Source organism: Malania oleifera, chromosome 1 (assembly GCF_029873635.1).
Source record: "Malania oleifera isolate guangnan ecotype guangnan chromosome 1, ASM2987363v1, whole genome shotgun sequence".
NCBI classification, from domain to species: Eukaryota; Viridiplantae; Streptophyta; class Magnoliopsida; order Santalales; family Ximeniaceae; genus Malania; species Malania oleifera.
This window is the reverse complement of record NC_080417.1, coordinates 15,345,913-15,490,091: the sequence shown is the minus strand read 5'-3', so window position 1 is coordinate 15,490,091 and position 144,179 is coordinate 15,345,913. Positions and strand designations below refer to the sequence as shown.

Genomic DNA, 144,179 nt, shown 5'->3' with positions numbered 1-144,179 from the left:
CTCTGAAAGATGCTACCTTGCTTCTTACTTTGCTTGGCTGAATCCATGAATCACCATTGATTATAGAGGTTGTCCTTGCATTGATTGAAAATCTTTGTTTCACTGGGAAATGGAATTGTAATGTTCAATCAAAGGACTATTTTGATGTCAACTATCATAGAAGATATGAGAAGATTTTCCATTGCCAATAATGCATTTTTTGTTAGGATAAGCAAAGGTATTGGCCTTAAGTATTATTTTCTATGTCCATAAGCATTGTAAAGTTGCTTTATAGCCCATACACTTCACCTTTAAGTCTATAAATGTGAACCCAAAACAACCAAAAAAATATTCTTGGTTGAGTAGATATGCCAAAAGAAGCATAATTACTAAACTTTACCCACTTAACAAGCAACTAACACCACATTTAATTTGAAAAATGGAATGAAGTAGGAATGAAATGGCTGAAATTTTGAATGGAGAGAATGAAGAAATCAAGCAAAAATTGGGTTGAGTTGAACTTACATGAAAAATTATTCACAGTTTTACATGATACACATTGTTAGGGGGAGTCTTCTAAGGCTATACCCATTTTTTGCATGATATATTTGTCATCATCAAAAAGGGGGGAAATGTTGACCTTATAGGTCACACCCGGTTTTGATAATGATAAATACTTAGGTATTTGATGGTTATCAAGTGTTTGTGCAGGTTTAAATGAGCATCTCAAGAAATGACACTTGAAGTAACATGAAGACCCTAAAGACTTTAAATTGTATTAGCAATCCAATTAATGTAATATGGGTCTGTAATAGTAACTTAGGAATATGGTATGTATTTCTTACCTGCATATCATGCATATAAGATATGGTAAGCTCAGTAAGATCATAGTATGACTTTAGGTCCCAACACTCTCACACATATCATACAAAATTGAGGAGTATTAGAAATACACTTAATTGAATATTACTAATGAATTTGAGAGAGCTCGGGCGAAAGAACCCAGGATTTTAAAACTCCTCAGGCACTCGAACTATTGAGAAGTCAATAGTTGACTTAGGCTCTCGGGCGACCAAACTATTTTGTGCATACTGTCCACAGGTGCTCGAACCCCTTGAAAAGGACATTCCACCAACTCAGGCTACCGAGCTACTTAGTTTAAATTGAGCCCCGAACAACCGAACACATGAGTTCGGGCTACCGAACCTATGACCGGGCACCCGAATTTATGCACAAAGGCTACCGACTTTCATTCGGGTTTCCGAAGCATGACATAGGTGACTGCACTTATTTAAATAACTTTTAAAACTGTGTCTGTTTGGGCGACCGAACCACGGATCAGCCACCCGAACCTTGGTGGGTTAAAATTATTTTAACTACGGTAAATTGGGTTAAGTTGGGTTAAGTGTGTTTAAATATTTTGAATCTTTTCTAATAATTCCCAACAAGTCCCAAACGGTTATATTTTTTACCTTGCCTATAAATATAGGCTCATTTGCAAAGATTAGCAACAATTAGCAATTTGATTAGCCAAAAAATCCTCTCTTTTCAAAATACACTCTTTGTCCAAATACTCTTAAATCTTCACTTCCTTGATACATTCTGAGATTGTGAAAGCATATTTAGAGTGCTTGTGATTGTTAGATTTGCTAGAAACTCCCATTTGTATGATTGATTGTGATATTATTTTTGGGGAGTTTAGCTTAGGTTTATCCCTCAGATTTTCATATTATAAATCTTGTGTGGGGATAAATTAGTAAGCTTAAGATATTTGCATTGTTATTGCAAGTGTCCAATAACTTTGATTTTTGTAGTGCAAAGATATTTTCAACAAGTAAAATATTTTCAAACTAGTATTGTGCTTATTTTATTGAAGAAAATCTTCTTGAACTAGTTTGTTAACCCCATGGGTCATACCCTGTTTTGATTATAACAAATACTCAGGTATTTAATGGTTGCCAAGTTTGTGTGCAGGTTCTTATTGGCAAATACTCATATAATGGCATGCACCAACCTGAAGTGAACCCTGAAGATCCTGAAGATTCTATTTCATATTGTAAAGTTAATTAATGTAATATGGGTCTGTAATAGTAACTAGGGATATGGCATGTAATAATCTCTGCACGTCATGCATGTAGGTTTGTAAGCTCAAAAATGTCATAGACTGACCATAGGGACCAAACCGCTGAGAAGTCAGCGGGTTGATCAGGTTTCGGGCAAACGCATCGTCCTCGGGCGATCGAACCCATGTCAGAGTGATTTTCACCAACCCGGGCACCTGACCCTTCACGTTCAAAAAGGCCTCAGGCGACAGAACTTGCTGGTTCGGTTAACTGAACTTAGCTTCGGGCACCCAAACTATGAACAAGTTTTTGTCTTTGGTTCAACCAACCGACCCTAACTTCGGGCACCTGAACCTTTAAAAATTGAATTTCTAACTAAGTCTATTCGGGCACTTAAACCTCAGACTGGGCACCCGAATCTCACGGGTTAAATTATTTTTTACCGGGGTTAAATTTAATTAAACAGGGTTAATTTTCCTAAACCGTTTTAAAACAATTTTAAGAATACCCTTGGTGTCCCCAACGGTCATAATTTTTCCTATGCCTATATATATATATATATATATATATATATATATATATATATATATATATATATATATATCTTCATTTGCAAAATTAAGGTCAGATTAACAAATAAGGATTAGCCAAAAATTCTCTCAAATTTCTTAGACTCTATTTGTTCATTCCAACCCCATTCACTCATAATGCTTCCATTCCTTTGAGAAATATTGCTTTGTGAGTGTTTATTGATGATTCCATTTTGCTAAAAACCCTCACTTGCTCTTGTGCTTGTGATTTTCATATTGAGGGTTTAACTTGATTTTCCCCCGATTTTATTTGATAAATCTTTGTGTAGGAAAAATCTTATAGTTAAGTGGGTCTTTGCATTGTCATTGCAAGACTCATTAGAGCTTATATTTTGTGTGCAAAATGATTTTTACAAAGCTATAATATTTTCAAACTACTCTTCTGCCTATTTCATTGAAGGAAAATATTTTGAGTTAGTTTGAATATTTATGTAGCATCTTTGAAACCCTGGTTTATTATTAAGATTTGATATTTACTGTTTCAAAGAAATAGCTTGATTAGAACACTCTTAAGCATATTAGTGATAATACCTTGTTGAGTGTTGCTTGCACAAAATCACATCACTGAGCTTACATTTCCTATATTGTTGATATGTGATTGATTGAGTATACTGTGCGTATTGGGGTACATTTTTGCTTTACTTAAGAAGCATAATCACTGCGCTAGTTATTTTGTGAAAAATACTATTGTATTTCTAGGCGTGGCCTGAGGGGACGGTAATCCAGCCTGTAAGGATTGTTAGGGCTTTCTCCGCCCCGCAAGAAGAATTTGTAAAGGTTGATGTCAGCTCTGTGCTAATTGACCTGGTTGTATTAGGTTCCACTCCACCCGTTAAGTGAGCATTAGTGGAATTCTCGGTCTTCCAAGCTAGAGGCGGGGACGTAGGCATAGTTGCCCAAACCCTGATAACATATTGTGCGTGTTCTTTATATTTTCGCAATTTATTTACTGCACGTGTATGTTTTATTATGAATGATTGGGTTTATTTTTGTATAGACAGACCCTAAGTTGAGTAATACTGTTGATCTGGTTTAACCTAAGTGATAATTTTTTAAATACCCAATTCACCCCCCTCTTGGGAATACACCAATGCTAACATAGTTTGATTATCTGATTGATATCTTTGGAATATTGATTTGCTACTAAACTATGCTTTGCTTAGATTTCAAGATACTGTTTGTATTGAACACTCTTGAGCATTTCACTAATTATACCATATTGAGTGTTGATAGCAAAACTATTTGCATCACTCAGCTTACATTATATCCATATCATTGATGTGTATGTGACAGCACGTATTGGGTACATATTTACTTTACATGAAAGCATAATCACTGTACCATTTGATTAAGAAAATACTGTTGTATTTCCAGGCGTGACCTGAGGGGGCGGTAATCTAGTCCAGTAAGGATTGTGTGTAAAGGTTAAGGTTAGCCTTATGCTAATTGACCTGGTTGTTTAGGTGCCGCTCCACCCATTTAAGTGAGCATTATAGTGGTAATCCTTGTGCTTGTTTGCCAAGGCAGGGACGTAGGCAATTTGCCAAACCTCGATAACACTTCTGCGTGTCACTTCTCTTTACCACTTTCTGGTGCATGCTAGGTTGATTAAATTGCGTTAGTTAAATTCTGCTACATATTACAATTGACTTATTTTACTTGCACTAGATTGACTTTAGGGTTGTGAATACTGCTGTTAGGATACTGACCTAGGGGATTAATTTTTAAAATACCAATTCACCCCCCCTCTTGGGATCATGGTAAAGCTAATGGTAAAGGATCAAACATACAATGCATCAATCTAAATGGTGAATATAGAACAATTCCACAACCGTAGCAATATAAAAAAAGTAATAACAAGAACAATGACACAAAGAATTACGTGGTTCGATAATGCCTACATCTGCAGAAGTAAACGACAAGAATTCACTATCTCCTTGTCCAAATTACATGAACAATGCATGAATCCTCTCAATAATACTCTCAACCACACTTTGGCACCCTTGACACCCAAAAGGAACAAAAGCACACCCTATACAACGTATTCTATGTATATATAAGCCTCTTCGGAAGTTCTCCCCAAGACCCAATCAAAATAACGTCCATATATTAAAAATTTAAAAATTTGCGCAGGCTATTTCAAGTGAAACTATCAGCGGTTTTAGGCAAACTATCGATTGTTTCAGATAGAATAGAAATACTTCCCCTTGTTGCACTGTCGCACTCTAATTTCCTTCATGCTTTCCCTTATAATATAAGACACAATTCACAATAAACTCCACCTTGGTGAATATATGCCCCTTAGGAGAAACCGAAATCATGAACCCGCTGCTCCACCTTAAACTTAGGAAGTTAGGTTGGGACTGTCTCCCTTCTAGCACTTGGAGACAAACACTAAGTCCAAGCAACGCCACTTGAACTTGCCGATGGCACCTTCAACATCTACCATCAATTCTGATTCAGTTGTAGATGCAACACCTGAAAACTTCACCCTAGGCTTCCAACAAGACCTTCCAACAACAGTAAACACAAAAGCTGCAAGCCTTATATCATGAAAGCCCTCTACATTGTCTTCAACGAAACTAACAACTGAAAGTCCACTCTGTTGCCTGTTGAAACACCCCATCATCATGGGGGATGTTCGACATATGTCGAACATCATAGCCTGTCCTTGGGTACCGAGTGGTAAACGTTCCATGTCGATTCTCCAAAAAACCCCCTTGAGACAGCAAATGAAGTCTCCCTGTGGTTCTATCCACAAAGCCACCCTGAGATAACACCAATCTCCCTACAGTTCTATCAATGCGAATCAACAAATCAAGACCCATCTTGGTCATACCCAACACATTCATGTCAAAACCTTTTAACAAAGTTCTCAACTAATCAACCTCATTCAAAACTTTTACAGCCAATAACATGTCATTCACACACAATAGATACATCACCCCATTGCATCCTATCACCCTCTTCCACACTGGAAGCCTCACCAACTCACACACCTGGTCCATATGCAATACCTCCAGTTCCTCCACCATAACACTCATCCACCTATTTTTCCCTTTGCCATGCATTGCTACTTGAAAAATAGTATAAACCTTGATGCTGGTAGTAATGAATACATGAAACACCAAAATACCAAATTTATACTTGAGTGGTGGTTTGATAGTGCACATGGGCCCACCGTGATTCTTCTAGTCTCCCAAACTAAAACTCCCTGTAATTTGAACAATGTTATTTCTACCTTAAGTTTGTTGCTCCACCTATATCACATACCCAATTAAACTGTGATACTGTTGACCCGAGATAGAACTCCCCGCATTTCTACCCTGAGTATCTAACTCCACCTAAATTACATGATTGTTGTTGCTATAGTTTTCTAGCATTTGTTTCTCTTCCTTTACTTGAGTACACTGTCCTATCACTCTATCACCAAAATTCATGTCCTCGATCGCCCTTTTGCTTGCCACAAGATCACCCATCTTGCACCCACCTTTCTTATACCCTAGAAAGATGTACTGTCTGGACATAACCTCAATCCTAGCTCGTCCATCACTAGAATAGTGTACCAGTGGACATCCACTCATAACCGAGTAGCCTACCACAAAACCTGCCCATAATTCACTTGCAACTCTCCTATCTAACAATACTTTTGGCGATCGATCATACGAGAAACGTGTCATACTCACTGACTTCACCAAGAAGTACCTTGCAAGCCCTACATATAACCTACGCTGCTCACAAAACTCCTTGAACAAAACTAGCGTACTTAGCCCCAATGTCTGACCTGAAGATCTCTCTCCTGGTCTAGTTCTCCACCTTAACTACAAGTTAAAGCTGAGAAACACATCAGGCTTGTGCCACATGAGATAAAACAATACCTTTCGTGATACACCCACGAAAAACATATGTCTGCCCCGTGATGCTATCCTCACAGATCCCCAAATATCTGAATACATGTAGTCACCCATATGCCTTGAACGCATATGCAACAAAATATCTGACTCAGATTCTATAACTATAGCTCCACCTTCAACCATAACACCCTGCAGTGCATAGATATTTCCCGCTACCTTTTCTCCTTTCATCATCATCGAGTCACCTTCACGCACTTTTATTTCCCCACCTCCAGATTTGTAACTATACCCATTACAGTATAAAGTACCTAATGATATAACATTCTTCCTTAGACCCGGTACATGCCTTACATCACCTATGGTTCTTACAACATCATTATACATTTTGATTTTGATATTTCCAATACCAACTATTTTGCATGAAATATCATTTCCCATCAAAATAAAACCAGTATAAACTGACATGTAGGTGTCGAAACATTTTCTATTTGTTGTCATGTGATAAGAGCATATGATATCTATGATCCAAGAATTATCCATGAGGCATTCTGAACCCTATGAAACATATAGCATATCCCCATCACTGCATTCTGAATCTTCCTCCACTACATTTTCATATTTTGATGGACTATTAGACATATATCAGCTTTCCAGTTTTTGCCAAAGTGATGCCAGATAATCCTCATCCATGATGTGATACAACACATCATTAGCCAATAATAGAAGGATGGTTGATACTGTCGTTGCCCCTAATTCATTCCAAGTCGCTTCATCCATGCCATCTGGTTGAATTATGTACAAAACCTTCACTAAGCCTTGATGCACCAAAAGATCCTTCACCCTTCTCTGCTACAAACTGAAATTCTCGGTTTCATCAAACTTAACAACATCAAATTTCACAAACGAAGATGTAGATGTCATTGTAACAATGCTCTGATACCAATTGTTGTGTAAAAAAACCCCAAAATATGCACAAAAGAATGTATATTTATATGTAAAGCATCAAACATACAATGCAGCAATCTAAATGGTAAATACAGTGCAATTCCACAACCATAGCAATATATAAAAAAAATAACAAGAACAATGACACCAAGAATTACGTGGTTCGGCAATGCCTACATCCACGGGAGAAAATGGCAAGAATTCACTATCTCCTTGTCCAAATTAGATGAACAATACATGAATCCTCTCAAGAATACTCTCAACCACACTTTGGCACCTTTGGCACACAAAAGGCACAAAAACACACCATATACAACATATTATATGTATATACAAGCCTCCTCGGAAGTTCCCCCTAAGACCAAACCAAAATAACTTCCAAATATTCAAAATTCAAAAATCTACGCAAGTTGTTCCGAGCCAAACCATCAATGGTTTGTGACAGAATAGAAATATTGCTCCCTATTGCACTGTTGCACTATGATTTCCTTCATGTTTTCCTTTAGAATATGAGACACAATTCACAACACATCTTGAACAAGAAGGATCTCTGAGTAGTTTTGAAGGGTATCACCCCCCCCCCCCCCCCCCAATAACACACATAATGGGGCAACTTGAGGTCATTAGTATAAAGTGGAAAAAAGAAAATAAAATAAAATAGATCCCAAATAGAAAAAAAATCAAGAAAATGGAAAGGAAAAAGAAAAAAGAATGGAAAGAAAGTTTCCAAAAGAAATCAAAATCAAAGAAAATAAGGAAGGGAAAAAAAAAGCATGGGGATGAATGACGAAAGGAAAAATAAAGGGGAATAAGAGGTGGATTAAGGTTATACCTCATGAAGGTGATTCTCGAAAAATTGTGAACCTAAAGATTGTTAATTTTGAGTCCTTTCAAATCATTTCTTTCTTTAACTTGAATCTTCATCCTTAAAAGGCCAAATGAAAGTCCTATCAAACTGACTTATTCATCTTTACCTCAAGTAAGTTGTGATAAGAAAACAAAGACTAAAATTATGCAAAAACTTAATCCTAAATAGGTATGTAGGTAACTTGTTAGAGTAAAAATAAGTTTAGTAAGATGTAACCCTAGCTAAGTGCAAGCATAGGTAGTTTTGTTGGGATTTTGAGCCAAGTTTCCGTTATTTCCTCAACCTTAATTCTAAGTCTACAATTCCTCCCATGCCTTAAAGCCACCTTGAGGTCTTGACCTAGTCATGGTATTTAATAGTGTCTAGTTACTCTATTGGTACAAAAGAGTGCGTCATCCACAAATTTTTGAACCTAACTACTCATTTGCATTCTGAGGCATAAAGATGGAAGAGATGTCTACTTATATGCAAAAATGCAAAAAAGGTAATGTGCATATAGAGGCAACCTTGGTGAAAATCATAAACGGCATCATAAGAGTATATTGGCCAAAGGAGAAAAATAAAAGATAGGTTGAAAACCGGAAAGGGCACAACAACAACAACACCAACTGATATACCCCAAATGTATCACTTACCATAAGTCCAAAGAAGACTAGAGCCCAACATTGATGACGGCAATTACCACCTAAGTCAACTATTCATCCAAAGCAATTGACGCCAGCTCCATGATGACCAGAGCAATCTACACCAACGCTATAACAATCAGAGCGATTTGCACTTGCACTATAATTCGCCAATAAATGGCACATCACCTTTGGGTCAAACTCCATCACTATAAATGGGGATTCAGAGAAAAGGTTAAGGTATCTCATTCTAAACTCTACTTTACTGTTGCATAAAAAACCTCTCAAGCCAATCCCTGACTTAGGCATCGGAGAGATCCCCCGGAGTATACCCCAGGTCCTCCAAGTCTTGCTTATTTATCTCTTTTCAAGTGATCGTGATCAGGGATCGTTAAGGTCGTTCAATTTCTGGCTGCAATAGTTGGCGCCGTCTATGGGAACTTCTTAAGAGGTTTTCTCTTTCAATCCTTGATTATGAATACATCAAATAATTGAAGTTCGATGCATTGGCTCGATTGAGATCGTCCGAAATGTCATCATCCGACACCTAGACGTACTCGATGCCGTTCGATCCATCGTCAATCGGGACCCTACCTAGTGCAAACTCTTCATTCGCTGCCTTAGATGGGATACTACCATCAAGAACCTCCGAAATCTCTTCTTTACCTACGGTGACCTCGAAGAAGTCATCACAATCCTTGGAAAGGTCACTCTGAAAAGTAAAGGGTACGGGTTTATTACGTTCAAGCACGTCAATGGCGCTTTGTTCACATTGAAGAAGCCAAGTAAGAAATTGATGGATGAATAACCAGGACCTAACTTGCGATATTGAGAAATTCTGGATCTAAAGTGAATCTGACTACAATTGATGTTTATATGCGCAAGATTTATGTAGCCAACATGCCTATTCTCAAGGTATGATTTTTTCTCCATCATACAATAATAATTCTAAAAAAAAAAAACAAATAGATGCCACAGTTTCAATGCTTGAAGAGCTCCGCCTTAATGGCTAATAATAATTAATAGGAAGTTCGAGTTATTTAATTGATTGAATAATGACCTATGCACCAAATGCATAGTGGGGTCATGACAGCTACACTGCCAGTAAAATAAACATAGCCAAGCTTTAAAATTCTAATGGGTTGACCAAATGCACCATAGGGTCGGCAATAATGACTCTTGTACATTCATATGCACTGAACAGTGCTCTGAATAGTGAATTTGAAATTGTAATTGGAAATTTGAGTTGAAATTGCAACTCACACTGAAATTGTTAGCAATTGCAATCGGCAAAACTCCAAATAGAAAAACCAAGCTCCTTGGTGACATTCTGTCGAGCACCTAGAGCCCAATCAGCTGAACAATCCACACCATAATCAAAACAAACAATAACAAAATCACCGTCGTCAAAGTTAGATATCTCGTAGATCTCAATCTCAATCTTTAATCTGCCACTACACTCACAACCCCATCCAACATGGGAATCACTGATCAATTGGGATACAATCGAATAATCTGAGTTTATAAACCCCACGGATAACACAGACGACATGAAAATAGTCTGTGAAATCTATAACACTGCACGCTCACCTACAGTTCCCTTTGCCGCAAATGATCGAACACTTGGTGCATACACATCCAAACCCTTTGAAACAAATCCATCTCGAATCGATTTCGAATCCTAACTAATATTGAAAATACCAGAACTCACATCTTTAACCCCAATGAAATCAAAACTGTAAGAACCTGTCGAATTGAACAACCATCTCGGCATCATAAATTACCAAAATGTTACTGAAGATATAGCCCAAAAAATGAGCACAACTCATTAGGCAAGGAAGAATCAGCCCAACTGACGAGCAACGCTCGTGAGGCCAAAAGATTGCCCAAAAAATGAGCATAGCTCATTAGGCAAAGAAGAATCGGTCCAAGTGATGAGCAACGCTTGTAAGGCCAGAAGACTACCCAAAAAATGAGCATGACTTATTAGGCAAGGAAGAATCGGCTCAACTAACGAGCAACGCTCGTTAGGCTAGAAGACTACCCAAAAAATGAGCACAGCTCATTAGGCAAAGAAGAATCGGCCCACTGATGAGTAACGCTCGTGAGGCCAGAAGACTACCCAAAAAATGAGTACGACTCATTAGTCAAGGAAGAATCGGTCCAACTAACGAGCAACGCTCGTGAGACCAAAATACTGCCCGAAAAATGAGCACAACTCATTAGGAAAAAAAGAATTGGCCCAACTGACGAGCAACGCTCGTGAGGCCAGAAGACTGCCCAAAAAATGAGCACAACTCATTAGATAAGGAAGAATCAGCCCAACTGACGAACAATGCTCGTGAGGCCAGAAGACTACCCAAAAAATGAGCAGAGCTCATTAGGTAAGGAAGAATCAGCCCAACTAACGGGCAACGCTCGTGAGGCCAGAAGACTGCCCAAAAAATGAGCACAGCTCATTAGGCAAAGAAGAATTGGCCCAACTGATGAGTAATGCTTGTGAGGCCAAAAGACTACCCAAAAATGAGCACGACTCATTAGTCAAGGAAAAATTGGCCCAACTGACGAGCAACGCTCGTGAGACCAAAAGACTACCCGAAAAATGAGCACAACTCATTAGGCAAAAAAGAATCGGCCCAACTAACGAGCAACGCTCGTGAGGCCAGAAGACTGCCCAAAAAATGAGCACAACTCATTAGGCAAAGAAGAATCGGCCCAACTGATGAGCAACGCTAGTGAGGCCCAGAAACGGCCCAAAATATGGGCACTACTCATTAGGCCAGAAACGGAAAAAAAAAAAAAAAAAAAAAAAGAAAAAAAAGAACATGACTTATGAAGCCATAAGTAGCCCAAAATGCCTCAAGAAGAGTTGCTCGACAAAAAAAAAAAAAAAAACAACAACAACTTTCGAACTTTGGAAGCCAACTGAAGAAAATTCGAAACTGAAGGGGGGGGGGGGGCAATTGATATACCCCAAATATATCACTTACCATAAGTCCAAAGGAAACTAAAACCTAGCATTGATGAGGGCAGTTACCACCAAAGTCAACTGCTCAGCCAGAGCAATTGACACCAGCTCTATAATGACCAGAGCAATCTACGTTAACGCTATAAACACCAGAGCGATTCACGCTTGCGCCAAATTCGCCAATAAATGGCACATCACCCTTGCGTCAAACTCCATCACTATAAAATGGGGATTCAGAGAAGAGGTTAAGGTATCTCATTCTAAACTATACTTTACTGTTGCATAAAAAACCTCTCAAACCAATCTCTGACTTAGGCATCGGAGAGATCCCTCGAAGTACACCTCGGGTCCTCCAAGTCTTGCTATTTATCTCTTTTCAGGTGGTCGTGATCAAGGATCGTGAAGATCGTTCAATTTTTGACTGCAACACCAACAACAACCCTTAACTCCCACTATAGGTGTGGTTGATTATATGAATTTTTTTCTTCCAATTCACATGATCAAGATAATTTTCCTCGACTAGTTTAAGAGCTAAGAAATCTATTCTCACTTTTTTCATTCCAAGTTATTTTAGTTGTACCTCTACCCATTCTACTACTAGTAATAATAAATAATTCACTCCTCTCTACTAGTGCACTACTTGACCATGAATAATCACTTTTCTCATTCTTCTCTCTAAAATTTGATTTTCTAGGTTTAACTTTGAAATTTCTTCACAAATAGATTTAAATTTTGTGAAATATTGACTTACCTTCATGTTCTGCCCCGAGACTAACAGGAACTCATTTTCTAACTGTTGGAGCTTTGCATAATTTTTTTTGGCAAATAGAGTTGTTAGGGTGTCCCACGTGTCCTCGGGCATTTTTGCATCCTTAATGTGTTAGAATAGCTCATCTTCTACGATTATTGCCAGCACACAAAATGCTATGGCGGCTCTCACTTTCCACTTCTCCAATTCTCTAAATCAATTGGTGATATATATGATCTGACTACCACCAACGATCTCATATAAGTCTTGTGCAAGTAGGAAAAACTGCATGTGAATACTCCAGTTTTCATAATTGTTGGGTTAAGCTTGTCTATGTTTATGACCGAGGCTGCAGTACCCACTATCGTTACTTGGCGATGCCCCCTGCACTTGACTAGGTTATAATGGTCCTAGACCAACTGACCTCACGGTACCAAACTGAGTACTAGCGGAATCTCCTCATGCCACAATCTTTGCAACAGCTTGGACCCCCATCTCTTATATGTACCAGTTGACGGGAATTGGAGGAGATGGATGGCAACAAGAGACTAACTCTTATTAATTGTGGAAACAAAATAGGTGCCCATCTCCTTACACTTAGAAAACCAAAACAATGAAATAATCCCACCTAAACTACAAACACCCTTACGTATTCTAATATGACACTCTTAGCACTCTTCACTCACAGAGCAATTGCTACCTGCACATTGCCCACACTCACAATTCTTTCCCACAACACATAATTTTTGTTGCTTACAGTGCTCTTGCTCTTCTTGTTCATAGCAGACTCGATTTCCTTATGCTTGCGCACAGACACATGGAGGGGTAAGCCCTATGTATAATTTCTCGCTCCCCTAATTATGTCTTTTTTCTTTGAAAAAGAATTATTAGCAATGAAATTTTTTTAATAGAACGTCAATTTTTAGAGACCAACCATATATTTGATTTTGAGTGATTTTAGAATTAATCATCAATTGTTTAAGTCAATTTTTTTTTTTAAAAAAAAAAACATAGAAAATATAAATATATGATTGGTTGTATAAAATATGACGCAATTAGATAGTTTAGCCTAATAATTTATCTTGTTTAGATGCACTAGAGTGATGTGAGACCGTATATTGGTCTAAGTACTAATCTGATATCTTTCAACTCTTTCTCAATGACAAGGTAACAAAGTCCACACATGCAAAAGAAATAAAATTTACCTTTTCCCATCAAATATCCATAGTCACCTTCTATTCATACCACTCAATAATTACAATTGCATTGAATAAATAGTTAAAAACATGTGAAAGAGAATGAAAAAGTTGATCTCAATTTTTTGGGACTTTTTCAAAGCTAACTGAAAAATAATAATAAGAATATAATTTGCACATATGGGTGCTATTGTAAATTTAGACAAAAATGAAATGAGGTTGAGTCAGGACTACAAAAGACCTACTTTAAATAATTTACAAATCACTCTCAACAAAATTTTGCTTGCGACTTTAAAATTTAATAGCGATTATTTTCAAAAAAAAATTGAAAAAAAAAAAAAAGAAACTTACCCGTGCCTCTCTCTCTCTCTCTCTCTCTCTCTCTCTCTCTCTCTCTCTCTCTCTCTGAAATGCCACAAGTCATTTCGATTAACAATAACCTAACTCAGTACATAGAAATGAAAGGAATGGGTAATGGAACGGAAATAAAACTATATGACAAACATATAAGATTATAAAGATAATTTATATCCCCATTTTGCTCCATTCTTATACACAAAATAAATCATAACTCTCCTTAGTCAAAGACGCATTATTTTTCTTTTTCACTTTTTCAAATCTATTCTTTTTAAGAATAGATTCTTTGCTTTCTTATAAAGTAGGATATTTTGTCTCTCAATTTTTCTCATTTCGTACAAGACTATAAATTCTTTTTTCTCTCTATGGAGGAGCTTTATTGTTTTGGATGAACCTAATTTCACATATGAGACAAACATCATGATCAAAGCATTGAACTTATGGAGAAAATTTTGTGGCTTATATCACCAAACATCATCAATGACAAGGACAATTAAATCCATAATTTGAAATTCTACTATATATAGAATTATTTGGTTGCATATGTATGTGTGTGTATATAAATATAAATCACATTTTGTGTTTAGATTATCGTGAAGAAAAATGAAGAAACAAATTAATAAAATATACACAATAAACAATGAACACCAAATTAATTTTACACAACGTTAAGTTTTGATTTTACTTTATTTTCAATGATCATCTATTAATTCATATCATAAAGAATATGTGTATGTACATATATGTGTATTATTTTTTCTCTCATTTTTGTTTGAACAAAACATTTGATCCGATCAAACAAACTATGAAGCCTTAAAAACCAGAACAAAGAACTTAATCAAGATTTATCAATTAAGTACATATAAAAACACTAATTAATTAAGGTAATTTTCAGGCCCTCCAGAAGAGGCAGCAGCTTGGTGATGACGTGGCAACAATTAGCATCTATGCATGCATGCAAATTACATGCAATATTATGGGGATGTTTGGAAATGCATATACCTTGATGATGACCTGAGCCTAGGGGAGCCGAACCCAGACGCTGCCCGTGAGAGCTGGGGGAGACGTTCGTACCAATACTCTGATCATTTGACTTTCATGAATATATATTATCTATTAATTAATTTAATTAAATGTTTATATAAACCTAGCTGTCCCTCCCAGGCCAAACGGCCCAAGTCAAAATTACCAATGAATTTAATAATCACACCGATTATATATATACATGTGGGAGTAGTGATAGATGTATTGATTAGGGCACATGGGCAATTTGTGGGGTAGTGGGGGAGAAAATTAAGGGGACCCCCCCATGATGGATGGGGTGGCTGTCCCATGCACTTAGACTGGGTAGGTCTTGCCGTCCTGTCACCGGAGAAGGCAGCAACTCCCGGATATACTCATATACATTTGCGTTGAAATGTCACCTTCTATGCCCATGCTTCTCTTTTCTTTTCTCTCAAAATTCCAACTCGAGACATGTAAAATATAAAAACTATAATATATTATATATATTTTATCAAAATATATTTATTTCGGTAGTTTAATAAAATTACATTGAATTGATCATTGTAGTTAATATAAGTGTGGGATAGACTAAGAGGAGGGCGGAGGTCCTTAACCAATTTGTTGAAATTAGGAGAATCGTTAGTCTTTCTTGATGGTTAGGATAATCTTTCTTTGTTATTTTTTAGGTTCTATTTTTCTTTCTATTACGAGCGTTTTAATGTTTTAAATTAATGTTTTAGATTATTAACTTTTTTTTTTAATAGATGACAATCCAAATACGGAATGTATAATTGTAGTATGAACAATTTATTGCAATAATGTTCAATCTAGTATAGTTACGAAAATATTAGCTATCAAAATAAACATACGTTAATAAGGGATTACACATAGGATTATACGGTCTTATAGAGTGAAGAATGGAAGAAGGGATAAGAGTTGAAATAGTTACTATTTGTCTTTTTTGATTTTTCCCTATGAAAAGAAATGAGTGAGAAATGTATTTCTACTAGTGTTACAATTAATGCATAAGGTAGTAAGTGTTATAATTAATTAACCTTTAGAGTCAAAATTAGGTGGGAAAATTTGGCCCATGCATGTTCATAAGACATGGACTTTAGCATGCTTAACTTTCTTATTTATGGATAAAGTCATTAATGGCGACAGCTATCAAAGATTGTCTAGAAATCATTTAATTAATAAAACAATCATGACTACATGTAGACTGTAGATACCCCATTTTTGTCTGACCATTATATAACAAAACTTTTTATTTATTTGAGTCCTAAAAAATCTTGATTTTTCAAAATTGTTTTCTTTCCAAAATAAATTATTTTAGTTATTTTTTAATTTTTAATTGTGTTATTTTCTATGTCTTCTAAGGTCATTGCCTAAACAAGAGCTCTCATTATATGTTTAACTCTTTCATTCTCACCATCTTAATTAAGCATCCATCCATTAAAGTTTAAATGACAAAATATTAGTCTCATTCATCCTTTTTTGCATTACAAGTACAACATATAAAACAAAAAAGTAACGGTTCAAAAAGAAAAGCTTTCAATTTCCTTTTTGGGTTGCTTGCATTGAACCTCCTCCGCCTGCATTCACCTACATATGTAACATGTTTCAAAATCAATTTCATAGGTCAAGGCATTTTAATTTAAAAATTGCAGCCTAACTTGGGCTAAGTTGTAATTTGGACCCATTTCTTTTATTGCAATCCAACATGGGCCAATTTGTTGATTTAAGGCCCACTATGGGCTTTATTTTGAAGTGGAAGTCTAGCATGGGCTAACCTTTGTTTAAGGCTCATTGTGGGCCTTTCCTTGTTGATTGCAGTCCAATATGGGCTAATTTTTGTTTAAGCCCACTATGGGCCTTTCCTTTTTGTTTGAAGCCCAATTTGGGCTAAGGGTAGTCAAAGGCTCATTGTGGACCTTTAACTAAAGAAGTTGGCTCCTCATGTTTTTGTTCCCCATGTCTAGCCCTAGACCATATTCCCTATACGACTGGTTCCTATGGCCAGCCATATTTTGCAACTCTTAGAAAGCTAGTCCCCATGCCTAGCTTGCCTATCAATAAAGGCTGGAAAAGAAATTGAGGAGGCTTTTTTTAGGGAGAGAGCCTTCAATATTTAGAAGGGTACAGTGAAGAGAGGCAACCAGTAAGGCTCATGCAATTGGTTGCCAGAGGCAGTGAAGAAGAAGGAAAAGAAGGAGGATTAAAGAGGTAAGTACCCTCATCCTCCCTCATTTTGATGAATACATACATAAGTTTGTTTTGGTTATGTGATTGGGTGAATGCTATAGAATGAATGAAGATTAGGGTTGTTGCATGAGTGGTAAGAAATCAAATTGCAATATTTCGGATGAAGAGTACTCATTGATTGCAAAATTCCAATTGATTTTAACAGAAGAATGATTTTGCAACTGCCCATTCAATGGCATTTTTGGACATTGCCCTAGCATGTATTGGATTGAATCTTGGGTAATTATATTTGTTTAAACCTAAAAGCCCCACAACCAGATCAAACAACACAATTAACTCAATCACTCAAATCCCAATATTCGACCCAAAATACCCCATCTAGAATAGAAAATCAAGCCAAATTCTCCATACCCAAATACCCGGTGTCAAAGTGACTTGAAGACCCAGCCAAACCTACCTAAAAACCTAGTCAAAACAACCTTACCTAAGTCAAATGACCTAAAAACTCAACTTCAAAGTGACCCGAGGACCTAGTCAACCCTACGTAAGAACTGTCAATTTGACCCTTTGATTCGTCAACCCTATCCACCTACCCAACCTAATCCCATTTACTCAACCTAATCCCATTTACGCAACCTAAATATATAGACCTAGGCCCAACTTACCTAACCTAACTTTAGCCCAAGTTTCCAAAGCCTAATTTAGACCTAGGCCTAACCTAAGCCCAATTTAAGCCCCAACCCAGAATATAAACGTAAAACATAACCCATGGCCAACCTTAAACCGAGCCAAAGGCCCTACTACCAAATCTAACATACCCCCAACGTACCCAAAACTAACATGGTCTTGAATTAAGCCCAAAACAACTTAAACTTAACCAGCCCAGCCCAAATCTAGCCTGAACTTAGCCCAGCTTAGAGCCAACTAAACTCCAGCCTAAAACTAGACTCAGCTAAACCCAACATAAACCTAGGCCTAATCTAAAACTAACCCCAAACCCAAGCCTAACCTAATTCGAGCCTAGCCCTAACCTATGCCAAACCCAAACTCTAGTTCTCGCAGTTTGACTCGCAAGATAATGAAAGAAAATGAAATAAATAAAAGGAAAATAAAGAAGAAATAGTTGAAAATGAAAGAGATAAGAGAGAAAAGAAGCAGAGAGTGAGGAGAAGAGAAGAGGGTAAATATCAGGGGGGAACCTATGTGGAAGTCTAATCCAAGCTTTGATCTAATGATGAGAGTGAAAAGGTAGAGAGCTTGAAACTCTCTAATCTAATGCCTTAGATTGAAACCTAAAAAAAAAAAATCAGAGCAAGGGGTTTGAGAACCAAAGAGAGAGAAAGATTAGAACGAGCAAATGAGCGATTGAGAGAGGGAGAGAGAAGGGACCCTTTACGAGAACTAGAGGTAGTGGCGGTCATGGCTATTGTAATGACCCGAATAATAATGGTATTTAAATAATAAAGAGTGAGAGAAATGAAAATAGTAACAGAAGGAGGCAGCTGAAGCATTCATCGATGACGTTGCACTTTGGGATGCAATGACCTAAGAAAATTTATCAGGTCTTCGTCGACGAACACGGGGGATTCGTCGATGAGGGTACAAGAGGCCCTCGTCGACAAAGACAAGTTTCGTCGACAAGAAGATACCGAGAGACTGTGTTCAAGTTCTGAATTTCGTCGATGAGATGATGGTGTTCATTGATGAACCTTCTTCTTGGCCTCATCGACGAGGTGACGTGGCTCGTTGATAAAGCTCGCAGTATAAATAGTGTTAAACGAAGGTTTTTACACAAAAAATTCACCGACGCTCTCGCTCTCTCTCTCTTCTCTCTTCTCTCCTACGATTCCTCCTCTTTATTACCAGATTATTATTCACAGCAAAAATTTATATAGTTTATCAAGTATGTTTAATATGTTTTAAATTACTGTGTGGCTTAGGAATATAGATATAGTACAGAAACATGTTTTACAGTATTTTTTAGAGTTATGTTATAAAGAATATACTGACAGTGAATATGTTTTACAACATTTTCAGAATACCATGATTATACAGTTTTAATACCATGACATATAGATTTACAGTTAATCTCAGAAACACAATTGATATAGATACAGTTTACTACAACGTCATGGTTAATACAGTTATTACGAAAATCATGGTAAAACAGATAGTTGTATATAGAGAGATATTATATAGTATCAGACCCTGATGGACCATTACAGATACAGTTTACAGAGCACGGTACCGTTGCTATATACAGAATAGAGTGCAACCACCTATTCAGATAATACGTGGTAAATAAGTCGATCATGCCCACATGTGGACAGGCTCCCCATTAGATATAGGTTGAGGAGGGCCGATCGAACTAATGGAGTATAGTAGTTTATCTTGGTAGGCCAACCAGTGATAAATCCCGCCTACGGGCCGCACAACCCTATCATGAGGGGTTAAATCATGACATACAGTTATCCATCCAGGGAAGTTTTTAGTTATTATTATGTATGTACAGTTTAACAGAAACAGGGAATATATGTGTATATATATTAAAAGTATTATATATAAAAACCTAAAATACAGATATGTTAAGTAACATGGAAAAGGTGGTGGTTTATATTACTTGTACTGTGTTTACAAATTCAGTTATACATGATTATATAGAAACAGATTTTCATAGTATTGTAACTTATTTGCCACACACTAGTAATAGCATATTTTGTCTTACTAAGCACGTCTCATCCCATTACTTTAACATTTTTCAGGTGATCCAATTAGGCGAGCAGAACAGGTTCCCATGTAGAGGGGCTTCAATCCAGCCCTGTCAGTAGAATGAGTATTTTGGGGAGATTGATTTTTGTATAGCTCTAGTACATATGAGGGTGTTTATGAGGAACAGTTGTATATGTATATTTTTGGGAACATCTTAGCACTCTGGTATTGTGTATTGACGTGCTTATGGTTATATGGATACAGCTTCCTGCTGCATAAGTTGATAATTATACATATATATCAGAAGGTATCAAAGATATGGAATTTCATAGTATTTATTATTGTAAAGTCATAAAATATTCATTAAATAAAGCAGGTTGTTATAATTTGGTATCAGAGCCTATATTACTAGGTTCTGTAGACTTTAGAGTGCAGCGGAAGCAATACCAGAGATTAGGAAAGGATTTGAGGTTTGTTCTATGGTCTGGATACAGGATTACCGTGGTGGTTTCTGTGTTTTTCCGAGGGTGACGATTTCAAGAAAACCATAATAAACTATTGTCGGGTCGTGTGTCTAGGTTACAAAACTGGATATTGAGTTAAGGTCAGGGAAGGTAGTTAATTTTGAATTGGTATAGGATAGGTATGTGTAGGAGATAAGGTGCTAAAGTGTGTTTCTTATTTTCAGGATGGACCTGGGAAGTAGTGGTACGAATGCTGGGGGAGATAGGTCAGGACCTTCCAGCATGGGTGGTGATACCGACGCAGTGATGTGCAACGTCACTCAGCAGGTGATGGCTGAGATGGCCAGAAGCTTTGGGGAGTGTGGCCATTCGATTAAGTAGTTTACCCAGATGAAGCCCCCATCCTTTGTTGGAGGAGATGACCTGATTGTAGCTGAGAATCGGGTCCATGACATTGAAGAGACGTTGGCTGTGCTCCCTTGTACGGATGAGCAGAAGGTAGTATTTGCAGCATTTAAGCTGACAGGGGAGGTGAAGCGTTGGTGGAGATCAGCGCGATTGATAAAGGAGTAGAGACCAGTTTCAGTACCAGTGATGTGGGACTGATTCAAGAAACTGTTCTTCAAGAGGTATTTCCCTGCTATCGTTCAGAGCATGAAGGCAGCAGAATTTATGCACCTGGTATAGGGGCAGATGATCGTATCTCAGTACGCGGCTTGATTTATCGATTTTTCGCATTTTGCTCCACATCTAGCACTTGTTGAAGAGAAAAAGGTAAGGAAGTTTGAAGAGGGACTAAGGTAGAACTTATTTGAGCAGGTGATTGGTTTAAGGTCTCAGATATTTATGGAGGTTGTAGATAGAGCTGCAGTCATTCAGAATGGTATATAGAGGGGTATAGCAGGCCAAAGTCAGAGGAAGAGGCCTGCACCTCAGGGTTTCCAAGATGGCTCTAGTAGGGGTCCATGGAGAGGAGGTTGTGATAGGGGAAATCAGAGGTAGATAACAGGACCTCGGGAGAATCAGGGTACGCCGACTTTCCTAGTATTTCAGACAAGTGGGAGACGGCATTTGGGGGAGTGTCAAGTTGGGAGAGATGTTATCGGTCATTGTAGGAGACCCAGCCACATGGCACGTGCATGCCCAGGACCGCCAGATCAGGTTCCAGCTCCTAGGCCTTATCAGGGAGGATATCAAGCGCCTCGTGGAGGTCAGCAGAGGAATATAGCCCTAGCGAGGGTTTATGCATTAACGCCGGGTGATGCTGAGGCTGCTATAGATGTGGTGACAGGTACATTTACTATTTTATCACATCCCGTTATTATTTTATTTGATTCGGGTGCTACTCATTCCTTTGTCTCTATATCCTATGTTATATTATCTAGAAATGAGACTCAATTATTAGATAGAGAACTGTTAGTAGCTACACTATCTGGATCAGTGATGAAGTGTAAAAGGGTACTTAGAGGCTGTCCTTTAGAAATTCAAGGGAGAGTGCTACCAGCTGACCTGATTATGTTAAAGATGTGCGGGTTTGATGTAATACTGGGTATGAATTGGCTGGTAGTTAATTATGCCAGTATTGATTGCCATCAAAAAGAAGTAGTTTTCAGACCCTCCCCTAGTGAGAAAGAATTTAGGTTTATTAGTTCACGTGTACGTGTGCCGTCGCAGTTGGTATCCGCTGTGCAGGCAAGCAGATTACTCCTGGATGGAAGTCAAGGGTTTGTAGCTTTTGTAAAAGAAGTGACAGAAAATGAATCAAAGTTTGGTAATACACCAATCGTGCGAGAATTTCCCGATGTATTTCCAGAGGAGCTACCAGGGTTGCCTCCCAAGCACGAAGTGGATTTTTCTAGATTTTCTTCCAGGGACAGAGCTGATCTCTAAGGTTCCCTACCTTATGGCTCGAACTAAATTGGGAGAATTAAAGGATCAGTTGCAAGATTTGCTAGATAAGGGATTTATACGACCCAGTGTATCATCACGGGGAGCTCTAGTGTTGTTCGTAAAGAAGAAAGACAGGTCTTAAAGGATATGTATTAATAACAAATAAATTAACAAGGTTACTATTAAAAATAAATATCCTCTACCCCGTATAGATGATTTGTTTTTTCAACTCTAGGGTACGTGGGTGTATTCCAAGATCAACCTCAGATCAGGTTACCATCAGGTTCGAGTAAAAGCAGAAGATGTTACGAAGACAGCTTTTAGGACCAAGTATGGACACTATGAATTCCTCGTTATGTCGTTTGGTATAGCGAATGCCCCAGCTGTGTTCATGGACTTGATGAATAGATTTTTTCACCAATATTTAGATTAGTTCGTAGTAGTTTTCATTGACGATATACTAGTGTACTCGAGGAGTTTTGAGGATCATGAGGTGCATTTGAGACAAGTTCTGCAGACACTCAAGGAAGAGAAACTCTATGCCAAGTTTAGCAAGTGTGAGTTTTGGCTTGAGAAAGTTGCATTTTTTAGGCCACGTGATCTTAGGAGACAGTATATCAGTGGATCCCGGCAAGATTGATGTGGTAGTGAATTGGGCCAGGCTGAAGAACATGCAAGAAATCAGAAGTTTCTTGGAACTAGCAGGTTATTACCGTCGGTTTGTTGATGGATTTTTAGCCTTATCAAGGCCTCTCACGCGTTTGACTAGAAAAAATGCCAGATTTGTGTGGGATGAAGAATGTGAGCAGAGTTTCTAAGAATTAAAGCAACGGCTCGTCACTGCACCATTTCTGACAATTCCATCAGGAGGTGATGGGTATGTGATTTATAGTGACACGTCCTTGAAAAGACTTGGTTGTGTGCTGATGCAGCATGGTAGGGTGGTGGCGTACGCTTCCAAGTAGTTAAAAGAATATGAAAAGAACTACCCTACTCACGATTTGGAATTAGCTGCAGTGGTACACGTGCAAAGATCTGGATACATTACTTATATGGTGAGAGATGTGAAATATTTTTCGATCACAAAAGCGTAAAGTACTTCTTTACACAGAAAGAGTTGAATATGCACCAGAGGAGATGGTTAGAACTCATCAAGGATTACGACTGCACCATCAGTTACTAACTAGGTAAAGCTAATGCGGTGGCTGATGCACTAAATCATAAATCGAAAGATATAGCACAACTAGCAGCAATAATTTAGCACCCAATTCACATGGACTTGGGAAAGCTCGGCGTGGAATTGGTAGCAGATGATCCTTAGGCTCTTATTGCCAGTTTGGTTGTACAACCTACACTATATGGAAGGATTAAAGCTACCCAGGGGAATGATCCAAAATTAGTAAAGGTAATAGCCAGAATAAGGGATGGTCAGGGAGAGGAATTCAGCATTTCTGATGATGGGGCTTTGAGATTTCACACCAAATTGTGTGTGCCTGCAGATGACAACATCAGAAGGACGATTCTAGAAGAGACACACAGATCTCTATATATTGTTCATCCTGGAAATACGAAAATGTATAGGGATCTACGAGAGTATTTCTGGTGGAGTGGCATGAAGAGGGAAATAGCAGAATTTGTATAGCAATGCTTGACGTCCCAGCAGGTTAAGAATGAGCACCAGAGGCTGGCAAGTCAGTTGCAACCACTTTTCATTCCTGAATGGAAGTGGGACCACGTATCCATGGATTTTGTTACTGGGCTACCATCGGCACCGCATGGTCAAAATGCCATTTGGGTGGTGGTTGATAAGCCGACGAAGACAGCTCACTTTCTGCCCATTAAGGTTAGCTACCCTATGAACAGGTTAGCAAAGATTTACATACAAGAGATTGTTCCACCCCATGGCGTGCTGGTATCCATAGTTTCAGACCGTGACCCAAGTATTACATTGCGGTTCTGGAGGAGTTTGTAGGAGGCACTGGGGACTCAGTTAGCATTCCGCACCGCTTTCCATCCTCAGACAGACGGTCAGACAGAGAGAAAGATTCAAGTACTTGAAGATATGTTGCGAGCCTGTGTATTGGATTTTTGGGGTAACTGGACTCAGCGTATGTCATTGGTGAAATTTTCCTACAACAATAGCTACTAGGCTAGCATTGGCATGACTCCTTATGAAGAACTCTATGGTAGGAGGTGTCGTTCCCCTTCATACTAGAGTGAGTTGGGTAAGAGATGAGTTTTGGGGCCAGAGAAAATCCAGCAAGCGTACGATAAAGTTTGACTCATTCGAGATAAGATCAATGCAGCACAGAGTTGGCAAAAAAGTTACACGAATACTCACCACTGGGAACTGGAATTTGAAGTGCGTGATCATGTATTTCTGAAAATCGCACCATTAAATGGAATCATAAGGTTTGGGAAGAAGGGTAAGTTGAGCCTTAGGTTCATTGGCCCATTTGAGATAGTCGAGAAGATTGGGTCAGTTGCCTATCGGCTGACTTTACTGCCATCTCTATTCAGGATTCACGACGTGTTCCATGTTTCTATGTTAAGGAAATACGTCCCAGATCCTTCCTATATCATAAGCTATGCATAATTGGAACTCAATGGTAATTTAGCATACGAAGAAGCTCCAGTGCGGATTCTAGATAGAAAAGAACAGATATCGTGCAGCAAAAAGATACCATTAGTGAAAGTCTTGTGGATGAATCACGCGATAAAAGAAGTCTCATGGGAGCTTGAAGATGAGATCAGGCGAAAATATCCCCACTTGTTTAGTGAATACAGCAGTGATGTATATAATAAAGGTAATAGTAATTTTATTTCATTTAACACAATGGAATTGTAATGTAGTGTATAGGATAGGTAGTATTTTGGTTTTGGGGGAATTTTCTTTTATACTTGCAATCTCCCAAAACTACCCCTGTAACCATAGTATTCCTCCGCCATAAGTGAGGGCAGGTAATAAAATAAGTAGACAATTTTGCCTTTAAGGGATGATGAGTTATATGAATAGTAAATTTCTAGGACGAAATTTTATAAGGAGGGGAAAATGTAATGACCCGATAATAATGGTATTTAAATAATAAAAAGGGAGGGAAATGAAAACAGTAACAGAAGGAGGCAGCTAAAGCGTTCGTCGATGACGTTGCATTTTAGGATGCAATGACCCAAGAAAATTTATCAGGTCCTTGTCAATGAACACAGGGGATTCTTTGATGAAGGTACAAGAGAGCCTCATCGACGAGAAGATACCGAGAGACCGTGTCCAAGTTCTGAATTTCATCGATGAGATGATGGTGTTCGTCGACAAACCTTCTTCTTGGCCTCGTCAGTAGTGAGCTAAATAATAATAGTATTTAAATAATAAAGAGGAAGAGAAACCCAACTTGTTCACGATCACCCAGATAGCATTTTGCCCGTGAAGTGTTGGTGGCAATACGGTCACAAAATCCATGGAAATATGCTCCCATTTCCACTCTAGAATAGCTAAGGGTTGTAACGGCCCTGCCGGTCTCTGATGTTTAGCTTTCACCTGCTGATACATCAGACACTGCTCCACGAACTAAGCAATCTGCCTTTTCATACCACTCCACCAGAAGGTCTCGCACAAATCTCAATACATCTTCATACTACCCGGATGTACCGTATACAAAGAATGATGCGCTTCCTTCAGTATCGTCCTTCTGATCTCGTCGTTGTTCGAAACACATAACCTGGTCCCAAACCTCAACACACCTCCCTCAGAGATGTTAAATTCCGCAGCCAACCCCTACCTCCACTTTCTCCACAATATTAGTCAACTTCGCATCACTAATCTACGCAACTTTAATATGTTCAAACAAAGTCGGCTGGATCACCAAACTAGCAATGAAAGTCTGATGATCACCAAACACCAACTCTATACCCAGGCTCTCCAGATCTTATCTAATGTGACGCTAAGCTACAACTGCAGATACTATCGCATGATCCAACTTCCGACTCAACGCACCGGCACATTAGCTTTTCCTGGGTGATAAATGATGGTGCAATCGTAGTCCTTAATTAGCTCAAGCCACCATCTCTGCCTCATGTTCAAATCCTTCTGCATGAAAAAGTACCTGAGGCTCTTGTGATTGATGAAAATCTTGCATTGCACACCATAAAAATAGTGTCGCCAAATCTTCAGTGCATGAACAACAGCAGCTAACTCTAGATCATGCGTAGGGTAATTCTTCTCATATTCTTTTAGTTTCCGAGAAGCATACACTATTATCTTACCCTGTTGCATAAGCACAAACCCCAAACCCTTCAGAGACGTGTCGCTATAAATCAAAAAATTGCCATCCCCCAAAGGAATGGTCAAAATCGGAGCAGTAACCAGCTGGTGCTTCAACTCCTAAAAATACTACTCGCAATCACTGGTCCATTCAAACTTCACCCCTTTCCTGGTCAATCGAGACAGAGGCCTAGACAACTTAGAAAACCCTTCCACGAACCAATGATAATAACCCGCCAATCCTAAAAAACTTCGAACCTCCTACACATTCTTCGGCTCACCCAGTCAACCATAGCTTCAATCTTGCTAGAATCAACTGAGATATCGTTCTTAGACATCACATGGCCTAATAATGCAACCTGATTCAACCAGAGCTCACACTTCTTCAACTTAGCGTACAGCTTCTTTTCCCGCAGAATTTGTAATACTAACCTTATATGGTTTTCATGCTCTTCCGAACTCCTCAAGTATATCAGAATGTCATCAATGAACACCACTACAAACTAGTCCAGGTATTCATGAATAACCCTGTTCATCATATCCATAAACACTGTCGGAGCATTCGTCAACCCAAAAGGCATGACTAAGAACTCATAGTGGTCGTATCTAGTTCGTAAAGCAGTTTTCACCACATCATCTGATCGAACCCTCACCTGATGATACCCTGACCATAAGTCGATCTTTGAAAAGACATGTGTCCCTTGCAGCTAGTCAAAGAGATCATCGATACAAGGCAAAGGGTAGCGATTCTTCACAATCACCTTGTTAATCTCACGGTAATCAATGCACATACGCATCGACCCGTCCTTCTTCACAAACAAAACTGGAGCTCCTCAGGGTGAAACACTAGGTCGAATGAAACCCCTGTCCCATAATTCCTGTAACTGTTGCTTCAACTCCTGAAGTTCTGTTGGAGCTATCTGGTATAGAGCTTTAGAGATCGATGCCTTGCAAGGCAGAAACTCTATTGCGAACTCCACCTCATGATCCAAAGGTAAACCAGGTAAATCTTCTGGAAACACATTCGATAATTTTCTGACTACCTGAATATCCTCGAGCCTTAACTCATCCCACGGCGGTTCCCTCACGCAAGCTAGGTAGCCTTGACATCCGTCCAAGAGTAACCTCCTCGTCTGTAGTGCCGATAGAACCTATGGCGTCGAACACACTCGCGATCCTATAAACTCATATTCCTACTCCCCAAGAGGTCTAAACACTACCATTTTTCTACGATAGTCGATCACAGCATAACTGGAGATTAACCAATCCATCCCCAGTATGACGTCGAACCCTAACATATCTTATACCATAAGATTTGCCGGTAGAAACCTCCCCTGAATTACCACTGGGCAGTCTCATAACATCCTCCTACAGAATGATACACTCCTAGATGGTGTAGCTACAGACATTACTTCATCCATGACTTGGGTCTCCACCCCACACAGTTTCACAAAATTAACAAATATAAAGGAATGGGTCGCACCCGAATCAAATAAAACCACAACTCTTTTTAAAAGCAACATCATAGTACCTATCACCACATTCCCGCATGCTCAGCATCTACTGGAGTAAGCAAGTACACCCTTGCCGGAGCTATGTTTGCTTGATAAGTTCTATGGGATACTTGATTACTCCCCCGATTCTGACTCGAAGAAGGCATACCCCTCTTTGGTGCATGAAAATCTCGTGCCATGTGACCTGACTGGCCACAGTTAAAGCGGTTACCCTTAAACGGCTGGCACTCACCACTATGCCATCTGCAGCACTTGATACAACGATCACCCGACTGGCTCATCTAAGAACCTTGATGCTCGATATTCTGATAGTACCCCGAGCCCATGTTCCTCTTCTTCCATGATCCCTAACGAGATCCAGACTAAGAACCAAAAGGTGCTAACCTCTTCTTCAGCTCCTAATCCACCTCATCCTCTCGGATGTCGGTGTCGATCATAGTGGCCTTATCCACCAAGACTGAAAACTCACGGATCTGAAGCATCCCCACTAATCTGTAGATGTCCTTTCTCAGGCCCTTCTCGAACCTCCGAGTCTTCTCGTACTCATTCGAGATCAAGCACGGCGCAAACTGGGATAGCTCTATATACCAAGCAGCATACCCCTACACTGTCATATTCCCTTGAGTTAGAGTAGAAAACTCATCCGCCTTAGCATCGCGTGTGGAAGCCGAGAAGTATCTTTCAAAGAACACCTCCTTGAAATGACTCCACGTCATCTTCATAGGACCAGCTCTCTGCTTCTCCAGCAGACTCACCACAATCCACCATCGCCCTGCCTCCCCAGATAGCTGGAAGGTAGCATAGAGGACTCTCTGCTTTTTTGTGCAATGTAAAACCTCCAGAATCCTCTCGGTCTTCTCAACCCAGTCCTCATCTATCATTGGGTCATGTTCTCCTGAGAATGTCAGAGGATGCATGCGTGTGAACCTCTCAATGGTGCACCCCGAAACAGTAGGAGAACGTTTGTATCTCTTAACACTCCACCCGATCTCCCGCAGGACCTGCCTCATCAAACCTCAAGGCACGGAAGGAGACTCATAGCTTGCAATCTCCTCAGAGCCACTTCCCAAGTTGTTATCCTTAGGCTCCATTTTGAAAACACAATAGGAATCTATCAATACTCCTACAATACGTACAGTTAACACAATTATATAAAACTAATCATGTTAACAACCACCTCACGGATCTAGTTCTGTCCTATCACTCCAACACGAATATCATCAATGGTTTGCCATGATTTTACTGAAATCGTCATTCCAAGAAAAACACGGAACACCGCCAATGAGTCCCTGTCTAGCGACAAAACAACCCTCGACCTACTCTACCCATTTCCAAACTCCTATACTTTGGTATGTACACATATCTATGCCCAACCAAGTCTACAAGACCTAACAACCTAGTTAGCTCTTATACCAAGTTGTCACGCCCCGAACTCGGTAATGGGACCCAGAGGTGAATTAGTAACCTAACCTATCCATGTATTATACAAAACAACCATGATAGACCACAATGAATGAGGGTCTGACCCCGTGGGGTTCCCAAGCACCCTATACACATCCATATACAAACCATATACACAGGGGGGAAAAGGTCCTTCTATACATAATTTGTACCATACCAGAGTCTATACAAAAGAAAACCAGGTCCAACAATACAAAATATAAACCCGGGTGTCAGCCAAAACCACAAAAGACAACCAGATACAATCCTAGTACTTACCCAAGTACTCCCCACAGTACACCGAACACTACGCTCCCAACTCAAGGACGCTAGTTTCGGTTACTCGAAGGACCTGTAAAATATGTACGTACAGCAAGGGTGGGACACCTCTCAGTAAGGCAAATCCAGGTTATATTGGTGTGTGGCATTTGAGTGTTATCATGACATAAAACATACACAGTTAAATGCAATGCCAGGTTATCATAGCATTTGTACAGTGCATTCACACACACACACACACAATCAAGTAACCTGGTGTCGTCACATCCTTTGCCCCGAAGCCAGCCTGCATTACACGGCGTCCCCGACACATGGCGTAGCCCCGGGCTCCCATGGCATTGTACCGGTACAACTGGTGGATCCACATCCTTCCATGATCAACCAGCAAGACTCACGCCCTCGAATATAGAATCGGACACTCTTTCAGTACCTAGAACAATTCAAAACCCAGTTCCTATTGCATTTCAACAAAACACAACTATGCATGCTCATAAAACCAATCAAACCACACCCATTTGGTAATATAAAATCATGATTTTCCAAACATATACAGTTTAAACAAGTCAAGGCACGGTCATCCCGATAACACAATATATATCACAATATATTTATGGTTTTCAAACAAAACCAAAGATGCAGCCCATTGCCCCCTTTCTCCCAAAACTGTAACATGAAAAACCCATAATTTTACCCGTCAAATTCCTCCAAATGAGTAACCAAAATGCACACGGGACTGTGAACCACAGTTCTACCGAGTCCAATTTCAAAAATAACCGACATAAACTGAATCCCCTTACCTCTCCCTAAATGACAAATCTTGAACTCTACGGTCCCTAAATAGCAAACCGAGCTCCCAAAACCTATAAAGCACAGTACAAAAGATACTCATAATCCTATTCCCTACATAATTATCGGATTAGAATTAAAAATTGAGTCTTACCTCGATTTCAAGCCAAAGCCCAAAATGCACGGAACGAAGATCCGATCCGTAGATCTTGTAGAGAATTCTTCCCTGATCCTCGTGGTAACATCGAATCAACGATTCCCGCAACGTACGGTGAAGAAATCTATAGAGAGAGAGAGTATTTTGAGTTCCTAGAGAGATAGATAGAGATTTTGAGATTTCTTAGCTGAGAAGTAATGAAAATGGATATTTATAACCCTTTTGACTCGACCGCCTTCATCGACGAGATGGCGTCTTCGTCAACGAGGCATTGAAGACAGTTCGTCAATGAGACGATGGCCTCGTTGACGAACCTGAGATTCCCGGTTTCCTAAAACCTCTCGGCTTCTCCTCGTCGACGAGCCTCTAAAATTCGTCACTGAGCAACATAAGGCCTTCGTCAACGAAGCCTGCTCAATTACCATTTTACCCTTCTCTTAATTAATTAAATCCATATATCACGGTTCAGGTTCTTACAGTCGGCCTGTTCAAAGTGTAATTTTATAAGATAAACAAAGTAGACACAATTGGTACGCATATATATAAATACATATAAATAAAATATTTTGATCGACATGCATTGCATAAATAAATGATAATATATATATATATAGGAAAGCACCGATAACTTTCAAGGAAAAAAATTAATTAATTAATTAATTAAAAATAATTAATAAATAAAAAGGGTGGAGTGTTGGTAACCCAATTGCAATAATGTCTTCCCACGTCTCATTTCCCCACTTACCCCATCAATTATTTTTTTTAAAATTAAATTTTAAGTTTCACCCCTCTTCCTACACTCTAGAAAATTTAATTTTCCTCCCCAAAATTTTCCTATAAATAGGAAATTCTCAACCTTCATTTTTCAAAAAAAAAATTCAAAGGAAGAGAAGGATTAATGAGTGAAAGAATTAGTGAAGGGAGAATTTTTATTATACTTAAAATTCTCACTCACCCACTCCTTCTAATCTTATTTTCAGATATATTCGTTGTGACCGTTTCACAAGGTTAATTAAGGGTAAGTAAAATTGATTATGTTAGACTTTTATTAAATTTTACCCGAGTCTATTTTTACGTATATTTAATTATATCGGTTTTAATTTTTTTATCATATTTGTGTTTATTTTTAGGTTAAGAAATGTTCTTAATTCCTCGGGTAATTTATAGCATTGTTATTTCTATTCAATAAAAATATATTTTTAGCACGAAAAGCATGTGACATAAGCTTGTTAAATTACGTTGCGTATTTTACAAAACAACTAAGATATGGTAAACTTTTTATGATGTTATTCATTTTATTACATAAATTATATATACAAATTTTGTGCTGTTGTTTTAATTGCAAATATATATATATATATATATATATATATATATATATATATATATATATAAGGATATTTGTTTTAGTAAATTTATTGGTATCAAAGCAAAGGGGCAAATGAGTCGTGGACGGCCCCAATCCTCGGGACTTTAGTCCGGGGGCTTACTAGTTTGGCAAATGAGTTTAGGACAGCCACTTCAGTGAGTGCTTTGAGATGGACAAATTATATAATAGTATGTTTTAAAAACCCTTATGATGAAGAAAGTTCAAAGTTACAAATGTTTGGTACATTAACCTAAAGTTTGAAGGGATTAGAATGCACCTACACTGTTTATAGAGTAGTTTACAAAATAGTGGATTTCTCCTAAGTGCACACATAGTCCAGTCTAGAACTTAATATGGAAAATCTCACTTAAAGATTATAGTTTGATTTAGTTTGGTAGGCTAGCCAGTTAAGTCCAGTTTTCGGACCTCACAACCTTATCATGGGAGTAAATATAGCTTACAGTTAACAGGTCTAAAGGAGATTTTTACAGTATATGTAAATACCTATATATATATATATATATATATATATATATATATATATATATGTTTATGTGAACAAAACCATTTTTAGCAGGCTTAAATGATGATTTGAAGGAAAAGCATAAAGGAAAGTGTGTATTTATATAATTAAGTTTTATAGTTACAGTTTTAAAGTTCACAAGTTCAATTTAACAGTTATAATGTATGGTTATAAAATTTAGTGCTATAGTTTATGGTAAAAGTTTTATGCAGTAATTTTTAAATTTACTTAAATGTAATTTTGAAGTTATAGTATTAAATGTTATTTTACGAAATTATAATACTGTGAAAGCTCATCTTGGCCACAAACTAATAATAATCTCTTTTATTTACTGAGTGTCGTCTCACTCCCAAATATTACTTTACATTACAGATGATTTTGGAGAACGTACCAGAAATCAGGAGTAGCAAGTGCACAAGCGGGGATTAGAAAGAGTTGTTTAGAATAAATATTAATGTAATATTAAATGGCTATGTTTTAATGTTTTTTTTTTTTTTTTTGAATTTTTAAAAATGATAGTTTTGATATTGAAGATATTGTTGTAATATAATCAATGAGTACTCTCGTAATAAAAATAATATTGAGGTTTATTTACTTCTGTTGTTAAATATCTATAGAAAGTAACACCCTAGACCCTATCGGGTTTGGGGCACGACACTTAGGATGGAAATATAAAGAGACAAAAAATAACGAAAGCTTTAGATCTCTCAAAAGACTCACATATAGAAGGTGTTAGAAAGGCTGGCATAAATTATATCATACAAATGTCTATTCTATTGGCAAATCATTTTATACTATCTTTAGCAAAATGTCCACTATTAGAGGATGATAATGTGGAAGAGATATGAAGTGAGTCTTTAGATACCTGAAGGGTACTAGATTGATCATTAGTCGAGGGGTTCATAGAGACTATGTGGGAGATTCAGACAACAGGAGGTCCACCACAATTTATGTCTATATTATGGCATGTGGGTCTATTTGTTGAAAATTAATCCATATTACAATCATACAGTGACAAAGAAAGAAAAGGAAGTTATGTGACTAAAGGGATTAGTAATTGAACAAAACATGGGGCAACAAGTTATATATATGCGTTATGACAGCCAGAATACCATATACTTAGCAACAAATTTAGTCTATCTTGTCAAGATAAAGTACATTGTGATCAAATATCACAAGATACGAGAATTAATTGCAAGTAGTTAGTGAAATTTAGTTAGTTAATTAATTAGGCAACTACAAATAGAATGAAGCAAACATGATGAATGTTGTTACCAAAGTGAAGTTCTTGAATTATTGAAGCTTACTCCATGTTATTAGTTGCTAAATTAGTGACCTACAACTTCATGTCAAGGTTAAAAGCTCTATGGAATGAATATTTGCCAAGGCTCAGATTGTTGAGTTTTGGGTCATTATCCATTGAAACCTATTTAGTATACGTGGAAGGTTTTGCATGGAGTATAATTATCAACGTACAAAATAATTAATTTGGAGGTTTTTACATACGTGTGTGTGTGTCTATATATATATGCGCTTTTTAGCCTATGGTTAAAATCCTAAATCAATTGACAATATAGTATAAATTTCTCATATGCTCCATGGATGCCACATTATACTAAACCACATAAATTGATATGTTCTTTTTATTTTCCTTGATTTTTTTTTCAATTTAATTCATATCTGTGTACAATCTTAATTAGACATAATGACGATTGATATTGGATTTAACAGGCTTGACCTCAAGTGGTTAAGCATCACAGTTTCACGTCATATGTGCATTAGAGAAATCTTGAACTTATAAAGATGGTTTTGATTCCAAATATGTGAGGCACCTTTTATGGACTAAACTCATGAGGCCAATGACAATACAGTATAAATTTCACATATGCTCCATGGACGCCACATTATGCCAAACCACATAAATAGATATGTTAATTTTATTTTCTCTTATTTTTTTCAATCTAATTCATATTTTTGCACAATCTTAATTAGACGTAATGGCAATTGATATGGGACTTAATAAGTTTAACCTCGAGTGATTAAGTTTTACAGTCCCATATATACTAGATGTGTATTAGGAAAATTTTTGACTTGTAAGAATGGTTTGGACTTCAACTATGTGAGACACCTTTTATAGGATAAATTCATGAGACTAGTGGGTCAAAGTGAACGATACCTCATCCAAGTTGTATCCGAAATCATTACATTTTGTATCAAAACTACTTAGAAGTATTACAAGTTGAACGCTAGAGGATGTCAGAACCTTACATCAAATGTGTATTATAAAAATCATTGAACAATGGCTTGGGCTCTTAACTATTGGAAACACCTTTTATTAGAAAGAATCTTGAAGTCAATGAACCGAAAACAAACAATAGCTCATCAAAGTTGAACTTGAAACCATAACATTAAGTCAATATCAAAGTGCAAATACGAGTACATATGATAAAACTGATCCGAACCAAAGGTGGGTAGAGTTTACTTAACCTTAGTTTTATAATAAGTATTAACATTAAACATATAAATATGTTAATTAATTTATCAAAGAAAGAAGCACGTGAGTGTGAGTCACCATGGAGTAGACAGCACGCATGGGCAACATGAACGAGGCTATATGCATTGGTCGATGCCAGTAGGAAGATTACGTAGAGGATAATATAGCATAAGATTTTCCTAAATAAAAAAATCAAACATTGAAATTTAGGTTTTACCGCAATTCATGGCGAGAAGATATCACAGATGAAGTCTATAAAATTAAATTTGAGGGCCAAAGGATTGAACGTGCATGCATTGACAAGATTGAGGTGCCATGCACCAGATTATCTTAATTAATTAATTAATGGAAATTAAATCAGGTTGATTAATTAACTAATTGTGGATATCTAATGCATGTCTTATAATTAATTAATTAATTAATGGGACAAAGTAAAAGGGGCCGACCATTAATGAGCCATGCATGCTCCTATTAATTAATTAATTAATCCAGCTAATATAATTATTAACTAATGCAAAATCCATCCACCTTTAACTACAGTTATATTAATTCAAAAAAGTTTTAGATTTTTCGCAGCCCTATCTGTCTGCCCCCAAGATTAATTAATACCTCAATTCCAAGAAACCCTTTTTAGACGTCACATTAAAAATTAATTTTTCTGTCAAACATAAAGTTTTAATAACTAATTATTAAATAATTAGTTCTCACCTAAAAGCAATCAAACAAAATTTAAAATTAATTTTCGACTTAAAAAAATATAACTAATCTATGAATAATTTTACACTAGGAGGTCACTTTCAATTCAAAGTTAATTCTTGTATTAACAAAAGATATAAAATACATTAATTATATTTTTAACAGCTTAAAATGAGTGAATACAACAAAACTCCAAACCCAACTATTAATCATAACACACTCTATAGCATAAATATCTTGTATGTGAAGTTGGATTTGTAGTGTATGGAGTATTACATGAGCAGTGTTCCGGTGCAACTTTTATCGGTCACTTCACGAGGGGGAAGTCGGGAGTGATACTTAAAAAAAATTATGTTTTATTAAGGTTACCTTACATCTTCGTATAAAATGTATTATTTTCGATTTTAATAAAAATAAGAACTTTTGAACACCAAGAGTGAAGGAGGGAAAAGGATTAGGGCATTCTACTTGTGTTTATTGTTGAATTGCGAGGGTTATGTGTATAGATAACAAATAAAAGTGTGAATGGTTAGGATCTTGTTATTCTTTTTTATTTCCATTTTTTTTCACAAAAAAAAAAAAAAAATTACTAAGCATCAAGTAGGTATCATTTTCTTTCTTTTTCTTTTTTTTTTTTTATTACATAGGAACTCCAACCACCAACAAGTCCTTCAACCCTCTGGTGCGGCACCAAACCCATGGATCAACGTCCTCCTCCTAGGTTTCGTTGATCAGGTAAATTCTGAAATGCGGACACGACTTCTGTGCACAGTTGGATGTTGAGCCAACCCAACTTCCGGGACACATCTCCATTACCATCCACGGTGCCCACTAGCTCACAGAGAACTCTCACCATCCACGGTCTCCGCTGGCTCACAGAATGAACTCTCACCATCCATGGTCCCCCTGACTCACAGAGTAAATTCTCACCATCCACAGGTACCGCTAACTCCGTGAGTGTATTTACCTGATATTGAACTTCCTACGTGCTGATGCCTTTCCACCACGCCATACCAGCGGGGACGGGCAGGTATCATTTTCTTATCCCGACTAATGCCATCTACCTTATAGCCATAGTAAAATTACACTAACATTTTTTCAAATTGAAGAGGATAGCTAGCTACCCTTGTTGGCCGATTAGACACGTGATTGGTAGGTATTGAAATGAACTGTACCAATGAGGATGACAACGTAATATCTTACTCCCGTTTTCACCCAATACTTTACCTGCTTTCGCAACTATAAACTTGGGTATATTAGAGGCTTACAGGTCACCATTTTCTTGAAAGCTATGGAGGCGCGTACCTATGATCATATCCAGTTGTCGGCTTTTAAGCTTTGTTACAAGCAGTTTGGTCTCTTGTTTTCTCACCACATTGGATAATTTGTGTTGTAGCTCTCCTTCTTTTAACAAAATGTGGCGTCATCTGCTTCCAATTCTCACTGCAACACGCGTTCCAATTTTCAACATGAGAACAGTGAGTTTTGATACCCAATATGGAAACATGTTTCCATTTTTTATTTTTTGAAAGCAGAAACAAACTGGGTCTGTCATAAAGCACAGCACCCTATCAAGAGCAAGGTTGGACCAAAACATTCCTTGTTCCTGTACGAGGCTTGGGGTACCGTTTTCTTGAAGCCTATGGACGCACCTAAGGTTGCAGAGGCCAACTTTCCTTGGAAACGGTCTGCTTTGTTTCATTTTTTCACCTTCTTTTTTGAAGGACTTGTGTTATTTTTGCTTCAGGAAATGAGAAAAAATTTATGTGCTTTGAAAGGTATCGTGTGTTTCGTGCCTGTAAGTCACATTACTTAGACGATTTCATTTTATAAGTCTCGGAAATGAAATTCATAGACATTTGATTAGTATATATGTAGGGGTTCACAATGCTGTGCTCTATGTTTTCGATTCTCAATCATGTGGCCTCAATTTTCAATGTGAAAACTCGTGTTTTGGTACCCTTCATAAAAACATGTTTCGGTTTTTGAAAACAATAAAAAAAAAAATGTAAAACAGATGACATGTAAAAATAAAAGACATGAAAATTAAAACATTCTCAACTGTTACAAAGACGACTTTAAAAAAGAAGAAAGAATGGGTTTAAGCCGTTGGCGCCAGTATTAGAAGTAACAAACAAGTCACACTTGCATGTTAAAAGCAACATTCACTTGTTGTTTTGTCGGTTGCAGGAAGAGGCCGCAGTTTCTTCTTTTAAGGTGTGAACGAGAAAGAAGTCTACACGCAATATATAGCTCTCCCCGCTTGCATTCTATTCATTTTATTAATAGAGTAAATTTAGGACCACCAAAGGGGAATACCATTCATTCTTTTTATACCAACGACAAATGAGGTCTATTTCCGCACAAACAAATATAACAAAAATACTCCTTTCACACTATGGGACAAACTCTCGGTGAGGATAAGGAGTTGCCTTGTGCCCCCTGCATGTCTGAAATTGAGACTTATTAAGGAGGTCTGGGATTATCTTAGAGGCGGGCTTGGATGGCATAGCAGAATGACAACTTTAAATGCTGCCTTGAAATGGATGAAAAAAAGAAGCTAAGGCCTGAGGGGACTGGAATAACATCAGTAGCTAGGCGTGCCTGTGTAACTACAACAGTATATTGAATCTGGCATTTCAGAAACAAAAGGAAGCATGTGAAAATATAGACTCCGGTTGATGTCATCATCAAATGCATCCAGGGCACGTATACAGAGCTATGTATGAGAAATTTCCATTTCTTCCTTAGACTGGGGTCGGGAATCCAGGTGAACTTATGATACTTATTTTTTTTGATGTCCTAGTAGTTGGATAGAATGAGTCTTATCTGTTAGAGGGGTTTTTTAACTTATATGTTGATTGTATTGCAATGTAATATGATGAGAGCGTATTGTAATGCAATGTGATGAGGGCTTGTTTGTCCTTTGAGCCCAGGGATGCCCAAAGTATGTTGTATATACACACTTGATTAATATATTTACCTTTACTGATTCAAAAAAAAAAAAATAATAACAATTTCACAGGCATTCTCTTGTTTTTACTTTTTTTTTGCTTTGAAATAAAGCTGAAACAGACAGCTCATTAGGTTTTTTTTTTATTTGCTCATTTGGTTTTTTTTTTCTATTTTTTTTTTTAGTAATCATCTTATTTGTTAATTTTTCAACACTTATATAGATTAAAACAAATTCTAAAAAAAAAAATTTATGATCATTTGAAACTAAAAATAAAATCATCTCACAAAATTAAATAGCATTTGCACAGAGAATTATCACTGGTATTTTCTAATTTTTCAATGCTAATATAGAAACTTCAATAAATTTATTATTTCAAATTTGTTCATCGAATAAAGAAAATGCAATATACAGCAAATTAATTATCAAAACTTTCATTTTGCCCATTAGCATTTGATTTCTTTTTTTTTTTTTTTTTCAACTCTATCAAATCCATCTTTGTTTTTAACAGTATTTGATGGAAAAGAAAATTCATGAAAATATAAATTTTCTTGACTTCCTTTTCTCAACCAAAATTCTTAATCAAAAAGAACTTGTATAAAAAATACTAAAAATAATTTCTTATTCTCATGATCCAAAGATAAATGTTGAAAAATTAAAAATACAAACATAATTTTTTTTAAATAAAAAACAATATACATTCTACCAGACAACATATATATTCTACTAGACTACAATTAACACGCCCCTAATGTTGCCAATTGATTAGCAGAGGTTAGATGAAGGGGGTTTCAAAAGGGCAATTTCACAAGTCCTAACACAAGGCAAACCTCCAGGATTAAGGAATTGCAATCTGTCATAGCCAAACACTTCACACCCACGCAAAGCTTCAAAACCAGAACAAGAACAAGAGCCTGCCTGGCTGTCAGTTTAAAAGTCGAGAAGCTTTATGAAACCACCTTGATTCCCCCTCCTACAAATGACAAATTTGACATATACATTTTGCCCCTTAAAAAGTTGGGTTAGTATTGTAACTGCCAAAAAAGAGCATTGGGGAATTCCCATTAGTCTTCATTTCTTTGATTGGAAGAAAAGGGTCCACACAGATAAGTTTGAATTAATAAAGCAAGAGGGTAATGGGGGCAGGGATCAGACAACCAGCATCAAGGTGGGAACCTGATTCTGTATCCCATCTCCCTGGCTCATATGCTTGCTTTTGTTCTTCTATTGTTCCAATCCCAAACAAGTGAATTAATCCCAAGACTAATACTATAGCACAAGGTATAATAATATGTTTTGCTGGATTTTATTCTCTTGCTGACCAGCATCTCTAGCCACACCTGGCTCCTGAAAGACAACATAAAATCAAGAACCTAGGACCATTGGGGAGAGATGAAAGGAGCCACTAAACTCGAGTTTTCAAAGCAATGGCAAGCCAATTATAGCTACTGTTGACATTCCAGTTGTGTCCTTTGGTGCAGAACCGCATATGATCATTTCATTTCTCCTTCCCTTGCTTACTCTGCTGCATTTATCTGGCCTTCCTTCGCATTCCCATGCGTGATTTTGCATACCTGGAATTCTCGTTAAGAAAAAATCTGCATTGTTTTTACTTTGATATTATAAATGGGGGAAAATGATCTAAACATTTTTTTTAAAGCATTAAATAATCTGAATAAGATTCTGAAGGATACTCCAACCGCATGCCTTCCCCAGCAGGAGATGAGTAAAGAATTGTGCCTTGCAAATTGTTTAGCGCTTCAGTTGAAGAGGCGGTATCCTGCATATACAATGGTAGCATAATTCAATTTCAATTTCAAGTTGCATTTGGTGCGCATAATGGAATAGGTTAGGCACGTAGGGGTCGTGGTACAGGAATACAACAGCTTACAAAAGAAAATGTGCTGTCACCATAAATCTATGATCATGCACCAATTTTATTTATTCATAACCCAGAACAACAGAGGAATGACTACTCAGTGAACCAAACCTAACCTCACATATGGACTGGACAATACTTAATGGATGCACTTATCAATAATATCTTTTGCTTTTTGTATTGAAACAATTGTCAGTTTTTAATAAAAAGGTGGAAATATTATTTTATAACTAACAAACAAAGAAATTCCCTCTTTAAACCCATGTCACTGTTATTCACCTAACACTTCAATTTTGCTGGTTCTCTATGGCTCTTCTTCACCTTAGCTTCATCATCATCTAGCTGAATAGTGTGTTTCCCCCAGAATTAGACATCCTTGAACCCAATTTATCCATCAAATGTCGAGCCTTTATATCCTTCCCAAAAATCTCCTCCACAGGGGTGGGCAAAATCCCATCCTCACACATTTGCTTTTTCTCCAAACCTATCATTTCAATATATATATATATAGTCCCCTTAAATCCTTCCATTAGAGGTGGTGGCACAGATGGTAAATCCCCAAGCAAATCAGAAGAATCAGAAACATCACTGCACTGTTTCCCGGATCTCATCCAAAAGCAAATCGCCATCCAATCAAAATCTCTAAAGCCTCCACTGTCAATACCCCAAGCATCCCCCAGATTCTTCTTTTCCTTACATAATCTAACCCTCTCGCTAGTAATCCTCACTACACATAAACCTTCTCCTTTCTCTCTTCTTAGAAATTTTTTTGTTTCTTCACCAGACATAACTCGCTCTTCTTCAGAAATTTTCTTCATTTCAACACCCATTTGCTTTGCCATCCGATAAGCATAGACATGTTGGCCCCTAAACTTATCAAAGATAACTTCCTTATCACATTTCCCCTGAATCCCATCCACACCAGAGTATTGGTTCTAAAAGAAACTCCCCTTTTTCATCCATTTAGATAGCCCACTGGAAGTTTTATCCTCTACATGAATTTTCTCTTCCACAAAAAGGATAGAGTCATCAACCAAACCCCTAGAGTTGCTTAAAACAGACCTGTCTCTTGTCGCCTCCTTCCCTTTAAGCCTTCCGAGATTGTTAATTCTTTTTTGTGAAGTCCTACATCCTCTTGGGTTTTCTATTCTGCTTTGCAGAATTGAAGTAGAGAATGCTTCAAAGAGTCCCTGGGCTGCATATAACATTTATCTGATGAACCCTGGGCCTGATTATTTAGTGGCATTTCTTGGGAAATCCAGGACAGGCCTCGGGCTGGGTTGAACTCATCTTGGAGTTTTAACTCTATCAAAGGGGCTTTGGGCCTGAATTTTTAAGTGGCCCAAACTTGAAACAACTTCAAGCAGGCTTTGAGATTGTTCAATAGGCTGGCCCAACAGATAGTTAAGAAAACCTTCCTTCCCCTTTTTGATTGTAGGAACCCTATCTCCAGAAGATCCTTACTTTTTCCCTGTTGCGACAATCTCCATTTGCAGTATCCCACAACATTGAACACAATACTGTTTATTCACCAAGTCACTATTCCATGCTCTGCTTTGGCAAAAGCCTCCTTCACCTGTAATTTCCTTCTCTGTGACCTCCTCTGCCAGATTACTTGTCTCCATCATAATCTCCTGACTGCTTCTTGTACTTGCGCAGCTGGTTCTTTTGATTTCATTAATTATTATCCTAGACTACAGAACCTGAATCAGCACAGGGCCACGGCTGGAGAACAGTGCTAACCATTCACTAGAGACTTACTCAGGGCTCAGTAGAAGAAGAATTTTCCAAAACCACACCACCAGTTCTAAGAAAAAGAAACCAAAGCAATGCACAAAATTCATTCCCCAAATCGCCCTTCACCTTTAGACCCAGCAGGAACAAATAATGAAAACCTCTTTCCTTTCCACCCATGCCCCATGTCCAAAAACATTCCCACCTTCATTGTATGAATCACCAATTAAGACTTCACACTTCCAAAACAAAAGCTTCTAAATCCCTTACCCAAACTTCCAAAAATACAACAAAAAACATCAAATAACCAATTTGCAGCAGCCAAAGACAATCTCACCCACCTATTACGAACCTGGTTGTGTTCAAGAACAACAAGAGAGAAAATCCCACCCATTTTATCCAAATCTCAGATCGAAGGTCTTCCCTGCGATCTGGATCGAACATTTGAGATGTCCTAGATTCTATCTCCTGTGACAGCCATGGCAGTCATCGAGGGAAACATAAAAGATAGGGTACATTTCGCAAGCGAGGGAGAGAAAGTTCATAGTGAGAGGTTTTTCAAGCCTTCCCAATAATGATAAAATTATTAAGATCAATTAGATTCCCTTCAAATAAATACCCCATAGGCTGGCTGCTTTATGGTTGGAACTAATGTTAGAAACAGCAGCAAAGAAATCACGACACTATGTTTTTGCATCAGAACTGGTAGACTAGGAATTTTGTAGTTTTTCAGTTTCAAGATACTTGACTGGGTGCAAATACTTCTATTAAACAGCCTTGGCAGTGAAGGTAGTGGATTTCATAAGCATGGTGTAGGACAAGAAGCAAGACCATGGGAAGATCAGAAGAATTGGGTCAAGAGATTGTTGGGTTTAGTTATGGTTAATTGTGTGTTTAATTTAATTAGCATACGATTATGTGTATTTGGGGGTTTGTTGGTAATAATTGTGTTCTTTTTTTTTGGGGTAGGGGGAGGGGTATGTAATCTCATGTAGTTCTAGGGTATGTTTTAATTTCATGTGTTAGGAGGCATTCTTATAAATAGTGCATGAAAGCCATATAGAAGGTTATTGTTTATGAATTTGGATTGAAAGTGATGGTGTGATTTTCCCTTTGTATCTCCTCTCTTCTGTGTCCCTACTTCCTTCTTCTCCCCTTCTCCTCTACATTCTCTGCAGATCCATGATGCTGACCATTTTGGTATCAGAGCCCAATCACAATCTCCACTCTTCCATTTTCACTTCCCATTATCCTTCCAATCATTCTTCTTTCTTCATCCTCCCTTTCCTCTCCTTCTCTTCTTCCCTGTTCAGTCTCTCTCTCTCTCTGTGTTCGGTCACTGCCTTTGTCTACAACATCTTACTTCCCTCTCCTTTCATGTTTCTCCTCCTCTGTTCTCCTTCTCCTCATCTTCTTCTCTTCTTCTTTCCTCGTCCATTCTTTATATTCTCCTCCTATCTTTTTTCTCTGTTCTTTTTTCTTTATCTAATTCTGTTCTGTTCTCTAATCATGTTCTTTTATCTAATTCTTTCTCTATGGCATCAGCAATTCCTCCCCTATCTTATCCTTCTTTCCTCCTCTTCATTCTTTATCTCTTCCATAATTCTCCCCCTCTCTTTCTCTCTCTCCATCATCACCAATCCTAGATCTCGGGGAAAAAAAACCCTTAAATTTCCAGCCAAATTACAGTCACACCCCTCAAATTCAAACCCTAACTTCCAGCCAGTAAATAACAACACCACCTATACCATCAAAAACAGAACCTTCAAGAAGGCCCATTCCCAAAAATTCATCTCCATCAAATGAGCAGGGTGTAAATCCCTAATTTCCTGTATATTTCTGCATATAACCACCATCATTGCAATCCCCACCCCCTGATATACCTTCATCTGAAATCTCATCAACAGAGGACCATCACTGGAGGTTCACATGCCCCATGCGCTGATGAAACACATGAGAAAACTTCCAATCTCTGTATTTTCCAGTTTTGTGAGAAATTGCTCCAGCCACAAGATTTTGAATTTTCTCCATAACATTTTGATCTGTGGCATGATATTTTGCAAGCAAGCGCTAGAAATTATCCCACTAGCATAAAAAATGAGGTTTTATTGCTGCATTTTGTGAATTTTATAAGTGAATTGTTTCATTTATGTACGACACTCAAGATCGAAGATGAATTGAAGATAGTTCTTGAAAATTAAGATTCAAATTTGTGCCTTTGCATGATTAGATCGTGAATCGAGGGCAAATTTCATTAAGGGCTTTTGGTGATATATAGTTGCAGAATATATATTTATAAATCCAAAAATACGATGACAATTTTTTTATAACAATATGATGACAAATTATGGGAAAAATGAGTGCCATTTGTCAAATTTTAGGCACAATTCCAAGCTTTTTCACACATTTCTCAAGTGTGGAGAAAATATTGACAGGATCATCATTGATGGAAGATGCCCTATGAATGTGGTTTCCAAAAATGGGGTCAATGTATGCAATTTTATCCAAAAACTCATCCAAAGCCTTACATAAGATATCTTGGCTTGATAACCCTACATATTTGTGAAAGATGCGTGGCTCCTATCCACACGGGTGATTATTTTGATAATGTTTGGTGTGATGTCATACCCATGAATATTGGCCATGTACTCCTTGGTTCTCCTTGGTGGATGATTTGGGTAAGGATGTGAAGACACATGTCTTCCACTAATGATGAAAAGATTATTTTCAAGTTTGCTCTACCAACCTACCAAGATAAAGAATCCGCCAAATTTACTCAACTAGAAGACACTACAAGCAAGGAAATGCACATGTTTGAAGACATCCAAAATCTTTCAAACATTCGTGTTGTTGAGTTTGTCATTCCTGGTGTGTTCATTGATGCCTATTCTCATCAAGTCTATGGTGTTGTCAATGGAACATAGTTTCTTGTATCTCTCAAGCGCCGGCCTTCCAAAAGTCCAAGTTTACCTTAACTTCTAATGAAATTTGAGGCCGAATTTTTCTAACAAGGGAAAATTTGATGTAGGACAATAGTCAAGACCATGGGAAGATCCTTGTTGGAGAATGATTCATAAGAATTGGGTCAAGGATTATTAGATTTAGTTAATAGTTAACTGTGTTTAGTTTAACTAGTACAAGATAATGTATTTGGCGGCTTGCTTGTAATGTTTGTGTATTTTAGGGGTGGGTGTGTAATTTCATTTAGTTATAGGGGTATATGTGTAATTCCATGTGTTAAGAGGCTTTCTTATGAGTAGTTTGTGAAAGCCATGTAGAAGGTTATGTTGATGAATTCGAATTGAGAAGTGAAAGTGTGATTTCCCCTAGTATCTCATCTCTTCCTTCTTCCTTCTTCCTTCTTCCTTCTTCCTTCTTCCTTCTTCCTTCTTCCTTCTTCCTTCTTCCTTCTCTCCTACATTCTCTCATGGCTATCCTTGATGCCATCCCACGTCACATGTTTTATGGCAGGGGCCAAAGGCAGAGGACAAGGTCATGAAGCAATAAATCGTGTTGCAGCTCTCCAGCAAAAGCATAAAAGTTGCACACAGACAACAGTAAAAAAATGCCAGCTAAAAAAACCAAAAACAGTCTGGCAAGGCAAAAAATAAAATATAAGAAACTACCAAGTTTCCATCCATCAGGGGGAAACAGAATTCACTTTTAATTTTAAAAATATGTTCATTCAGTAGCAATAGACAGACAGGGAGTACCTGGAAGTCAACAAATGCCACTGGAGATCCATAAGTGCTCTGCATCTTCAATTTCAAAAAACCCAAACATCTGATGGAAGTAAAGAACAGATTCAAAATTAAACAAAAGTTCCACAAATTTCCACAGTAAGAAACACAAGATTATCATAATTGCAGCAAACCTTGAAAAGACTTGAGTCAGCTCTTGCTCTGTACAAGTAGGCCCTAGATTAGCCACAAAAAGTGTTGGACACGGGGTAACACTTTGTGGAACATGAGAAGTGGAAAAAGTATTCTGCAGATGCAACAAACATGCTTAAAATTATGATCATTAGAAGAAACAAGGGCATGTGAGTAAGCAGCGCACAGAAGATAAAAACAATGATCCATAAGCAAATGATGGCCCAAATATCCCTCATGAGTACATCTCAAAATGACAACAAAAAATATCAAGAGGTATATGTTTTATTTATTATTTAATTTTAATAACAAAGCTCCTATGGAAGCTCCACATCCAATGTCCAGAAAAGTGATAGTGGAACAACATTTTTAATGTTAGGAATCAGATGATTAATCACCTTCAAAAAAAAAAAAACCTCCTCCTTCAAGCACCAACTACCCATTTTTAGATATCTTCCTCATTCACATCATATAATAGTTAAATCTACAACAACAACAAAAAGCCTCAAGTCCAACTAGGTGGGGTCAGCTGCATGAATCCTTTTCCCCAAATTCACCCAATCAAGAGCATTTTCCTCTACTAGATTAAGAGCTATTAAATCCTTCCTTGCTACCTCATTCCAAGTTATTTTAGGCCTACTCCTACCCCTTTCAATCAAATCTACAATATATATAAAGATATGAATGCAGTAAATCATTTTGTGGACAAAAGTATCAGTAATGTTTAAAAATAAGAGAAAGCTCTTAAAAGTTCACATATAAAAAGATAAAATTACATCTAGAGCATTTATTCTAGATAAATATATATCTCAAGTTGGACTAAGCCTAAGATTTTCAAGAAAAAGAAAATCAGAATCCATAAGAATCATAAAGTTTCAAGAATCTCATAAGAATTTGGAAAACTCCAAATTTTCTATAAAAAATCATAAAATGGAATAAAATCATAAAACTTCAAAAATTATAAAAGAACTCATAAAAATTCAAAAAAAAAAACACAAAAAATCATAAAATTTCAAAAAATCACTAGTTATATAACATAGTATGGAGATAGAGAATAAGCATATTGCATTCTTAATATATTAATAAGAATCTGTAGAAAACAACAGTGTAAAATAGAAAGAAAATAATTTCAATCAAGATGCGTGCACCCACAATTTTAGAAACAGAAGATATATGCAAACATACTCTTTGACTAAATATTCAAATAGAATTTTATCAAACAAATCTACCCCAATTTAAGTATCAAAACAAGGTAATGACGATGTGATATTTGGCATGACTATTTTAAAATGCAAGAATCAATTAAATTCAAAATTGTTCCACAAATATCTCAAATCAATTTTTTAAAGATTTTTCTTCTTATCTAAATAAAAAGTCCATCTCTAATTGGGATCATGATTAGTTTAAGAGAAAATAAAGAGAGAATATCCATGCACATTTGCAAGCAAAAAAGAAAATAATCTAATTTCAAAATTTTCATAAATACTCAAGAAATTATCAAGTTAATGGAAACTATTTTATCTTAGAAAAAACAGGGATAATCATTTTAAAAATCTCATTATATATTCATGTACATAAATAATTTTAGGGGAAAAGAACTGAGCCTAGCATGCATGTATGATGGATGAATAAAGCTCTGTACACTATGCAAGAAGTAATTTCTTTGGCTCAATTATAAATTAAAAAACTAGCTTAAATGATGGAATTGTTAGATTTAAAAGAAGACATATAATTTCACATGAGGGGGATTATTTCTCAGGTTCATCCTGTCATTAATAGATTGATTACTTTTAGTTGATTCCTTTTCAATAGAGATGAATATCATGTGCAAATTTATGTATCTATGTAATGAAACTCAATATCATACAAATATATTTTATTCATATAAAATATGATCTTACAATGATTTACATTTTAAATCAAGATGGGTACATGCAGAGCACATGCTCCACAGCTAGTAAAAGTAAAATAAGTAAATCATTTAGTGGGCAAATATATTTTGTAGGCAAATATCTTTATGTTTTTTAAAAAGAATTAAGCTCAACCACAGCTATATATAATTAAATTCAGTAATTATCTTAGACATATTAAGACTTCACATGACTAAAATTTGGTTCCAACACAAATTGTCGTCATTCTTAATCACTATCAACCAAAAGGTCAAACACATTAATAAAATATGTAAAAGGAAAGAAACAATTGGTGAATGCTCAAGTAGGCACATCCTTTCAAAAAGAATGTAAAATATGTACACCCTCTTACATCTTCTACAACTCCAAGAAACCGCCTAACATCATTCCAATGCGCAATAAACAAGACTCATAAAAAGACAAAAATATTGAAATAAATTGACCAAAAGCACCCTTTAGAAAAAAAGGGTGAAATAACTCACTTGCAACCACTCAAATGCAATGCACACATGAAAAATTATAGAAGTACAAATAGTAGAAGCATTTTGCGGAAAGAAGCATCCTTATCTTTTAAAATTTAAAAACATTTACTAACGTATAGGATCTTTCAATCATGATTAAGACATTCATGGACTGAAAATGTTCCATTTTATAAGTCATAGATAGAATAATAAAAAAGAAAAAACACCTCAATAGAATAGTATAAATATTTAGAAACATCAATATCTAATTATTTATTCATATACAAGTTACTTATACACAAGTATGAATGCATTGCAGATGCAAAATATTATGTTTGATAAAAATATACTTTTTTTAAAAATACACCCATGTGAACCAACTATAAGTACAAATTTGATATATGACCAAAAAAAATGTATTCTTACTTTTTTCTGTTTATATAAAAATAAACTTGTATGGACCTATTTTGATAGAGGTATTCTTACTTTTCAAATACATTTTAAGTAGAAATACCCTTATAGAATCCTGCCCAAGGCAATTATGTTATTCTAATTATATTCCTATTCATATACTAAAATAGCCTCATATCTACATAAAAAGACATCTCCATAGCTCAAAAGCCATCAAACATAAAAGCTCAAGTTCATTCATGAAGATGTTGAACGTTAAAACATATTAAAATCATCTTCAAATTTTCCCATCCAAGTGATTACCTACCTACGACTAACTTAAAACTCCTAAAAAAAAAAATCACCTTCATTGCCCGTGCATCGTATTTAAAAAAACAAAAATTCCCCGAGCCTTAAGGCCCCCCACTTTGAGCAGCTAGGGGGAGGGTCGCCGCAGTATGCGCAGCCTTACCCCTGGTTTTATGCAAAGAGGTTGTTTCCTAACTCGAACCCATAACCAACCAATCACAAAGGAGCAACCTGACCATTGATCCAAGGCACGCTCTCAGCACATGCATCTTATAAAAAATAAAATTAAATAGTTTTTGGAAAGAATGCGTGAAGTGGTTCATCTGTTTAAAATATTATTTAAAAAAAAAAAAAAGACAACCCGGTGCACAAAGCTCCCGCATATGCAGGGTCCGGGAAAGGAGCAGACCACAATGGGTCTATAGTCGTATTGAATATGTCATGTTATCATTACCTTGTTTCGAGATTTTCAAATTGAGATAGATTTATCTAATAAAATCCTATTATAATATTTAATGAGAAAGAATATTTGCATAAATCTCTTATTCCTAAAATTGGGAGCACAAAAATCTCGATTGAAATTAATTAATTTTTTTCTATTCTACAACAAAAACAAGCCGCTTAAGTCCCACAAAGCAGGGTCAGCTATATGAATCCTTTTCTACAATTCACGCAATCAAGGGCATTATCCTAAACTAGGTTAAGGGGTGTTATCCCTCCTCACAACCTAATTCCAAGTTATTTTAGGTCTACCCCGACCTCTTATAGTACCATTAACTATTACTAGCTTGCCCCTCATTGGTGCACTACTTGACCTATGTTCAAATTCCCAAACCATCAAAGCTGCCCTCCCTTATCTTATCTTCTATAGGTGCAATACCTAGCTTGTCACAAATTTGTTCATTCCTTAATTTATCAATTAATGTTTTACCATACCTCCATCTTAGCATTCGCATGTTAGTGACTTTCACTATTTAAATATATTGTTTCTTGGTTGCCCAGCACTCTAATCCATAGACTATGGCTGGTCTAACAGTCATCCTATTGAACTTCCCCTTTAATTTTAACAATGTCCTATGATCACACAACACTCCCGAAGCATTTCTCCATTCTACCCAACATGCTTTAACTCTATGTACTATATCCTCTTCAATTTCTCCTTCCACTTACATAATAGATCCTAGATATCGAAAACGACTAGTGTTGTTGTTTCTTGATTATCAAGGTTAATCAATATTCCTCTCGCTGAATTTCTTTCTATTCTACGGAATATTCTCTGAATCTTGTTGAAAAAATTTAGGCATAATTTTTAATTTTCTAAGGTTTTGTGCAATTTATGAAGCTTTTAGAATGTTTACAAAATCTTTATGATTTTCTAAAATTTGATGATACTTTTAAATGATCTTTTTGAACTTTGATGAATTTTATGATTTTTACAGAAAATTTTAGGGCCTGTTAAATTGTGGAAAACATTTTCCATTTCCCAATTTTTAGTTTTCCAAAGAATTATAAAAATTTTAGTTTTTTTTTTAATTTTAAGATTTGCATTAAAATGGTAGAAAAAGAGTTTGTTTAAATGTGCAAAATGATTTTTCATTTTTTAAATTTTTAGTTTTCAAAATAATCACAAAAACAAAGCCAAATTATTTTCCAATTTTTCAAAATTTATATAACGCAATAATCATTTATTTTTTGGCTTGAATTTGGATTTTGGATTTTGAAGGAACTCTATGCATAATCCACATGAATTAAAATCCAAGATCCGATTTCCATGCTCCCATACATAAGAGTTAGAAATCTAGAAAAATAATGAAGAGATGTCTTCCAACTTCTCTATATAAATTTGAAAATTTGAAACAAGGTGGCATTTTTGTAATTATTAAAAAATTACAAATGAAAAATAGAACTATTTCCACAACAAATAGGGTCAAAACTGTTTGTCACTATTCATTTATTTTACACAAATGTTGTAAAATGAAAAATTAGCTAACTTTTTTGTAATTTTGTAGAAACTAAAATGGAAAATAAAAATCAGTTTCCATAACTAAATAGGCCTTTAAATTTTCAGTTATATGAGATCTTCAAAATTTTATGATTTTCACAGAATTTCATGAATCTTTAAGAATATTATGGAATTAAAATTTTATTTTCTAAGTTTTCATGGAATTTTATAAGTTAAATTTTTTGAATTTTCAAAATGTTATGATATTCCTCAATTTTTAAGAAACTTTGTTAAATTCTTATAATTTTCTTAGTTCTGATAATATTTTATAAATTTTATAATTTTTGGGATATTTTTAAAAGTTTTCGGTTTTTGTATAATTTTTTAACTAATTCTAAGGCGGTATGGAATAAGGGCCAAATCTTAGTTAAGGCAGATGTAAAAAGCCCAAATCCAGATATGCAGCAACAAAGGCCTGCGGTGGAGTAGGAGGAGGGCAGTCGAGGACAACTCGGACCTTCTGGCCAGGCAGATTTCAGAGGACAGCATGGATTCAAAAGAATTACTGGCAGAGGCTCTGTTAAAGAGGCTTCTTACTGCTCCTCCTAAGAGCAGCAAGAAGCAAGGTGATTTTTGCAATCAAACTGTGTCTTTAACCGCAGCTCCATTAGAAAGAATGAACACAATATCAGAAGGGAAAAGCAAAAATGATCTGATGTACGATTCGAAAGAAGATATGGGCAGCATATGCGTATCAGAAAAGAAGACTCTGGTGGATCAGGTGAGAGCTGATTTTGAAAAGGAAGGTCTACTTCAGATGTTTGAGGGTTTTAGTGGGGATCTGGAAGAGGATGGGTCAAATAAAGTGGTCAAGTGGATATTCCAGAAACAAGCGCAAAGTGCTTGGAGAGACATAGCCTTCTTTCGAGTTCTGATTATGCACAGGCAGGTGTAAATTCTTTTAACCACAACTGTGACCAGGTTAAAGCTTTAACTGTTGATGGGTCATTGTCTTCCGACCCTGGCCATAAGCTCAGATCTTACCTCGCAGTTATCTCAGATGTTCCTTTTGGTGCTGTCCAGGGGGGGGGGAATGGGGAGGAACTTACTGGGAGAGTTGATTCTCTTATGGTCATGGAGGATCCTCGTTCATCTTTAAAAAAAAAATGTATTCTTACCCTTCCAACCCAACCTATCCTTTCTCCAGTAACTCTATTATGGCCATAGGGAGGTTTTTTCTAGGAGAGACGGGTGTGAGTTTAGCTAAAAGTGGGGTGAGAGAGACTGCCTAGACCTGCAAAAACTCCTTGAAGACCTGGAACTGGAGTAAGTACACCCTGCTAGAATTGTGCGGACAAAGGGGTTGAGTCCTAAGACGTACGAGAGACGGAATAAGAAGTCCAGAAAGAGATTTAGAATCTGGTTTCAACAATCAACTATGGGAGTGGAAGAGGTTTCAGGAAGGTGGTAAGCGCAAAAAACCATGAAGGTATTCAGTTGGAATGTTAAGAGGATTTGGGGGATGAGAAAGAGGAGTTTGATTAAGAAGGTCTTGGGCAAGAATTCCCTTGATATAGTCCTTATTCAGGAAACTGAGCTGGAATCAATAGATGAGTAGTCTGGAGTATTTGGGATGGTCATTGTAAAGATTGAGAGTTTAGGGGTGCTTCAAAGGGTATCCTTGTCTAATGGGATTCTCGGTATATTTCTAGGGTTGATATCCTGACAGATTTTTTCTCTTTCTGTTTTATTTGAACTGAGAGAGGGGACAGTGGTGGGTTTCTTCAGTCTACGCACCTTCTACACCTACTTTGAGAAGCTCTTTGTGGGAAGAGCTTGTTTCTATTTTTAGCTTTGCTCCCTTAGGTGGATTGTGGGTGGTGACTCCAACACGGTTAGGTTTCCCAAAGAAAAGAAAGAGGCAGAAATACCGCAAGTATGCTCAATTTTGATTCGTTAATTAGGGATTGTGGTTTGAGAGACCTTCTGTTGGGGAATGCTTCTTTTACTCGGTTGGGAGGGACTAGTGCGGTGGCTAGTAGACCAGACAGATTTTTGTTTAGTAGTGAGTAAGAGGATGAATTTCCCAAACTTTCCCAAATTGTCCTTTCTAGAACTACTTCTGATTACTTCCCTATCTTGTTGGAATCTAGAAAGGTCAAAGGTCGTGGGTCCCTACACCTTTCAGGTTTGAGAACATGTGGTTGAGCCACACGACATTAAGCCTTTGCTTAGGGACCCTTGAGCACAGAATGTGGAAATAGGTTGGAAAGGTTTTAGATTCATGAGGAAATTGAATTTGAAGGATATACTGAAAATTTGGAATGAGGAGGTATTTGGTGACATTAGAATTAGAAAACCTAAGCTTTTGGATGAGTTGGCTTTCTTAGATAGGAAGGAGGAGGAGACTATTTTCTCAAATAGAGAGGAAGCAAGAAGAGTTTCAATAAAAAATGAGCTCGAAGAGGTGCTTTTCGAAAATTGAGGAGCTGGAGACAAAAGATCAAATTCAAACGAGTTAAAGATGATGACTGCAACTCCTACTCCTTTAACACGCTAGCTAATGTGAATAAGATTAAAAACTTAATTAGGGAGTTGGATATGGCCATATGGGAAGTGAATGAGTCACTAATGACCATAGTCAAATAGCATCCATTATTAATGATTTCTTTCATAATTTTTATTCAGAGGACCATAGTAGACAGATGACAGGGGTTAGATTGGAATCCTATTTTTGATTATCAAATGCATTGGTTAGAGAGACCATTTGATGAGGAGGAAGTTAGGGCGTGGTATTTGGGATGGATAGGTATAAGGCACCGGGACCTAATGGTTTTAATATGACTTTCTTTCAAGATTGTGGGAGATTACTAAGTGACATTTGCTGAAAGAGTACTAATTCCTCTTTCATAGCTTTGGTGTCTAAAAAAGCTAGATCTTCCAAGGTTGAGGATTTTAGACCTATTAGTCTTGTCTCTAGTGTGTATGAGATTATCACCAAAGTGTTTGATAATAATCTGAGCAAGGTACTCAATAATACTGTTCTGAGTGCTCATTGTGTGTTTGTTTGGAGGAGACAAATAGTGGATGCTATCCTAGTGGCCAATGAGGTGGTGGAGGATATTCATAGGAATAAGAAGAGAGGGTCACTTTTCAAAGTAAATTTTGAGAAGGCTTATGATATAGTGAGTTGGAGCGACCTCTAGATAAGGTTTTTTTGTGAAAGGGCTTTGGTAAGCATTGGCATAAGTAGACTGGGGGTAGTTTGTCTAATGTTTATTTTTCGGTGATTATGAATGGTGAACCCCCAAATTTTGGTTTACTGCTTCAAGGGGCATTTGACAAGGTGACCCCTCATCTCCCTTTCTGTTTGTCCTCGTAGATGATGTTTTGAATAGGATGATGGATAGGAGAGTACAGAGGGGTATGGTCAAAGGGTTAGGAGTTGGGAGAGAGTGAATGGTGGCCTCACACCTTTAGTTTGCAGACAATACCATTGTCTTTCTAGTTGATCGTTGCCTTCCAATTAGAAGATTTTTGGGTACTCTTCAAGTTTTTGAGAGGGTATCTAGGCTCAAATTAATATGGGGAAAAGTCGTTTTGCAGCCTTAACTGTTCCTATTGAGTGTAATAGAGATGGGGCTACAAATGTGGGTGTGGTTTATTGGATTGGCCCTTGACTTACTTAGGGCTTCCTTTGAGAGGGAATCATCAAGCTACCAATTTTGGGAATCCGGCACTCTAAAGGATGACAAAGAGATTTGATGGTTGAAAGGAGGACCTTGTTTTCCCTTGGGGACAAAATAACACTTATTCAAACCTATCTTTCTGCAATCCGATGTATTTTCCTGTCTTTTTTTAACATTCCGATGGGGATTGCAAGTAAGCTTGAGGGAATCTTAAGAGATTTCTTATGGTCTGGTGTCAGGAGTCAAGGGATCCTTCAGTGAGTTGGACTGAGGTTTGTAGGTCTAAAAAGGAGGAGGAGGAGGAGGAGGAGGAAGAGGGGGCAAGGGGGGCTGGGTCTTGGTAATTTGGTGTCTAAAAACACTACTCTTTTAGTTAAATGGTTATGACATTTTCCTTTTCTTCTTACTTCCCCATGGCATTGAGTTATACAAAGTAAGTTTGGGTTGGATGAGAATGGGTGCGATACCAATACTAGTTTGAGATGTTCTTTCGAGAATCCATAAAGGTCTATTTTTCAGTTTTAATCTATATTCACTCCACAAAATTTGAGGCGGGGAGTGAATCCCGGATTCATTTTTGGAAATACCTATGGCTTGGGAATGATTCTTTCTCCATTTCTTCTCTCGTCTTTTTAGATTGTGCTCTAAGCCGAATAGAGCTATTTTTTTTCTGTTGACAATTTGAGTAGCTCTATTGTTTCCTCCATTTCCGAAGACCTTTTATTGATAAGGAGATGGTGGAGTGTCATCCTTGCTGTCCTTACTGAATAACTGCAACCTGTCTTTGGGTAGGGATGTTTGTTCTTTGTCTTTGGATCAGTTGGGGGTGTTTACCTGCAAGACTTTCTACAAATTCCTGAACTACACTAATCTTTTACTCTCTATCCTTCTATTTGGAAGGTCAAAATTCCCCCCCAAAAATCAAAATTTTTACCTGGTTGATTGCGCTTCACAAAATTTAAACTAATAACTTGCAGCAGATTCAAAGACCTATGAAGGCTCTCTCTCTTGATGCATGTGTGCTCTGTTATAGGAATTCCAAGATAGCATACCATGTTCTTTTGCATTGCAATTTTTCTTGGAGGATTAGGAATTAACTGTTCAGTGTAAGGGAAGGGGAGCTGGGTTTGTCCTTTTTCAGTAGAAGATTTGTTAGCCATCTCCTTTGCAGGTTTTTTGGAAGAAAGAAGGATAGGGCAGCATTGTGGATATGTGGCATCTTTGCAGTCTTATGGGGTCTATAGATGGAGCACAATGCACAGATATTTTCTGGGAAGAATCTAAATTGGACAATGGTATGGGATAAGATTATTTATATTGCTTCTTTATGGTGTGTCAGGTTTAGAATTTTTCGGGAAGCTAGTTTTTTGGATTTACAATGGGATTGGAGGAACTTGATGGTTTGATGTTTCTTTATTTTTGTTGTCCTTAATTATTAGGAGATATCTTATTCTCCTTTCTTGTAAATTCTTTACCATCAATCAATGAAATTTCTTTTTCTATCAAAATATATATATGACTCCCTCATTTGCAAGCATTGTCTAAATATGACAATAATTCTACTACTTGATAAATGTTTATATTTATAAAACTTAATAATCTAAAACTTATTACATTATTTTATATACTAGTGATCCCTTCTAAGCACAAGCAATGCACAATTACACATAACTAATTTATTAGGCAATTAATGAACAAAGCACCATGAACAGTCTACTCTTAAGGGATTTCAAAATTGCAATTTGCTTGGTCCTAAGCAAACTATACACCAAACAACAACATTGTTAATACTCGGACCTATTTTTAGAAAATTAAATATGTTTGTAACATGCATCAATCAATCTATACTGAGGAATATCCGAGTATGTCTTCAGAAACCCACAGATGTTCTCATAGACAAACTTTGTTCCAATTTTTCCCCAAGTTACATCTTAAAGAGTCATTATTTTAAAATCTAGTAACATTATTACTCACTTGGAAAACGGAAAAAAAAAAACTAGTAAACTTCAAAACTAATTGTCATGCTAAAGCTGGTTCAATGACAAAATAAATAAATATATAAATAAAATTTTGATTCTGAAATAATCAAATACCACGTAAAAGATTGTTTTTCCCTAAAAAGGATAAAAAGATTCGCATTAAAATGAAGAACTGAATAACGGCAAACAATATAGGCAATTATATTGAAACATTAACTCGAACAATTGGCCATTGAGTGAATATAAGGCGGCAAAAAATTAGAAGCAAAACATAAACTTGCATAGAACTCAATACATATTGAAATGTGAACCTCACCGATTTCATTGTGTTAGTTTCACTACCAGCAAGACCTTCAAAACTCCCATGACTGAATCATGAAAAAAGAATAAATATAATGAAAATTAGATAAGCAATGAAATAAGTAATTCATCACAAGGCTAATAGTACAACTTCAGGAAATAGGGCATGTAGTAAATGCTTTTACTAGGCCCTTGACCTTTGGCAATAAGTAAATATTTCAAGTAAAAGAATGTGCTTATTCAGCTAGAAGTAATCACTTCCGAGTAACAAAAGTGTGCTTAAGTTGTGCAGATGACCTTTGTGTAGATGGATAACCAATCGTGTTGTAAGCAGAATTAACCATTCCAGGCAAGTGAACGCTGCCAACACCTGCTAGTGTCCAAGCGTGCAAACATGTGCAATGTGAGCTTTTAGAAAAATGTGTACTCCAAGTGACCAAGAAAATAACTTGTACTCCGAGTACAGATCAGACAACACCATGTTAGCCAAATTAACAAACTTTTTTTGAGAGGGAGATATAGAGATAAAGATACACAGAATTTGCATAAGATAAGCCATAAATTAAACAGAACATAATACTGCATAAAAACAGAGCATCAATGAAGATTAATCCAAACAATGAGGATTTTGAGCTACAGCCTCACCAGAATCAGGAGTGCCTCTTGAATAGGCCGCAGATGCTTTAATTTTCTTATCGAAGCCAGATCTTTCATCATCTGATAGTCATCATCAAGAATTCCAGAAAATGAATATTAAAATATAGAACAGAGGCAGCAAGAAGAAGAAAGGAAAACTCAAAGTTGCAAATTACCTGTTGTCCTGGAGCGCTTGGACCTCGAATTAGATTTTGCAAGATCAATGTATAAGGTTGACCCCTTCTCAAGGTCAAATACCATCCCCTACAGAAAGGATGACAATCAATAGCTTTTCAGAAAAATGATTAGATTTAAAAAGTTTTTTTTACACCCCAGTGATCCTTTCTATCATGCCACTTTTTATGTTTGATCATACAAACACATACAGCACCGACAAGAATTCAAATCACAAAAAATTAAACAATGAATGTACTGTGTTTGCAATTATTACTAAGGGTCACCCACAGCTTGGGATTGGGATAGTGAACTTTACAGGCAAAACAAAATCAAAAAACAAAAAAACAAAAACAAAAAACAAAAAACAAACAAGAAATATGTTTTCTAAAACTATTCACGAAAACAATTAAATCTTAAAGCCTGTTTAATTAGCAACCTATTTCTATTTCCAAAAATTCTGCAACAGAATGCCAATGGTTTGGAATTAAGATAAAGAGTCGGTCACTTGCTTTGGAAACAAATGAAAACATAGAACGTGGTGATTGTCCATCTTCACAGAAGTTGTGGACCCAACTGCCTCTCTTCATTTGAGATATTTTCTATCCCCAAAATAGCTAAACATCTTTTGTCCAACCAAAACCACAGCTTTCATCAGTTCCTAACATTGGAGATTCTTCCTATCCCCAAAACAGCCAACCTCTTAAACCTTACAGAAGAACTGTGTACTTTGCATTTGTAATACTACAGGCCAGTTTTTTTATCAGCAAATAAAAAAAATCATTAAAGCCCTCCTACAAACAAACAAGGGAAACCATCCACAGTTCCTCACTGCAAGTCTTAAAAAAAAAACTAATAATCACAGGATTCAAAAAATAATAATCCACCATGCCATCTGGTGACAGTAGCAATCTCTTGATCCTTACTAATATGTACGAGCGTGACTAATCCTTTAAAAGCTCCCTTAGTTCTTTCTCTCCACAACAAACCAAAAACATGTTAACAATAGGCAGTGGGTAAGAATTTTCCTAGGAGTTGGCTCCCACACAAAGATAGTGTTAAGAGGTTATATATGTCTTTTAGTATTATTATTATTGAGTGTGTTAATATGTTAATTAGTGAGAGTTAGTAAGGGTATCATTGTTATTCGAATATATTTAAATTTGTATTATAAATAGAGGGAGAGACCTATCTTCAAGTTAGGTCATTCATTTTTAATCAAACCTTAACATGGTGTCAAAGCATGATCCTATCTAAACTCTATTTGTAGAAACACGAACCCGGGAAAATAAAGAAAATAAATAAGAAGAGAAGTAAGGAAATTTTTAAAGGGCAAACAGCAGGATTCGTCGACGAAGCTCAGGCATCATAACAAGGAAATGCCGAAAGAAATTTCAGGCTTAGGGTTCATCAACGAACCCCTTCTTTCGTCGACGAACATCCTTCTGCAGTTCGTCAACGAGGGCACCAATTCGTCGACGAAGTTGGCCGAGTCAACGGCCTATAAATAGATTTTTAAGTTACTTCTTCATTAAGAAATCATATTTCTCTCTCTCTCTCTCTCTCTCTCTCTCTCTCTCTCTCTCTCAACCAGCACCCCTCACTCTCTCTCTACGATTCTTCGCTGTTTGTCGCCAGATTCGACAATTGGAAGTTACCACAAGGATCTAGGAAAAATTCTCTACAAGTCTAGTGGAGCAGATTTTTAAATGGGGTCTTTCCAGGCATCACCCCAAAGTTGAGGTAAGGGTAGAAATGGGCTGTTTATCTAACATATAACTGTTTAAATGGGGTGTATAGGCCTAGGGATGTTTAATGGTTGTTAATTTGGGGCTTGACTTGATTATTCTAGGAAACGTGTTTTCGGGATTTTGGAGCCCGTGTTGCCGTGGGTGGGCTATAGGAGCATTGTAGGAATTCTCTCTCAATAAGCAGGTAAGGAGATTAAATTAAGTCAGGAGTTTTATTAAAGTTGAACCGATTAAAATGCTATATATGTATATTTATGTTTTCAGTTGTTATTTCAAAAACCAACCGTTCAAAATAGATTTTTCAAACCTAGGATATATGTTATGTATTTTGAGTAAAAATGAACAATGGAAAGTTTGGTTTGACGTTATAAATGGGATATATTGTATATTGAAATTGTGTGGCAGATGAACGATATTTTGAGGTTATGGTATAACCGAGTTTGTGAATGTTTGCGAAATACTAGAACTGTTTGTAAAAAATGCAGGGATTTGATATAGCAGCTGTGAGCCGAGTTTTATATAACAGTCGCAAGAGCCGGGATTATGTTTAGCGGCTGTGAGCCAAGATGTATTATGATGGCCAGGGGCCAAGTTTTATAATATGATAGATTTTATACAAAATGAGTTTGAAATATAGTTTTTATTACTTAAATTGCATGATATGTTTTAGGAACCCTGAGGACCAGTTATGTTATGAGTACGGTACCGTTGCTAAAGATTCAGTAGTTGGCCATGTGCGCCCTGGATAGAAGTGTAGGGTGGTCTCAACCGATTAGCCTCAGTAGAGGGTGTACCTTCCCTGGAAGTCTGGACCAGGAAGTGGTAAGGTAATTGGACCCACAAGCAAGTTGCGGATGCCTACGTAGTCGGAGTTAGATGCAGAAATATGATTTGACTTTATCTGGGTTGATCACCTCACGCTTAGTCCAACCTTCAGGCCGCACAATCCGTACCATGGGGGAAGTAAATGGTGTTTAGTCTCAGGAAATGCCTTTTATGCATAATGGTAGATTTATGTAAATGGTGTTACTTATTTACTGAACTGTTTATACTATGGAAACGAGATGGGTATTTTCAACTGTATAAAGAGAGTACGATGTAAAATAGCTATTTTCGATTAAATGAAGGATGGATGTTTTCTTTAAACACTAAATGCATGTTGACCACACACTGATATTAACTTAATCTTCCCTACTGAGAAGTGTCTCACCCCAATATACAAATCATCTTTTTAGGATACACCCAGGATCGTGCGTAGCAAACTAGAGGGGTTGAGTTAGAAGTATAGTATACTTACGTGGAATGTATGGATTGAGTAATTTTTGTTTATGTAGTTTTAATGGGTTGTAATAAGGAAAATTGGAGACTATCGTGTAAAATGGTAGTTTAGAACTCCAGTAATGGATTATGAAGAATGTTTTATTTACTTCCGCTGCATTTATATAATAAATATGGTATCAAGTACACAGACGTCACTAAAGTAGCACCCCGGGCCCACGTGACAGGTTGGGGCATTACACTATTTCCCTCAACCGTCACCAGAAAACACCATTCCCGCAGTTGTTCTTCCCTAATCCACGTCCATCCCATACTAAATCACAAAACCAACCATATAACCATATTCAAACCCTCCTGACGACCCACCCCACAAAACCCCATCGTAGGAGCCCCCCCCCCCCCACGTGTCCCCACACACCGGCCAAATGCTAGCAAGGCCGACCCCACACGCTGGCACATGAGAGCAATTCTGGCCACATTTTCCCTTTTTTTTCTTCTGCCATGCTCCGATTCCTTCTTTAGATTATATTATCAAGCTGTTAGGCCAGTTTTTTGCTCAAAAATTCAACCTTTTTTTACCATGCACTCGCAGTATTCTGTTAATTTCTGTTCAAGGTTTGTGAAGGCTTCCTTGTGAGTTTTTTTGGAGTTGTTGCAGCGTTCGTGTGAGTTGTGAGGCTGCAGCAGTTCTATATCCGTAGGTGAGTTGTTCACCTTGTCAGTGGTTGTGTCAATGCTTCACATGGCTTGTGATTGTTCTAATATTAATTGCTCTTCTTGTTTTTGGTGTGGTTGCTGTTTGTGAGTGTTGTGGCACCGCTATATCCATCGGTGAGTTATTCACCTCGTCCGTCATTGTGTCGGTGCTTCACATAGTTTGTGACTGTCCCGATTAGTTCTGAATGTTCTTGTTTTTGGTGTGATTTCTAATTTGTGAGTGTTGGGATGGAATCTATGAATCCCAAAAAAAATATTTCCTAAATCGCTGCCGCAAATAATGACTCAAAAGTTGGATGGAAGAACTATGTTCAATTGTCTAAAGTTGTTCGAATTTATTTAGCAGGGGATTAGAGAAATCTAACCACTTGCTCCAATCTGAGTCTTCTGATGAGAAGAGCAAAGACGTGTGGGTTCAGGAAGATGCCCTGGTTGTTTCCCTTTTATTGAATTCAATGGAGCCACAGGTTGCACAAATGTGTATGCATCTAGATACTTGCAAGGAGATTTGGGATTATGTCAAACTTCTTTACTCCAATAACATTACACATATGTATGATTTATCCCAGGAGTAATTTCAATTACAACAAGGAGTAGGATCATTGCAGATTATTTTGGAGAGATGAAACGTTCATGAGGAGCTTAACGTCATGCAACCTATAACTGCCGACTTTCATGAGATGCAAAAGCAGAGGGAGCAGATGACAGCTCTTTGTGTTCTAGCAAGCTTGAGACTTGAGTTTGAGGTAGTTCGGTCCCAGGTACTTAGTAGTGTTGAGCTGCCATCAATTGCTAATGTTCATTCTAGTGTCCTTCGTGCTTCCTTTAGCACACATTCTCCTGTTCTTGCGTCTAGCATTGAGAGAGGACCCCAGCCTTCTACACAAAGTGATTCTAGTTCTCTACCAAACAACCACAAAAATAATCGCGGTGTTTTAAGTAGTCGTAGTGATAGAGACAAACAAGGCAAAGGTACTCCACGCAAACGCACTCCTTGTGGATAGCATAATCATAGTATTGAGCAATGTTGGGATCTTCATGGAAAACCTTCACGCGTTGCCAATGCAGCCACCACCAACCCCTCACCTTTAGGTCAAGTGGGGGGCAACGTGCTGTCTCTATGTCAGAGGAAGAGTATTCCAAGTTCCAACTGTATCAAGCATCACAACAAGCTTCCCTTCCCATTGCATCTCTTGCCCAATCCGGTAAGCACACAATATTTCTGTCATCCAATACTTCTCGTCCTAGTCCTTGCGTCATAGACTCCACTGCCACTAATCATATCACAGGTATACCTAGCTTATTCTCCACTCTTCAATATTCTGCAAATTTACCTTGTGTTATTACTCTTGCCGATAGATCCACTATTGCAGTCAAAGGAAACAGGGCTGTAAATCCCACTTCTTTTATTTGTATTCCTTCGTTTTCATATATTTCCAAATCCTATGTCCATTATAAAAATTACTAAATCCATGAATTGTTCAATGATATTATTACCTAATTCCGTGGTTATTCAAGATTTGAAGACGAGGACAACTATTGGCAGAGGGTGTGAAGTTGGTGAACTCTACTGCATGCACTACTGCTCCCACACCTTTCCAAATTCATTGTCGCTTGGGTCATCCTTCATTGGAAAAGTTAGAATGTCTTGTGCCTAGTTTGAGTTCTGTGTCTAGTCTCGATTGTGAGTCTTGTCAGTTGGGAAAGCATCATCGTGATTCTTTTGTTTCACGGGTCAATAAATGGGCTGCAAGCCCTTTTATGTTAGTTCATTCAAATGTATGGGTTCCTAGTAGGGTCGTGTCCAAGTTGGGTTTCCGGTACTTTGTAACCTTTGCGCATGATTATTCAAGAATGACTTGGTTATATTTAATAAAAGATTGTTCCAAGTTATTTCAGGTATTTTGTGCCTTTTGTTATGAAATAAAGACTCAATTTGGTTTGCCTATTTGAATACTTCGAAGTGATAATGTTAAAGAGTTTTTCAATGCACAATTCACTACTAACATGACTCACTTTGGTATTGTTCATCAATCATCTTATGCCCACACTCCTTAACAAAATGGGGTTGCAGAGCAGCAAAATAGACATCTTGAAATCGCTCACCCTTTAGTTTATCAAATGCATGTACCTAAAGTGTTTTGGAGTGATGCTGTACTTATTGCTTGTTATCTGATCAATAGAATGTCATCCTCTGTTCTTAGTGGTAAAATTCCCTACTCCAATCTCTTTCCTAATTCACTTTTATTTTCTCTTCCTTCTCATTTATTTGGGTGTGTATCCTTTGTTCATCAACTCCTGGGATGGATAAGTTGGATCCTCATTCTATAAAATGTGTCTTCCTGAGCTACTCGTATACTCAAAAGGGATATCGTTGTTATAGTCCTATGCTGCATCGCTTCTTTGTTTCTATCGATGTCACCTTCTTTGAGTCTACACCTTACTACACCCAGTCACTAAATGCTTCTCAGCTCAATGAGTCTCTTCCTTCGCCTAATCTTCCAAATTCTACGTTGTTCATGCCCAACCAACCATTTGAGTCTCCATATAGTTTGAGTCCTTCTCATCGACTTGATCATCCTAATTTGCAAGTGTATGCACGACGGCAACTCCAAGAAAGAGAGTCCCCTCTAGCTTCTACTACCACGCCTTTGATTTCCTCATCTGATGATCATACTTCTCATCACGTTGATCCTCCTATTGCTGTTCGAAAGGTAAATGCACATGTACTCAACACACCATTTCCAACTATGTTTCTTATGACTCCTTATCACCCTCCTACTACTATTTTGTCATTGCTCTATCATCTACTACCCTTCCTAAATCTATTTTGGAAGCCTTAGCCCATTCAGGATGGAGGAATGCTATGGTTGACGAGATGAACGCCTTACATGACAATGGTACTTAGGACTTGGTACCTCTTCCTCCTGACAAGTATGTGGTTGGTTGTTGCTAGATTTACACTATGAAAGTCAACATTGATGGTTATGTGGCTCGTCTAAAGGCTCGTCTTGTTGTTAAGGGATACACTCAAGTTTATGGTTTGGATTATTATAATATTTTTTCTCCCATTGCCAAACTTATATCAGTACGTCTGTTCATCTCCTTGGCTACTATTTGTCACTGGCCTTTGCATCAATTAGAGATGTGGAAAAAAAAAATGCCTTCTTGCATGGTGACCTTGAGGAGGAGGTTTATATGGAGCAGCCACTTGGGTTTTTCGCTTAGGGGCAGCCAAGCTTAGTGTGTCGGCACAAAAAGGGTCTATATGGTCTAAAATAGTCTCCCAAAGCATGATTGGGTCATTTCAGTGTTGTAGTACTTGAGTTTGGTCTTTGACGGTGTGTTGTGAATCATTCCGTGTTTTATTGCCATTCTTCATTGAATAGGATCCTTCATGTTGTTTATGTGGATGATATTGTTATTACAAGTGATGATGATCAAGGTATTTAGAGTCTCAAACTTTTTATATAGACTAATTTTCAGACCAAAGATTTGGGATCGTTGAAATACTTCTTGGGTATATGAGTATTGAGATCTCATATCGAAATTGTTGTGCCGCAAAGGAAGTATGTTTTTTATTTATTAGATGAAACTAGCTTGTTGGGATCTAAACCGGTTGATTCATAGATCTTAACAAGAAGTTAATGCTGGATACGGGTGATTTGCTACCTAATCCTGGACAATACCGGAGACTTGTTGAAAAGTTGAATTGTCTCACAATTACTCGGTCAAATATATCTTTTGCAACAAGTGTTGTGAGTCAATTTCTAAATTCTCCGACGACAAGTACTTGGGACGCAATAGTTCGCATCTTGAGATATCTCAAAGGTGCACCTAGGAGAGGTCTTTTATATCGTGATCAAGGTCACACTTATATCCATGAATATATAGATGCAAAGTGGGCTGGATCGCTTTTCGATCGGAGATCCACCACCAGGTACTGTATCTTGGTTGGTGGTAATTTGGTTTCTTGGAAAAGTAAGAAACAAACTATGGTGACAAGGTCAAGTGCTGAATCAAAATATAAAGTTGTGGCTCACACTACCTGTGAGCTTGTCTGGTTGAATAACATGTTGGAAGAATTGGGTTTTCCGCATTCTCAGCCTATGAAGTTGACGTGTGATAATCAAGCTGCTCTTCATATTGCCTCCAACCCAGTCCTTCATGAGCAGACAAAGCACATTGAAGTTGATTGCCACTTTGTTCGTGAGAAACTTGTGCAGAAGCTCATTATAACCGCTTATGTGAAGTTGGACATGCAGCTTGCTGATTTGTTTACCAAAGTGTTGGGGGATGCTTGCGTTAGATTCATTTGTGACAAGCTACGAGCTAATGGCATTTATGTTCCAGCTTGAGGGGGAATGTTAGAAGTTATACATGTCTTTTAGTATTATTATGTAGTGTGTTAGTGTGTTAGTTAATGAAAGCTAGCAAGGGTGCTATTGTCAATAGAATGTATTTTAATTTGTAGTATAAATAGCGGGAGAGACCTATCTTCAAGTTAGGTCTTTCATTTTTAATCAAGTCTTAACAAGAAGCAACTTTTGTGTGGGTTGCAATTCTCCAAATGGGTTTTCAGGGTAAATTACAACAAGTATCCATCTGAGAAGTGAGCTTCCTACAATATGATCAGAGCATAAATCTGCCATTCTTATTCAGAATCTATTTGGGATCATTAATAGTGTTCCGCACTTGGTTTTTGTACAAGCTACTGTAAAACCCTAAGTTGGTTAACTTCCCAATCATGAGCATTTCTAATCAGGGGAATGTTCAAGAAAATTCCTAGGTCAAAAATTTGAAAATGATCACTAATAAGGGCATCCTTGTTACTAGCCAAACTGATACAGGGAGAATGACAGCACCAAATATCATGCCAAAAGAAAATATTATCCCCATTTTGCACTTGGAAGCTTATAAGAGAACAAAAAAACATCCCAACCTTTCTAATGGATTTCCAGACTCCAACACCATGCGCTCCTCTCCCAGCTTTAGTAGTCCAACCATTACACTGAAGACCATATTTTGAAGCAATGATTTCACTCCAAAGCTGATCCTTCTCCTTCATGAATCTCCAAAGCCTTTTTCCAAGGAGGACACTGTTGAAAGTAGATAGAGTTTTGATTCCTAAGCCTCCATAACTGATAGGTTTTACAGCCCCCATTGGACAAGATGATACTATAATTCCTCCCTAGAATTCCGCCAAAGGAATCCTTTTTTGAATTCCCTCAAATCTTATAGCAACTTACCAAACAATAGGGAAATGAAACACATAAAAATCAGGGAATCTGTCAAGGTGCTCATAATGAGGATAAGTCTCCTGCCTTCAAACAAGTAATTCCTCTTCCAGCTGGCCACCTTCCTCTCAAATCTTTCGATATGGGGTCCCAAACCCCTTCGTTTTTTAATTTCTCTGAAAGGGAAGCCAAGGTAGTTGGAAAGCCCCCAGCTTGCAGCCCAAAAGGCCTGCACAAAGAAATGTCCCACAGCGCTGTCTCCTCCTCCTAGATGTGCAATTTGTTTCTAATTTTTTTACTGTAACATCCCTAAAAGCCCAACAGGTACATTGCTTGTTTTTGCTTGTTTTGTAATTGCTTGGGCTTACTAGTTTTGTTCAGTAATTAAATAAGGGCTCATTCAGTTGTGGAAACAATTTTCATTTCCATTTTAGTTTTCCAATAAATAACAAAATAGGAAGGAGAGCTTGGTAAGGTTGTCGTCGTGTGACCTGGAGGTCACGGGTTCGAGGCATGGAAACAGCCTCTTGCAAAAATGCAAGGTAAGGCTGCATACTATATAGCCATTGTGGTCCACCTCTTCCCCGGACCCTGCATATGCGGGAGCTTTGTGCACCGGGCTGCCTCTTTTTTTTTAATAAATAACAAAATAGCTATCTAATTTTTCATTTTTACAATGTTTGTATGAAATGAATAACAAATAGTTTTGGCACTATTTCCATCTGCAAATAGTTTTATTTACCTATGATCATTTTTATATAATTACAAAAATGCCACTTTGTTTTCCAATTTACCAAATTTAAATAGAAAAGTTGGAAAACAACTTTTTCATTATTTTTCTAGATCTCGAACTCTTACTTTACGTATGGGAACATGGAATTCAAATCCTTTTTTTTCTTTATAACAAAATAATTTCATTGATAGAATAGGAATGCACCATAAGGAGAGAGTAAGGCATCTCCTTTCAAAATTCTGGGTAACCCCAGGAAAATAAAGAAGGACAAAACAAAAGGAACATTAGAAACCACCCAAAATATCAGCAGGCCCTATCATTTCAACAAGGAAAGTCAATCACGCTGAACATCCGAAAAACGCATCCCCTGAAGTTCCCATTACCCACACACCAAAGAGAAGCCAAATGTTGAATCTTCTCCCAAACCAATAAAAGAGACAAGCTTCTTTCCAGCAAAAATGTGCATGTTTCATTCCATACACAAACCCAAACGAACAGCAAATAAGGCACAAACACATAACTACTTACCCTCCTTTTTCTGTCAAAACCAACAAACTGAATTGCAAAAAACTCCTCCACTGTCTTTGGGCAAACACGGCATTCCCCAAAATTATTAAATAACTTGTTCCAAATCCTCAAGAGAAATAACAATGTAAGAAAAGATACGAAGCAGTTTCAAAGCAATTAAACAAAGCACGCATACATCCGGAGATAAAGCCTTTAAAGATTTTCTAATCTGTAGCAAGTTATTGGTTTTGATCCTATTAAGCACAACCAGCCAGATAAAAGCTTGATTTTAGAAGGAAATTTGACCTTCGAGATAGTTTTATATAGAGGAAAAGGAAAACCAGAGCCAGTCAAAAATTCACAAAAACAATAGCAGGAATAAAACCCAAGGGATCCAAGGATCAAGAATCAGCTTCCAAAGAGACTCGACAATTATTCAGCAAGACCAACAAGGAGGATAACTCCTCCATCTCCCTATCATTCAATGGTCTCCTGAAGTGAAAATCCCAATAAGGTAAAGGACCACCCAGTTCCACAATGAAAGAAGAAATAGATCCATCCTGTTCTAAGCTTAATCAAAATAAGCGAAGAAAAGAGGAAGGCACAACAACATTCCCCAACCATAGGTCTTTCTAAAAGTGAATATTATAGCCCTTATCCAATATAATTTAGTGTGGGGAGTAAAGAGGGAATAAATCTGAGATATGGCTTTCCACAGGCACTCCAAAAAAACATCTAAGACCTGAGTTGGTATCCCACCTGTTCCCATCAAGTTCAAATTTACTTTTTATAACATTATGCCACAAGGAAGAGACCTCTAAAGGAAACCGCCAGAGCCACTTGGCCAAGACAGTCGTGTTTTTAGACACCAAATTACCAAGACCGAACCTGCCCTCCTGTTTAGGCCTACAGACAACCCCACAACTCACTAAATGATACCTAACATCCCCCACCCTGACCAAAGGAAATCTCTCATGATTCTCTCAATCCTACTAGCCACACCCATAGGTAACTTGAAAATAGACAAAAAAAATAAATATAGTGGGATACTAGAAAGACAAGTTTGAATGAGAGTAATCCTACCTCCTAAAGAAAAAGGAACGCCTAATTTGAAAATAGACAAAAAAATATATAGTGGGATACTAGAAAGACAAGTTTGAATGAGAGTAATCCTACCTCCTAAAGAAAAAGGCATGCCCTTCCAACCATTTAATCACTTAGCCACTCTCTCGATAACAGGGTCCCAAAAACTAGAGGTTTTTGTGTAAAGTTTCTTATGAATCCACGCAAATCCAAATTCAAGCTCCAAAATCTATGATTCCAAATATTACCATATATAATTTTTGAAAAATTGGAAAATGAGTTGATTGTTGAATTATTTTAAAATCTCGAAACAAAAAATGAAAATTTGTTTTGTACATTTAAACAAACTCTTTATTTTCTACCTTTTTAATACAGACCTTGAAAAACTTTAAAAAAAAAAAAAAAGCTAAAGTTTTTATAATTTTTTGGAAAACTAAAAAATGGAAAAGGGAAATTTTTTCCCACAACTAAACGAGAATGTAACACAATTTAAACTTATTCTCCTGCAGTTTTCAGTAAATATATTTAATACAATTACCTGCTAGAGAATGTAATGTGGCCTGCAATTGCTTATAATTCTCTGCTGTCGCATATTCTCTAATGCAGATTTTTCTTTTTCTTTAGACTTGTTCTAACCTTGTTTTAGTACATGTCATTAAAGTTGGGTCTTGAAGTCGAGTCTTTGAATCCATTTATGTATCATTGATCTGCCTTAAACCAAATTGAGATTTTTTACATAATAAAGAAAATGTACTAAGAAAGAATATAAAGAGATTAAAACCTGGAAGAGGATAAGAAATACTCAAAAACAAAAAACACACAAACAAAGGAAGATAAAATGGGAAAATCAAACAAAAATGAAGAAAAAGAAACCCTCTTCAAACCCTTTCCATTATAATTAAAAGAGCACTGCAAATTTTGCAGTTCTCACTGGCCCTTCTTCACCTTTCTCTTTCCACCATCCAAAGTATAATCTTTTCCTTGAGGATCAGACATCCACAGGCCCATCTTGTCCAGCAAATGTTGAGCATCTACACCCTTTCCATTGGTTTCTCTGTATCCACAGACAAAATCTCATACATACATTGTTTCAAAGAACACAAACAAAAATAAAAATAAAACAAAATGAAGAAAAAGAAACCCTCTTCAAACCCTTTCCATCATAGTTAAAAGAGCACTGCAAATTTTGAAGTTCTCGCTGGCCCTTCTTCACCTTTCCCTTTCCACCATCCAATGCATAATCTTTTCCTTGAGGATAAGACATCCACAGGCCCATCTTATCCAGCAACTGTTGAGCATCTACATCCTTTCTGTTGGTATTTCCGTGTCCACAGGCAAAATCCCATACATACATTGTTTAATATCCTTCTGCTTTTTTACCCAATCCCTCATCCTCAATAATAGGGCCAAACTCCAAACCCTCGAGCAAGAAGGTGACAGACAAGGGATATCACTAAGAAAATCAAATGAATTAGAAACATACCCAAAAAGTTCCCAAAACTCATCTAATAATAACCAACCATCACAGGAAAAATCAATTTGACACTCATTTTCTTTCTCCTTAAGCCAAGGATCTAATTTAACCTTCACGCCAGATCCCATCTTAGAATCTTTCAGAACTTCCTCGTATAAAAGCTGCCATCAGAATTTTTTTCTAAAATCTTATTAACCTGCACATCAAGATTTATTTGATTATCAATAAGAGCAATCCTCCTAACCAATCATTAGTTCTTGAACTAAGTTCATGTTCAAGGCTTTTTTCCCTTGCTTTTTTAATCAGTCACCAATTCCCCTTCAAAGTGCACATTAAGGTTGGCAGTTCATTAGGTTCAAGGTGTATTTTGGCTGATGAGGCTAGTGGCCTTTTTAAGTGTGTTAATGGTTTCAGGAGATGCATTACATTATTTCCACCCATAGTTACCACTACCAGAAAGCCATAACACCTTAGCGAACCACATAATGATACGCATGTTCCAAAATGTGGTACATTTTCATATTGGAACGCAAAATCTAATGATCCTAAGTTTTCATTCAATATTTTTGGTATAAAATATCTAGCTAAAGTGAAGAATTATCACATTATAATTCCATCCTAAGTCATTACTAATCTATTTCTCTTTTAGATTTTGAAACACTTCAACACCCTCCTCAAAATATTCAAGTGCCATTACATATATTTCACCAATATATCTATATATGTTCCACATTTTAGAGCACGTGCCATACCACAATCCTGTTCCATGAATCAAAACAGTCCACATTCTAGGTAACATTGTTCCCACCACACATGCTAGAAGTACATATCAACTTATGATGTGCACCTGTGGTTGTGGCCTTAAGCGCCTTTTTTTCTTATTTTAATTATTAGTAATTAAGTAGTAGCAGAAACCTTTTTCGGGCCAGCGCTATGAATTGTGCACTATGATGTATTGTGAAGTTCATAATTAACGTGCAATACATGAAAGAGGAACATTGGCTTCTCCTATAGTTTTCTGGTTAAATTTTGACAATATTTTTCTAGAATCACCGAACATGTTTTTTGTTTCTGTTTGCAGATTATTTTGCATACAATATGAATTACCTAACATATTTCCTACTTCCAGAAATTTGGGAACACAAACAAACTGGAAACAGAAACATTTGGAAATGAAAATAAAAAATCAAAAAAGAAATTGCCAACATTACTAAACGGGCCTATAAATAAACAATTGATCAACACTCTGCCCACAACCGCAAAATGAGTGGAAAGAAAAAAAAATAGAAGTGGAAATCAAAGAAATTAGAAGTGCAAAACAAAAGAAAACATTGAATGAAAAGGCAAAATCTCAGTTAGGATTCTCAATTCTCAATTATGCACGCCATCTGAAAAGTACAGGAGGAAGCCTTTATATAGGCTCCCCCCCCACCCCCCGGCGAAAGACTAAGGGAAAAAATCAAATCAAATCAAATACCAACATAACTGAAATTTTCAAAATAAAGTCCAAAAAATAAGTTCTTAAATTATAGTTCACCTACAATAAATGCAAAACTCTCATCAGTAATGATCATGATCCCGTGACACTCTATTTGGTGGAACCAGCTTAACGCTATTCATAGTTAATATGAACAAGCCAAAACAATCTATGCCTTAAACTGGACATCGTCAAAAACAGCAACTGCAAGTGCATGCCATCAGCGAACCCCCCTTCTCTCCCCCAACGAAAAAATCCACTTGAATAGTTGATCCATTGGACCCTTCTACAACAAAATGTATACTAGAATTATTTTTTTCCCAATGCAAGCTTTTCTAGTCCACACATATCGTCTTTATCAAAAATTATTCCTTGATTAACAATAGAATTTTTTTTAAGATAACTATAGAATTATATTGAGAGAGAAAAAGAATTATTAAATGGCAGGGAACCAGGAATCATCACAAGAAGAGAACATTTGAAAAAAAGGGGTGGGGGGGGGGAAGAATATCAAACAAACTCAATCCCTATCAACATCACTTGCACTCTCACTCTCACTCTCAGACTCATTGCCCCATTTCTTCTTTTCTTTAGAGAAAACTCTCTGTCACTACCACCTGATTCAATCTGGTTTCCACAATATGCAGACACCTCTTATACGTCTTCTCAAATACTTGGACATCATCATACCAGAGCAGACTAGGTGTCAGCCCCTTGATCACTTGGCATTGCCAAATCATGTGATTCCATTAAGCACTATGCCAAGGCAGCATCAAGGGATGGCCTGTCATGGGCAATCTCAAGGGATTAAGATGGTCTACATACACTATGTTGCTAAGGAGGGAGCACATAGTAGTTCAGATGCTTGATACATGCTCAACATTGTCAAAGATGGACATGGTCAGGGCCAATGTCTTTGACAGTATTGCTAGATGTATTATGTTGCTCGATGGTTAACTCCGTTGTATGCCAAATGCTCTAATGTCATGTGGTACATGCTCATGCATGGAAAGTGTCATGATTGAATAGTGCACAACACGAAAGTTTGACCCACAGGCAAGGGACAGTGGCAGATTGGTCAACATATTGACCAAGACAGTTTCTTGAAGTTGCTGACTTGCATGCCTTTGTCCGAAGGCAATTTCGTGGGTTTTTAACATACGGAGGAGACATTCTAGTCATGCACATGCAGACAGAGTTGGTTAGCGCTTTGTTGGCACTTGGTTGCATGGAGCATAGCCTCTTCAGTTGGGGTTGTCAACAATTAACAATTGATGGGGGTGTCAACCAGTTTAAGCTGACATGTGCATGCCACAAAACACCAGTGAATTCATGTGTGCGTGTGTTCCTGAATGTTGTTGAATGTATTTCCTCGTCTCTAATAAACAAGTAAGGTTGGGAGGTGTTGCTACTCCAAATTGTTTGGCTTCTGTCCATGTTACACTGCTCTTACATTTGCAGGATAAAATACCAAACAACTTGATTTCAGGACATTGGCTTAACCAAGTGAAACTTAGTGCCATCACTGTGGGTAAAAATTTGTTGTAAATTTAGATCCTGTGAAATTAGGGCTTAAGTTCTTTCTCTCACACTTTAGAAATCAAATCAAGGATATTTTGATCAGCAAAGAGAAATTTATATTAGCAGGGCATCAAGGGGATCCATCCCAAGGTACAAAACATCAAGCATTCTGTAGAGTGTCGCAAACATCAAGGATTACATTAAGATCATTAACAATTTGCCCACTAAGCCAGCTGGAAACAACAGCAATCTGTTGCTCTTTTCAAATCTGAAGCAGAGTAGTTGTATCTTTGAAAGCTCTCTTATTTATTTCTTTCCAAGCACACCAAAAGATGGCAAGAGGGATAAGATTCAAAGCCTTTTACTTCTCCTTAGTGGCTCTGATGCCTTTCCAAGCCCAAATCTCCCCTCCAATGGAATTTCAAGTAACCCACTGATATCAAGTTAAGGATATAACCATATTCCACAAGTTCCTTGTCCAGAGGCAATGGAGACGAATGTGGTTGACTAATTCTGCATCAGCCATACAAAGAAAACATCTATTTGTGACTGTAAGCCCCATTTTCTACAAATTGCCGAGGGATAAAATATTTCTATGTGTGGACTCCCAAACAAAAAAGGCAACCTTTGAAGGGGCTGCTATCCTCCAAATATGAATCCAAGGGGAGTCGTTGCAATTTGTTCCCATTGAGTAGAGCTTCTTGTAGAAAGAATGAACAGTGAAAACACCATTTTTGTCCAAAGCCCCTTTTGGTTCGTTGAGGATGTTTTGGTAACAGAAATTATGGAGATTTCTATAAAAGTCGGGGAGTACATGAAGTCCCCAATCTGCCACATTTATAGTAAAAGGATTATTCCAGAAAACTCCCTGATCAGTGATTTGGATATGATGACTGATAAGGGCATTTTTGCCACAAGTCAAGCTGTAGATGGAAGGAAAGGCAGCTCTAGGATTACTGTTCTCATAACACCCTGATCAGTGATTTGGAGATGGTTACTGATAAGGGCATTTTGGTCACAAGTCAAGCTGTAGATGGAAGGAAAGGCAGCTCTAGGATTACTGTTCTATACATCATGCTAGAAGAAAACATTGGCCCCATTTCCCACTTGAAATCTCACAAATTGGAAAAAATCATCTCATCCATTCTTGATGAATTTCCAAACTCCCACTCCATAGGACCCCCTACCTTTGTGTATTATCCAACCATTATGTTTGAGCCCATACATAGAAACAATTATATTCCGCCAAAAGTGGTATTTTTCCTTCATGAACCTACATAAACACTTCCCAAGGAGGGCTTGCCAAAAGTAAACATTAGCCCATTTCCCACTTGAAATCTCCCAAATTGAAAATAATCATCCCATCCTTTCTTGATGAATTTCCAAACTCCCACGTCGTATATCATGCCAGAAGTAAACGTTGACCTCATTTCCCACTTGAAAACTCACAAATTGGAAAAAATCATCCCATCCTTCTTATGATGAATTTCCAAACTCTCACTCCATAGGGTCCCTTATTATTTTGTGCTATCCAACCATTATGTTCGGGCCTATTTAGAAACAAATGTATCCCACCAAAAGAGGTCTTTCTCTTTCATGAACCTCAACCACTTCCCAACGAGGGCTTTCTTCTCCTTCATCAACAAGAGGCTTAGCACCTCCATAACCAAAATAAACAGAAAAGGGAACAAGGGATCCCCTTGTCTCAAACTTCTTGAGAAGCCAAAGAAATCATAAAGGCAGCCATTAATAAGCACTGAGAAGCTTGGAGTTTTGATGCATTGGGCAATCCAACTACACCAAAGCTCCCCAAAGCCAATTTTTATAAGGAGATAAAGAAGGTTGTTCCAAACTTCCAATTGACATGATCAAATGATTTCACCATATCTAGTTCGCACATTACTTCCCTTTTCCCCTCGTTCAGATAGGCATCCACTGCCTCATTAGCAACAAGGGCAGCATCCATAATCTGTCTTCCAGCAACAAATGCATGCTAATACTGACCAACTTTCCTCGAAACAAGAGTGACAGAGGTGGTATTAATGCAATAGACAAATTTTCCTGATCTATGCAACTCCTTGAACACATTTAAAATGTCATGCTTGAGAAGGCTCCAATTAGACTAAAAGAAAGCCAAGGAGAAACCATTTGGTTCAGGCACTTTATCCCCATTGCAATTTTTAATAGCTTGGAGGACTTTTACTTCGTCAAAGGGTCTCTCAAGCCACCCTGCGGTGTAGGAATTGAGAGATCTAAAATTGACACCATCCACATAGGTCTCCAAATCTCAATTTCAGTCTAAAGGTCTTTATAAAAATCACAAACACCTTTTTAAAATCCTCTTCCCTAGTCAAGGTTATTCCCCCAATTTTAATGTTGGATAAAGAGTTACATACTTAAATCTGTGGTGGATGTTTACTGTCTGGTGAAATAATTTTGTGTTATAGTCCCCCTCCTTGAGCCATAAAGCTCTAGATTTCTGCCTCCATGATATTTCATCAAGATTAATAACCTCATTCAATTCCTTCTTAATCAGAGCTCTTTTGGACCTCTGTTCATCATCAAGACCCTAGATGATCTCCTGCTCATCAAGTTCTTTGATGCCATTAAGGATAACAGTCTTCTTCTATTGGACATTTCCAAAGGTGTTTTTATTCCATATCTTTAGTTTTTTTTTTTTAATCCTTTCAATTTTGAGGCAAGCACAAAACTAGCCTTCCTTGTGACATGAATAGAGGACCACCAAGTTTTCACCAACTCCCCCAAAACTATCATGTTTTAACCACATATCTCATAGCGAAATGGGATTAGCCCCCATTTAACTCCTCCATTGTCGAGGGTGACAGGGAAGTGATCTGATTAGGGCCTAGGAAGTAGACTTTGAATCACGTGGGGAAAGTGAAGTTCCAAGTCTACCGAAATTAGGAACCTATTAGGAACCTATCTATTCTGAAAAGGAAGGCAGCTCCTTGGAGTTAGACCAAGTGAAATTGCTACCAATGAGAGGAAGGTCAATAAGGGAATTCAAGCGAATAAGGTCAAGGAATTCTCTTATGCAATCGGTCTTCATGACTGCCCCAATTTCTTCCATGTGAATAAACAATCATGTTGAAATCACCTCCAATGATCCAAGGAGCATCCCATCTACTCCTAATCTCGAAAAGCTCATTCCAAAAAAAGAGATATGGAGGATCCTTCACTTGGGCCATAAACCCTTGTGAAAATTCACTGAATGTTATCATTCTAGTTTTTGAACAAACAGGAGACTAAGAAGGAATTAATGGAATGGCCTAACAATTCCCCAACACTAGGCTTCCACAAGACAAGAAAATCCCCTACACCGCCAACTACTCCAAGGGATATCCAATCACAAGCATCATGGCACCAAAGATATTTGATCAAGAGCTGCTCCACTATCTCCACCTTAGTTTCTTGCAAGCTCCACACATTGCCCCTCCATTTCTCAAGAAAGGACTTAATACACTCCTCTTTGGATTTGTTGTTAAGACCCCTCACACTCTAGGAAATGATTATCTTTAACATGATTTAACACAAGGAACTACTACATACCTCTGACATTTCTAAGCTTCCTCCTGTTTTTCCATAGTTTACTATGCATTCTAAGCTTTTTAATTCCCTATTGCTATCCAACTTTCTGATACTGACCGATGGTTTTTTAAGATTACTTCCCATTGCCTCTCTTCTCCTTCTTTCAATATCTTTAAACAATTGCAAGGCTCTGTCTTCAAACCCTTCAAAGGACGCACCTATGGTTTTGCTTCCCAGTTTCAACTTCCGAAGAACCCAAATAGATAACTGATTCTTAAAGTGAGTGTTGTCTGAGTCCAAATCATTCAAAGTATCAAAATTGGGCCAATCAATTAAATCCTCAAAGTTGGATTGGCGCACAAAGTGTCATCACGAATGCTAGGGGCTGGAACAAGGGCTAATCTTTCAGCATCAGTTTGAAATTTAGGGGTTTCCTGCTCCAAAACAACCTTCTCTTGAGTTGCAGGTGCTTGTAAGGGGAAATCTTGAAGGGGGACAACCTTCCCAAAGAGAACTATATTTTTAGCAGCTTTAGAAGGACTGTCATGAAGCTTAAAAAGAGAAAAAGAGCTGGGTTAGGGCTTCAAGTCATCAAGTGAGATTGCTAGGCCAAAAAAAATCCCTGTATTTGTAAGCTTCAAAGCCCAAGTTAAGGCCCACTCTAACATCCTAAAACAAGTCAAAATCTTTGGGCCTATTCTGTCTAGGGAAATCAAATAAACCGTCAGCTGTGCAGCACTTCTTCCACACGGCACTCACGAAGGAGTGCATGAGACCACCCATCTTCCCCATGCTCTGTGAGTTGGGTGCCAAGCCACCACTCAACAATAGACTCAAAGGCTTGCCACAAGGCAAGAACACAAAGAGCTGATCGGTTGAGTAATGGGTTCATTTCCACTAGGGAGGCCATAGGCTTCTTCTCCAACTGCTGAAAAATCAAAGATGTTATAGCTTTCTTGGACCATATGACATTGATATTTATGTCAACAAATGTACATATATGGTGCATATTTCACTTTCAGTGCCATTTGTCCAAATACTAAATCATGAAATGTCAAAAAATATTGCTAATCTAGAATTGGAAAAAAAAAATGTTGTCAACCTTCGCAATTCTCTAAGCTGATAATGTAGTTCTAAAAGTTTTGAGGTTGATGCTCGATCTAACCTCAACACAAGAATTAGATAAAATGCCTCAACGCATGGGCATGAGGCTCAAGTTATACAAGACCCATGCCTCAGGTTCATGGGGGTCAGGCTCTTGTACGCACACCTACACATTAAGACTTACCTGATGCCACAAATGTATACAGTACATATAGATTGTCAAGGTACACATTTCAAGGAGTAAAGTCACTGGTATACAATAAAGGCTATACTTGGATCTTGTGAATCTATTAGTTCAACTTTGTGGCAATCCAACTCTATGATAACTGAAGGCTTAACCTGAGTTTATTTACAACTTCATGGCATTGAAACTTAATATTCAAAGGAAAAAAAACATCTTTGCTATGCAATTCAAAAAATTTGAACCACCACCAAATTCAAGCGCACAAATTTTGTACATCAATCAATAATTACATTTTTGAAAAAGAAAACAATTCATGTTTTCTAACGTGCTATTTCTTCAAACTTCTCATTTCATTTGAAAACAATTTTTAATGAGCAGAAGCTTTTATGTTTCCACAATGGTCATTAATAGAAATAACATTATTTTCTTAATGATCTTTAAGGAAACCACAGCTTGCTCAACCCATGTAAGAGCAAGAAACGAGAAAAACCACAAAGCTTACCAATTCATCAATACATCAGTTATTATATTTGGAAAAGAAAATTTTAAATCTGCTTATAACTCAAATGAAATAAAATTATTTGCATGCACGAAAATAAAGAACTAACAATATTATTCATATATTTGAATATATGATATCGAAAAATAAAGCAACTCAGAGTTTTAATTAAGATGAGGATGCTGCATGCTACAAACAATCACCAAGATGCTGCAAGTAAACAGTGCTTCCCCAGATACACGGAGAACTTAATAGCCCTGAGATTGCATAAGTCACAATGTATACAAATCCATAAACCATTTCAACAATTATGGCAAGATGTTCTTACATTCAATGCCTGCATTGCCGTAATTGCAGACTGCTGATCCACGAAGACAGCAAAGGCAAATGGCTGACAACACCGCAAAAGTGTGTCAGAGTCCAACAAAATGAAGAAATCTGGGGAGCAAATACTCGTGCATGATACTATTAAACGCGGTATACAGCTTCATCACAAACAATAGAAAAAACCTTAAAGAATTCTTTTATAGCAAAATAAATGTATTAAGAAAGAGTTAGAAGGAAAAAAAAAATTAAAGGATTTAACTCCCCAAACCATTACAAACATAAAGCATTTCATCAATAGATAATACTCTTAAACAGGAAAGTTGTAAAAGAAAAGGCATGCTACAAGGAAAGTTGTAAAAGAAAAGGCATGCTACACGGTGTTTTAAAACACGAAGGCATAAACCAAGGCAATTTTACCTATGACGAGGCAAGGCTTAAACCTTTTGGAAGTCTAATTTTTTTTATTTGAAAAATAATGATATAAAAATAAAGTAATACTAAAAAATAGGGAAAATAGAATGATACATCGTACTAGTAAATTAAGGACAATTAAACAAAATGTCTAAACAACACGTAGGTCATTTTAAACTTGCAAAAAACAAAGCATGTCAAAAGATAAATCATAAGCCATAAATTACAGTCCCAGACATAAAGAAATAAATAAATATACTCAGCATGCAGTCTTTCCTTTTGTTTACGATCTTGGCTCAATTAGTTCTAAAAAGTAAAAATTATATATACTCTCAGAGTGCAGTCTTTATTTTTATTTTGCAATCTTGGTTCAATTAATAAGCACAAATTGCTTCAGAACATTTAAGATACAGCAGTCAGTAACACAATACTTAAGAAACCAAAGCTTACAACCATTTGCTTCACTAAGTCACTGTGTCAAGCAAATCAGGCATGCATAGAATCTATGAGTTGGGTAGAAATGGAAAATCAAGGAAGCTTAACCGGTCCAACTCATATTCAAAAATCTAACTGTAGACCATCAAGATTTGATTTTGACGACAACATAGATTATGCACTGGGGGTGTTGAATTTATTGCATCGACTTAAGTATTACTGTTTTATAAGTAGCAAAAAATGAGATGTCTTATTCCACACATGAAACATCTCGTAGCATGAGCAGTGAGATCAGCAACATGAACAATTGGACCAAGCAAGCTTATCAAACCAACTAACAAAGTACAAACTACAGGAAGGATCCCTTGTTAGCCCTATGATTAGGGAGTACGTTACCTTCCTTTCTCTTGAGGAGCCTCATTGTATTTTTGAGTCTTTCCTTTCCTTTTAACTATAGACATCGGTACAGGCACAATACATGCAAGCCAAGCACCTTTTCTCTTTTAATCAATTCCCACTGATTGAAAGCTTTCTTTCAAGAAAGATCTTTCCTTCCCAATGGTCTCAGGCCAAGGATAGCAGTCAAGCAAACCAAGCCAGTTCCTTTTCTAGCATCACAGGGCAGCAGAATTTCCAGGCCAAAAGAATCCCTTTTGCCTTAATCTGCACAACACGTAACAGAGTCAGCCTCTGTGACAACAAGACTACACCAAGTCCCATCCAACCATACTCATCTAAATACAAATAAAAATATTCACGGATCTAATTTAGTGGCAAACCCCTTTCCAAGATGGTCACTTGGAAATCATGACTCGATCAATAAGGGTGTTGAACTCAAATTTGGGTAGCTAACCAACCCAAATGTTTTGGGTAAGTGTCACTAACCACCCACAACCCAAAGTGATACCATACACCACTCGAGACAGACATAGAAAGGTTAAACATCCTTGACATTCCAAATGGTGTAAGACAGCACCACCCCAAGAATAAGCCCATAGGATGCACATCCCAACCTCAAAGTTGAGAGTGAGATGAAAACTCATTCTTTAGTCATCCATGGAACTTCTAATCCTACAAAAAAGCCTAAGACAACCCTCCAAGATGTCAGGAGCCCACCCCTAAAATGCTCCTTGGGGAGATAGGACAATGAGGGTAGTAGTGTGCTCATTTGGTGTTTCCCCCAAAGTATCATCTTTTCATATCATTCTCGCTCTAGCATAAGTAACCAACCATGGGTCTAAAGAAGCATACCGGTTCCCCCTAAGTATCATCTTTTCATATCATTCTCGCTCTAGCATGAGTAACCAACCATGGGTCTAAAGAAGCACACTTCACTTCACCAAAAGACCAAATTTATATTTCTCCAAATTTGCCATAAGCCAATAGTGACACTTTAAATCCATCTATGACATCTCCTTAATCAAATCCATGTTTACTACAGTTACTTCAAAGCTATACATCCATAGGCCCATGTAGTCCTTCCAAGGTTGTCCATACACCCCCCAGCACATGTCAAGCACATAAGAATGTCATAACACATAACAGAGCATAAAACATCTAGCTGCTGCACTAAGTCAGGATATTTTTGCTCCTGCATAATCTGAATTTTTTTTATTGTATTTGAACTTTTAACTCGAATCTGAAATAATGATATTATTATGTAGTAGCTGAATTAATTACCTTGATTTTATATTATTTGGATATATCTTCAACCTGAATGAACGTGGAAAACTAACAATTTTACCTCTTGTGCCTATCTCATTATATTTGCGGCAACTATTTCGGAAACTGAATTGATAGGGATACTTTTGAATTTTCAATGAGTTGAGAGTGGATAAATGTTCCTATACTCTTGTATGGCAATGTTAAGTTTCCATCTTTGAGGATACACTATTAACTATCCCCATTTTTTTCTGGAAGCTAAGTTGCCTAGACACAGAACGATTAGCACTATGGTGGAGACTTTTAATATATTGCATACTCACGGAATAATTGAATCTAGAATATTCTGGAATTCATTTAATTCTTAAAATAATCTCTCAAATGGCTAAATATATACTTTATTCATACAAAAAATTTGTCCAGCACCTGTGTGAAATAAAACAAGCAAAAGTTTTTTTTCTTAGGGGGGGGAATGAAAGAAGACCATTTATTAATATCCCAAAAACAGAGTACAAGGCTTGGAGGACAAGGAATCTCCTCTAAAGATCCAAAGAACAGAAAATAGAGGTACTTAAATTACAAAAGTGCTGCATTCCAGTCCCTTCTGAAATCAGAAAGCAATAAACCCCAAAAGAAGCTGAGAGAATGCACCCAAAAGGAGGTGAGGAAGATCACTTTGCCCCATAAAAGCCGTGAGTGTGACTTAAAAAGTCTATCATTCCTCTCAATCCACAAATTCCAAAGAGCTCTAACTCTATTTTTGCCAAGGCCCCTATACCTACATTCTGCAACACCACCCACTCTTCACCTGCATAAGAAAAGAGACCATTCGCATGTGAGAGCCTTGTAGGTCCTTCTTTGAAGACAATCAAACATGTTAATCATATCCAGGATCACAATCCAAACAAATATCCGGGTCTTCCCTTAGCCCTCCAAAGGATGTGGCTCCAAGGGAAATGGTTAGGTCTATTTGGTATTGTTGCTTTTTTCTATTTTCTATTTTTGTTTCTCTACCGTGAATAAACAGATTATAAAAAAGCATTTGTTTACATTGTCAGTTTTCAATTTTCAGATGTTAGTAAAAAAACTAAAACTAGAATTTAAGGTTTTCAATTGCTTTGGCAACCTGTTGCCAGAATATTTTAACATCCAAATTAACTTTTTTCCGACTTAATCATTCATTTTATACATACTTTTTTTAATTAAAATTAAATTAAAATACAATATGAATTTAAACTATAATTAAAATATAGATATTAATAAACTTTCGAAATATTTTAAGAAAATAAAGAATTTTGTTTACAAAATATTTTTACTATTTTTTTATTGTCATGCATAATAATATTATTCTTGCAAAGTGAATTTGAAATTTCATAATTAAACAAAATAATTATAACAATTTTTATTTTTATTATAGTATTATAATTTGTATTATTTTGTACTTTTATTATTTTAATCATATTTTTTAAACGTTATTTGACTCGAGGAGAACAAGAAGCATTTGTTTAATCAAGTTTTTAATTTGTTATAATTTTAGGAATATTAACCAAACAGGTTGTTCGCTTTTGGTTTTTAGTTTTCGTTCCTGCATTTCATATTCATAATTTGTCATAGCAGTGTTTTAAAAAGCGTCAAGGTGTGCCTTGAGGCGATTTGGGCCTAAAACGCACCAAGGCATAGGTAGAAATGCATAAATCCAAAAAGGCGTACGCTTCAGGGGAGAAGGCGTACACCTCTCCTGTAAATGCACGCCTTTTACGCTTCAAATCTCAAGGCATATGCATTTTGGGCTTCCCGGTTTAAAGCATAAATTAAAAAAGAAAACCCAAAACATCTAAAGCCCTTTCCTCCCTCTCTCCCATGAAGCTTCTTCCCTTCTGCTCTCTCGATGAAGCCTCCAACGAGTCTTCTCCTCGACAATAGCCTCTGCTCTCGACGAAGCATCCAGTCTTCTACTCTCTTGACAATTCCTCTTGACAAAGCCTCCAGTCTTCTCCTCTATCGATGATTCCTCTCGACAAAGCTTCAGATCTCTCAACGAAGCCTCCCGTCTTCTCCTCTCTCGACAATTCCTCTCGACGAAGCACTCTCTCAACGATTCCTCTCTCAGCAAAGATTCTTCTCCCTCTCCGACAACTCGACGATTGCCTCCAACAATTTGTCCAAGCTTCGTCGAGAGAGCTTGGCTAGCTTCATCGACTGCCTATTTTTACTATTTCACTTTTTTATCTTTCCAACATATATAAAGCAAATTTAAAAGCAATTATCTTTTAAATGTATATATAGATATAAGAAATTGAAAAGGATGAGATATTTTGTATTAAAAATTGGAATCAAAATATAAATTATTTTTTTTACAACTAAAAATCTTGAGGCATGTTGTAGAAAATAAATCTTATTTCAATTTTAATTTTGTAAAATTATAAAATAATAATTGAATTTACAAATTTTTCAATATTTATATAAGAAACATAGCAAATATATGTTTTTAAAACTTTTTAGATAAATATTTAAAAATTAAAAGAAATTTTATACTATAAATAATTTTTTATATATTAATTATTTTAAAAAATACAGCCCCAAAATGCTTACACCTCAACGCCTTGAGGCTTACGCCTCGCCTTACGCCTTCGCCTTTTAAAAAACTATTTCATAGTAATACCAAGCATCCCCTTAAGGGGCAAGGTTTTCAATAGGTGTGAGAAAAAGGATTTCAAGAGAACATACCTGAAAAATCACCCTCCCTCACTCTTGCATCCTCCCTAGAAGGAATACCAAAAATGGAAATCCAAAGAAAAAGAACACCCTTCAAAAGAAATGAATGAGTTGATGGGTGCATCATGTAAAGAAATAAATAAATAGTAGAGGCACCTTCAGCTTCAAGGAAGTCTCACCCATCCACACATCTTCCCAAAAATGAATCCTATAACCATTACTCACATTGAAGCAGATGAGAGGAAAGAACTGACTAGAGAGAGAACAAAGAATATTGACAAACTAAGCTCCACGCAATTTTGAAAAATAAAAGAGTTTATTGTGTCGAAGTATGAAATTTTGGGAAATTCTCTCTAAGTCTATCATGCATTCTTGCTACGACAAGTGCACAAAAGTAGATCACAAAACTCTCAACGATTGCTTATGTTTTGTTCATGATTGCTATCTCATGAAGCCTCCTTAGAACTCATGAGCAAACCATCAATCGACTCATCAAGCAAACATGTTGTTCACAAGCAGATTGTCCGTTGTGTCATCGAGCATTCTATTTGTGCATTAAGCTGATCATCAAACTTCACAGAAAGCACCATCTGCAAATTGATTTGATTAAAACTCTAAAAATGCATACAGCATCCAAAAGTAGTTCATGAGCAGTGCATTGGTCAGTACACCACACTGACCACAGTGATATCTTGTTGCTTTTTAAGTATCAACAAAATTTAGTGTGATATTTCTATTTCATTATTTATTTATCTATGTAGTGTGTACAAAGGATAGAGAATCTACCCGCCACATTCCTGCATCAAGTGAGTGACTGACATAATCTCACGTGAGTATTAGGATCAATTATTCATTCTAAGATAACTAATGAAATATACTAAGGAGGGAGGAAAAATTACAACATTAGGAACAACTGCCCATAAGTTGTGTAAGGGATCGAGGTTCCATTGACCGAGTGCAAAAGAATTGTTTGTCTTATTAGTAAAATTTTCAAGCAGGTTCGTTGACGTAGTTCAGAAGAGATCATACCAATACCTGTTTGCTTATATATTTTGCCTGATTGCTTCCACACTCTATTATTAAAGTTTGCATTGCACAAAAAACACCCACTTAGAACCGACTCACCTCAGTGCCATAACTGAGCCAACACCTACCTTAGATTTGTGATTTGTCAAAAAGAGATAAAGAGGGACTGGGTTCGAGTCATATGCAGAGAGAGAGTTTGATGTGCATCTCTCAACAGATTTGGAAAAGATTAACAAAGGTCATTGGAGTGAAGAGGCGCTGAGGAGAAAGAGTGTGAGAGCCATGTGTTTGACAAAGTACCTGAAAGACAAACGGAATCTTCGATTGTTTAAAGACTTGACACTAAGTTCTTTCTAAGTAAAACAAAAACAATCCAAAATTTTGTGTTTTGTATGCCTTAGCTTAAAAGACATAAAGAATGTTCCTTTCAGCAACATTAGTTTTTGAACAGAACAATGATGGAGAAAGGAGTGCAATTTAAAAATAAAAGGTCCCTATGCAAAGGGATACATCAATATATGTTTGACTCTTTGACGCATCAAGAGTGACCTGCACCTGATATTACAAAGTAAAAAACCTAAACATAGTCAGCACATGGTCTTTATTCTATTTAATGATCTTGATTCAATTAACAAGCACAAGTTGCTTTAGAACATTATAGATAGAGCAATCTTGAATGAAACACTTGAGAGCGAGAGTGAGACTGCAATTTTGGATTGAATAGGGAGTCATGTTTGTTCAAAGTTGCCAAATTATTCCTTGAGGGGGGACAGCGCAAAAGCTATGTGTTTGACAAAGTGTTTGTAAGACAAAAGGGATCTTCCACCCTCTTACACTTTACACCTGAATTCTTTTTAATAAAACAAAAACAAACAATCCCAGCATGTGTACACTACGCTCAAAAGACATGAAAAATGTGCGCTTCATCCATAGTCACTTGCCCCACCTAAAAGGCGAAGTGCCGAAACCAATTCGCAAACTTATTTCAAAATAAACTTTTAAGGCTTTTAGCTTGAGGGTCCCTCACCTCAAGGAATGCCTCAAAATTACTTATAAAACAATGGTTTGACCAGAAACACTATTAAGGAAATGCAATTTGAAAAAAGGGGCTCTCTTGCGCAAAGGGATACACCAATAGCTATTAGATTTTTCGGCAGAAGAAGAAGAAGAAGCTAGCATGTAACTAAAAAAAATTGTAGGATGGGAGCATGAAAACATAAAGAAATGACCACTTCTTCTGCTAAAACTAGCTCAACCCTAGACTGTTGTCTTCAATTGCCTTGCAATTATAATGAATAATTCAATATCCATCACTAGATCCAAGCCAAGTTCAAATTCGCACAATTGAAATTGGCCTAAACAAATTCTCAAAGCCTGAACATTAATGTAGTATTGTAGTCCTTTGATTTAAAGTCACATAGCAAAATTATAAGGAAAATTATTCAATATTAATCACAATCGTCTTTGTTCTAGATTTTCTTTGGGAGATGTCTCATGATCCCTCTTGTAAATTCTTCTCTCATTAATAAAATTTTCTTCTGCTATCCAAAAAAAGAATTCCAAACCAAGTTCAAATTCACAAAGTTGAAATTGGCCTAAACAAACACTCATCACCTGAACATTAAAGTAATATTGTAGTCATTCAATTTTAAGTCATATTTTACTAGGTTTGTATTTTATATCAAATTTTATTTTAATTCTAAATGGAAACCTCCTTAAGAGGTTCTAAAATCTAACTTCTTATAGCATATGATGTATATCCACGCATTGCCAACATCAACAATTAATAGAGTCTAATATGTCGACCCCAATACTTTTCAAGACTTTTTTTTTTTTTCCAACTTTGTTTGAAATTTAAGACTGGTCTGCGTTTATTTGGTTACAATTTACATGGGTTAAGCGAAGTTGTGCTTTTTATATGGATCCTGCAACAGCAAGGGTTCGTCTTTTGACAAAATGGGTTAATGTTGAATACTATAAAGTAATATAATCGTATAACATGCATTTTCATTGCTTTATTTCATTATGTATCCAGCATAGCAAGATAGTCTTTTACTACTGACAAAAATAGAAACTCCAGCTGAGCCCCACTCAAGTTGCATTCTCCTTGCTACATCATCAACTTAACCCATAGCTAATTCATAACACGAATATATGTTGGCCCTTCATTCAATAGTCTCATTGTGCAGCACTTGATGAAGTTCCTGATTTCATTCAATAGTCTCATTATGCAGCACTTGATGAAGTTCCTGATTAACCCATTCAATATTTGCAAGCCCTAACTGGATTACCATCTTGAAAGCTGAAACGTCATGCCACATGCCAACCTTCAACCCGCCCAATTAACTAGTCCATAATAAATTAACACAAATTGTGAGTTTTTTCAAAAACCACCTTGCCTATTCTGAATAACTTTCTCAAAAATCAACTTGACACCAACGAAAGCATAAACCATTACACGACTGTAAGAAAATAAAAACAAAAGGAAAAAAAGTAGGAAACCATCTTTCCAACACAAATGTAACAATAACATCTCTGAAATTCAGTTTCATTCGTGCATACAACCAATGCAGTGTGTAAAAGTCCAGTACAGAACCTGTGATGTTTCGGTAGGAGTACGCAGGTGTGAAGATTCGAATCCCGGAAACTCCCGAAAAAGACTGTAGATTTCTCGAGGCTTAACGTCTTCGGGGAGCCCGGCAATGAACAGGGTCCGTACTTCGCCAGGGAAACCCTGGCCATGGAGAGGAGCAGGGGGAGCAGCGTAGGAAGCAAAATGGGGCTGCTGGTGGGGAAGGTACTGCTGGGTTAGATGCTGCGGCGGTTGGCCCACCACCGGCGGTTGCGGTGCCGCCGCACCGAGAGGCAGCGGAGGAGGAGCCTGGTAGTAGGGGTAGTGAGAGGCGTGAAGGCCGGTGGGTGGAGGATAGTAGGCAGCCATGTCGTCCGTTGTGCCCGCTTGACGCTGCCAATCGCACCCGAGCCCCTGGTTTTATCTTCTTTGTTTGAGCCCTAGTTTTTGCTGCGTGATGGAAAGGTCAAATTGGGGAAAAAAAAAAAAATTTGGGAGTGGTAATGAACATAGATGCAGGATTTTGTATTTGAATTTATGTCATCTTTGAGCCATTTGGGAATATAGATTTTATGTTAATTTAGATTTGAATAAATTTGAATATAATTTTATATTATATTTTATTTGAATTCAATATAATATAAAATTTAAGATTTTTTCAAACATGCCGTGAAAAAAAATTTATATAATTCTATATTATATTTAATTTAAATTTATACCAATTAAAATTCAAATTTTGAACTCTTTTCAACCAAATAAAAGATTTGCATTCTAAAATACGTAGAACCCCTGCATATAAATGTCAAATTTTTAATTTGTTGCATAAGTGATCTTACAACTTTTTGACTTTGTGCTGGGTGAATTTTAATGTCATGTTTGGGGGTTTGGAGCGGGAATTTTGCTACCTAGGCATCCTCGTCGACAAATAAATAGTATGAATTTTTGTCTCTGTCATCATTATGCCTACAAAATCACTCTCTTCAAACCTAAATGTTGTCTCTTTGTTCCTTCTCCAACATTCAAGAAGTGAAGATAAGTAATTGGAAATGTAATTACTAATTTTTGTTCATGCTATTTTCATACCTTTATTTCCTAATTTCGAGGGGCAAGTCCACATTTGTTGGTTTTATAGGGCGATTCAAGCTATTTTTTGCAATTTAAATTAATTTCAAACTAGGGTCAAACTAGGATGGTGCCTAGATACATCTATTTATGTGTTTTTTAAAATAATAATAATAATAATTTATTTGGACATGTTTTGGGAAAGATTTGGTGCAAGGGGAGCATAAAGGGGAGGGTAGTTTGTGATTGGAACATAGAGGAAAGGAGGGAAATGTTGGTAACCATTCTAAACAACCATTCATAGTCGTGGTACCTCCTCCATCCTCTTGTCGGGGATCTACGAGTAACAATAACACCACAAGCAATAATAAACACCAAGATTTAATGTGGTTCAGTCCAAACTGACCTATGTCTACGGAGTACACCGAACTTTACTAAAATTGGGAGAAAATACAATAGGAGAAGGAGGAGGCTCCTACACTCCACTCAACTCAACTTACTTTTTCTTACACCTCTCTCTCTCTCTCTCTCTCTCTCTCTCTCTCTCTCTCTCTCTCTCTCTCTCTCTCTCTCTCTCACACACACACACACACACCTTCAACTCAATTACACTTACACTCACATATTATTCCACGCACACACATCTCTTTTTATATAGATGGATGGAGATGGACATAAATGGAAGATGGTAATGAGGGTTAATAAGGTAATTCAATAAGATGAGCTGAGATTAGCACCGACACTCCAATACATCAAAGCTGACTCTCCACACAGATCAAGGTTGTCTTTCTACAACTCATTGAGGGCTCATAAAGGCCCCATTTCCATTTCAGCTCAACAATCTCTCACTTTGAGACGAAAACACCATCTCAACCAATATATAGGTAAATAATGCACTCAAATCCGTCTTCAAGCATGAAGACCAACTAAAGTTGAGCACAACTTCAATTTCTCTGTAGTCACCACATTTGTCAACATATCTGCTGATAGGGGTAACCATTCTAAACAACTATTCATAGTTCTGGTACCTTCTCCATCCTCCAATCAACACCATCATTATCTCCACAAAACATTTATCCCTAGCATCCATCATCGTTATGCACTGTAATTATTATCACAATGTCTTAGAGGGTCAACTTCTAATAGGGGGTCGAATCTTTGAATCACCTCGATCGGGTGGCAAGTTTGAGACAACTGTGGAAAGTGAGACTAAGAAATTGATCAAAATGCAACTCAATGAAGCCATTACCAATCTATTTTTTGATCCTAAGTGAAGTCAGAACACCTAATTAGTTATTACCACTTTATTGGTCTCTAAATTACAATTAGGTCTAAGGAAACTAATAGTGAATGACCTTGTAATGACCCAAAATATATATATGCATGATTAGTGTAATAAAAAAAATAAAAAAATTAATTAATTAAATAAATAAATAATAATGATAATAATATAAATATATATAATTATAAAATTATATATATATATATATATATATAATCCATATTCAGATTTGAATCTGAGTGAAATTAATAAGTTGATAATGATGCATTATCCTTATTATCCATATACATATATATATATATATATATATATATATATATATATATATATCCTTCTCCTCGTCGGGAAACCTTTCGCTAGTCTGGTGGTAGCTTTGGTGCCCTCCCGCCTCTCAATTCTCGGCAGGATTTTCCCAACCTCCTACTTTCCGGAGCAGAAAAATTTCCTGCTATCCTATCAACTGATAAGTCAATAATAGTCGGAGCTTTGGGCACCGGGCACACGACAAGAAGTAGCTCCGTCAACACAACTCTAGGCGCACCCAATCAGCTCAGGAAAAGCACAACTCTATATATATATATATATATATATATATATATATATATATATATATAGGATAATGCATCATTATCAACTTATTAATTTCACTCAGATTCAAATCTGAATCTAGACAACGGGCAGCCCCCAACCCCCTTTAGTTCGTCTCCCTCTCTCTCTCTCTCTCTCTCTCTCTCTCTCTCTCTCTCTCTCCTTTTCTTTGTTTAATCTTTAAGAAATCCCTAAAATTATAAAAATGTCCCTCCCTCAATTCCCTATAAATAGGAGAGTTTTCAATTCATTTTTCAGAAACAATTTCAAAGAGTGAATTGAATGAAAAGTGAGGAAAAAAAGTTAGTGGTGAAGGAAGAACTTTTATACACTTAAAATTATCACTCTTCCACTATTTCAAAACTCACTTAAGGAATTCATCTTAAACCGTATTAAAGGTGTAATAACTTGAACCAAGAAAATAAAAAATAAATAAAAAAAAAAAAAGGAAAGGGGAAGAAAATAGGGAAATTAGTTTCGCACAGGACCAAACCATCAACAATTTCAGGGAGTCTTAGAAAAACTATAGCGACCCGGAGAATTTTAACTATTTAAAATAATAAGAAAGATAATAAAAAGAAAAAAGGAAAAAAGAAGAAAGGGAAAAATAAATTTTAAAAAAGGTACAAGCAGGTGCTCGTCAACGAGAGATCTTTTGAGCCTCGTCGTCGAGTATGCATGTCTCGTTGATGAGGATTAACCGAGAGAGAGAATTTCAGGCTATAAATTTCGTCGACGAACGCATTCTCTCGTCGACGAAGACCCTTCAATGGTTCGTCAACGAGTCTTATCTTCTCATCGACAAGTCCACATGGCAACATTGGGTATATAAAGAATCTAAGGTTTCTTTCTTGCGAAGGAAATCAATTTTTCCTTTAGCTTTCTCTCTCTAGACGATCCCTCTACCTTCTCTCTAGCTTTTCGGCCCGGATTCTGCCCGAATCAACAATCAGAGATCGCTACGATGTTCTAGGAAAGATTCTCAACACATCTAGCAGATCAGTTTTCTAAATTGGATTTTTGGGAAACACTCCTAAGTTGAGGTAAGGGTTAGGATTCTCAGTTTTGGGTTTTTAAAAGTTTATTTAAGGTTTATAAGTTGAGAAAATGCAAAAGTAGTAGTTTATTTGGGGTTTATTTAATTAAACTAAGGTTTTTGAACCAGGGTCCGGGTTAGCATCACAGGCATCAGTTTGGGATACCTGTTGGTGTAGTTCAAGGATTGAGGTAAGGGGAAATATATATTAAATCAAGTTTTTATGAGCTAAATGGGAAAAATGGATTATGTTATAAATATGTATATGTTTTTCTTATGGGTTAAAATTCCAACCGTTTAAATTATGATTTTTGAACCTAGGGCAGTTTATTTAAATATGTACATGTGAAAATGAACTGATGTAAGTAAATGATATTTTCAGGATAATTATGAAAGAAATGAAAGGTATATTTTCAATATATGAATGTTAAATGTTGGTTGGCCTATTTTACAGGGAATGTATGAATTTTACTACAAAATTGTGTGGCACGAGTAAATGTAAATTATATGCAAATATATGTTATATGTATGAGATGCATGTTATGTAAGAAATGCACTGAAAATGAAAATGTTATACGGATTATGCTGCTTGTGTTTGATAATGCAACCATGTACACAATGATAGCTAAAATGAACTATAGACTAATTGATGATAGATAAAAGGAGTTGTGTTAACAGGCTAGCGCATATCTATGTGGACTAACTGATGTACAACTAAAAGGAGCTGTAGTACGAATGAATGAAATGAAATGGAAATGTGAATGAAATAGATATGAAATGTGAAATGTGAACGATGTAAAATGTGAAAGGTTACGTAAAGTGAAATGCAATGAAATGTTAAAAATATGAACATGAACACATATGGATGGTAGAATAACGATAGACATAATAATGTACTATGGTATTATCAATATTTATGCCGCTAGAACATGTTACGTTTGGTCGAAGTAAACTCTTTGCCCGAGGGTTTGTTAAGAAAGGCGAGTGTGTTGGTTATATCAGATGCAGTAGTAGGCTGCATAACGCACTAGGGCAGAGGGAAACTACTTGTATGGGCGGGTATATTTTCCTATTCTCCGGGGCCTTCACTAGTAAACTTTTGTATGAACTGTGTGAGTACGAGATTAATCTATCACTTGAGGACTTACTAAGGAAGGTGAGTGCCCTGGTATGCTTTTGTTGTGACCTTTGGGTTGCCTAATGTATCAGAGCATAGGGGTGCTACTTGTATGGGCAGGTAATCACTCTTATCCTTGGGTAGTCTCGTGGGTAAATACTTTGCATGTGTATGATTAGGTTCAAAAAATGATTTTAGAATTATGTTAATGGTTTTGCGAATGATATTAATATGTTATTTAAAAATCTCATGTTGGTCACATGTGGTTTAATATATTGTTTCTTTCTTACTGAGATGTGTCACACCTGAATACAAGTTTATCTTTTTTAGGACCACCACATGATCGAGCTTAGAGAGCTAGAGGTTGATAACATTTTTGGGGTTATAAAAAGAGAAAAGGGTATAAACATTTTGATGATATTTTGGGATGTATATAAGTTATGATTTATGTTTTATGTTTTAAGTCTTCTGAGATATGAATGGTTGTGGAACATGCTAATGTTGTGAATATTGAATGTTTTTGGAGATATGTGTATATATGAGAATACAGGTGATGAATGGTTATTATGGATTATGGATAGAAATAGTAAACTCTGGTATTTTTATGATTAAGGATCATAGTTATGTTTTCCGCTGCATACATGGCATTTACTTATGGATTACCAGGATTTAATCCGATATAACGCACCGGACTAGGTTTAAGGGTTCGGGGCATTACATTTGGTATCAGAGCAATAGATTTTAGATTCTGTAAACCTATGAATGATTTATACCAGAGTATTGGAATTAGTTAGGATGAGGATGCTAGATGGATAGGTTAGGTTAGATGTTGAGAAGTAGGTTGTTGCAGGGAAGTATAGGATTTTTTTCTCTAGTTTAGAGGCGGAATACGTCGATGAATTCCTGTGATTTTTCTGAAGCAGTCGACAACCTCAGAAAAACCACGGTAAACCTTAGATGATTTCGTTTCTGAATTGTTAGACTAGCCCTTATAAGGAGAACTTGGATGTATGTTGGATTTAAATTGAATAATTATGTTGTTAGGGTTATGATATGGAATTCTTATCTATTTTCTGTCCTATTTTCAGGATGGACCATGGAGATGAGGACATAGAGGCTGAAGGAAGGGAAGGTTCAGATACTTCCAGTGATGAGGACATTGATACCTCCAAGGTGCTGCAGGGTATAGCCTGCTAGGTTAGGGTAGAGATGTAGAAAGATCCCAGAGAACAGAACTGTCCACCTACAGGTCAGGGCTGTAGCATTAAGGAGTTTATGAGGATGAACCCTCCGGCCTTTGTAGGAGCACTTGATCCAATGGCTGCAGGAAATATAGGAGATCATGGTTGTACTCGACTGCACGGATGAGTAGAAGGTCCGTTATGCCGCTTTCAAAATGACTGGGGAGGCGAAACGCTAGTGGCTTTCTACAAAACTATTAGAGGAACAGAGGCTGGTAAAGATAGCTCTTACCTGGGAAAGATTCAATAAGCTGTTCTTTGACAGGTATTTTCCTTTATCTATTAGGGAGGAAAAGATTGAGGAATTTACTAATCTGACCCAGGGGGAGATGACCGTTGCGGAGTATGCATCGAAATTTGTGGAGCTTTCTTGCTTCACACCATTTCTTATCCGAACGAGGCAAAGAAGGCTAGGAAATTTGAAAAAGGTCTGAGGCGTAGAATTTATGAGCTGGGTGTGGGGTTTCAGGTTCAAACTTTCTCAAATTTAGTTGATAAGGTTTCGGTGCTGGAAAAGAGTATCGAGAGTAGCACAACACCTTCAAAGCAGAAGAACAGGCCTACACCATCTAGTTTTCAGTGTGAGGTCAGTCAGGGATTAGGGAAGAAAGGAAAGGATGCAGTGGACTTTGTATGCTCAAAATGTAATAAAAGGCATAAGGGCGAATGTTGGTTTGACACTCCTAATTGTTTTAGGTGCGGTAAGCCGGGGCATATAAAAAAAAATTGTCGGGAACCGTTGCCTATGGTATCTATTCAGAACCAGGATCGAGGAAAACAACAGGTACCACTCGGAAGAGGTGCTCCAGCACAAGTCTACTCATTGATTCATGCTGAAGCTAATGCCATTAGGGAGGCAGGTATGAGATTATATTTAAGATAATGATAATTTTATTTAGTAATGGATGATGTAAAGTTTTATATAATGATTATATTATTTATGATGCAAAAGTATATGGTGATATATATATATATATATATATATTAAACTGTATGAGTTAATGAATTCTAGTGATGTGAAAGGATGAATAGTAGGTAAAATTTCGAGGACGAAATTCTTTAAGGAAGAGAGAATGTAACGAACCAGATAATTTTAACTATTTAAAATAATAAGAAAGATAATAAAGGAAAAAGGGGAAATAGAAGAAAGGGGAAAAGAAATTTTAAAAAGGGTACAAGTAGGTGCTCGTCGACGAGTGACATTTTCTCGTCAACGAGAGATCTTCTTAGCCTCATCGCCGAGTATGCATGTCTCATCGACGAAGATTAATCGAGAGAGAGAATTTCAGGTTTTAAGTTTCGTCGATGAACGCATTCTCTCATTGACGAAAACCCTTCAATGGTTCGTCGACGAGTTCTGTCTTCTGGTCGATGAGTCCACATGGTTACACTGGGTATATAAAAATCTAAGGTTTCTTTCTTGCGAAGGAAATCAATTTTTCCTTTAGCTTTCTCTCTCTAGACGGTCCCTCTACCTTCTCTCTAGCTTTCCGGCCCGGATTCAGCCCGAATTGATGATCGGAGATCGCTACGATGTTCTAGGGAAGAATCTCTACACATCTACCGAATCAGTTTTCTAAACTGGGCTTTTTGGGAAACACTCCTAAGTTGAGGTAATGGTTAGGATTATCAGTTTTGGGTTTTTAAAAGTTTATTTAAGATTTATAAGTTGAGAAAATGAAAAAGTAGTAGTTTATTTGGGGTTTATTTAATTAAACTAAGGTTTTTGAACCAAGGTCCAGGTGAGCATCACAGGCATTAGTTTGGGATACCTATTGGGGTAGTTTAAGAATTGAGGTAAGGGGAAATATATATTAAATCAGGTTTTTATGAATTAAATGGGAAAAATGGATTATGTTATAAATATGTATATGTTTTTCTTATGGGTTAAAATGCCAACCGTTTGAATTATGATTTCTGAACTTAGGGCTGTTTATTTAGATATGTATATGTGAAAATGAACTGATGTAAGTAAATGATATTTTCAGGATAATTATGAAAGAAATGAAAGTTATATTTTCAGTATATGAACATTAAATGTTGGTTGGCCTATTTTACAGGGAATGTATGAATTTTACTGTAAAATTGTGTGACACAAGTAAGTGTAAATTATATGCAAATATATGTTATATGTATGAGATGCATGTTGTGTAAGAAATGCACTGAGAATGAAAATGTTATAAGGATTATGCTGCTTTTGTTTGATAATGCAACCATGTATACAATGACAGGTAAAAGGAGCTCTAAACTAATTGATGACAGCTAAAAGGAACTGTGTTAGTAGGCTAGCGCATATCTATGTAGACTAACTGATGTACAACTAAAAGGAGTTGTAGTATAAATGAAAGAAATGAAAATGAAATTAAATGGATATGAAATGTAAAATGTGAACGATAGTATCAATTTATACTCAATATAGTTGTGCTCTTAGCAAAAGCTTATACCACTGGGCATAATGAAATTAGTTTTTAACAAGTATAAGCATTTTAAATAATCTAAGCTATGATTCTAAACGATAGGGGGAGCATACAAAATTAAAAGTTCTATCATATCATGTTCACTTACACTTTTAGCTTAGATTTATTTTGAGATCACCGTGGCATATGCTTAATTGTAATTTTTTTTTGAAAATATATTGTCTTGCCACATAGTCTTTAAATTTGTCATATGATCTTGCACGGGTTGTTAAATTTTTACAATTTATATAGTTAACCTTTTCTAGTTATATTTTAGTGTGTGCTTAAATAATAAACCGTAAAATTTGAGCTTGCAATATCTTTAAAGTTTTTTTTTTCAGCAAGCATGCCCCCAGTACTTCTTGATAATATCAAAAGGGGGATATATATTCATATACATATATATATATATATATATATATATATATATATATTTCTTGGCAAGAAATGAATTTACATGAGACATTGATTTAAAATTTTTGGGTATAACAATTTAGCACACAAGCAAGAAATAAGATATGTCTCATGTAAATTCATTTCTTGCCAAGAAAAATATATATAAATATTTATGTGTATATACATATATATAACCCAAAATTTTCAAATCAAAAAGGGGAGTTATATTTTCAAAATACTATATGATAAAAAGGGGAGAATTTTTCTGCACTTAAACGTTAAAAAGGAGGGTAACTTATTTTTAAAGGGGAGTTCTCTTACCCTAAGTTTTTTTTTAATGACCAAATTTCTTATACTTAGCTTAACCCTTTTTGCTGATGCCAAAAGGGGGAGAATTGTTTGAGTAAAATGTTGCATATCTCTTATTCTCATAATTTGAATGGTCCGAGCTTAAGTGTGCTTAATTGTCAAAACTAAATGCATATTATTTGAAATGTCTTCTTTTGCAAAATTACGTAAGTTGTGTACTGCTTATTTTTAAAGAATGCATATTGTTAGGGGGAGCCTGTTTTGGCTTATCCCTATTGGCCTTACAAGGCTTAACATCCTATTTTGATGCTAACAAACAAGTGGAAGTTAACATATTTGGTTGAGTGATGATATTTCAAATCTCACATATGTGAAACCAAGGTCAAGTACTCACAAGGATCAATTGAAGCTTATATTCCAAAGAAACATGATCATATGAAGCTTAAAGAATACTTAAAGGCATGGATGATATATTAAAGTTTGACGACTATGAGAGGATGAACTCGATATTAAAGCTTGAAGAGAGGGCTAAGACAAAGTATAAAGACTTAAGTATTTAAGAATGTCAAAAAATCTAAGAAGTCTTTATGTAAGTACTTCATTCGATTTCAATATGCATACAAGAAGCTCTTAGTGTAATGCCTTAGACCCACCACGTGGGGCCTGGAGTGTTATGAGACCGACACGTGTCTCTGATACCATTCACGCAGCAGAAAATGATAAAGCAACCTCAAACATAATATACCAGAGTTCTATATTTATACATCATCAAACTTATATCATACATCCACACTCTATATTACAAAACCTGGATGAAATATTATAAAACATAAAAAAAAAATAAGACATAACCGTTTAAGTACCACTCACAAGACTACCCCGCCCTGGAGCTATCTAAGCTCGATCACCTAGATAACTTGAAAAGTTCAGAATATTGATGGGGTGAGATGCCTCTCAGTAAAGAAAATAATAATTTATAATAATGTGCGATTGAAGTGTTTAATACACAATTAAAATATCCATCCAAAATGCATTCACAATCCACAAATAGCCCAAATATCGTGCCCATAATCACACAAGGTCAACGTCTTTGCCAACCAATCTCATACCCACAATCATCAATATTTTACTGATAATTCCCGAGAATAGAGAAAATTTCCCCCCCATACAAGTAGTTTTCCTCTGCTCTAGTATTAACACCAGGGCACTCACCTTTCTCAGTAAGCCCTTGGGTTATGTATCCAAGTAAAGTCGTCAAGAATAGGGAAGGTCACCCGCCCATATAAGTGGCTTCCCTCTACTCTGGTATCCATAAATAATTACCAGAGTACTCGCTTTTCTTAGCAAGCCCTCGAGTGGAGTAATCTACTTTACCATAAATACTTAATTAATTAAAGTCACACATATACCCATATCATAATCAATCCATATAGGATATTCATATAGTTTTCAATTTTACCCACACAGGGTCTACATACACATATAATGTAATCGTCCACACAGGACCCTAACATACTTAACATAAATGTCCTCACAGGACTAGTCCACACAGGACTAATCAAACCACAGCATAAATGTCCACACAGGACTAATCAAACCACAGCATAAATGTCCACACAGAACTAGTCCACATAGGACTAATCAAACCATACAGAATACAAAACAACACTTCGTTCATGGTAAATAGGTAAACAACCTCCTCATACCACTGCCAATGTTTACCTCCCAATATAAACGTTCATATGACGACCTCCTCAAACTACTGCCAACGTTATATGACGGTTATACCAGGTATGATATAACGACCTCCTCATATCACTGCCAACGCTATATCGTAATTTACATGAACCAGAACCTAAATTAATAGCCACCAATCATTCAACATAACCATGATTCTACCACAATATACACAACATCAGTATTTTCAATCAGTCAGAATTCATAATCAAACGATATTCACACTCTCAATAATTCTTCATTTCACATTATTCACAATCAATTAATTATCAAAAATGGTTTCAACACACGATTTTTCCCAATATAATGTATTTATCAAAAGCAACATTTTCAATACCAGCAAGGTTTAGAAAATTATAATGTATATATATGGAATTTCATACCCGAAACTAGTCGTTTAGAATTATTAAAAAGTTATTATAAAATATTTCGCTTTACCTGCTCCTTGAAATTCGACCCAAAATCAACAAAACGAGACTTTGTAATCCAAAAATTCCAAATTCCATAAATCTTAATAAAACACCCTTATAATAATTCCTAAGCTCCAAATACCTCAAAATTATGATAATACCTTAAATTATTTTACTTACCCTAGTTTTGAGATGTTTCCCAAACTTCTCAAATCAGAGATCCACTCCACCTATATTGTAGAGAATCTTCCCAAGGGTCTCATGGTAGCTTCTGATCGTTGAACCAAGTTAAATCCGGCACGGAATTGAAGAAAGAAGGTAGTAGGACCAAATTTCTAGTGAGAGGGAGAGAACATGCAAAAAATTCGCACTTGAAATGAAAGAACTCACTATTTATACGTTGGGATTTGTCGACAAGACACATGGACTCGTCGACGAGTCCTAGTACACAATTCGGCGACGAAACAGTGAACTCGTCGACGAATTTCAGTCGTGAAAACCCCCTCTCAGTAATTCCTCATCGACGAGACACGTACCCTCGTCGATGAGCCAACATAAAACACTCATCGAAGAGACCAATTTGTTCGTCAAGGAATGCTTGTTACCCCCCTTTACAAACTTATTCTTCCTTCCTTTCTATCTTCCTTATTATTTCAAATAGTTTAAAATTTTTCTGGGTCGTTATACTTAAGATAATTACTTGGACCTAGATACTTTTTAAAATACTTGGAAAATATTTTTATAAGGTCAAAAGATATTTCAAAAAGATTAAAATTGTTTTTGGAATTAAAAAAGCACTAAAATGGGATTTTTCCAAATTTTGTTAATTTTTCTACATCCACATTGATGAGCATTTTTCTCTATAAAAAACTCATTATTTTAAAAAGTGTTCAACATGAAAATTGTATGAATTTCTCTTACCTTTATTTTGACACAAAGAACATCAAAATTAGAGTTACATATGAAAAATTATGACCAAAATAGTGAAGTAGGGTCGAAGTTGTCAATAACTCAGAAAATTGTCTGGTCAGCCAACTGGCCAGAATGACCTGTGTTCAGTTAGTCTACTGACTAGTTAAACAGAATTAATTTTTGGGAGACAAAAAGCTCTCAGTTACCAGTCCAGCCAGCTAACCCTGTATAAACACCCACCCAGGTGCCTGGTTAGCCAACTAACCTTACGAAAATTTAAATTTTGAACTTTAATGGGAAAATTCTAAAAATTAGTTTTTTAAATCTAGAAGTTATAAAAACTTGGGAGACACTCCAAGAAACTTGGGAGACAAGGAAACTTACTCTATAAATACATGGTTTTGCAAATTAAATTATACCAAGTAATTGAAAATTAATTCTTAAAGTTGAAACTCTCATACTCTTAAAAGCTCTCTTGCTCTCATCTTTGTACATCTGAATTGTTGAAATTTTTTGGAAGCAACTAATCAATCATTCTCTGTGTTTTTGAATTGTTTATTCTCATTTAGAAGGAAAACTTGGTGAAATCTCTTTTGAGCTTCAATTGTATTTCATATTGTAAGTCTGATTGAAGTATATAGATTTAACTTGTACTAATAAGCTCTTTGTGAAAGCATTCTTTGTACACATCTATTTGTTGTATGTCTTGTAGATTGTAACGATTCCAGGATTGTTGGAACGTTGGCTAAACATGGGGATATCGCTTAGAGAGGCGGACTCTAGCTTAATTGAAGGAGTGACCGAACGAGGGTATATCGTTTGGAGAGGCAAACTCTATCCTAATCAAAGGAGTGTGTAAATAGTGTTGTTCCGCCCAGAAAAGGAACTGATTTTAGTGAATCCTTCGGTGGTTTGACAAAGGCGAGGACGTAGGCTGGGTATAAGCCGAACCTCGTAAAAACCGTGGTCTCACTCTCTCTTTCCTTTGCTCTTTATTTTCAGCATATATATATAAACTGCGTGGATGTTTTAAATTCCTTAATCATAAACACTACATAGATTTGATATTAAGTAAACTTAAGCTTAATTTGTTTTTGGGATTGCGGAAACAGAAAGGGAGTACGTTGGTTGATCCATTCTTTGCGAAAACCATAAGGGAGTACGTTGATTGGTGAAACACTCAAAGAATCTTTAAACTGAAAGTTTATTTAACATTTAAGATTTTGGAAAGAGTATTGGATTGCACCTCATTTTAAGAAAGCAAATTCATTAACTACAGGACTGCAAACAAACACAAGCTGAATCTTCTATCTTAGTTTGAATATTGTGGTTGATTGGAAAATTGATTGGTTTGATTGATTGACTGGTAACTTGTTTGTTTAAATACTTGTATTGTGGTTGTGGATTGAAAGTATTTGTTGTGTATTTAATAAATCAACAAAAAGTCAAGAATTCATTAAAAAGAATTAAAAGAAAAATTTTAAATCCAATTCACCCCCCTCTTGGGACTACACCTTACTTTTCAATCCCATTTTACTCTTGAATGTTTGTCATCATCAAAAAGGGAGAGTTTATTGACTTTTTAAGTCTGATCCCTATTTTGATGCTGACAAAGCACTTGGAACTAATGTATATGCTTAGTACTTGAACAGGTTAATATTTTAGAACACACACATGAAAGAGGATTGATGCAAGCCTAAGGAATATAAAAATCACACCGCCTAACGTATACCATGATCAGAGGAGCAAAAGAAGAAGAAGGAGGCAAGAAGACATTTATTTCTCTTTGTAATTGCATTTAGTTTTTCTATTTGGTCTATAATAATGCATGGTATGAATGAAAGCTCAGTAATCACCGTAGACGGATCGTAGGGAAATAAAAAATCCTTAGACAAGACTTCGAAGGTCGACCAACGCCGGATTTTTGGGCTCAATTAAGAAGCCTAAGCCATAGATTGACCTTAGGTCACCAAGCATCTCATGACAAATCCCTTATAACTCAAAAATTATACCTTTATGAACAGGGGTGATTTTTAAACAAAATCAGGACCTAACTTGTGTTTGAAAAGGCTTCGAGCGATCGAACTTAGGGCATTATAAACACCTCGGTCAATCGAATGGACCAAAAGTCAATACTTTGACTTGGCTTGGGTGACCAGTCCAAAAATGAACGCATCATCCACGGTCGACCGAACCCTAGTCGTGAGTTTTTCCATTTTCCACAAGCGCTCGAACTTATAGTTCAAAATCACCCTGGGCGATCAAATTCTGATGTTTGGAAAACCGAACAACTCACTAGGCGACCAAACCTCGAAACTTTAGGAAATCGCCTAACTCAGCCGACCGGCCAGTGGTGACAGGCGACCAAACTGGAAAAATCCTTGAGGATTGTTGTGAGTGTTCGGGCGATCGAACTTGAGCTTCGGGCAACCGAACCTCTCGGGTTGAAAATTTTTACCACAGGTAAATCAAGGTTAAAATTAATTAAACCTAATTAAACTTTTTCTAAAATTCCCCTTGTGTCCCCAACGGTTATATTTTCATAAAAATCTATAAATACCTCCTTATTTATCTTAATTAGGAAGGGATTAGGAAAATCATTAGCCAAAAAATTCTTTGAAATTCTTTTTGTTTATTCTACTCATTTTGATCAAATTCTTTCAATCTTTCAAAATATATTTGCTTATTCTCATTACACTTTGATTTTGAAAAACGTTTCTTAAGGAGAATCATTTATTTATATTCCTTGTTTTCAACTTGAAAGAGAGTTTGAATTTTTGATTATTATGCATATTTCCATTCATCTCCAAGCATACAACTCTCATCTTACATAATCTTTTGAAAAATATTTTTTAGGGTTAGCTTAGAGAGTGTTTCCCATAATATTTGATAATGATAAATATTGATTGGGAAAACTCTATATTTGCTTGAGATCTTGCATCCTCATTGCAAGTATCTAAAGCTTGCATATTATTATTGATATATATCATATCTTTGCAAGCTTTAATCCTAATCTCTATTAAGCATTATATTGAAAAATATTTGTTGAGAATATTTGATTAGGATTCCCAAGTTCCTTTGATTATTTGTTAATTATAATATCTTGAATCAAAGGTCTTACTCACACATACATTGATATACACAAATTGTTGTGAGTTGATATATCACTTGACCAATCTCACCTGAGCATAAATTTTATTATCTGTGAGTGCATTAGTTATTGTTTGTGCGTATTGGTACATATTTGCTTAGCATAGAGGCACCTTTAAGTGTCACAAAGTTTATATTGTGATTGTAATCTAGGCATGGCCTAAGGGGGTGCTAATCTAGCCCATAAGGTTCGGTTGTAATTCAGGCGTGGCTTGAGGTGGGTCCTCTCCACCCCTTTAAGGAGAGGTTGTAAAGGTTGAGGTCAGCCCTGGTAATTTGACCTAGTGCTGTATTCAGTGTCGCTCCACTCGGAAGTGAGCTTTAGTGGAATCCTTTTGCTTATGATCTTGAGGTGGGGACGTAGGCAGTATCGGTCAAACCCCAATATCATATCGTGTGTTCCCTTATCTTCACACTTTAATTTACATTCATGCATGGTATTATTTATTGTCTTGACTATTTAACATACATGCTTTGAATGGTTGTAAAATACTGAGTTTATAATAATTATATTATTTATCCGCTCAATTTTGTTGACCAAATTGGTCATATCCCGTTTTGATAATGACAAATACCTTGGTATTGATGTTTGCCCTGAGCTTGTTTGCAGGTTCACTCTACTCATGAAATTGAAAAGAATCCTATCTCATGATGGCGTATGGTGACCCCAAGGAAGAATGAAGAATATTATGTTCACGTGTAATTGTATTTTTTATATTCTTCTTTATTTCTAGACTGTAATATAATATGGTATGTAATAACTGCATCATACATGATAGACTTATATGCTCAGGTGGCCTTGGATTGATCCTTAGGTTCCTACATATTAATTTCAAAGAACCCCACTAAACTCACGTGTCATCATGGGTGAATTTAAATTAAAGTATGGACCTTAGCTTAAAATTGTAAAGGCTTCGGGTTACCAAACTAGGCAAGGTAACGATCAACCAAATGTAGGAAAGTTAGAAAAGTTGACCTAACTTCGGGCAACTGAACCCAAATGAACTGAGTGCTCACGGTCGATCGAACTCAAACCTTGACTTTTTCCAACAACTCGGGTGCCCGAACATTTACGTTTAAAATACCCTCGGGCAACCGAAAGTGTAAGTTTGATAAACCGAACTTGAGACTAGGCGACCAAACCTCGGGCAAGTTGTAAAATCGCCTTGGTCAGTAGGCCGGATATTTGTTTAGGCACCCAAACATGAAAAACTGCTTTTTCTCATATGTCTGTTCGAGCGACCGAACCTATGGCACGGTCCACCAAAACTCTCGGGTTGGCCTAATTTTTACCATGATTAATTGAGGTTAAACAAGGTTAATTTTATTAAACTCATTTAAAACAATTTTAATATTTCCCTTGGTGTCTTTAATGGTTATAATTTTGGCTATGTCTATAAATTTGAGTTCATTTGCTCAATTAAAACATGATTAGCATTTGGATTAGCCCAAAAATCCTCTGAATTTTTGAGTGTATATTTTTCAAATACAAAGCCCATACACTCTTTCTTTGCTATTCCCTTGATAAATCAAGCTTTTTAAGAGTGCTCTTTGAGTTATCCTACATTGTTCCCACTTGCTCAAACTCTCATTGTGTTGATTGTTTGATTGTTTTTTATTGAGAGTTAAGCTAAAAATCCATTAATTTAATCCATAAATTCATTTGTGGGGGAAATTTTGAGACCTTGTGAGTCTTTACATAATTTTATTGCAAGACTCTTGAATTTGTCTTTTGATTGTGAAGAAAAATCTTTTTGACAAGCTTGTGGTAAAAATATCTCTTGTGCTTAAAGTATTTGAAAAACATTTTGAGATATTTGATTTGGATTGTGTTTTAAACTTCACTTGATTAATTGTTTGTTGAATATCATATCTTGAATCAAAGGTTGAACTCTCACATATACATACACTCACATATTTTAGAGAGTTTACACATAGGATCTCACTTGAGCATAAATACTATAATTTGTGAGTGCATGTTTATCTGGACTATATTGTAGTACATTTATGCTTGTGTAGAAGCACTTAAATTGTATGCAAATTTTCATATTCATTGATTGTATTCCAGGCGTGGCCTGAGGGAGTTTGATCTAGCCCGTAAGGATCATTAGGGCCTTCTCTACCCCGTAAGGAGAGTGTGCAAAGGTTGAGATCAGCCCTGTTAATTTGACCTGGTTGTATTAGGTGCCGCTTGACCCGTTAAGTGAGCATTAGTGGAATCTTTGGGCTTGCGAGCCAAGGCAGGGACGTAGGCACGTTTGCCAAATCCCGAGAATATATTTAGTGTCACTTTTACTTTTTCTGCATTATATTCCGCTTTGTGCTTGATTTAATTTCCTTGCTGAATATTTTGTTTATCCAGTTGACACGTTATTGTCTTTGGTTTGGAATTGCTTTGCATGTATTGAAAATTAATAGATATATCATCTCTGCAACTTCATACATACTTAGATTGCCCCTAGGTTGTTTAATACTGTTGTTGGATTAGTTGAACCTAGGAAGAATTTTTTTGAATCTCCAATTCACCCCCTCTTGGGATTGCACCAAAGTCAACAAATTTTATATTGTTGGGTAATTGGCATAAGTTTAGAAAGACCCTAGGTTGCTGTATATTGCTTGTGAATTTGAACATAACCTAGGAAGAAATTTTAAAATTCCAATTCACCCTCCTTTTGGGAATACACCAATTCCAACATCCATGATCCAAGATTGTCCAAATGCTGAACATTCAAATTCACCTTGTCGAATATTGAGAATCATTGCCAAGGTCTGTGGAGTGAGAGCAATAGATTTTCACCATGATTTGGGTAGTGATTACTATTTCTCCTTTAACCATATTAGCATAGAAAATCTTAACCAAGTTCGAATAAAGTCCTTTGGCTTGATAAGTAGTAAACTTCTTCCATCCTAAATTTCTAAACATGGATAAAATGTCGGGAAGTTCTTTTTCAAATAACATTGTTTCCAGAAACTTACCAAGAATAGGATCAGTTGAACAAGTATACACTCTGTATAGCAGCTTTGCATGAGGATTTACAAGCCATTGCTTGATATTGTTGTCATCCTTTCCCAAAGTAGAACAACGATTTTCCGTTTGTTTTGTTCTTGACATTTTGAAGAAAATGAATGGTGGAAACCCTAGAAGATCGTAAGAGAATGATGTAGAGGGATGTTTTTCAAAGTTTAAACAGAGGATTTTTGTGATGGAGGCACTTGGGATCAAAGGAGAACAGGTGGAGGAGAAAAAAAAAAAAACAGGGTCAGGTGCCTAGAAAGTTGAAAGGTTAGGGTTTTGTGCACTTTAGGTATTTAAATCTCCATCAATCAATCGACTTGAAATTAAGGGTCAGTCACTTTACAATTTAGTGCATTTAGATTTGCTCAGACAGTAGCAAGTCAGTCAACTGAGGCTCAGAGGGTCAATCGCTTGACTTTACTGATCCTGAAATAAAAACAAAGTCAGAAAGGGTTCAATCGACTTGCCTTATGTTTCAGTCGCCTGACCTTACTTGCCTTTCAAATTCTACTTTACTACTCATTCAATATCCTCTTTAAAGAACTTCTTTGCTATGTAACAATCATAGTTCTCTACTTATAGATATAAATCTATCTTTTGGAAGAGGTTTGGTAAAAATATTTGCCCATTGGTCACTTCTATTCACAAACTCCAAATTAATGTTTTCTTTTTGCACATGATCTCTTAAGAAATGAAGTTTTATGTCTATATACTTGGTTCTTGAGTGTGATATGAGATTTTTAGAGATATCAATGGTGCTGGTATTATCACACTTTATAGGTATAGATGATTATTCCAACTTGAAATCTTTTAATTGTTGCTTCATGTAAAGAGTTTGTGCACAAAAGCTCCCTGTTGCCACATACTCAGCTTCAACAGTAGACAAGGCTATTGAATTTTGTTTCATAGAGAACTAAGAAACAAGATATCTTCCTAAAAAGTGACAAGTACCACTTGTACTTTTATATCCAACATAATCAGCATCCGAATAGCTGATCATCTCAAAACCAGTGTCCTTAGGATACCATAGGCCTAAGTTGATAGTACCTATCACATATCTTAAGATTCGTTTAACGGTTGTCTGGTGTGATTCCTTAGGGGCTGCTTGAAATCAGGCGCACATACACACACTAAACATAATGTCTGATCTATAGGTTGTCAAATATCTTAGACTTCCTATCATGCCTTGGTAATACTCCATATGTACGGGTTTTCCTTTTTCATCATTGTCAAGACTTACAGACATACTCATTGGGGTTCCTATTGGTTTTCTACTTTCCATATCAAACTTATTAAGCATATCCTTTATATATTTTGATTGATTTATAAAGGTTCCATTTTTAGTTTGCTTAATTTGAAGTCCTAGGATGTAATTCAATTCTCTCATCATACTCATTTCAAATTCATCTTGCATACACTGTGCAAAGTCTTTACATAGATCTTCATTTGTAGCACCAAAGATGATATCATCCACATAGATTTGAATAATAAGCATATCTTCATTGTTAGATTTAATAAACATTATACTATCTTCCTCCAGAAAAGCCTTTATCCAATAGAAATCCACTCAACCTCTCATACCAAGCTTTAGGAGCTTGTTTTAGTCCATATAGTACTTTTGTTAATCTAAACACATGATCAGGGTTATGAATGTCCTCAAAACCTAGAGGTTGTGTCACATAAACTTCCTCATTTATAAATCAATTTAAGAATGCACTCTTCACTGAAATGAAGAATAGCTTCCCAAGAGGGGGGGTGAATTGGAAATCTTTTAATTTTATTTGATTTTTAAGTTTTCTAATTTTAATAACCCAGCAAAATACAATATATAACAACACTTAAGAAAACTGGAATTTAAAATAATAATTCAATCAACGTAATCAATCAATCAATAACATTTAGGCTTCCGTTGCTTTCCATGTAACATTTTATTATTCACTTTACTTGATTAAGATTTCCGCAAATTAATCAACGTACTCCCCTTTTGGGTTTCCGCAAAAGATTAATCAAAACGTACTTTCTATTGATCAAGAACTTAATTTAAATCCTGCAACCTGTACTTATGAATTTTATAACAAAAGCGAATAAAGTATGTAAATTAAAATAGAGAGAAGGAGGCAAGAGTTTTTACGAGGTTTGGCTTCAACACAGCCTACGTCCTCACCTTTGGCAAAAACACCAAAGGATTTCACTGTCTCAGTTCCTTTACCTGGTGGAACAATACCAACTTACAATGCACTCCTTTAATTAGGCTAGAGCCCGCCTCTCCAAATAACAACCCCTTATTTGGTTCAACGATTCAACAATTCAGAATCGTTTAAGAAAGATAACGAAGGAATATGTGTACAAAAGAAAACTCTCACAGTAGAGTGAATTAATACACCAATCAGCTCACTTTATACTTCAAAGTAATTTAAATATAAGAAATTTCAAGCTCAATTACTTGGTATGGATTATCAAATAATTTTCCAAAGAAGATAAAAATTTTGATCGTTGGAAAACTTAATTTCAGAATGTAAATCGATTTCAGATCAGAGAGTTTATCTTAAAAGAATTTCAGATCCTTTGAAAATAAAATTTTGAATACTTGAAGATTAGTTGATCTAAAACCTTTAAAAAAAACTTACTTTGATCTAAAAGCCTTTGAATATCTCTGGATCAGAAAAGTTGTTGAAAAGCACTTGATCTGGAAACTTTAGAGGATTTCTCAATTTCAAAATTCTTTTGAATATTTCATCAAAGTTCTTTCTCTCTTTCTTTGTACTTTCTTTTCTCTAATTTAAAATGTTTGAGATTAGAACTATTTATAGAGTTTTTTTGAAATCATTCATTACTCCCAAGGATTTCTAAAATTCATTTTCAAATATTTTGAAATAAATATGTTTAAAAGCATGGTTTAAAAAATCTTCTCTTTTTAAGCCCTTTTTATTTATTAAAAAAAAAAAAACCTTTTAGAGTATATATGTTTAAAAAAAATATTTTTTATTTTCCAAATATTTTGAAATAAATATGTTTAAAAACTTCATTATTTCAAAAAAAAATTTCTTTTCTTAAACCCTTTCTTTTTATGGATTTAAGAAATATTCTTTTGAGTATATATATAAAAACATATTTTTGAATTTTTATGAGCTTCAAATTTCTTTATACTTAAGATTTACTTTGAAGTACTTACATTTGAGAATATCCTTAAAAGTATAATATAGTCTTCAAAACTTATTCTTCCACCATCTTTGTAGTTGCATTCTTTCCTTTGAGCTTTTCACAATAGACTTCATTCTTCATGCTCTTTGTAATCCATGAACTTTCTTATACAAATGAGCTCTGTTATTTTCCTGAACACTTTTACTTGAAACATATTAAATATATCATTTGATTTGTTATCATCAAAATAAGAATTGTAAGCCTTATTAGGCCAACATTCACATCCATTTGACATAATTTAAATTCTTTGTGAGATGCATAGGCTAATAACATTCTTATGACTTCCATTCTAGTTACGGGAGCAAAGGTCTCATTGTAGTCTATTCCTTCTTCTTAATTATATCCTTGAGCTACAAGTCTAGCTTTATTACGTACTACTACACCGTTTACATCCTTTTTATTCCTAAATACCCATTTGGCTCCAAACACCGAATGATCAGTGGATCTAGGAACTAAATTCCATACTTTTTTTCTTTCAAACTGATTTAATTCTTCTTACATAGCTACCATCCGAGAATTATCACTTAAAGCTTCTTCTATATTCTTGGGTTCCTCTTGAGATAGAAATGTGTAATGATTACACAGATTTTTCAATGAGGAACTAGTGGACATGCCACGTGAAGGTTCACCAATGATTTGGTCTTTTGGACGATTTCTTACAAACTTTCATTCTTTAGGTAGTTTAGAATTTTCTATAGGTTCGTCATTTGAGATTGATTCATTGTTCTCATCTTTTATTTCTTTAATTTCTAAGTCTTCCAATTTTTGTATTGTTTCAGCTTCTTCAATATCAATTGTTTTAGTGAATAGATTTTCCTCATCAAAGGCTATACGTATTGATTCTATAATTGTGAATGTTCTTTTGTTGTAGATTCTGAATGCTTTACTTTTTAATGCATACCCTAAGAATATTCCTTTGTTAGATTTTGCATCAAATTTTCCTAAGTCTTCTTTATCATTTAGTACAAAACACTTACATCCAAATATATGAAAGTAAGATATGTTAGGTCTTCTACCTTTCCAAAGTTCATAGGGAGTCTTTTCTAGTTTTGATCTAATGGAAACTCTATTCATCACATAACATGCGGTATTTACCACTTTAGCCTAAAAATACTTAGGTAATTTATGCTTATTAAGTATGGTCCTAGCCATTTCTTGAAGAGACCTATTTTTTCTTTCAACAACTCCATTTTGTTGTGGAGTTCAAGGTGCTGAAAAATTGTGATTTATTCCATGTCCATTACAAAATTTATCAACTTCTTTATTTTTAAATTCTCTTCCTTGATCACTTCTGATATTTTGAACTCCATACCCCTTTTCATTTCTCTTGCATAAGTTGATTAACATCTTGCAAGCTTTATCTTTGGAGGCTAAGAAGAGTACCCAGGTAAACCTGGAGTAGTCATCAACAATGATGAAAGCATATTGCTTTCCTCCTAAACTTTGTGTTCTAGTAGGACCAAATAAATCTAAGTGGATGAGTTCTAAGGACCTACTAGTTGAAATATATTTCTTCTTCTTTTTAAAACTACTCTTAGTTTGCTTTCCAAGTTGGCAAGCGTCACAAATTTTGTCTTTTTCGAACTTTGTGCTAGATAGACCTTTGACTAAGTTCTTTTTAGCTAATTTAGATAACAAGTCCATACTATTGTGTCATAGTGTTCTATGCCACAGCCAGCTAACTTCATTTATGGCTATTAAGCATGTGATTTCTTGAGATTTTATATTTTCAAAGTTTATACAATACACATTATCAACTCTATTTGCTGTAAATAAGATATCATGATTTCTTTATTTTCAACTACGCATTTGTCTTGTTTAAAAATTACATCAAGGACTTTATCACTTAATTAACTAATGCTAAGTAAATTGTGTTTTAATCCATCTACTAGTAAAACATCATCAATGGTTAAGGAGGGTTCTTTACCTACTTTTTTGATACCGATAATTTTACCTTTAGCATTGTGGACTCTATGAGTCTGATCCTATTTTGATTATGAAAAAACCAATCTTTCTCACCTATGCACTGAGCTTCTTGAACAGGTATATTTTTAGCATGCACTGTTGGTAGGAACTCAAACAAGCCATACGGACTATGAAGATCATGCTTCATTGATGGCGCTTAGAGAATCAAAAGGAATGAAGACCTATTTTCAATTGTATTTGCATTCATTTTTATATTGGTCTGTAATAATTCATATCGATCTGTAATAATCTCTGCATGTCATGCATGTAGGTATTTATAAGCTCAAAATGACCATAGAATGACTATAGGGGCTGAATGACCTTAGGGTGGTTGACCGATGCTGGATTTTTGGGACTATCTCAAAACGGCCTCGGTAAAGACCCTAGTATGACCTTAGATCCCAACACTCACACACATAGCATATAATATATATGAGTGTTAAAATTGTGCCTTAAATCGAACAAATATCAAGACATTGAGAGAGCTTGGGCTACCGAATCCCTGGTGTTCAAAACTCCTCGAGTGCCTGAATTGTTGACAAGTCAACAGTTGACTTGGGCTCTCGGGCGACCGACCAAAAATGTGCATACCTTCCACGGGCACCCAAAGCACTCGAAAGGGACATTCCACCAACTCAGGTGACCGAACTATTTAGTTCAAATTGGCCCCGTGTGACCGAACACATGAGTTCGGGCCACCGACTGAAAAAACGGGCACTCGAAGTAACGAAGCAAACTTTCTACTTTGATTTGGGCCACCGAACTTAAACTCGGGCTGCCAAACACATTTAAGGACCTTTATTTACTGTGTCTGTTTGGGCGACCGAAGCACTGTTCAGCCACCCGAACCTCGCGGGTTAAACTGTTTTAACTGCGGTAAAATTGGGTTAAGTTGGGTTAAGTGTGTTTAAATATTTTGAATCTTTTCTAATAATTCCTAACAAGTCCCAAACGATTATATTTTTACCCTTACCTATAAATATGAGCTTATTTGCAAGATTAACGGAAGATTAGCAAATTGATTAGCCAAAAAATCCTCTCTTTTGAAAATTCATTCTTTGGCCAAATACTCTCAAACTTTCATTCCTTTGATATATTCTGAGATTGTGAGAGTTCTTTTCGTGTGATTGTGATTGCTACACTTTGCTAAATACTCCCACTTGTTTGTGTGATTGAGATTTTTTTTAGGGAGTTTAGTTTAGGTTTATCCCACAGATTTTCATATTATAAATCTTGTGTGGGATTAAACCAAGGTAGCTTAGGATATTTGCATTGTTATTGCAAGTGTCCAATACCTTTGTTTTTAGTTGTGCAAAGATATTTTCAAACAAGTAAAATATTTTCAAACTAGTAGTGTGCCTATTTCATTGAATAAAATCTTCTTGAACTAGTTTGAATATTTGATTGATAGTTTTGGAATACTGATTTACTATTGATTTGTGCTTTGCTTAAATTCCAAGGTATTGTTTATTTAGAACACTCTTGAACATTATTGTGATCATATTTTGTTGAGTGTTATCTGCACATATATACACATCATTGAGCTTACATTTACCTATATTGTTGATGTGTATGTGATTGCGCTTATATTGAGTACATATCTACTTTACATGAAAGCATAGTCACTGTACCATTTTATTGTGAACTTACTGTTGTATTTCCAGGCATGGCCTGAGGGGGCGGTAATCCAGCTGAGGAAGGATTGTGTAGGTTGAGGTCAGCCCTGTGTTAATTAACCTGGTTGTAAATGTTGAGGTCAGCCCTATGCTAATTGACCTAGTTTGTTTAGGTGCGCTCCACCCCTTTAAGTGAGCAATTATAGTGGTAACCCTTGTGCTTGTTAGCCAAGGCGGGGACGTAGGCAATTTGGCCGAACCTTGATAACATATTGCGTGTACTGTTTACTTTTCGGCACTTTACTCTTATTGCATGTGTATGTTTATTTGTTAATCGCATAGACTGACCCTAGGTTGTGTAATACTACTGTTAAACCAATTGACCTAGGTGATAAATTTTAAATACCCAATTCACCCTCCTTCATGGGATTGCACCAAAGCTAACAAGCATTGTCACCGAAGGTGACATATCCACCATCTTTTTGCATTAGTGTGGTAAATTTTGATTTGTCTCCAATCAAATGTCTTGAACACCCACTGTCCAAGTACCATTTGTCTTTTGATGGAGTGGTCCTAAAGTATACCTACAAGAAGGGTTCAAGGTGTTACCTTTTTGTACCCAAATCTTCTTCGGTCTTTTTATTTCATGTTTATTTTTAGTTTTGACTCTCCACACTTTCTTGATTTTGACATTTTTCGTTTTAAATGGACATTCAAACTTTATATGTCCTTTTTTCTTATACAAGAAGCAAGTAGTATGTTCATAAGCATTTGTGGAAGATGTACTTGTAACGCCCCGAACCCTTAAACCCGGGTTCGGCGCGTTATACCTAATAATCCATAAATCAATAATATACGCAGCGGAAAACATAACCATAATCTCCATATAACATAATACCAGAGTTTACTAATTCTAACCACCAACCATAATAAATTATCCATCACCTGCATTTCCATAAATTTACATAACTCCCAAAACAGTTCAGTATTTTCACAATCATTCCTTACTCAATAGTCTTAAAACATAAAGACATAAAACTTAAATATTTACATTCTCCAAAAATATCATTAAAATGTTTATACCCTTTTTCTTATATCTCCCAATAATGTTATAAAAACCTCGAGCTCTCAAAGCTCGATCTTGAGGAAATCTTGAAAAAAAAAAAATTCATATTCGGGTGAGACACATCTCAGTAAGGGAAGAAACAATATATTAAAACAGTGTGTGGCCAACATGATTTTATAATCAACATAATATTTAACATTTAAAAATCGTTAACACAATTTTTGAAATCATTCTCTGAACCTAATAAAACATATGCAAATGTTTAACCCAAGAGATTACCCGAGAATAGGGGTGATTACCCGCCCATACAAGTAGCACCCCTTTGTTATAATATTTAGGTAACCCAAAGGTCGCAGCTAAAGCATACCAGGGCACTCACCTTACTCAGTAAGCCTTCAAGTGATAAATTAATTTTGTACTCACACAATTCAACAATAGTTTACCAGCAAAGGCCCTAAGGATAGGGAATTCTACCCGCCCATACAAGTAGGTTCCCTCTGCCCTAGTACGTTATGCAGTTACGGCAACATCTGAAGCTACTAGTGCAGTCGCCTTACTCAGCAAGCTCTCAAGTGAAGAGTATTCTTCGCCCAATCATAACATGTTTTGCATACATAGATACTTCTAATATCATAATACATCATTCTTTCTATCGTTATTCAATCATTCACATTCTTTCATGTTCATAACTTAAGATTTCCTTGTGTTTCACTTTAAGTGACTCTTTCCCATTTGTATCATTCACATTTCACATTTCATTTCATTGCATTGTCATTCCTTGTCATTTCATTTTATAATATTTTCATTTCATTCCTTTGTACTACAGCCGCTCTTTAGCCGTCATTTGGTAGTCCACATAGAAATGCGCTAGAATCTACTACAGTTAGTCCACATAGAAATGCGTTAGAATCTGCTAACCCGGCTTTCAGCTATTGTACCTTTACATGGTTGCATTTAACATACACAGGCAACATTGTCCATATCATATCTTATCTTCATTGCTTTACTTACTTAGCCTAGATCTTATACATTTAACGTATATTTGCACAGAATCTCATACCACACAATTTAACAGTAAAATTCATACATATTCTTGTAAAATAGGCCAACCCACATTTAGCATTTAATTACTGAAAATATAATTTCTATTTCTTACATAATTATCCACAAAATTCCTTCCACTTTGTTCAGTTCATTTCCACAAATACATAACTAAATAAGTGGTCCTAGGCTTAGAAACCATAGTTTTACATGGTTGACAATTTAATAATTCACACCAAAACATACATATAATATAACATAAATTATTACCTTTAATTTCATAAAATCTGATTTAGTATATAATTTCCCCTTACCTTGTTTCTTGAATTACGCCAACAGGGACCCCGAAAAGATGCCTGTGGCGCTTACCCGGACCCTGAAATTAAATTCCTAATTCCAGTAAATTATTTTTGAATAAAATATTATTTAAATATGTCCTAGGGCCATAATTCCAAAATAAATATAATACCCTTAAATTTAGCCAAATTCTCAAATCTCACTCTCGCTTTGGAGTAAGGCCTAGAGAATCTCAATTGAAAAATTACCTACGTCAAAATAACAATGACAATGACTAGGACCATGTGGTGGTGTCCGATCGTCGATTTAACCACATATTAAAAGCGAAATTGAGAAAATGGGGGAAAATTACCTTTCCCCAGGAGCAATGCCTAAGTCGTTCTTATGAAAAATCTGCTCCAGCAGAAATGTCGACAGTGGAACCAGGAATCCAATGGCACCTTCCGTTTTCCGATCCACCGCAAACTCGTCGAGAAATTGAGAGAAGGATAGAGACAAAGACGGAGAGGCGCAGCACGCAGAAAATTTGCAGAGGGGGGGGGGCGTGCCTGACTCCTCTGACTTCTTCTCCTGCTTCTTTCTTCTTCTTCTTCTTTCTTTAACTTTACTTTATAAATATATATATATATATATATATATATTATAATAACTTACTTATATATATCATTCTAATTAGTTTTTTTTTAAATCCAATGTAAAAATATTTATTTTAAAAACTAATTATTTAATTATTTAATTTATCTTAATTTAATTTAATTTCTTAAATTTTAATTAATAATTTTTTTTCTTCTTTTTCCCACGCCATTCCTTTTATTTATTTATTTTTTATTTTATCTATTTTTTATTATTTCAATCATTTTAATTTTTCGAGTCCTTACAGTACTGGCATAATATTTTGATTCTTTTACGAAGTATCCCATATAGAGATTCTTTTTCTTCTTGCTTTCAACTCCATTGTCTCTAATTCCTTCTTTATCTAATGACATTCTTTGTGTTCTAACCAACTTTTCAAAATTTTCCTTTCCTTTTGTGAAATTGTAGATGATTTTGTCTTTATACTCAATTTTACTTTTAACTTTACTCAATTCTAAATCCTTCTTACTTTCACCATTTACTTGCAACTTCACTAGGTCTTGAGACATCTCATTTATTTTATCCATGAGATCATCAATGTGTGAGTCCTTTTCTTTTTCAGCTAATTTTGAAGTCTCAAGTTGATTTTTGAGTATTTCATTTTGTTCTTTTAAAGTTAAATTTCTTTTGGTTACTCTTATGAACCTTTTATGCAAAGTAAATAGTTTAGCTTGAATTTCTCTATATGAAGCCATGCTTTCACACGAATTACTACATGATTCATTACTAGATTCTTTAGATGAACTAGTATAGGAATTTACCTCAGTATCTTTCGCCATGAAGCAGAAGTTTGCCACATCTCAATCACTTGATTCGGTTTTTGATTCGCTTGAACTTGTGTCATCCCATGTAGTAGCTTTCATCGCCTTCTTTTGCTTATTTTTGGTGTCTTTCTTAAGCTGTGGACAATCAGGTTTAATATGCTCAACCTTTTTGCAATTATAACATGTAGGAGGTTCATTCTTGGTTTCCTTTTTGCTTGTTTCTCCTTTATCAGATTTTGAACCTATGAATTTTCTAGTAAATTTCTTGTTTTTCTTGAAGATTTTTCCAAGTCTCCTAGTAATTAAGGCTACATCATCATCATTTAATTCATTGTCTTCTTCTTCTTCTTCACTAGAACTTTCTTTAGTAATTTTAAGGGCTATTGATTTCTTTTGTTTGTTACTTTCAGAATTCCTTTCATTTATAGCCATGTGAGAAGTGATCCAATCAATTCATCAAGGGAAGTATTTTTCAAGTTTCTTCCTTCCGTAATTGTAGTGGCCTTAGGTTCCCATATTGGTGGAAGTCCTCTAAGGATTTTCTAGATCATTTCATATGTGGAATAATTTTTCCCTAAGACATTTAGGGCGTTTATTATGTGAGTGAACTTAGTGTACATACTAGTAATGGTCTCATCAGGGTTCATCCTAAATGCTTCATACTTGCCAGTGAGCATATCAATTCTATTATCTCTTATATCAACTGTTCCTTCATAAGTTACTTCAAGTTTATAGCAAATTTCTTTGGCTGATTTGCATGCCAACCATATTGAAATCATTTACATCAAAGGCGCAATATAGTGCATTCATTGCACTTGAATTTATTTGCAGCATCTTTAGGTCATTATTAGTCATCTCTTTTTCTTCCTTAGGTATGTCTTTGTTGTCTACGTTTTTAGTAGGGATGAGGTCACCATGTGTGACTACTTTCCAAGCTTTCCAATCAATGATTTCCAGGTATATTCTCATTCGTTGTTTCCAAAAAGTGTAGTTAACACCGCAGAAGATGGGTGGTCTAGATGAGGATTGACCTTCAGCAAAAGGAGATACACCTGGGTGTGACATAGGGATCTTTATGTAGCTTCTAGTTTAAAAATTACTACAACCCCGCTCTGATACCAATTGAAAAGTAAGATGTACTTGCAAGAGGGGGGTGAATTGGGTTTTTTAAATTTCTTTGCTTACTTTATATTTAAAAAGTCCTTAGTTGAATTTTATTTTCAGCAGTGTTTACTTTCAGCAAGTAATCAACCTTTAACAAGCACGTAATTTATATACTATTAATCAAGTTGAATCATTATTTAATCTCAATTTCAAATCTTTGATGTTGACACTTAGCTGATTAAATTCCAAAAATTAGATTAGGATAGTTTAAAAATAAAACTCAGATTTCAAATTCAAAAACTCAAATTTTATTCCTTTACTCCAATCAATATAATTTTTAGATATTTGATTTTTGAAAACTTTTAATTTAAAATAGCTTGCATCTGTTTTAATATTCAAAATCAAAAGTTTGATGAATTTATCAAACCAACCAACTAGCTAATGTATGCTTAATTTAAATATGCTTTAGAATCAAGATTCCAGCACTCTCAAAGGTTTAGCAAGATATAAAGATCATGCACGCATTTAATATCTTTGCAGAATTTAAAGAGATTTAGGGAAGAGGAGAGAGACACCGAATTTTTACAATTTTTGTCCAGCAATCTACGTCCTTGCCTCAAGCAACCGCTGTGAGGATTTTCCTTTCCATATTTCTTACTAGGAAAAGTTACAACCTCTCCATATCAGGTGGAGACCCCTCTCTAACAAGGATTCTCCTTCTTGTTAGCCAATGATTCAACAACCCTGAATCGTAAAAAACAATAAGAAAAGCAAACTTTGTTGCCGTACAATGAACACTCTCAATTAGAGCATATTTGTACAAGTTAAAAGCACAATATACTTCAGTAAATAAACAATATAAAGAAATGAAGCTCAAAGTAAATATCACTAGAGTTCTTTCTTAGATTGTAAAACTGAGTTAGAGCACAAGAACCGTAAGGTTTAATTCAGCAAGTACTCAGTAATAGCTTTTAGCAAAGTATTCAATAAGAACTCTTTGAAAGTATGAGAATTTGATCAATAGACGATTGTTGGTGTATTTAATCTTTAGGTTTAACATGTATTTATAGATAGAAAAACATAATTTTCATATTCTTCAAGTTTCTTGCAGTGTTTCCCAATTTTTCAAAAAGATTGGGAACCGAGCAATTAGTTTTAGAAACTTTCCCTTGCTATTTTAATTTGAAAGTTATGAAGGTCAGTCGACTAAGACTATCAGGGTTAGTCGCCTGATCTTTTATAGAACAACAAATTTTGAAAGTCAGTGTAGTGTCAGTCGCTTGATCCTGAATGGTTAGTTGCCTGATCTTTTACAGTTCAGTATATTTCAAAAGTCAATACTAAGTCAGTTGCCTGATTTTATTCTGTTTGCTCAAAGTTTTTCAATATAAAAAGTCAGTCAACTGATAAAATACTATTAGTAGCCTGATCTTACAACTTTTAGAAATTTCCAAAAACTTTGATTTCAAATCTTTAATCTTTAATTTTGGAAAACTTAATTGAGTCTTTAAAACATTTTCCAAGGTTTTCAAAAATAGGTCTTTAAGTCCATAATAATTCCTAAGAGCTTCAACCATTTATATTGAAATTTAATGAAGTACTTAAATGAGACTTCTTAAGATTCTAACTTTCTATAACACTAAGTCTTTATGCTTTTGCTTCCATTCTTTGAGTCTATCTTGACTTCTTTCTTCAAAAGACTTTAAGCTTCATTTGATCTTCTATCTTTGAGTCCAAGCTTTTAATGAACTTCATTAAGCACTTGAGATATTGAACCTTTTGTTAAAACCACTTGAATCCCGAAACATCATCACTTAACCAAATATGTTAACTTCCCTTGATTTGTTATCATCAAAATAAGATTCTTAAGCCTTGGTAGGCCAACACTAGCATAATAACGAGGTGTCGGGTTTTTCATCCTAGCACCCTCTCACCGACTCCTTATATCCTACCAAGACAACCCTAGATTGATAATTCATAAACCAATGCGTGAATCCATCATATGCACTGGAGTACCCGAAGAAGCTTCATACGTGTAGGAATGTGGTGTGTTGTTTCCCTAGCTTGGCCATTTTTTATTTAGAGTAGACATCTATGTATTTTCCTCATTTTTTCTTTAATTGTTTTCTTTTTCATGGGTAGTTAGGATAATCATTACAACTTATATTGTCTTCAAGCTACCGATGGGGAACTAAGCTTAGAAATGAAGTTCATGAATTATGCGCATCTCTAGGGTTAGCTTAATACTCACGTCTTGAGTAGACTACAAGACCTAGGTTTATATCTCCCCACTAGACATCACTTCTAGGTTAGCAAATGCAAATAAAGAGACTAGCATACAAAGAATATCCAGAGAAGAAAAGTTGAGTTTCATGAACTCAGAGTATATCAAAAACTCTGAAAAAAAAGAAGAAGAAGGGCTTAACAAGACCTCACTAGGTGTCATAATCGCCGTGGTTGTTCTCTCAGTGCTCACAAGGGAATCTAAATAAAACAAATCATGTGAAAGTGCATCCTAGCCTTGTAATATACCAAATACCAAAACTTATACAACAACATTAAAACGAATGAACTCCTAATCGACTCTTATTGAGTTCTCATACAATAGAACTGACTATACCACAAGAAACTATGCACAAGCAACTCACTTCATCGTTAGTGAGCCTAATAAAGTTATTTGCAAGATACTGCTTGAAATTGTAACACAAATGCTATATAAAAGTGTGAAAAGGGCGTAAAGTGTGTTATTATGGCATATTGCATACAATGTTCAACTGAAATTTGAAAAACATGTCATATTTGTGCTTTAGATGTAACATGTAGTGTTTTCCTAACCCCTACAACCCACAACTTAAGACTTTAGTATCCCTACTAAAGTAAGGATAGAAAACACCTGGAAGGCAAGGAAAAGGAAGCATCCCATGGGGACAAAAATTCAAACAAGTGTACCTGCACAAGCACGCACGCTACCAGTAGAAAACAAGAATAAGAGAAATGAAAAAATCAATACACCAGGCACAAATGACAAGAAGCAAATCACCATAAATGCATTAATTAACCGGGCAATTATACGACAAATGGATATAATATGAGTAATGGCACATCCAAATAATAGTCATGGTGATTCAAAATAAACTAAAAATACAAAGAAAAGAAGAAAATCCACAATTTGCTCAAGCATAGTACAAATACAAAGAAGTGCTCAGAACATAAGAGAACATAAGACTCCACGGAGCAATCGGTACTCCTCCTCAATGGATCCACCCGCATCATCATCGGAGTTGTTGGCCCTCTGATCTCCTAAATCATTAGATGGGGTGCCCACATCAGACCTCCTAGCCGCATCAGAAGGCGTGCTCGCAGTAATCGCATCATCCTAAAAAAATTGCCAGATACAACCAGTGACTCAGGGGTTGCGAAAACAATAGAAGACGCGGGAGTGGTTGGGGTAGTAGGTGGTGCATGAAAGGCTGGAGTAGTGTAGGATGAACCAGTGGTGGGAGTAGATGAGGTAGGTGCCATTCTCGCGGCCATGTCTCTCGATAAATGTGCCATCGCGTGTCGCAAGCCAAGGGTAGGAGGTGTAACAATGGAGAGGGGGCACTCAGTGACATCGATGGGAAAAATGAGTGCGATCATCATGGAAAGTCTGGCTGGACACGCTCGACCTCTAAAGGCTCCATGTCCACAACCTAAGATGAATGAATATTAGCTAGCTTTGTGGGTGGCACATCCATGGGAGCGGAAGTACTCGTAGGGAACTAGGCCTCGCCCACTGCAGTTGTGGCTAGTGTAAGAGCCTCCTTAGTTGGAATGTTTGTCCCACTCACGCTTGAAGACTTGATATCGGTCATCACCACCAGGCTAGCCAATGGGGAAGGTACGAAGATTGAGGCACAGGAGATTGAGGGGCTAGCGATGGAGATGACTATAGCATAGGAGCCAATAATGGAGGTGTAGGTGAAATAACAACCCTTGGGGTGACAATCGGAGATGGCGGGGATGGAGATGCCGTAGGCACAAGGGTGGGGGATTGGATATGCCCCAGTTGGTGCAGGTGGGGGTGAAGGAGCTGCGAATCCTGGGAAACTGAAGGACTCTAATGAATGCGGGAAGCAAACTTAAAATGCCTCAAAAATCACCCTCAATCCCTACCTGATCTCAGTCTTGGTCTCTTCCAACTCTTGCTGCACCTTTGACTTAAAGTTCTGAAAATATTGGTGCTGATAGCTCAAGCTATCCCTTGCCTAAGGCACAGTGGGGGGAATATGAGGAGGAGGTGCTGTCTATGGTGGTGCAGCAGGCAAGGTGGAGGGTTCAGCAGTTGCCCTCCTCTTCTTCTTGGGAGCTCAGTGTGGTTGTGCCACTAAAATATGTGCTGGTTCCTTGAGATTAGGGTAGAACTGGGGCACCTCAAAGTCAGACCCCTGGACGCCCTCGAACGGTGCCCACTAGTTCACTTTTAGTCGAGCTGCGGCCACCAAGCTCAAGCTCTAGCTCCATGTATTCTCATTGGTGACCTTGCTAATGGAGATATGAGCATCTAGATCACCCAGGTTGATTTTCCTCCTCATCAAGATCGACATAATCAACTAGGCATAGAGAATAAGGGGCCTCTTGGGCTCCTTGGATGGCTGTCCATGTGCAAGCTTTGGTGGCGGCTTCTTTAGATTGGGTTTTTTCACACTCCTATCATAGAACATGAGCATGTCCTCCATAATCAACCAAGGGATGTCAATAGCCATACCCCTATATACGGCATAGAGGACCTATAAGTGGGCGTCACGCTGCTCTGAATGGTGCCTGAATGCTTAAATATTGCACTGCAAGATGAGGTCAAGGAGGAGCAAATAATCGGACAGACAATTCCTTGTCGTGCACATCCCCCTCTACATATTGCCACCATCATAGTACAACCTTTGGAACATCTGCTGGATGATATGGTGGACGTCAGCGGAATCGATGGTCAGCCATGGGACGACGTCTACCTCATCATGAGCCCATGCTCTATCAATCAAACTAGTTGTCAATGCAAATGATATCCCCTAAACCTCAGTGGTCCAAGTGCCGGTGGAGGGGTTGTGCTGTATGTTGGCGTAAAACTCTTTCACCAACTATGGATGATACATTGTCATTGGTGGAGTCATGTAATGATCCAACTTCCTCTCCTGGAGGACCTCAATGCAGCATTTTCCCCGTGGGTGGACTCGAATCTCGTCCAGTCGGAATTTATACATCGCTTGGAAGTCATAGTCCTTAAGGGTCATCCTTTGAACCCTCTGCCTCCTGCTAGTTTGTTCCTGCTCACTTTGGGCCACCTGACCCATCTTCTTCAGATGAGAAGGTGGAATCTGGTCAAACCTAGATGAAGACTCATCCCTCGGCTGGTCGTCGACTCTTTTCTGCTTGGCGGCAGCTCATGATGACTAGGGTTGCTTGGCAGCAGCGCGGGACTCTGAGTGACGGGGCATGATATAAGAATGACAAATAGAGGTGGTCAGGAAGGTGCAAAGTATATAAGTGGAGTGGAAGATGGATGATAGAAAGTGGGAAGAGGCACGGATGCGACGAGGTGAGACAAGGAGCCCTCATGTGCAAGGGATGAAACCGCAAGCAAGGAATGGAAGAAGGAGAGCCAAGGAGGTTTCCAAAGTTGGGAGAGGCTTCAACAAGCTTACCGGAGGTCAAGAAGGTTGGGGCGACCAGGGCGGATAGGGTGCAACGAGGTGAGGTGCAAGAAGATAAGAGAAAATGGAGTTAGGGCTTTGCATGAAAAGTGGCTTTAAAATGATTTTTTACAAGTTCGACTAGGTTGCACCTTATGTTAGCCTGCTCGCACCCTAGTCGCACTCCTAATTGAATCATAAAAATGGACCCTCGACCAGGTCGCGCATCACTGCAATGCTGGTTGCACCTTAGTCGAGACATTTTGGAATTCAGAAGGTTAACAGTCACCAGGGCTTGACCAGGTCGTACTTGCAGAGGTGCTAGTCGCGCCTTGATCGAGCATTTCTGGAATTCAAAAGGTCAACAGTCACCAGAGGCTCAACTAGGTCGCACCTGCAATAGTGCTGGTCATGCTTTGGTCAAACCATTCTGTGAAAAGAGCTATATTTTCCTAACTTGAGATCATAAGGGGGTGGACTTGGTCACATCTAGGGAAGCCTTAGTTGCACCCTAGACAGAGACACTATCCTATGACCTACTCTAAGGACTTTAAACTCTAATAGGAAGGTCCTCCACTAGTCCTTTACCATCCTTCTTTTCATATGGCCAAATCCTCCTCTTTAGGTTGGAGGTCGCATCATAGATAGCAAAGATACGCTCATATGGGTCCTCTAAACCTAATAAGGAGGGGTGATCAAGTTGTAGCATAGCCTCAAAAGGATTCTTGGCAAGAATTGATAGGACAACCTCCTCAATATACTCCTCAATCAAGTCCTCGTCCACAAATTGGATGTCATACGATGGGTGTTGAGAGGCGTGAAACATGTTTAGCCGGAGCTTCATGCTAGGAATGGTTAACCAAGAAGGACAGGGATCCAATCTTTGGTCGGATCAGTAGGTTCCATATCTAAGACAATGAAATCAACGGGGTAAAAGAACCAATCAACCTTTACTAAAACATCTGTAACAACACCTTGGTGCCTTTTTACAGATCGGTCAGCGAAACTCAAGGTGAGCGGGGTGTGCTTCAGTTCTCCTAAACCAAATTGTTTGTAGATCGAGTAATGAAGTGGGTTCACACTCACTCTAAAATCTAAAAAGGCCCTATTGATAGTGTAATTGCCAATTACATATGAGATAGTAGTAGTGCCCGGGTCCTTAAGTTTGGGGGGAATAGAACCTAAAAGAGTTGAGCTCACATGCTCGGTCAATCTAACTCTTTTATTCAAGTGCACCTTAAATTTGCGCTTTTGGGTGCACAAATCCTTAAGGAATTTATCATAATTAGGCCCTTGCTTGATGGCATCTAAGAGAGGAAGATTGATCTTTACTTGCCTAAAGGTGTCTATCATGGACTCTTCAATTTATTCCTTCTTAGGCTTAGAATGTGCCTAAAGAGTTGTAGGGAATGACACTGTAGGAACATAATTGGGCAATGCTCCTTTAGCAGAGGAGGTGGGAATCTTGCGGCTGCTCACCGGATTGGAGGAGGGGGGGGGGATGCATGATTTAACATTGGGCTCTACCCTCTTCTTCTCATTTTCCTTACCTTGGTCTAGCTTCTCCCTAACCCTATTATCTACCTCCTTACCACTCCTAAGAATGGTCACAACCTGGGCTTTCTCATGATATGTCGTATGACTAGAAGCCAGCTCACACTCTACCCCATATTGGCCTTTAGGGTTCATGAGGGGCTGACTCGACAATTTACCCTTATCTTTATTGCTCAAGGATGTTGCTAGCTAGCCCATGGTGGCTTCTAGCTTGGTGATAGACTGAGAGTGGGAGTGGAGTAATTGTCGATGAACTTGACGATCAGCCTCAGTGCCCTTAAGGGCTTTTAACATTGTATCCTGAAAAGATCTAACATATTGAGGTTGAGGAGGAGATGATTATTGATAAGCTGATTGTCAAGGGGCACACATGAGAGGATTTTGAGGATTTTGATATGGTCGAGAAGGTGGAGTAGTGGGTGATTGCTGAGGTCTTTGAGCTAGAAAACCCAGAGCTTGAGGCCTTTAGGAGAAGTTAGGATATTTACTCCACCCAGGATTGTACTTGTTAGAGTAGGGATCATTGGTTGGTATATTGTACCAATTATGGGTGACCTCAACTTCCTCCTGTACAAACTCAGGTGTGGGAGGTGCATGGGAGCAATTATAACAGGTCTTAAAGGGATCAGAGCAGATGGCACACACCTTTGCACATGCCACTAGCTAAGGTCGTTTTCCTAAGGACAATAACTAATCTAGTTTCTTCATAATGGTGTGAAGTGTGGGTGTAAGGTCATGGTCAACTGCTAACTCATAGACTCCTTTAGGATGGGAAAAGGAAGGTTGGGACGGTCTACGAGCAATAATAGTATGCTGCTAAAAATTCTCGGCGAGAGTCTCAAATAGAGTCCAAGCCTCATTCTCGTACTTCGTGAGGAAAGTACCTCCACAAGATGCATTTACCATGACTTCATCATGTTCAGCTAACCCCTCATGGAAGATTTGAACTAATTTCTATCTTGGGACTTGGTGATATGGGAATTTGCGCAAAAAGGTCCCTAAAGCGTTCCCATGTAACGAATAAATTGTTCACCATCTCTTTGTGAGAAACTGGCAATTACCTTCCTAAGCTGGTTAGTCTTCCCAATGGGGAAGTACTTTTTCAGGAATACGTGTTGCATGGTGGCCTAGGTGGTCACCGAGTTCGATTATAAGGAATTTAGCTAATATTTGGCTTTGTCCTTTAGAAAGAGTGGAAATAGCCTTAGACAGAGGGCATCATCACCAAAATTAGGTATATATGTAGAGACCTAGATAATTTTCATAATTTAATAATTGGAGAAGGAGAGAAAAGGAATTAAAATTTGAAAATTAAATAGGGTCTCATCGACGAACATAGGGGATTCGTTGACGAGAACACGTGAGAGGCTCGTCGACGGGGACATGTTTCATCGACGAGAAGATACCGAAAGGATATATCTCTCATATCTTAATTTTGTTGACGAGGATAAGCATTCGTCGACTAATTTCCTTCTTGACCTCGTCGACAAAGTGACATGGCCAAACCTCATTTTTTAGCTGAAATTCACTCACAAATTCTCCTTCTCTCTCTTGTTCATCTCTCCCGCCTTCTCTTTAAGTTTTTGGGCCGAATTCTCACTGGTTTGATGATCCAAGGCCACCACGATACTCTTGGGAAAGTTCTCTTCAATTCTGCTGGAGTGGATCGTTGGTGCGACTGCCTTGGATTTCAACCCAAATTCAAGGTAAGACCCTTTATCCAATATTTGGCTTTACTATAGTTATAAGAAATGTAGTACACAGCGAAATACTAAAGTTTTGTTCTAGGGGATGTTGTTTTAGGGTGTTTAATAAGGAAAGTTGTGGGTGTAGGACCAGTCATATTAGGGGCTTTCCGGTAGTCAGGTATGCTATGCTAGGAATTTTAGAATGTATGTCAGAAGATTATGTTTATGTATATATATCAGCTTATTGATTAGTTTTTCCAGAATATTATTGTTAATAGTAATACAGTAGAATTATAGAAATTGAGCATGAGATTTTGATTATTCAAATGTGTGGCATGAGTTTATTACAGAATAGTATGATGATTAAACAACTTCACAGATATCTAGTTATACAGTATATTAGTAGAAGGTATGATTTATAGTACTTTTCAGAATGACATGATTTCTAAAACCATAATACTTAGACAAATATTACAGATATTCCAAAAAGAAATTATAGATATATTCAGATAGATATTATAGATATTCCAGTTAGATATTTCAGATATTACAACTCAAATTTATAGTGTTATGGTTATTTTGAAATCATGTTAAAACAATAAGATAAGTATATTTATATATATAGTAGTACACAATATCAAATCCCTGAGGAAATTTCAGACAGATTCAGACAGCAGAGCACGGTACCGATGCTATTTCAGATAGAGTGCAATCACATATCTCAAATAGTATGTGGATTCTGTCGAACCACGCCAGAAGAGATTGAAGTCTCCCCAGCAAGCTGGGTTGAGGTGGCCTGTTAGACGAGGTAGAGTAGTAATAGCATGCTCGGAGAGACTGCAGTGGGCTAGATTGTCGGATGATAGAGATATAGATTGACTTGCCTGGTAGGCCAACCAGAGTAAGTCCCACCTATGGGCCGCACAACCCTGTCATTAGGGGTTAAATCATGGCATACAAATCCTAGGGTATTATCACAGAAGTTCCTATTGCATACAGATATACCATACAATAGCAGTTATATTATAATATTAGAAGTATGTATGAATAGAAAACTCAGAAGCATAGTTATATTTTAAATTATATTACAAGTGTTTTCTATAGTATACCAGCATACTTTTTTTACAATATTAGTTTTATATTCGTATATTAAATGTGTAAATCAGCCGCCACACACTAGTAATAGTATATTTCCTCTTACTAAGCGTTATCTCATCCTAGTGACTTACTATTTTTCAAGAGATCTAGCTAAGCGAGCGGATCAGGCTCGCGGGTAGAGGACTGCTTACGCTACCCTTACTGGAAGGGTAGGTGTTTCTATGGTATCAGTAGTTTGGGGTAGAATCCAGGTTTTTGATGATGTCACTGGGTTCTTTGTGATATGTATATATGTATTTTTGGAATCATAGTTCTCTGGTATTGTATATAGATGTTTACAGTTTCTTGTACACCGTTGTTTAGGAATGTATAGAGTTTTCCGCAGTGCTCTTATGGGCCTGCGATGTTTCAGACTTTTAGTAGTATTACAGACAGATTGGTTATATGTTTTATATATACTAAGGAAAAAAAATGATAAAAGTAATAGGTCGTTACAATATAGATGGTGGAACAAATTTTAAGAAACTCATCTAAATGCTTGTATGGATTTTCTGTCGAATTCCCAAAGAAGTTGGGAAGCATCGAGATGGTAGAGATCTTGATTTCAAATTGCCGTGCCTTGATATCCGGGAATTGGATGCAAGATGAGGACATGTATGCATTGTGTGTAAAATATTCCCTCAGGGGCCAAAGGGGTTGCTCCTCCGCCACAAGTCGATGGGGAGAAAAAGGATCTAGGTTTTGGTAAACGAGAACCAGTCGGTGGTCAACCATGATTTTTGGTTTAGAGGACGCGGTTAACTCTGAACTAGAAGTAGATTTCCTAATTGACCTACATGATATCTCAATCTCAAGGTCTATAGGCACTAATTCGGGATCCAAAGATCGCAAACATAGCATATACAAATTAAGCACACAATCAAGACTTCAAGTATCAAACAAAATAAAAGAAAAACCAAAGAAAACAAAGAAAAATAAAAATATGTAGTAAACTGCACTAGGAATTGGCTCACTACTGTAACTGAGTCCTCGACAACGGCGCCAAAATTTGGTAGGCTCACCAAGGCTTGGGTCCTTAACTACCAAAGATAATATTTACAACCTAACCAATCCCAAGTTAAGTAGAACAAGGATTGAATCGAGTGTCAATCACAGGGGTTCTAGTGCAACAGTGCTTCAATTTTAATATATTTGGCTACGCTTTGAACAAAAAAAAAAGATTGAATTTTGGTTTGTTGGCTAAAATATATAAAAGCAAGTAAATTGAATGAAATTAACTATGAAAGCAAGTCTCTGGTTATGAATCCTACTTAGGCTGTTGTTTGTGATAACGATGTCCGATTAATTATCCGTACTAGGTTTAACGGTCAAGCAATCTGCTCGAGTGACATAGGGTAGCAAGGATGCACCAATCATCCGAAGTACGATCAGGAATCGAGGTATACCCTATCTAGTGAACACGAATTCCTCTTTATAAATCGTACCCTATTACACATAATTGAGTGAATCCCTAGCTATGCTTTCCTATCCCTTAGGGTTTCATCACAAGTGGAGAACTAAATGTGCAAGAAAATAAATGCATGGTATTAAAGTTGCAGAAATTAAATGAAAGCAATGTAAATGGAAAGTAATTGAAAACGGAATCAATTGAAACTCGAAGGCGTGTCACTAGAAATTCAGGAATACAATTGAGAACCAATCTAATCTATACAGCAGCAATCAAAACTTGGAGGTTGTCACGAGCTTTCGAAGAATCTGAATACAAACCAAACATGAAATTAAAAGAAAGCAGTAAACCTAATCTAAATGGCTCCAATCAGCACTCTAGGTGTGTTACTAACAAAGAAAGAGCCAAAAGGGAACCCCTAATCACCTATTCAAAGTTTGATTTTATACCCAAAAGGGTTTACAGGCAATTGATTTCAAACCAAGAAAGTTTCGGCAGAAATCTCGTGAAGAAAATTGCTGGGCTCAAAGGCAGTCGACCTGGTCGCACCATAGTCTTCCCCTGGTCGAGATGCTCTAGAAAATCTAGGGTTCAATTAAAGCATTCCTTGACCTTGTCGCACACCCAAGACCTCTTGGTCCCTGTCCTGGTCGAAGCTCTCAGTATTTCTGCTTCAGTCAACACTTTGGAGTTTTCATTTCAAGACCTAGTCGCCCCTTGTATCTGCGGGTCGCACCACATGGTCGAACATGATCATGTTTCTTTTGATAAACGAAGGCCTTGGAGACTTGGTTGAGCACTTGGTTGAGCCTTATGCTGCCCAATTGCTTCCTTGGCGTTTTACATTGCTTAACTTCTCAATTTAAGCTCCAATTTCCTAAAACATGAACAAACCATGTGTAACTCCGAACAAGGATAAAAAGGGACAATTACAATGAAAATGAGAATAGAGTATAGGTACATAGAGGGGCCTAAAATAGCACATTTTAGGAACACATCACTCTTCCTTCAACTAGAATTTTTTCATCCGTGTAAGCTATGTAGTTAACCGTCAATATGAAGTCGATCAAGTTCTTAAATTGTTCAACTAGAACACTTTAAGGTACATAAGTTTCATTAAGAACTTTTAATAAAGCATTTTTATAATCTTCTGAAGCTTTAAGCAAGTTGGGTTTTGAAATTTTTAGTTGAAGTCTTATTTAACTATTCCACAATATTGTAATCATTGATCTTGAGCTATTGTATAAACATCACCACATTTTTATCACTGATTCATTTTCTGCTCTTCATTTTCTTTTTTTTTTTTATCTACTTCTTTCTCTTTCTCTTCATTCACTTTATCCAAACCCTTCTTATTTCTTTCCAACTTTGTAGGTGTATAATAACGACCACTACTTGTCATACCACCAACATCAACTAAATTAGCCACACTAGCCATTTAAGCTGAATTCACGACCCCTGCTTCATACTTTGAACAAACAACTTGATTTGAGGAATATGAGAATGGAGTAGGCGGCTTAATGATAAAATTTTCAAGGTTAGATAAGGATGATATATGATATTAAATGTAAATAGGTGTATAAGTGATACTGACAGAAGATGTTGATTGATATTAATGCAATGAACTTCATGTACTTCAAGAGCATAGATGGATGTGTTTCCATGGTCACATAAAGAGTTTGTATTGACATTAGGATAAGAATCATCTCCAACAACTTGGAATATTTGGATATTGACATAAAAAAGATCTTCGATCTTGTGCTCAAAGGCTAAACAAGTATTAGCAATATGACCAAGAGCATTTATATGGTACTCATAAGACACATAACATTATGGAGTCTTATATTTTACTCCGATTTCAAAAAAACAAGTATAATATCTCCTTAAGCTATTAATTGATTATACACATTAACCAAAAGAATTAAAAAAAGTGGTGAATTCTCTTCTTCACCTTGGATTAGAATTTCTTTGCCTTGAATTAGCATTTGGTGAGTTGGACATATTGGTTTGTGAGCTAAATGACTAGTTAAGTGGTATAAGTGCAAACTGCTTGAGTTGATATTTGATTTTGTGCCTTGCCTTAGGAAACCACACTTATTGCACCTTCTTTCTTCTCTTTCTTAACAAAAGTCTTTTCCCTAGTCACTTGTTCATATAACTTTAAAGTAATGTAATCAGTTAACTTTCTTGATTTTATACCGCTTTCAATTATTTCTCCAACAGCCACAACTATTTCATAGTTGGGTAGGTTTTGAGGAATCAACTTATCATAATATATCCTTTTAGCTTACTCATAAAAGTACTAACTATTTCGGTATCTAATAATGGTGGATTGACTTGAGTAGTAGCCTCACCCCATCCTTGAGCATAATCCTTAAAGGTTTCTAAATTCTTCTTTTCCATGTTCTGAACGCTAATTCAGTTTATGACAATATCGACATTAAATTGATATTGCTTGAGGAAAAGATTAGCCAAGTCCCTCCAGTTTTGAACTCTACTTTTGTTTAGCGAGGCATACCACTTTAGAGCTAGACTAATTAAACTCTCATAAAGCACATGTATCAGTAGTGTTTATATATTTTCTAATTCTTGGTACAAGGATCCATCTTACTTGCATACATTTGAATATGAATCTTAGTACATACCATTCTATTATGCTTTTCAAAGTTTGGAACTTTAAACTTTTAAGGTATAACAATATCAGTGAAAAGACACAAGTCTTCAAAATGTCTAATGCCTCCATCCTGTAATATCTTGAATTGACCTTACTTGCTCTTCAAATGTATGTATGCGGTCTTCATCACCGACTTACTAACTGTTGGCCTAACAATGCTTACAATTCTTATTTTGATGATAACAAATCAAGATAAGTTTGATATGATTTTCAAGTTGAACTGTTTCAGGAAGCAGATAAAGCTCAAGTATTTCAAAGCCAAACTCAAGGGTTAATAAAGCTCATGATGGACATATTTTATAAAAGCTTGAAGAATGAAAATTGATTGAAAGCTCAAAGATGATATATGATCAAGGAGTAATTTCAAAGCAAGGATTTACATGAAGTTCAAAAGTTTAGAGTTTTAAGGATATCTTTATGTAAGTACTTTGTGTAAACCTCAATATAAATTGAATTGAAGCTCTTACAAAAAAAAAAAAAAGAAACTAGGAAACAAATTTTTGAAAGACCTTAAAATATGTTTTCTAAATCAAAATGATAAAGGTCTCAAGTGAGAAAAGAAGTTTTCAAAGTGAAAAGAAATTTTCTGAGAGCCAGGCGACTGCCAATACAGATAGTAGACTACCAAATTAAAAGAATTAAAAACTGGGAGGCAGTAGGGCCCTAAGCGATTGCCTGAGACCTGTCAGGCACCTGGGTGGTCAAGTTAGGCTCCTGCTTGTGCCCTGGCAGGCGACTGCTAGATCGTGGCAGGTGACTGTAACTCAAACAGGATTTTAAAAAAACTTAACGGGAAAATTTTTTAAATGTTTTTCTTGGGCTCTACTCTTTTTGGAAACTTGATGTTTACTCCAATAAAACTTGGGGGGCAAGAAATTATCTTTTAAACATCTATAAATAGCCCCAATTATAATAATTTTAAACGCCAAGAAATTTTTCAGCAATCAAGAACTCTCAAAGCTCTAAATCTCTCTTGTGCTCATCTTGCTTTCACTACTGAATTGCTGTTGATCCTAACTCCGAATTTGAGTCTTCAAAGTCTAAATCTTTCAATACACGAAAGATAAATTCGGTGATCTAAATTCAATTGAGCTTCAATCTCTTTATATTGAATTACATTGAAGTATATGTATGCTGAATATTGTACTAACCAGCTCTGTTTTGAGAGTGTCTCTTGTACACAAATTTATCTCTACTTGTTTCTTATTTCTAGATGATTCAAGGTTGTTGGATTGTTGTGCCAAGCGAGGGGATATCGTTTGGAGAGATGGGCTCTAGCCTAATCAAAGGAGTGTTGTAAACAGTGTTGTTCCATCCGGCAAAGGAACTGACTTAATGAATCCTTTGGTGGTTTTCCAAAGGCGAGGACATAGGCTGGGTATAAGCCGAACCTCTTAAAACTTTGTGTTCCTCTCTCTATTCCCTACTCTTTATTTTTCAGCATACTTTACAAACTGAGTGGATGCTTTAAAATTTCTGAATTCTAAGTGTTTGGGTATTAAATAGACTCGAAGATAATTTGTTTTTGGTTTGATCAACATTGATTGCGGAAACCGAAAGGGAATACGTTGGTTGATCATCCTAAACCTATTAAACTGAAGGTTTATTTAAAAATTGAACCTTGGAAAGAAGTGTGATTGTGAATTTCAACTTAGGGCTTACACAAATCCAACAAGCATTGCATATTATTTCAGGGCTATTATCATAAGAATCAAGTGCTTGGTTATTTTGTATTGATTGTGATTGATTATGATTGATTATTTTACAAGTACTTTATGATTGTGTTTGGGTTGTGTTTATTGTTGTAATACAAAAGTTTAAAAAAAAAATAAGTGTTTTTTAACCCAATTCACCCCCCTCTTGGGAACAATATCCTATTTTCAATTGGTATCAGAGCCTAGTTATAGTAAATCTTAACAAGAAGCTATAAAATGATCGAATGGCTCACATAGGAGTAGCTCCCTTCGGAGAGGGCCAATCCTCATCCCGACCACCAATCTTTTGTGGACGTAATTATACTTTTTGGAAAAAACGAATGCAAATCTATCTTCAACATATGGATTGAAAAGCTTGGGAATTTGTCATGGATGGAGATCTAATTCCTATCAAAATAGTGGATCGAAAACAAATCTATAAAGAGAAAAAGGACATAACCAATATAGATCACAAAATGCTACAAATAAATTCAAGTGCCATAAATGTCTTGTATTATGCTCTAGACGCAAATGAATTCAATAGAGTCATGGCCTGCAAAATGGCTCAAAAAATTTGGGACAAGTTAGAAGTAACTTATGAAGGAACGATAGATGTTAGAGACAATAGGATTGACATGTTAACCAGTGAGAATGAAGCTTTCAAAATGAATATGGATGAAATAATCACTAGTATGTATACTGGATTTACTCACATAATAAATTCTCTAAGTGCCTTAGGAAAGACCTACACCACCTATGAAATGATTCGAAAAATACTAAGCGGTCTTCCCTCCATATGGGAACCAAAGGTCACTGCAATAACAGAAGGTAGGAACCTTAAGACTACCTCACTAGATGAACTTATAGGTTCTCTACTCACTTATGAAATGACGTTAAAAGAAAGAAACCCTGAACCTAAGCATAAGAAGTCCATTGCCTTAAAAGCAGCTAGTGAAAGCGCAAGTGAAGATGAAAGTGAATCAAGTGATCTAGACCTAGATGAATTAGCATTCATCACTAAAAGACTTGGTAAGTTTTATAGGAGAAATAAAAAGTTCCCTAGAAAGTTTAGTAAAAAGAAACCTAAAAAAGGGGAAACAAGTAGGAAAGAAAACAAAAGTAAAAATGACTCTCCTACATGTTATCATTGTAAGAAATTAAGACACATCAAGCTGGATTGCCCTTTACTCAAGAAGGATAAAAAGAAGAAGAAGGAAGCCATGAAAGCTACATGAGATGATTTAAGCTCAAGTGAAACAGAGAACGAGTCAAGCGGATAAGAGATAGCTAATATGTGCTTCATAGAAAATGATGAAGAGGTAAATTCTTACTACTCCTCATCAACGGAATCTAGTAACGAATCTTGCGATGAATCTTGCGATAGCATGCCCTCCTGCAAAGAAATACAAGCTAAATTATTTGCCTTACATAAAAGGTTTATTAAAGTCTCCAAAAGAAACATAACCTTGAAAGAACAAAATAAAAAACTAATTAAACAACTTGAATTTTCTAAATCCATTGAAAATGAGAAAGAATCTCATATTGAAAAGTTAGAAGAGAAAATAAAAGATATGACTCAAGAAATAGTCAAAATACAAGTAGATGATCAAAATAAGAAGGATTTAGAAATAATTGAACTTAAGAAGTCAATAGAGGATAAAGAGAAAATCATTTATAACTTTACCAAAGGTAAAGAAAATTTTGAAAAGATGATTGAACAACAAAGATTGCATAGAAATAGAGAAGGAATCAGATATAATGGAAAAAAAAAAAATAAAAGAAGTAAGAAGTTATTCATGGGATATTTTGTTAAAGAAGCAAAGTATTATGCTAGTACTTCCTCAACCAATATACATGAACATATTACTTGCTACATGTGTAAGAATAAAGGACATGTGATGTTTAATTGCCCACTCAAAAGGAAATATGTTAAAGTTCAAGGTGAATAGAAAGTAAATAATGGAACTAGAAATAATTTAAAGAAAGTTAAGAAAATTTGGGTTCCAACAACTAACACCATGAATCCTTCATTGTAGGTGTACTTTAGGACAACACCATCAAGAGAAAAGTGGTACTTGGACAGCGGGTGTTCAAGACATATGACCAGAGATAGGACCAAGTTCACCACACTAAAACAAAAACATGGGGGATATATGACCTTCGAGTGACAATGCCAAAAGTAAAATTGTTGGCAATGGTAAAATAGGTAAAGAACCCGCTTTTACAATTGATGATGTGTTGTTGGTAGATGATTTAAACATAATCTTTTGAGTATTAGTCAATTAAGTGACAATGGTTTTGAAATAATTTTTAAGAAAGACAATTGCATTATTCAAAATTCTAAGAATGATGAAACCTTATTCACAGCTCATAGGGTAAATAACGTATATTGTATAAATCTTGATAACCTAGTTAATCAAAATATGACATGTTTGGCTACCATGAATGAAACTAGTTGGCTTTGACATAGGAAACTAGGACATGCAAGTATGGACCTATTATCTAAACTATCCAAGAAAAATTTAGTAAAAGGATTACCAAATACAAAATTTATAAAGGATAAGATTTATGATGCATGCCAAAAAGGAAAACAAGTCAAGACAAGTTTCAAAAAGAAGAAGTACATATCAACTAGTAGACCCTTAGAACTCTTGCACCTAGACTTATTTGGTCCTACTAGAACACAAAGTTTAGGAGGCAAACAATATGCCTTTGCGATTGTAGATGATTATTCAAGAATCAAGATATACTTGGGTATTGTTCTTAGCAAATAAAATGAAGCTTGTAACATGTTAATAACTCTATGCAAGAAACTACAAAATGAAAAAGGCTATAATGTAACTAACTTTAGGAGTGATCAAGGTAGAGAGTTCAAAAACAAAGATGTTGATAAATTTTGTGATGATCATGGTATAAACCATAACTTCTCAGCACCTACGACTCCACAACAAAATGGAGTTGTTGAGAGGAAAAATAAAACTCTTCAAGAAAAGGCAAGAACCATGTTAAATGAAAATAATTTATCTAAGTACTTTTGGGTTGAAGCTGTAAATACAACTTGTTATGTTATAAATAGGGTGTCAATTAGATCAAGTCTAGATAAAACACCTTATGAACTATGAAAAGGTAGAAGATCCAACATAGCTTACTTCCATGTATTTGGATATAAAAGCTTTATTCTCAATAATAAAGATGATTTAGGTAAATTTGATGCAAAATCATATGAAGATATTTTCTTAGGATATTCTACAAAAAGTGAGGTCTATAGGGTTTATAATAAAAGAACACTTACTATCGTTGAATCCATGCATATAACTTTTGATGAATCAAATCACTCTACAAAAGAAATTAAGAATGATGAGAGAGAAGATATCTCACAAAAAGAAGAAAATCTTGAAATGAAAGAGGAAAACTATGATGAAACTCAAATAAAAACCCCATAGAAAACCAAGAACTACCAAAAGAGTGTAAATATGTTAAAAGTCATCCAAAAGATCAAATTCTTGGAGAACCATCAAAAGGAGTAACCACTAGAGTATCACTGAAAAATATATGCAACCATTATGCATTTTTATCTCAAGATGAACCCAAGAACATTGAAGAAGCCTTAAATGACGATTCTTATAGTATGACTATGCAAAAAGAACTAAATCAGTTTGAAAGAAGTCAAGTATGGCAACTAGTACCTAAACCCAAAGAACATTCAATCATAGGAACTAAATGGGTCTTTAGAAATAAGAAGGATGAAAATGGGGTAGTTGTTAGAAACAAAGTTAGGCTAGTAGCACAAGGTTATAATCAAGAAGAAGGTATTGACTATGATGAAACCTTTGCCCCCATAGTAAGAATGGAAGCAATAAGGATGCTCCTAGCCTATGCAGCCCATAAGGATTTTAAACTATATCAAATCGATGTAAAGAGTGCGTTCTTAAATGGATATATAAATGAAGAAGTTTATGTTAAACAACGTCCAGGTTTTGAAGACACGAAAAATCCCAATCATGTATTCAAGTTAACAAAAGTTTTGTATGGTTTGAAGCAAGCTCCTAGAGCTTGGTATGAAAGACTAAGCAAATTTTTACTCAAAAATGTTTTTTCAAGAGGAAAGGTAGATAGCACTCTATTCATAAAAACTAAAAATAAAAATAAGCTAATAGTGCAAATCTATGTTGATGATATCATATTTGGTGCAACACATGAAGAATTATGTAAAGAATTTGCTGCATGTATGCAAAGAGAATTTGAAATGAGTATGATGGGAGAGTTTGATGACCCGATGTCTTATGCATTCATCACCACTAGCAAGGTCCCTACTATTTTTCAAGATGCGGTGCACAACAAAAGGAAAAATAGATGGACAAGTGCTATGGTAGAGGAGATGGAGTTACTACATAAGACTCAAGTGTGGGAGTTGATGGAGCTTCTAAAGGGGAAGAGGGTGATAAAATGCAAGTGGGTAATTATTCTATTGTTTTATGTGAATGACTTGTTAGTTGGTGGAAAGATTTCAACCGAGGTTAATCAGTCGAAAACTCAATTGAGAAAGGAATGTGACATGAAGGTTTTGGGTGCGGCAAAGAGGATTCTTGGGTTGAAGATTCGCAAGTATAAAACTACAGGGAGATTGGGGTTATCTCGGAATGGCTCTGTGGACATAATCGCAGGGAGATTGTGGTTATCTCACGGTGGTACACCAGTAGCAAATCAATGTAAATTGTCTACCTCTCAGTACCCAAGGACGGACGGTGATGTTCGAGTCATGTCAAAGGTCCCCTACACCAGTGTAGTGGGGTGTTTCGGTAGGCAACGGAGTAATCCGTCAATTGTGAGTTTCGCAGATGCAGACTATACAAGGGAGTTGAATGGCAGGAGATCTACAACAAGGTATGTTGTGGGAGGGCCTTTTTATTGGAAGACCAAGGTACAGTCTCAAGTTGCACTTTCAACAACTGAGTTATAGTACTTGGCAATGACTGAGGTTGTGAAGGTAGCATTATGGTTTAAAGGATATTTCAAGGAGTTGGGTATTTAGCTAGGTGGAGTTCATGTTACTACGGACAAGTTCAAGCATCGCTTGGACTTGGTTTACGTCTTTAGGTGCTAGACAGGAGGTGGTCCCAATCTACTATCCCAGGTGGAGTAGCAGGGTTATGCTTTCGGATTTCTCCTAAGTGGTGAATATTCGCCAAGGTGGAGATTGTTCAAGATGTGGCTCATATTTGAGTGGAACGCATACACCAAGGAAAGCATAGTAATGTGAAGAACAAGGAAGCTAGTAGTAGTAACCATCGATGGTTTCCCTATAACTGTCAACGATTTCAGTTTAGTCTGCAACATTTCGCTCTTGGCATTAAACCGTTGATAGTTTGTATGAAATCGTGGACAGTTTCGTTCAATGCAAGTCGTAGAATTTGAATAAGAGATTAGTAGATTGAGAGATTTTGGAGGTTTTTCCTTCGAGGGATTGCTACAGAAGTGTTTTAGATGTAGTTTAAGTCTTCTGTACGCATAGTTTTTGTTTATATACTATATTTTATATAGTGAAAAACAGTTGCTTGCTCCCGTGGATGTAGGCAAATTGTCGAACCACGTAAATTCTTGTGTCTTTGATTTTGTTTGCTTTCCTTATTCTCATTGTGAGTGATTGCTTGTTCCGTACATTCATCATTGAGTGCTTGCATTACTTGTTCCATATTGTTTTCGAGTTTGCGAGAGTTTCCGTTGCGTATTGGCATCAACATTCTTGAAATCTCTTAAATTTTAGAAAACAATCATTTTTGCACCCTAAAACCACCTCATGGTTGATCACTTTGAAAAATGATTTATTTTCTAAAATAAAATTGAACTATTGGTTTTTTTGTGGGAGAACCACAAACCTGTCTTGAAAACATTTGAAAATTTGAAAAGTTCATTAAAAATGTCTAAAATTCACATCATGGACATTCATTTCTAAAATCTTTTTTTTTTAAAGAAATCCTTGAAAAAATGATTTTTGGGTTTTATTTATAAATAAAACCATAAATCAACATCACTCAGATGATTAACAGACTCTATCAAACACTCCAACAAGTTTATAAACAAAGTATTGACTTAAAATATCAAGAAAAGTCTAGAAAAATGGAAAAAAAAAAAGAAGAAGCCTCTAGACTGGTCGATCAATCAAGCCTTAATGGTTGGTTGACCGCTTGTAGAAGAAAGGCCAATTGATTAGGCCCTCAAGGGCGATGGCCGCCTATATGAAATTTCCAATATTCTACAATTTTCATGCATATTTCTATGAAACTAGAACATCAATTCAATTGACAACTATCCTCGATGATATGTCAATGCCAAAAATCCATATTTATACATGACAAATGAGTAGAAAAGATTTGTAAAATCGTTTTTAAAATTGTGTTTTTTTTGGAACAAATGATACCCAAATTGTATTGGTTATGAAATCTCAAATCTGCATGTTCTATTTTACTAAAACACCAAACATATCATCTTACACAAAAAATTTTAATTCCAAATTAAATTGTATGAGCAAACCACATGAATGCATACTTACGCATAAATATGTGAATGCAAACATGTTTAAAATGAGAAAGATGAAAGGACTAACTTAAACAAGAAAGCATTATGTATTCTAGTGGGAAAAACATTTTGCAAAGAAAAAATATTGGAGTAAGAAATGAAGAAGGGAGAATGTGAGATATCTCTCCAAAAACAAAATGCAAATCACCTTCCAATCAAATGCATCAATTACAATGCTTCTCATGCAGCAAATGCTCCCATTTCCCCATTAGCACATGCCCAAAAAGGTTCCATGCATGATCTATATATAGACCATGTAAAAGGGAGCGAAGGGAAGCTGAGATTAAATTCAAATTTTCAACTTGTACAACTATCAGTGCTCTAATTCATTTTTTGACGCATGTAAGAGTTAAGACACATGGCACAACCAAAATCACTAATCAATAAGAAGAAATAAATTTTAACTTTTAATTTTAATTGGGCTAGTCAACTGCTATTGTGTTGGTGCTAATCCTTTGCGCATGCGTGAAGAATAAGTAAGGGATTGAAAAGGGGATAGCCAACCGGTCATAATGTTCTTCTTCTCGTTGTTTTAACACAAGTTTCAAATTGTTCTGGATTGTTTGGTCAAAAAATGACTATCAACAATTAGGTATGTCAATGGACAAATAGTCATTGAGTAGCCCCATTCTGAGTTTGAAATTTTGCTAAAATATAAAGGATTAGGAGACTAACCCTATAAAGCACAGTTGACTGACTTTCGGTTTTTTAAATTTAAAACAGCGAGGAAAAGTTTCCAAAATTGATTGTTTGGTCCCCAAATATTGTGAAAACTTGGGAAACACTCCAAGTAACTTAGAGAATATGAAAAATTAAGTTTTTCTATCTAAACTCTTTCAACTCTCCAAAGCTCTTTTGCTAATACTTTTGCTAAAGTACCTACTGTGATTTTGCTGATAAAAGTTCACGATTCTTAACTCTTCTAACTGAGTTCTACAATCTAAGAAAGAACCCTCCTGATATTTACTTCGAGCTTCGTCTTTCTATATTGATTTTGATTGAAGTATATTTGTTTCCAATTGTACTAATCTACTCTTGTTGAGAGTTCTTATTGCACATAAGATTGTTTCTTATTTTCTCTTATTGTTTTTGACGATTCAGGGTTGTTGAATTGTTGACCAACGAAAAGGGGTATTCTTGTTAGAGATGGATCTCCACCTGAAAAGGAGAGAAGTTGTAACTTAGCCTAATAAAAAGTTGGAATCCTTACAGTGGTTGCTTGGGCAAGGATGTAGGCTGCAGGCCGAACCTTGTAAAAATCTGGTTTCAAGCTCTTCTTCCCAACTCTCTTTAAATTCTGCAAGGATATTAAATGTGTGTATGATCTTTATATCTTGCTAAACTTTTTGGGAGTGCTGGAATTCTGATTCTGAAGCATATTAAATTCAACATACATTTTCTAATAGTTTGGTTTGATAAAATCATCGAAATTCTGATTTTTGAATATCAAAATAGCTGCAAAGTATCTTAAACTAAAAATTTTCAAAAATTGAATATATGAAAATTATATTTTATTGATTAAAGTAAAGGAATAAATTATGAGTTTTGAATTTAAAATTTGAGCTGTATTTATAAACTATTCTAATCTGATTTTTGAAATCTAATCAGCTGAGTATCAACATCAAAGGTTTAAACTTAAGATTGAATATTGGTTAAACTTAATTAATCATCAGTAGTATTGAGGTTATTGGTAAACTGCTGAAAGTATATATTACTGAAATTAAAATTCAACTAAGGAATCTTTAAATATAAAGTAAGCAAAGAAATCTTAAGAAACCCAATCACCCCCCCTCTTGGAAGTTCACCTTGCTTTTCAAAGTTTTTCAAAATATGACCATTTTTTTTTTTACCATTGGAGGAATAACATAATAATTTATTTTGAAATTTTTTACCATTAGGAGCTCAAAATTGCGTAAACCTGAGAGGTTCAATCGACTGGCACTTGCTTTGGTCGACTGGGCCAAAGGGATTTTCAAAATACTAAGCTTTGGTATGCCGGCTATAAGATTCGATCGACTAGGCTTTGAACGCTAGTCGACTGGGGCTTAGTAGGCAAAAATAGGTCGGTCAGCTAGGCTTTAAATATCTAGCCTAGTTGGCTGGCCAGTCAATTAGGGCAAATAACGCTTGTGATGGTTGGTCAATTGGGGTGCTTCTAAAAAATAGCCCAAGTGGTCTAGCGGGTTGACTGGGCCTTAGATGCCGGTCTACTGGGCCTTAACAAAATTGAAATTTTGGCCCTAATTTAGCTTCAAAAACATTTTAAAACCTTTGTAAGAGTGTGGACTTTTAAGAAGAAGGTTTTACATGAAATTTTCGTTCCTTAAGGTCTTTTTACAGTCGTCATTGAGCTTCAAACATTACATGTAGGGCATGCATTTACAATACAATCTAAATGCCATACAATTCAAAAACAAACATCTTCTCTTCTTTGCTCTTCAAATCTCCATGGAATACGCCAAGCAATATAAGCTTTATGTCCCTTCTTGGCTTCCATTTTGCATCCGTCACTTGTGCTTATTGAGTTATAAACCTGTTCAAACACTTAATACACAAGTGATATGCGATACTTTGTCATAATCAAAATAGGGATCGGACTAAAAAAGTCAACAATATCTCCCTTTTTTATGATGACGAACACACAAGAGTAAAATGAGTTTAGCCTAAAAATGCTCCTCCTTACAATATGCATAATTTAAAATATAAACAATAACTCAAGCATATCTACAAAAGAAGACATTTGAATTCATTAATGCATTTAGTTTTAGAAATAAAACACAAACATGTAGCATTATAACTTAGCCACTCATCCCACTTAAGATTTAAGAAGCAGGGAGTATAAAAAAATTTTAGACATTTTGCTCAAAAATCTCTCCCCCTTTTGGCATTAGCAAAAGGGCTAAGTTAAGCATA

The 144,179-nt window shown here is 36.4% G+C and overlaps 1 protein-coding gene across 2 annotated transcripts; it reads right to left on the bottom strand.

Annotated features, from left to right (window-relative positions):
- Positions 1–39,983: 39,983 nt before the first annotated feature.
- On the bottom strand, positions 39,984–89,015 carry LOC131160339 (uncharacterized). Of its 2 annotated transcripts, none has more exons than XM_058115946.1 (10): positions 88,495–89,015; positions 79,651–79,713; positions 58,211–58,298; positions 58,044–58,115; positions 57,696–57,768; positions 57,415–57,466; positions 46,421–46,533; positions 46,260–46,329; positions 40,628–40,713; positions 39,984–40,507 (listed from the first exon to the last, which is right to left on the bottom strand). In XM_058115946.1, the coding sequence occupies exons 1-10, from the start codon at positions 88,837–88,839 to the stop codon at positions 40,465–40,467; spliced, it is 1,005 nt and encodes a 334-aa protein (XP_057971929.1). In that variant the 5' UTR covers positions 88,840–89,015; the 3' UTR covers positions 39,984–40,464. The 2 variants fall into 2 exon arrangements, with proteins under 2 accessions (XP_057971929.1, XP_057971918.1); XM_058115935.1 differs by having other exon boundaries at positions 57,696–57,771; positions 88,495–89,006.
- Positions 89,016–144,179: the final 55,164 nt, after the last annotated feature.

What these genes read in the sequence shown, in the direction of transcription:
- LOC131160339 (XM_058115935.1), bottom strand. Translation starts at nt 88,839, where the DNA reads ATGGCTGCCTACTATCCTCCACCCACCGGCCTTCACGCCTCTCACTAC. An exon ending in GGTTATCCATCTACACAAAG is followed by an intron (nt 57,467 to 57,695) that starts GTCATCTGCACA and finishes TTCATGATTCAG; the next exon opens with TCATGGGAGTTTTGAAGGTC. An exon ending in GGGGAAGGCATGCGGTTGGA is followed by an intron (nt 40,508 to 40,627) that starts GTATCCTTCAGA and finishes CGAGAATTCCAG; the next exon opens with GTATGCAAAATCACGCATGG.